Source organism: Balaenoptera ricei, chromosome 3 (assembly GCF_028023285.1).
Source record: "Balaenoptera ricei isolate mBalRic1 chromosome 3, mBalRic1.hap2, whole genome shotgun sequence".
NCBI lineage: Eukaryota > Metazoa > Chordata > Mammalia > Artiodactyla > Balaenopteridae > Balaenoptera > Balaenoptera ricei.
Genome location: NC_082641.1, coordinates 109,440,145 through 109,582,386, shown reverse-complemented (window position 1 = coordinate 109,582,386; position 142,242 = coordinate 109,440,145). Strand labels below are relative to the sequence as shown.

At 39.1% G+C, this 142,242-nt stretch overlaps 2 protein-coding genes and 2 pseudogenes across 3 annotated transcripts; 3 read left to right on the top strand and 1 right to left on the bottom strand.

The window, feature by feature from the left end:
• Nucleotides 1-47,297: 47,297 nt before the first annotated feature.
• On the bottom strand, nucleotides 47,298-90,242 carry LYRM7 (LYR motif containing 7). Of its 2 annotated transcripts, none has more exons than XM_059919455.1 (5): nucleotides 89,994-90,242; nucleotides 82,259-82,331; nucleotides 80,036-80,106; nucleotides 75,062-75,143; nucleotides 47,298-47,432 (listed from the first exon to the last, which is right to left on the bottom strand). In XM_059919455.1, exons 1-5 carry the CDS (start codon nucleotides 90,009-90,011, stop codon nucleotides 47,362-47,364), a joined length of 315 nt encoding a protein of 104 aa, XP_059775438.1. In that variant the 5' UTR covers nucleotides 90,012-90,242; the 3' UTR covers nucleotides 47,298-47,361. The 2 variants fall into 2 exon arrangements, with proteins under 2 accessions (XP_059775438.1, XP_059775439.1); XM_059919456.1 differs by having other exon boundaries at nucleotides 80,036-80,103.
• Nucleotides 58,519-59,177, top strand: LOC132363771 (tubulin polymerization-promoting protein-like; annotated as a pseudogene).
• A 4,470-nt stretch (nucleotides 90,243-94,712) lies between the features above and the next one.
• On the top strand, nucleotides 94,713-99,962 carry HINT1 (histidine triad nucleotide binding protein 1). Its single transcript, XM_059919454.1, has 3 exons — nucleotides 94,713-94,959; nucleotides 97,788-97,892; nucleotides 99,642-99,962. The coding sequence occupies exons 1-3, from the start codon at nucleotides 94,849-94,851 to the stop codon at nucleotides 99,804-99,806; spliced, it is 381 nt and encodes a 126-aa protein (XP_059775437.1). The 5' UTR covers nucleotides 94,713-94,848; the 3' UTR covers nucleotides 99,807-99,962.
• Nucleotides 99,963-110,315: 10,353 nt separating this feature from the next.
• Nucleotides 110,316-111,136, top strand: LOC132363769 (phosphatidylinositol transfer protein alpha isoform-like; annotated as a pseudogene).
• The last annotated feature ends 31,106 nt before the right edge of the window (nucleotides 111,137-142,242 follow it).

Below are 142,242 nucleotides of genomic sequence, written 5' to 3'. Positions count from 1 at the left end.
CACTCTCAGCCCGGCAGCCGGCAGCAAGAGCTCGCGCCCCCTCCCCAGACGGCGCCTGCGCTGGAAGTGGGAACGCTCCCAGGCGGGCGAGGGTCGTGGCTGAGCCCTGGGACCGGCTGTCTCTCAGTAGTAGTTGAGAGATAGATGCCCTGAAATCACCAAACCACCCTCCCCCTTTTTTTAAATGGAAACATCAGAATTGTTGAATCCGTCATTACCTGGCTTAAGGCTGAGAACACCCACCTGGCATCTGAAATGTGTGAAATTACTCGTCTACTGGATCTCTGAGCCCTTACCTGTATATTTTATATATCCCAGAAATCAGAAACACTTAAAAGTGCCCTTATCTAGCAGTCGACCCTCCACCAAAATGCCTACAATACTTGGAATATAATATAGTACGTCTTCCCCGTCTTGATTGATTATATTAGTGCAACATTAGCTTTCTTTTCCCCCTAAATTTAGAGTTAGGTCTCCCTTGCTCAAAAAGCAACTCAAAACCATGCCACAGTCCTTCTAGTTAGTTACTCAGGTCAAAAACTTTGGAGTCATCCTTGGCTCCTCTCATTCTCTCCTCTGCACCTCCAATCTGTCAAGCACGTCTGTTGGTTGTGCCCTCAAAATAAACCAGAATCAGACCACTTCTCACCTGCATCACTTTCATCTGCTCTGGCCTCGAGTATACTTCGGTGGCCTACTAAATGGTCTAGCTGCCCACCATTAACGCAGTCTATTATCAAAACAACAATCAGAATATCCTCCTACAAGAAAAGTCAGCTCCTGTCTCATCCGGTCAAAATCTTCCATTGCCTCCCCATTTCCTAAACTGTAAAAGCTAAGGTCCTTAGTTAGAGTCTGTCATACGGAATGAAGGAAGTCAGAAAGAGAAAAACAAATACCTTATGCTAACACATATATATGGAATCTAAAAAAAAAAAAAGTGGTTCTGAAGAACCCAGGGGCAGGACAGGAATAAAGACGCAGACGTAGAGAATGGACTTGAGGACACGGGGAGGGGGAAGGATAAGCTGGGATGAAGTGAGAGAGTGGCATGGACATATATACACTACCAGTTGTAAAATAGCCAGTGGGAAGCAGCCGCATAGCACAGGGAGATCAGCTTGGTGCTTTGTGACCACCTAGAGGGGTGGGATAGGGATGGTGGGAGGGAGACACAAGAGGGAGGAGATATGGGGATGTATGTATACGTATAGCTGATTCACTTTGTTATACAGCAGAAACTAACACACCATTGTAAAGCAATTATACTCCAATAAAGATGTTAAAAAAAAAAAAAAAAAAAGGTCTTCACAGTTTCTACAAAGCCCTTGGATTTGCCTTTTGCTTTACTCCCTGACTCCAGTTGCTTGTATACTCCAGACAGGGACTTTGTCAGAGTTTTTTCTCTGCCGGTAACATTCTTCCCTGGTGTCCACCTTCACCTCTTTTAACTCCTTGATCAAATCTTACCTTAACAATGATGCTCAGCCTGACCACGCTATTTAAAATTGTAACCACCCCAAACCCAACTCTCAGTCCTTCCTAACTTGCTTTTTCTTTTCTTCCCATGACACTTAAAACCTTGCAAAAATCTTTATAATTTATCTGTTGTATATTTATTTTTTAATGTCTGTCTTCCCCAATAGAAGATGGGATTTTGTGTTTTGTTCAACTGATGTATCCCAACTGCCTAGACTAAATGAAAAAAATTTTAAGTCTCCTAGGTAATAAAAAGTGCAAAGCAACAAAAAAATGACCAATTTTTTATTTTAAACTTCCTCTTGGTTCCAATTTCTATCAGTTAACCATAAGATCCCTATCAACATCATAACATAAGCATTTTGATTTTCTGGTTACTCTGAGTATAGTGATAACTTGACATTCACTGCAGTTTTTCTAACCATTGCTATCATGGTATTCTATTTCACTGAAGAAGACAAACATGATAAATTAGAGAAAACTTTCTGGTGTAAAACTCAAAGGCATTTTAATGCTAAAAATGTCCATATCCTGTGATAAACCATAATGGAAGAATATAAAAAAAAGAATGTCTCTATGTCTATAACTGAGTCACTTTGCTGCACAGCCAAGATTGGCACAGCATTGTAAATCAACTCTAATAAAAAGAAAAAAAATTTTTTTTTAAGTCCTATGACAAAAAAACCCTAGAAAATTTCTGAACTTGATAAATACATTTGTAATCCTTCCTTTGAATTACAAATGTAGTCATCTTGTGTGAATGCCTTAAATAATAACATTTCCTATCATTTATTCATAAAAGTATTCATTACGTAAACATTTATTTCCAGATTTTTCATATTTTGTTTATAACACATCACGTGATTGAATACCTTAATAATATCTAATTTCAGTTGCTATAGCTATTCCTACATACCTCTTGCCAGTAGAAAAAAAAAAGTCAATTAAGAAGACAATTCCATTCAATCAAAGGATACGTTTTGTATGAAAGTCTGTGTGCATATAATTATTTGTTCAGTATAATACTTATAGCATAGTCTCTTTACATACTTAATTTATCCTTTCTGATTTAAAACTATTTAAGGTTACAGGTGATCCCTTACAATCTGGATTATTTTTATATAAAATTCAATAGACTGCTTTTATTTCTTAAAACTATTAACTATATATTTCATTAATGTAAAAATATGGTTTGTGGGACTTCCCTGGTGGTGCAGTGGTTAAGAATCCACCTGCCAATGCACTGGACATGGGTTCGAGCCCTGGTCCAGGAAGATCCCACATGCCGCAGAGCAACTAAGCCCGTGCGCCACAACTACTGAGCCTGCACTCTAGAGCCTGCGAGCCACAACTACTGAGCCCGTATCCCACAACTACTGAAGCCCGTGCGCCTAGAGCCTGTGCTCCGCAGCAACACAAGCCACCGCGTTGAGAAAAGCCCATGCACCACAACAAAGGGTAGCCCCCGCTCGCCACAACTAGAGAAAGCCCACACACAGCAACAAAGACCCAACACAGCCAAAAATAAATAAATTTAACAACTAAAAAAAGGAATAAAAAATATGGTTTGTAATTAATAATTACAATAATTGTAATAATACCACATAATAATTTTTCTGGAGTCCATATTATGATGTGTCCGTACTGTCCTCAAAATTGTTACCAAGTAAAAACTTATCTCAAAAGGACAGAGTAGAAAATAGTCACTGTTCATAATTCAACCACATACTGCTAAAGTTAAATGCAACTGTTACAGTACAAAATAAAATGTCTTGCACCTTACTAGCCCATAAACAAGAGAACGATCTCAACAAAACTAACATGGTATATTTGTAACTTAACAAATGGAAACATTAACTAACACCAAGGACAACAGCAAACAATGTGTTGGTCTAACCAACTGCTATCACTACTCATGAGCCCACACAGCTATCACACTTGCCTGATTATGCAATCTCTTACTTAGTTAAGTTTTCCTTTAAAATGTTTACAGCAAATGGATTTTTCCTAAAAGTATACTATTATTTTTTTAACTACTTTCCAAAATTCAGTACCAGCTACTTATCACATATAGGGGAGACGGTGTATAGGGTCAGAGTCTGGAGTTCAAACTCTGATGCAGAATTAGCTGGGTGACCCTGACCAAGGTTCTTAATCTTTCTAAATCTGTCTTTTCTTCTCATTTAATAGGACCATAGCAGTACTTATCTCCAAGAGTTGTTGGAAGAAATCAATGAGAGAACTCAAGCAGAGTTCTTAGCCCTGGGCCTGGCACATGCTCAGTGCTGGTAAATGCTAGCTATTATCATTACACAAGCATATAATTAAGCTCATTGCCCTATATTTGTAATACTGAGAAAATGGCTCATAATAGGCCCCAAATGGGATTGTTTGAATTCTACATCAAGCTAGTATTATATGCAATTAAATGAACATTTTTAAAACAGCACTAACATTTCTTCTACCACCACTATGTGCCAGGCACAGTTCTAGGCAACAAAGGAAGCTAAGAGAAATAAGGCCCAGACCTAGAATGCCTTTACAGTTAAATGAAAAGTGACATACAGTTAGCAAATAACTGCTCTCAAAGTAGAATGACCGTCCTTCCTTGTTTGTCAGGGACACTTCTTGTCCTGGCTTAATAGTTATTTGTGCCCACTTTCGTTCTCAGTATGTCCAGGTTTGGATGATAAGTATGTGTAAATTGCTTGGGGCTCAGAGAAGGAACACTAAGCTTCGTGTAAAGCTAAAGAGACTTAAATTGCTCCTTGAAAGGAACATCTAAATTGGCCTAGTGGACCAAAAGAGGGAGGAAAGGCAGAGGGAAGATTTCATTTTTACTGTTCTGAGTCAAAACTACAAAGCTTTTCCATACTTGTTAACAAACTTAGTAAATCCCCTTGACCAATGTTATATGAATTAGTTTGAGGACTTTGTATTTTTTCCTGAAGATATATCAGGGACACTCCAAGACACAAACAATACAACATGAATTCATTTATTTATACAACAAATATCTATTGAGCATCTACTATGTATATGTGGTCTGCCTTCGGTGTGATAGAGAATACAAAAAAAATTTACAAGACAGAATTAAGCAACGCAAGATCTAGTAGCAAACAACAAATGTCTTAGCTAATTAGTCAACAAGATAATCAGACACAGCACACAAAGTGTGATTTGGGGAGACTGAGAAAAATCAGGAAACACAGGGAACTTATTGAGAAAGGAGAAAATGCCTCAGAGGAGAACCACAGTCCATGGCCCTTCTGTGACTGAAGCAGCCCAAGGTAGGAGAGGAACCTAAGTCAAACTCTGCTTTACACTCTTACCCAGAGCTGACCCTTGCTGCTCATCAAACCACAAATATTCATTGAATGCCTGCTGTTTGCCAGGTAGCATACCAAATGCTGTGGGAAAACTTAGTATAAAGCATGGTCTTTGTCCTTAATGAAATGTCACACAGCAACATTCAAATAATTAGACACAGTAGCCTTATGAGTGCAGTTGAGGGGATCACTGAGGTCTGTATTGGTTTCTTAGAGGGAGAGGAATTTGAGGTGGGTCTCTGCGAAGAAGAAAGTGGGGTCTGTGTTTTCTGAACTGTGGATTGCACATCTGTGGTATGGGGGATGACTTTAGGTAGCACACTGAAGAGGGGTGGGGATGGGAAGGAAGAGGCAAAGTAGTTTGGGGTACATGCAGCTCGCCTAGCTTCAACACGTGGCCTGTAATATAATTGCATTGTAGCCCCTTAGCTCAAAACACAATACAACAAAAACAAACAGAAAAAGAGTTAGGAATTGTAATAAAAATGCCCCTGGGGACAATCAGAGAGGAAGAAAGGAGCCTTTTGAGAATCACTCTGCTATGTCAGGTTAGAGACCACAAGTGACTAAGAATTTTTCTTTCCTTTTTTTTTTTTCTTTTACAGTTAACACCTATATATGGCAGGTAATTCAGATTTTCCACATATAATAGTGATAGAAGTTTCCTTTATACATTTGTTAAGGTTAAAAATATGATTCAGCTAAAAGAAATCTCTCAAGTAAACAACAGAGGCAATAAAGAGAAAGGGGATGTGGCACTTTAGGGAACACAAAGCTTGGTGAGCAAAGGTTCGGTAATTGGCACATTAAAGTTGTGTTCCCAGGGAGAGCAAGAGCCACAGTGGATTTTGAGCTGAGTATTGGGAGACTGGCATGCAAGTGTGCGGAAAGAAAGGGTTCAAAAGGCAGGTAACCTAGAGGGAGTGAAGTTTGCTACAGGCAGGGGAGGGCGCTGCTCTTGCACACTGAGGAAGCTCCTTGGCCCAGAGGAACCAGCAGAACTGGCCCCAGTGGCCTGTTAGGAAGCCATTCAGGGGGTCCCCCATCTCTACGGTTTATCAGGGCTCCAGCAATACAGGACATGGAGGCTCCAACATACCTCAAAGTGCCTGGACATCGCTTCCCTTAAAACAGGTTGGGCCGATATGTTACACCTCCTCCTAGCACAGAGATCTACATGTGGCTTTCAGAAAGAAAGTATATGATGATTAAAATTGGGGGGTAAAGTTGAAGGGAAGGTGGCAAGTCAGGAACCTTCACATCCATCCTCCACTTCTCCTCCAGTAAGTGTTACTGTCTAATCATGATTCACCTCTTGCTTTTGTCCCTATGACTAGCTAAGCTAAGCAGCTGGGAAGACTCTGATAGCTTGCTTTCTGCCACTGTCTCTGTGGTGGTGTACATGCCCTGTATAATCCCCAGGACTGTAGCAGGCAGAGAGCTGAAAATGCACCACCCACTCCCCCCAATATCCCATTCCCTAAACCCTGGAACCTGTAAACAGAATGAGATATCATTCCCACAATTCTGTTATGTCATAGTTGACCTTAAAATAAGATTATCTGGGTGCCCCTGATCCCATTACCTGAGCCCTTAAAAGCAGAGAGTTTTCTATAAATGGGGGCAGAAAGAGAAGCCAGAGAGATTCAAAGCACGAAACAGATTCAATTTGCCATTGCTGGCATGAAGATGGGAAATGGGGCACGTGACAAGTAATACATCCAGCTTCTAGAAGCAGAGAGTAGCCCCTGGCTGACAGTCAGCAAGGAAGCAGAAACCTAAGTCCTATACCCATAAGGAACTGAATTCTGCCAACAACAAAAATGTGCTTTGAAACAGATTTTTCCCCCCAAAGTATCAAGATGAGAACTCAAACTTGCAGGCATCTTGATTTCAGCCATGTGGTACTGTGAGCAGAGAATTCAGCAAAGCCATACTGGACTTCTGACCTACAGATAATATGAGCTAATAAATGGGTGTTGTTGTTGTTGTTGTTGTTGTTGTTTTAACATCTTTATTGAAGTATAATTGCTTTACAATGGTGTGTTAGTTTCTGCTGTATAACAAACTGAATCAGCTATATGCATACATATATCCCCATATCCCCTCCCTCCTGCGTCTCCCTCCCACCCTCCCTATCCAACCCCTCTAGGTGGTCACAAAGCACGGAGCTGATCTCCCTGTGCTATGCGGCTGCTTCCCACTAGCTATCTATTTTACAACTGGTAGTGTATATATGTCCATGCCACTCTCTCACTTCATCCCAGCTTACCCTTCCCCCTCCCCGTGTCCTCAAGTCCATTCTCTATGTCTGCATCTTTATTCCTGTCCTGCTCCTAGGTTCTTCAGAACCTTTTTTTTTTTTTTTTAGATTCCATATATATGTGTTAGCATACGGTATTTGTTAACGGGTGTTGTTTTAGGCCACCAATGGTAATTTGTTACAAGGCAATAGAAAACTAACACAACCCTGCCACTGAATTAACCCTTCTCTAGATAGGCCTCTAGTCTCAAAAGTGTATGAGCTGCCACTCTATTGCCAATCCACAGACAAATGGATCAATTCTCAGGCATTAGTAAATAAGCCTGGGTCATTTATGATTATATGAGGAGGGGAATCATGGGAAAAGATTGGAATTCCTGATAATTTGGCTTGTGAGGGACTTAACGTTATTTTCATTTGGGTAAAAAAGGAAATATGACCCTATTTTGAAGTAACAGGCTGGTGAGACTTCACGATCGTGGGTGTTATTAGAATTTCAGGGACTTCCCTGGTGGCCCAGTGGTTAAGACTCCGCGCTCCAAATGCAGGGGGCCCGGGTTCAATCCCTGGTCTGGGAACTAGATCCCACACACATGCCGCAACTAAGAGTTCGCATGCCACAACTAAGGAGCCTGCCTGCCGCAACTAAGACCCAACACAATCAAATAAATAAATAAATATAAAAATAAAAAAATTTCAGGTAGCATAAGGCAAAGGAAAGACAGAGGAAAGAAAGTGTTCTTCAGCAAAAAGAGAATGATCTCTAGTGACAAGTGGATATGAGTATGTTTTGCAGATTGCTAGCTGTCTGATCATGGACTTGTAGGACATTTTCTTAACCTTTATGAACCCCAGACTACTTATCTTAAAATAGGGAAAATAACTATCTAATAAGATTTTGGGAGAATTAAATGAAATAGTTCATGTAAAATCTCAGCGCCTGCAGCACAGTAGACTATCGATAGTTTATCCCCATTACTAGAGTGGAATTTTTTTCACAACACCTTCGCAATGTTTCTATGGTAAAAGTAACTAAATTACAGCATATACCAAAGCAATGCTATCCTACAGAAATATAATGCATGCCACACTTGTACTTTAAAATTTTCTAGTAGTCACATGAAAAAAAGTAAAAATATGAAACTAATAGCACATTTCAATTCAGTATACCATGTTTCAAGTGCTCAACAGCAACATGTAGCTAGTGACTATAGTGTTAGACGGCTCAGTGCTAGACCTCTATCTAAATAAATATTTCAATCAATTCTCCTTTACTCTTCGTTAATTCTAAAATAAACATAAATAGGTGATCAGTATATAATTACAGATGTATGAGAACACACATGCACACACATTACCCTCTGGCACATACCAAACCCAGATGATCTGGGGTTTTGTTGTTGTTGTTATTTTACCATCAGCTCTTAGTTACAATGAGTCACACTTGAATCAGAGGAGCAGGGTGTAAGTGGTACATGGGTTTCTAATTTTAAATTCGAAAACATACCACACATCAGAGCTACATAGTCAAACTAAAGTAATACCGGACAATCATGATAGCTAGGTTAAAACAAAAACCTATCTCGCACAAAAGAATACTCGTTGATTTTTAAAGTAACTTTAGTAAAAGATTATATATTTATTTCCTTTGCTTGTTCTTTGAAGACACTGGAGTAGACTTCTGGATTCTACAAAAGCTTGTTTTTTTTCTTTCTAAGTCATTATCTCCATTATGTGAGAATGAGGACTAAAGCAAATCAGAACTATAGAAAATAGGAGCAAGGCACAGCAGCCACTAAGGACTCACACAAAATGTGTGACACTTCCACTAGGATCTTCAAAGATGATTCAGACAGTGATCTTGCCCCTAGGGTGGATACACAGAAAAATATAGGAGACATCCAAACATGTATAACACAAGGCAGAACACTGAAAGAGAATGAGAGATACCAAAAAGCATACCACAAGTATTTGTAAGAACAGAATTCTTTTCGGTGGGGATTAGGGAGGGTTTCCTAGAAAAGTATCCTTTGTGAGAGGTTTTAAAGAATGTTCTTTAAATGATGGTTAATAGGGCTCAATTCAACAGATATTTGTTTCCTACCTACTGTGCAGCAGGCCCCATTGTAGGCAGTGGGGATTCAGTAATGGAAGTCTGCGCTTAAGCTGTGGATGGGGGTGAAGAATGGTGAAAGACAAGTAAAACCAGCAATACAGCTCTTTCTGGATTCCAACCACTTTTTCCACCTTACGTTACCTCTGACATCCCTCTGCCTCTGAAGTCTTCTGAGGGTCTGCCTCTTGTACCCACAAACGACTTCTTATCTCTTCTCTGTTTCCGACCTTTCATCTGGAATATGACTCTTGGTCTTACCTCGTTCTCAGATCAGCCTGGTTGTAGGATCAGGGTTTCATTCTTTGACCCCTACCCTGCAGCCACGTGCACACTCTGCCCACCCCCTGTTCCAGCTCTAGCTCTGGTCAGGAAGCTACAGAATCAAGAAGCTGCCACCACAGCTTCAGGCTCCGGCATTACTCTGGTATAAAGAGGAAGTTGGGCACAGTTTACTAAGTATTATCATAGAGATAGTTCTAGTGGAGAACATTTGACTCAGCCTGTGAAGATCCAGAAAGGATTCCAAAAAGAGCAGATGCTTGAGAGGAATTATCCAAGAATGAAAGGAAGGATGAGATTTTTTTGGCATAGAAGAACAACATGTACGAAATCAGGGAGAGGTGAGAGTATGATGCTCTTAGGGAACTAGAGAATGAGTGCCGGTCAGAGAAGGGTCCTGTGGGCAGGGAGAGGAAATGATTCTGGACCTGCAGAAAGAGACTACATCATGTTAAGGAGTTTGGATTTATTTAGAAGATGATAAAAAGTAGAGCAGAAAGACAAAATGCGTTAATGATGATGCTTTAAAAGAATAAAGTTTATATATGTGGACATATCATCAATGTATCATACATAACTTTTGAACTTCAAGATATTCTTGTTTTGATAACTTCCTTGATAAGCTCCATGTAGCATTCACTCATAAAGGGTAGTATGTGAAAACCTGAAATGGAATTACAGTACCTACATGATTATTTCAAGCTTATGTTTGCTTTTAATAATAAATCATCAGTATTGTGGAGGTTGATAACTTTCTGGTTAATTTTCCATTAATCTGAACAGTTTTTACTATTAACTATGTTTATCTCCTTATGAATAATAATTGCACACACATGAAATTCAGTGGTCAATGTCAATTCCATGAGTCACCCTGCTATTCGTGTATTATCTCCTAGACGTTTTTTTCTTTTATCTCTTCTATCACAATATAGAATTGCATATTCTATTCTACTAAAAAGTAGGTTAAATACAAATAGAAAAAGTATGAGAATCTCTTAAAAGAGAATGGTACCTTGAAAGAGAAAGGAAATTAACCTATTTGGGTGGGGGGAAATGTTAACTTCTTAGTTTGTCAAGTCATGGGAATTTCCTAAATGGGGGAAACATGAAAGGTTTTTTTTTTTAATTTTTTAAAAGTTTTTCTAATTTTTTTTTTTTTATTTGGTTGCACTGGGTCTTAGTTGTGGCTCCAGGGCTCCTTAGTTGTGGCTCCAGGGCTCCTTAGTTGCAGCACATGGGCTCTTTAGTTGTGGCATGCAAACTCTCAGTTGTGGCATGCATGTGGGATCTGGTTCCTTGACCAGGGATTGAACCTGGATCCCCTGCATTGGGAGCATGGAGTCTTATCCACTGCGCCACCAGGGAAGTCCCATAAGTTTTTTTTTTTTTTTAAATAGTTACCTTTAATAAAAAGAGTGATCTCCGCTGTGATTTCTTGGTTTAGAAAAGTGAAAGAAACTCAGAGGGGTTAATTACAGCTTCCTGCTCCAGGCAAGACCTGCCCAACATACTCTTTTGCTCACCAAAATTATTCAGTTCTATTTTTATATTCCATTAACTGATAAATTTTAAATCAATAAGAAAGATATACACGGCTTCCCTAGTGGAGCAGTGGTTAAGAATCTGCCTGCCAATGCAAGAGGGGACACAGGTTCGAGCCCTGGCCCGGGAAGATCCCATATGCCGCGGAGAAACTAAGCCCATGCGCCACAGCTACTGAGCCTGAGCTCTAGAGCCTGCAAGCCACAACTACTGAGCCCATGTGCCACAACTACTGAAGCCTACGTGCCTAGAGCCCGTGCTCCACAACAAGAGAAGCCACGACAATGAGAAGCCCGCGCACCACAATGAAGAGTAGCCCCCTCTCACTGCAACTAGAGAAAGCCTGCACACAGCAACAAAGGCCCAACACAGTCAAAAATAAATAAATAAATAAATAAATTTATAAAAAAAAGAAAGATATACAAAATATTAAAATAAGTCATCTATTTGTTAAGAATTCTGATAAGCAGCTGTAATATTATTTTTTCACTTTGTTTTTACAGAGTTTTAAGCATCTCTATATATTCTTTAAAAGTGCATTTCTAAAATTAACAGACTTTTTTTTAGTAGTTTTAGGTTTATAGAAAAATTGACTGGAAAGTACAGAGTTCCCATGTAGCCCTCATTCCCCACCCCACAGTTTCCCCGTTATTAACAACTTGCATTAGTGTGGCATAATTGTTATGAATGATATTTTTTCCACAAAGTTTTAAACTTTCCTCCAAAGAGTTCTTGGATGTCTTATATTAGATTTACTCCTAGACACTTGATATTCTCTAATATTACTATAAATAGTTTCTTCTCTTTAATTATATTTCCAGTTGTTTGCTGCTAGTAGTATTGATATATAGGAATGCAACTCACTTTTGTCTTACATAGGACATTTTGTTAATTTTAGGTTATTTTGGGTTGTCTATGTAAACAATCATATCAACTGCAAATATTGACCGTTTTGTTTCCTCCTTGCCAATCCATATGCCTCCATGCTACTGAGGACCACCAGTGTAAGGTTTTATAGAAAAAATGATAGGGGAATCTTTGTCTTATTCTTGTTTTTAAAGGGAATGCTTCAAATATTTTCCCACTTAGAAAGATGTTTGCTTTAGGTTATCTATAGTATTCTAATCAAGTTAAGGAAGATAAGAAAGTAGATCCAACATATATATAATTGGTATCCTCAAAGATACAAACGCTTCCCCCACAAAATGACCATCCTAACTATTTAAAAACATAAATCAAGAAAACTTTTTCTCCAGATAAAAGGTAATTTGACTATTATGAATCAAATATTATGAGACATATCCTAGCAAAAAAGTTATTGAGAATCAAAGAAAAAGAAAGAAAACTTTGGTTTGCCAGATAAAAGTTTAAGGCACAATAACTGTGTCTCAGATTTCCCCACAGCCCTGATTACAAGTCAGTAAAATAATGTCCTCAAGAACTCAAAGTCCTCAAGGAAAGAAAGTGTAAGTCAAGAATTTTATGCCCAGTAAATTGCTTTTCAGGTATAAAAGCAATAGAAGTACAATTCTGAATATGGAAGAATTTAGAGAATATAATACCCACGTTCTTCTTGAACAAACTACTTGAGGATTTACTTTCAGTCACCTAAGAAATAAATGAAACCATGGCAAAAGGACAAAGTACGCAATACTGAATTCATCTGATGGTGAGAATAGAACAATATAAAAGCTTTGTGGTTAAAGAACAAAATGTAAATGTCATAAATTCTGATGTTAAAGGAATACTACTTCTAACAAAAGTTGGGACAGGAAGGAAAAAAGGTAAAGACTCAAGCAATATATTTAAGAAAATTCATCTGGCATTGGGGTTTTTTAAAAATGTATCCAGGTGATTCTAACAGGCAGTTAAATTTAGGAACCACTATGTACTATGGGAATAATGATAGTTACTCTCCTTTTCAAGCCTCTATTGTCCACAGTAAGTACACCAAACACTCTTGATTTCTACCAGTCTCAGGGCTGCTGAACAAGGAGACAGCAGTGTGTAACAATCCGTATATTAAATCTTGTATGAGAAAACTATTTTGTTTTCCTTCTTGGTGTGAGATATTATTTTAGTATACAATCTTGGCAAGAACAGGCTGTTCTTGACTATGAATCTGGCCAATTGTTACAGAAGTCACCAACAAGAGTTACAATGAATAAATCCAATCAGTATGCCCTGTACCTGGAACATCCATATCAATCATGGAGACTGACAAAAGAATAGTAAGCACAGTAAGGACCAAAAAATAAATTAGAAAACAAACAAACAACAACCCAGAGATAACCACCTTGTAAGCTCTGGTATCCAGCAAATTTAAGAATGCCTTCGGGGTCTCCTTTTGCAAGAAGAGGAGTTGGGGACTAACTAATCCTTGTCCTTTCTTTCCTGTTCCCATAATTTTCTTACTCTGTTCTGGGTTTTCCCATCAGCCTATTTGCTTGTCTGTGGTTTTGCTCCACAGAAGTAGCAAAATCCATTCCAGATATTTGTATCAGCCTATCAGGCTGGCTGCAATTTGGAGCCATCAGTAGTCAATTTCTTTTATGTTTTCTTTGTGTACTATAGGAACAACTCCGGCTGTCCGTTATCATGTCGCGGTCCACTCCCTGGTGAACTGGACCTGGACTTTTTATCATTATGCAGTGTTTCCCTATCTCTAGTAGTACTTTTTGTTTTAAAGCCTGATATTAAAGCTACAACAGCTTTCATTTGGTTAGTATTTGTATGATCTAACTTTCCCCATTCTTTTGCTTTCAACTTCAAGATCTCTGCTCAAAACAATGGGAGTTTACTGACTTCTAAATTAATAGCTATTTGGGTCAGTACATTGAATCCATCATTCCACTGTTTTCTGACTTCTGTTGTTGTTGGGATCCAACTGTGGCTCCTGTAAAGGTTCTACACTTCAGGTGTGAACTTTGGCAGCAGACAATTCAGAACAACTGTTCCTAGATCAAAATCCACTTTCTCATGGGCTGAAATTATAAGCCTGCTGAGCTAAACCAGAAAAACAAATATGGTAGAAATGACTAAGTTCTGAGATCAGAATCAGCACATAATTTGTGCAGCTCTGTGCAAAATGAAAATGCAGGACTTTGTGTTTAAAAATTATTTTATTTAAAAAATTTATTTCATTTATTTATTTATTTGGGACACACTGCACGGCTTGCGGGATCTTAATTCCTCAATGAGGTATCGAACCTCTTCAGTGGAAGCACAGAGTCCTAACCACTGGACTGCCAGGGAATTCCCCCAAAATTATTAAGAATATCAAAACATTGGTAGCAGGACACTAAACCAAGTTTAGGGTCCTTCTGAACACGGGGCCTGTGTGACTGCACAGGTTGCATACCCATGAAACTGGTACTGTGGGAGATAGACTCTGCTTGTTGAGCTGATCTATTACTTTTCTGCACAAATGGAGCCATTTGTGCCATTTGGACTTGAGTGAAATTCAAAGCAGAAAGCTGATCGAAAGAAATGAGTCATAAAACTTTAGAGAGCAATCGATAACCTTCTTGCAAACATACATAGACTTCTCTAGAAAGAATACACAAGTGAATTCTTACAATTCTCAGCCATTGCTTTCAGAAGACAACTTACTCTAATTATAATAAACAAGCAGAAATGTCAAAGAAGTGAAGAGACTCATTTTTGCTCATTTACTACAACTATTACCACTTAGTAGAAGGTAGTACTGAGGCAGAAGGAAAAAATATTCCGGAATTCAATTCTGTTTTCTAAACATTTTCCCATAGCTACAACCCATCCTTTAGATTTCACTGTGGAAATAATAACTTAGATGAAAACAAGTATATACCAGTGAGTTAATAATAGTTGTGTGATATACACATGGAAGGGTATCAAGCTACATTGCAATTTGGATATCTAATAAGATGTCATGCTTTCATTAGGTTGGAAAAATGAACAGCAATAGTATATTCATTCATTCAACAACTGTTTAATGAGTGCCTACTATATGTCAAGTAGAGAATAGTAAAAAAAAAAAAACACTGTATATATATACATATATACATGTAGGTATGTAAATGTATGTATCAGATATTAGTATAATAAGAAAAAAAGCAGTTAAAAGGAATAGGAAGCAAAGAGGGGTTGAAATTTTAAAGGGGTGATGGTCAAGGCAGATTTTACTGGGAAGATGACATTTGAGGAAATGTTTGAAGTAGATGTAGGTATTATGAGAATTTTGAGTGTGTTTGTGGATATGAAGAGACTGAAGATAAAGGAGAAGAGATAAATGATGGAAGATGGTCTGTGAGGTGATAAGGGGGTGGGATCAAGGGACATAGGTTAAGGGACTGGCCCTGCAAAGGGAAAGACAATTCATTTTCTGAGATCAGAGAAAGTGACCTAAAAATGAATTCAGAGTAAAAGGGAATTGTAAATTATTGACTTTTGTACAGAGTTAAGGTGATATTAGCAACCTTAATCCTATGAGACATAAGACAAAGGTCAAGGAAATAGTGGTGATATTAGCAGAGAAAAGAAAGTGCATAAGGTAGAAATGAAAGAATATAATTTGAGAGCTGAAGTATAGAATAAGGAAAAATAAGCTTATTTAGATAATAAAGGCAAAGACAGTGTTTAACGAATTATTAACATCACAGCTTATAAAGGAAGCATCATGCAAAATAAGACCATAATTTTATAATCTTAAGAAAAACAGAGAGTTCCCTGGTGGCCTAGTAGTTAGGATTTGGCGCTTTTACTGCTGTGTTTATGAAAGAATGAAATGAATGAATGAAAGAATAAAATAAAAAAGTAGTTTAGATTCTGAGAGAAGACAGGACATAATAAAAATCCATAACATGAATTTTGAAATTCAGAAAAATGTTGTATAAAACATACAGAAATGTTTAAAATCTGTAACTAAAGCAATGACCTGTGGAAGGATTTCCCCTCTGAGCAGAGACACTGTCAAATCAGAGAAGAGTCAAGGAAGTTTACTCTGAGCAGGACTCTGGAATAAAGATCCCACTCCCCAGCTGAGAAAACAAAACAAAGCTAAGCCTCTCTCTCGGATATGAAATCTGAATTTATTCTACCCTTATAGTTAGGGAACTCCCTGCTGAGACATTAATATTAACACTGGAACTGGACCCCAGTGAAAAACACCTAGGGTGCCTGGCAGTAGCAAGCCCCAAACCACTCTAAGGGATGCTTCTGCAACAATGGTCACATGAATTTTGCACTCAATGTTCACAATAAAAAATGACAAAAAACATGCAGTGAGATTACAGTTCACAAAAACATAATAAACAGGAGGATAAGCAACCTCAAGAACTTAGGTATAGAAAAATATTTCTGCAAAATCATCTTTCAAAGTATTTTTAAATTAAATAAAATTAATTTTTAAAGAATTAATAATAATAGTAAAGAATTTTTAAGGAATAAAGATTAAAGAAAAAATGGGAACCAAAATTACAGGATAATACATATGAAAAAGAATGGGTAATTTTGATATAAAAAAATACAATTTCTAGAAATGAAAAAGTCATTTGAATTCAATCAACTTACTATTACTGCTGTTATTAAATTACAGATTACACACAGCTGAAACAAAATAGCAAAATGGATGATGGAGAAAATTATTCAAAATATATTATGCAGTGATAAAAGAATGGAAAATAAGAATGGGAGATTAAGACACATGAAGGATAGACTGAAAGGCCCAATATAGTCTGAAAAGTGTTTTAGATAGAATAGAAGGAATACAGGAGAGGCTATACATGAAAACATAGTGGATGAGATTTTCCAGAAATGATGAAATAAATAAATCTGCAAATCAGAGGAGACTGGTGAAGAATAATAAAAGTAAATCCATATCTAGACACATGACAGTGATATTATAAAACATATACATTAAAAGGAAACTCTTATGGCAACCTTGAGAAGAGATGGTTACTACAAAATAGCTCAGATAAAAAGAAAATCTGAAAGGCAATGGAAGAACAGTATCATTGACAAAAGATATATCAGGAGCAACTACAAAAACCACAAAGCAAAGAATAATACTTTCAAAGTCTTGAAGATAAATAACTGTCAGAAGAGAATTCCACATCAAGTGAAACTACTATTCACAAATGAAAGAGAAATAAAGACATTTTAGACAAGCCAGTTAAGGGAATGTGCCTCTCACAGACCCTCAGAGAAAGAACTTTCTTAACAAAAAGAAAATTGAACTAAGGAAGAGTGACATGCAAGAAATAACAGTTATCACAGGACTGGAAAATGCTGACCTAAGAAAACAACAAAAATGACTAATTTGGGTGTTTAAAATAAGGTGATTCCCCCTCCCTCCCAAAAAAAAAAACTGGTGTTATTTTTTTGAGAACTAGATAAATCTATTTGAAAGTGTATATGGAAAAATAAGCCAAAATAGTTGGTAAAATTATGAAATAGAAAAGTAGTGAGTGGAAACTCGCTCTACAAGACATTCAAACGTTGTTATAGAGTTAATAGAATAATGTGATACTGACAAGTCAGTGGAGCAGAACAGAAAGCACAGAAACTATTGTATCATATGTTGGATTTTAGTACATGACAAAGGTAGCACTTCAAGTCTTGTGGAAAAGCTAGATTAAGCAATTAGTGTGTTAGAATAACTGGTAGCTATTGGGGAAAAAAATAAAATTAGTATCTATCTACCTAAAATGCCACAGAAAAATAAAATTTAATTGAATCAAAGATTTAAATGTAAAAAAATAAACTATAAAAATACTATACAAAAATATGGAAGAATACTTATTAAAAATCTTGAAGTAGAGAAGACTTTTCTAAGTGACAAAAAACCCAGAAACTGTAAAAGAAAATACTGATTTAAAAAAATACCTAAACAAAGTTAAAAGACAAATGATGATCTGGGAAAAAATACTTGCAATTCTTATCATAAACAAAAGAAAACCCAACAATTCTATAGAAAAATGGGCAGAGGATGTGAACTGACAGTTCACACAGAAGGAAATACCAATGGATCTTAATATATGGAAAGATACAAAAAGACTTTTGACTTGAGTCATAATAAAAGAAATGCAACTTGAAACTCCAATAAGATGGATTGTTTACCTTTTGGTTGGTAAACAACAAAAGAGTTTCTAACACATTGTTAACAAGAGCATAGAGAAATGTTTTTTTAAATTTTATTCATTCATTCATTCCTTTATTTCTGGTTAAAATGTACTTGATGAACCTGAAGGTGATTTGATGAGGAAATGTTGATTGCTGCTTCAAATAGACCCCATAATTTCATTTACTTAACACACAGAAGTGTAATTTTTGTACATGAAATAGTCCAGTGCAGAATTTCCTAGTGATGAGAGCAAGGGAGGAGAAAGGGAGGTGTAGGGATGGAGGTCTAATCCATGAAGTCACTCAGGGACCTAGGTTGATAGTAATTCTGTTTCTTCAGCAAGTGGCTTTCCAAATTGCCCTGAGTACTGACATCCAGCCAAAAAAAGCAGAAAGAACATGGAGAAGAGTGCATGGGAAATGTCTTAGCCAACTTGTGCTACTCTAACAAAATACTATAGACTGGGTGACTTTGGCGGCAAAAATTTTTTTCTCATAGGTCTAGAAGCTGGGAAGTCTGAGATCAAGATGATGCCAACATGGTTGGGCTCTGATGAGAGCCCTCTTCTGGATTCCAAATGGCTTACTTCTGGTATGGCAGAAAAAGGAGGAGCTAGCTCTCTGGCCTCTTGTTGTAAGGGCGTTAATCTCATTCATGAGGGCTCCACCCTCATGATCCAGTCACCTCCCAAAGGCCCCACCTCCAAATACCACTGCATTGAGACTAGGGTTTCAACATATGAATCTTGGGTGTTTACAAACATTCAGTTCATAATAGGACGTTTTAATGGGGCATCATAGGAAGACAATGAAACGCATTTGGAGACGAATTTATTGAAATTAAAACACACATGCCTCCTGTTGCATGCCCTTTGAGGAATTTATACTACAGATATACACATGTGCAAAATGAGGTCTATACAAATATGCTCACTATAATATTGTTTTTAGTAGCAAAAACATTAAACAACCTAAATATCCAAAGTAGGTGATTTGTTAAATACATTATGATACGTGTATCTAATGGCTATTATAAGAATTACAAAGCCATTATACTATTATATACTTATATATGTAGTATAAAATATATATTTATAGTATAATTATATAAATTATTACAAGGAGTGAGGGAGCTCTATATGTACTGATATGAAGTAATTTCAAAGAAATACTTTTAGATAAAAAAACAACATGTAGAACAGTGTGGGTCATTTGCTACCATTTACATGAGAAAGAAAAAATATGTACATACCTTATATGCTTGTATATGCATACACTGCTTCTGGACAGATATACAATAAACTGATACTAATGGTTGCCTCTGGGGAGGGAGCCTTGAAGACAAGGGACAGAGATGGGAATAAAACTTACACTGTACAGCTTTTTGTAGCTTTCAAAAAAATTTTTTTTCACTATGTACAACCTAGTCAAAGCATAAAATACTTAAAAATATACCAAAATATCAGAGAATAATAATATGAAAGATGATGGGAGTTAGGCAGAAAGGTAGTTATGAGAATGAATCAGGAAGAGGGTAGAAACCTTTTTAAACCTGAGATAATTTAAAGACATGTATGCAGGATAAAATTCTAAGGTAACTGCTAAGAATGGATATAAAATGTACAATTCTAAAATAGAATAAGGGTAAAGAAAAAATTAATTTAGCAGAAGGCAAAAAGGAAGAAACAAATAAAAGGCACAAAATAGGACTGGCAGTAATAAATTCAAATATATCAGAAATCACAATGAGTGTGAGCTGATGAAACTCACAAGCAAAAGACAAGGTAACTTCAGATAGGCTCCTTTAGATCGAGCAGCCTGCCAATCACCAAAGATGTGAGAAAGGTCATGTTAAGATCATTCAATCCCAGCCAAATTAGCCCAGACCAAAATAGACCATCCAGCTAACCCACAGAATCAAAACAATAATATATGTTAAGCCACTACGTTTTGCAGCAAAAGTTAATTGGTAGAGTTGGGACTTCAAAACTTATAATAAAATACTTGCAACAGTTTTATGCTATTAAATTTTGAAAACCTATAAAAAAGACAACTTTTTTGAAAAAGATTAACTCCAGAAACAGATTCAAAAAGAGAGTGAAACTATGAACAAACATAAACCATTACTCTAAAATATACCCTCATTTAAAGCACTAGGTTTAGAGTTTACGTTAGATTTTTAAAAAACCAAACTTCAGTAACAGTTAATTTCCAGAGAATTAAAAAGTAGGGAAAAGATACAACCTGGTATAACTGGTGTAACTTTGCTATAAAATTATACAAGAAGAGTATGGAGAAAGAAAAATTAAAGGTCAATCCTGCTGATAAACATGGATGAAAAAGTCCTACACAAAATATTAGCAAAGAAAATCTAGCATATATATACAGAACACATATATACACATATAAATCTATCATGACAAAGTAGATATTACAGCAAGAATGCAAAGCAGATTCAACAATGAGAAAATCTTGAACCTAATTAATTCATTTCTGTCCTCATTAAAAGATTCAAAAAAGAAAAGCCATTTTATCGTCTTATTAGGCACAGAAAAAGAAAACTCTTAGAAGACTATATAAATGGACAGAAACTTTCCTAATCTGAATAAGGACATTGTGCAGCTTTTTGACTTTTAGCTGTCAGCTTCATTCCTGCACTTGCGTTTTCTCTTCTCCATCACAGGGGGTTGGAAGCCTGACAACTGTATTTCCCGTGCTCCCTTGCTGTGGTTTGGTTAGATTCTGCCAATGGGAGACAATGGTGAGGATTTAAAAGGTGGCAAAGGGAGAGAAGCCATTTGTTTCCTTCTTCTGTTTCTGGCTCTAGTAGCAGGAGCAGCTGTAGCAGCTGTGCCCCAGCTGCGCAGAAGCACAGCATTCTTGGGCTCTGAGTTAACAGCACTTTCACCTTTTTGCTCCTTAACCTTTCCAACAATTTTGTAATTAGTTCCCTGTGTTAGCTCCCTCTGACATACCTAATTGGTTTGTGTTTTTCAAACTGGTTAGTAACTGATATAGGTATCCACCAGACTCTGCAACAGATACCATTATCAGTGACGATTAGGGAAGAAGGAGAGAGGGAGATGGAAGAGGGGGAGCATGAGCGCTCTCTGGTGTCTCTTCCTATAAGGGAAACTGATCTTACAGGATCAGGGACCCGCCCCTATAACTTCATTCAACCTCAATAACTTCCTTAGAGGGTCCTCTCTAAATACAGCCACACCAGGGGTTAGGGCCTCAATATGAATGTGAGGGGGGGGACACAAACATTCTGTCCATAACAACGATATATACCCTGAAAAAGGGCAAGGAGCTAGGCTGTTTGTGTTTGCACTCTAAATCTGAGGTATTCTTAATTACCTTTAGAGCCAAGTGTCCTTTGTTGCAGGGAATAGAGCCTTTGATTAACTCAGATAAAGGATGTAAGTCTCACAGAAACCAAAGACCAAAGCCAAAATTCCAATGGACTTCATGGGAACTAGAAAGCCACCAGGGACCAAGGCCATTCTATGTTTACAGTCTTTGGGGCAGATTCTTTACATGGTGCTGTAGGTCAGGCAGACAATAAAAGATATGTCTAATATGGTTATTAACCATGAGGTTGGTTATGTACCTCTAACAAATATTCCACTCATCCATACATTTACTATATTAGTAAAATAGTGGTTGCTATTGTTAATTCTAAAATTTCCTTTTCCAAACTTCTTTGTACCACCTTTAATTCTAGGATTCTAGAAATTGGCGAACTATACCATATTTGAAAGACACGAGATTTTAATAACCCAAATAAACAGAATTTTTCACTTTGATACTTCGTAAGAAAAGTTGCCAATGGAGACATACGAAAGTACAAAATAAAATCAAATTCTATAAATTAATGTTCAATTTTAGTTTTTACAAAGCAAATGTATTCAACCTGACAACGAGTCATGAGCTACCAAATGAAGTTAGATATCATAACTATAAAGGCTTACTTCTTTTTAAGACCGCATCTTGTAAAGGGATCTTCTTTAAAAATACCATGAATATTACTGATGGCAATGGTGTCCCTTACGATTGGCCAGCTCCTGAACTGACTGATTTTCTATTTGCATCCAGAATAGTGTTAGTATCCCAGGTCAGCTTTAAAGTGGTTTGAGTAACTGTATCAGTCAGGGTTTGATTAGACAAGCAAACCAGTAAGAATATCTATTTGGTAAGTAGAGGTGAGTTTGTGGTGACTTCCATTTGGCCTTTCCTACCACAATAGTTTTTTTTCCAAGAGTAAAAACAACCCATGTGGGGACTATTCCAACTGTGCATGCCAGAACTGGAGAAATAACCATCGGGTGAATTCAAGAGCCTACTGAGCTTGCAGTGAAGTGGACTGGAGCCAAAATTCCAATAAACACCTGACCTTTGTAAGCCCCTACTCTGACTGATGGACCATAATGGTGCTTTGGTTCTCTAGGAATTAGTGCCAGTTCACAGCCAATGTCCCATAATTTCCACAGAGTTTGGTTATTCCGCCTTCCTCAATGCATATCACCCTAGTAAATGACTGCAGGCCCCTTTGCCTAAGTTTAGGAGCAAGATTTACAGTATATATTTTGGGCTGTGCATTAGGGTTGTTCCTCAGGGGAACCTGGTCTCCCCTTTATTTAAGAGGCTCTGGGTCTGTGAATTGGCTCATGTCTGGTAATTGGTTCAGGAGCCAAGAGTTTTGTATTGTGTGATTCAAGTCAGACTTCGGCTCATCAGACCTAGCGTTTCCTGCTTATGCAAATCACACTAAATATAAATGATACTAACTAACTACTATGCTAAAGTAAGATTTCAGTACATTGCTTACCTAATTCTGACCTAGGGACGCCACAAGCAATTAGCCAACACCAAAGATCTCTATGGGTCAACTCGTTCTGATTACCACTTTGGCTTTGCTGTCCATTACATTAACCAAACCCACCTTGTCTTTGGCAATTAAGCATTGCCATTTTGTCCTTTTCACCACAGGAGCCTATGATCCTTTGGTTCCAGGGTTTAGTGAACAACCAAGCCAACTCCAAGAGGGGAAAGCCACTCTTAGTTTCTTGGCCTAACATATCAGATCCAGAATTTCTGCTTTGTACACCCAAATCAATACATTTGGCCTGATCCTACTTTACATTCTTTCCACCCTGATCCAACACTCTTAGGATCCCAAACATATCTTATCAGTCAAAATTAGCAAAATCTCACTATTCTTTTGGTGCATTTGGTTCCTTCTTGTAGGTCATTTTGTAACTGACCTCCCGAGGCCTGCCAGGATTTAAGTCTATTTCAAGTTTGAGAAACAATGAGGGATGGTGGGGATAGGTCCTGAAGAGGCTTTGTCTCCTGCAAAGCCACTCTCTCAGGTTCTTCAGGCAAGGGGAGACTGACCTTCTCATGCAGAAAGAAGGGCTACTTCTACTGGAATAGAAGGCATAGCAAAATTTAAAGGTCATGGGCCAAGCTTCATTCACTTCTGCCCATAAAGTCCCCATATCAATTTTCAAAGTCCCTCTTCTTCCCAATCAATGCCCTAACTTGAACAAAAAAGACCCTATGGAGTGGTAAATTCAATTTGCCTTGTAATTCAATCACCCACAGGATTAGCCTTCTGTTTGTTTTTCAGAAAAATTTCAGAAACTTTGCTACTGCATGAGATAGAGTTTCTTTTAGGGCAGTCATAAACAAGTTTGTAATTCTGAACGTCCCTAGAATTCCCTGGCGTGTGGAAACAAATAAAGTCACCTTAATATTGAAGACTGAATTCCACTAGTTTGAAAGCTCTCCCGTACATAACTGTAAAACCTTGGGCCTCTTTTGAGGTTTCTCTCTTACAGACATATCTCTGGTGTTTTTGGAGGTTGTCACATAGTGTCACAAAGCATGATGCATGGCCACTGTGCGTGGCACTGCTTTCACTTGGCTCTGGGCCACCACTCCATACTCCCAGCAGACTGTTGCTGGAGCTGGCACCACAGCCCTACTCTGAATTGCCGCTCTGTGCTCCACCTAAACCACTGTTGACACAGGGGCTGCTACTTTACGCTCTGTGCCTGCCAGGCCTGTCATAGCTGCTTCACCTGGACCCCCATTCCCTCTCCCTCAGGCCTGCTGTTTATGCTGGTGCTGCTGCCCAAGGTAACTCTCTTGGCCTTTCCACATGGGCTGCTGCTGGCCCAGCTGCTGTCACTCTACCTGGATGCTACTTCTGGGTGCCTTGCTGCTCTGTCCTATTCCATTGCCAGACCTTCTGCTTTGCCTCCTGCTTCTGCTGTGGTCACCCTATCCTTTGCAGCCAGTCAACATCCTTCACTGTCATCACCCATCTGCCTTAGGCTGCTAGCATTCATCTTTTATAAAATGGGTAGAGAAACAGTTTCCTCTTCTCTGTGTTCTGTCCTCTTATAGAATTCCACCTCAGAGCTGCTTGGGGCCTGAGGTGTTACATAGTTTAAGGAGTCTTCAGTATTATCCACACATGCTCCTGTCCTCATAGGTTCATGTTGGCGATTAGGACAGCAGTAGAGCTTGTGGGGAGGTTGAGTCAGAGGCACTGCACTACACCCAGAAATCCTCTTGAAATCTCAGGTCTTATTACTGAGTTTAGTTTATTGTGCTAGGCTTCTTGAGATTGTGCCAGGTTTCTTACAGGAGCTGCATAATCTACTTCTCTTTTACCCAGTTTTCTACTCAGTTTGAATTCCTATCATGAACACAGTTCAAATGCTTGTCCTAGAAGATGCCAGTGAACACAAACAGATCCAGTGGTGTGTGAAGGCCTCACTCCACATTAGAATATAAAGGATAGTCACTCCACTGTAGGATTTAAAAACTCTCATTTGGCTTTATCAGAGGGAAATAACTTCATTTCATACATGTATATGTGTGTATGTTTGTGTGTACATGTATCAACAATTATTTGTCAGATACATATATTGTGACAGATGCTCCAAGTATATCTATGAGCAAAACAAAGACCTTTGTCTTCAAAGCGCTTACATTTAGTGGGAAGACAGAAAAAAAATAACAAATACAATAAACAAATATAATATGTATTAGTAGCTGATGACTGCAGAAAAAATATAACAGTAGACAGGGTAAGGATAATCTGAAGTGTCAGTGATATGTGTGTGCACGTGTGTGAGCGTGTGCCTGCATGCATGGGCACAGCTGTAGTAGTAAACCAGATGGTTAGGGCAAGTCTCATTGAGAAGGTTCCCTCACTGAGGGAAGACAAGAAGGGAAGAAAGTTAGCTAAGGAGAAGAACATTTCAGGGAGAGGGCAGAGCCAGGGCAAAGTCCTAACCCAAGAGTGTGCATGGCGTAATGGAGTAACAGCAAGGAAGCTGTTGAAGGGGACTGAAGCTGAGTGAAAGGGAGAGTAGAAAGAGACAAGGTCAGAGAGATAATGGGATGCCAGGTTAAGTTGGACCTTGAACCTGTTGTAAAGGTTTTCACTTTAACTCTGACTAAAACGGGAAGTTTTTGGAGGACTTTGAGCAGACAAATGATAATGACCTGTCTTACATTTTTTAAAGCTCTGGCTTCTAACTATGAGGTTTAGGTTAGAGGAAGAGGGACAGTGAAGAGGTTATGAGGTTAGTCCAAATGAGAGAGGATGGTGGCTCAGACCAAGGTAGTAACTGAAGGGGTGGTGAGTACTCAGGTTCTGGTAATATTTGAAGGGAGAGTCACATAGGATTTCCCAAGAAATTGGATGTGAGAGATAGAGAGGAGTCAAAGCTAACTCTTAAGATTTTTTACCTGAGCAGATGGAAGGAAGGAGCTGTTAACGAACTTTCAAGATGCCAAGATAGGGAACGCTGCAGGTGGGCCAAGTTTAAAGAGTAAGGTCTGGAGTTCTGCTGGAGACCTGTAAAGTATGAGATGCCTATTAGACATTCAAGGAGATGTTGAATAGGCAGTTGGATATTCAACTCAGGATTCAAGAGGGAGAACTGGGCTGAAGAGAGACATTTGGGAGTTGTCAGATAAGAGGTTTACATTTACAGCCCAGAGACCAGATGAGATCATCAAGGTAGTGAGTTTGGATAGACAAGAAAGGGCCCAAGGATGAGCCTGGGGCACTCCAACACCAAAAGGTTAGAGAGAAGACACCAAGTCAGTCAAAGACTGAGAAGAAATAGCCAGGGAGGCAGGAGGAAAACTAAAAGAGTGTGGTATCCTGGAAGTCAAAAGAAAGTACATCAAAGAGGAGGGAATGATCAATGTCATAAAATGCTGCTGGTCAGGCAAGATGAGGACTGAAAATTGACCAATGGAATGATCAATATGAGGTCACCTGATGGCCTTGACAAGAACAATTTTGGTAGAGTAGTGTAGGCAAAAGCTTCACTGAATTTGGTTCAATAGAGGCGGAAAGGGAAAAATTAGAATCTACAAATGGCTATTAAGGAGTTTAACTGTAAAGAAATTGGACAGTAGAGGGAGGGAAAAGTAGGTCAAAAGGAGTTTTTTGTTCATTTTATTAAAGACAGTAAAAATAATAGCGCCCTTGTAGGCTGATGGAAATGATTTAGTGGAGAGTGAAAAGCTGATAACAGGGCCTAGGGAGCAGGAACTACTGGAGCAATGTCTTTTATTGGGTGAGAGGGAATAGGACCTCAGTGTCTAAGTTGAGGGACTGGCTTTAAACAGAGCACGAATAGTTCATCTATGGTAACAAGCCGCTGTGGGGGAGATTTTGCTTTATGTAGAAAATGGCATTTTTAAATCTGGCTTATAATATTGGTCATAAGAGAGCAGAGGCTTTGTCAGATCAATGGAAAGTCAGCTTTCCAAGTTGGCAGCTGTGCCCCTACACATCCTCCCCCAGTACTCATCCGGCACACACATGCCCAATCCCAAGGGGTGGTCCAGGCCCCAGGCATATTTAGGGAAGGCCAAAGAAAGGGGTCTTTATGGTGGTCACTGACATTCAATTCTGGTTTGAAGATGCTCCTGATTTGATTAAAACATCAGGTGGGAATAGAGGAAAGAAACACTTATGTTTTACCGTCAATTGAGTTCCATTTAGGACTAGAAAGGAAGAAAAAAGAAACAGTTTTCTATTTTAAGTAAATGGATAGGGTGATGATGAGTCAATAAATTAGCTAAGAAACAGTGCTAGGAAGGAGAGAAAATAATCTGCTATTTTAAGAAAATGGATGGGGTGACAATGATTTCATTACATTAGCTAAGAAACCAGTCAGCGCTTATTGTACGTTTCAGGGGGAGAGGCCTGAAGACTTGAATCTTGGACAAATCTAGAAGCTTGGCAGCAAGCAGAGTAAGAAGCCAAGACTGGATAAGCAGTAGGATGAAGGTAGAAAATGACATTGCAATCTGGATTTGTCTTTCTGAGGGAACTGCTGAGAATGGTATGGAGAAGTTAAGGGTACCATGTCCCACACTCATGTCCTCCTCTGTGTCCATGCCAGTCACTTGTCACTCTGTTAAAGAAGTCTGCTGAAGTACAAGATCTGGACAAGAAGCAGATAGTGTATCATCTGAGACCAAAACAGGATTGCAGGGTACTCGTCTACAACAAATAGTAGAAATGCAAATACAAGTGCAGTGATGTGTGAGTCTTCACCTGCATTCGTTTTGTTTAAAATTTCATTTAGCAGTAGCTCTGTTTTCTTTGATTCACTGTTGCCGTCAAATAATGCCAATAATAGCTAACATACTAAGAACTTACAATGTGCCAGGCACTGTTCTAAGTAGTTAAAATGTATTTATTTAGGGACTCCCCTGGTGGTCCAGTAGCTAAGACTCCTCGCTCCCAATGCAGGGGGCCTGGGTTCAATCCCTGGTCAGGGAACTAGATCCCACATGCCACAACTAGGAGTTTGCATGCCGCAACTAAAGATCCCGCATGCTGCAACTAAGACCTAGTGCAGCCAAATAAATAAATAAATATTTTTTAAAAACGTATTTAATTAATTTCAAGCAGGGACTATTATTCTCCCTTTACAGATGAGGAAGCTGACGCACAGAGAGGTTAGATAACCTGACTCTGCACACAAAGCTAGTGGCTAAATTGGGAGACAATCCAGGCAGTCTAGTGACAAAAGCCAATGTTCCTACCTACTCTGGAATAGTCTCATCTCAGGACTTGGGGACTTCTGGATTGCTAAGAACTTCTTACTGACTTGGGGTGTTTGTGAAAAAATCTGTTTTATCTTTGCATTATGAGAATCTATTTCAATATTAAAATTTGATTGAGTGGAAATTTCTTGTCTTCACAGAGATTTTAAAGTAGAAAAACTTAGCTCCTCTTTCTTATGAATCCAAACAATTTCTGGGAGCATTCATCCATGTGAGCATTATGTAATGATGAGTCAGAGCTGTTTGAAAGGTTTGGGGAGTGATACATTATTTATACTGCTAATTATCACACTAAAATTATAAATTTGCACAATGTTTATTGTGAATATTCTTCAGGTGCAGTTTAGTTATTCAAATTATTTCTGACTTTATGTATACATATGAATCAATGTTAACTTGCCATGTTCTTTTCAGTACCCGTATTTACCAATTAATAAAATATTAAAATTTACACAATTCACCTATGGAAAACAGCTGATGGCAAGTGGGAAAAAAGAGGGCTAGTAGAGAAAAAAATGAGAAAGAATAGTTCATTTTTGCAAGTAAGTAAAAACATTTTCCTCTTTATTTTACAAATTGTAGAGGTGGAAAAATGAAACAATGAAGTCAGAGGATATTCTGTTAGGCATGAAGCTCTTCCACCCTGTAACAGAAGTAGTTCATGAAAGCTTCATCCTCTGGAGAAACAGTGGGTATTCTGGGATTGCTTCTTGTTGTTGTTTTTCCCACAGATAGTGTGCTCACACAAGGGAATATTACATTGTAAATTCTGAGAGTATGGTCACATTTCTCACTTCCTGTATATTTGCATAGTATCTGGTGCTTTGCATAGGAGAGGGTGTTATTAATAAATATTGATTTGGCTGGGTATGATGATTAATTTTATGTGTCAAACTGATTGGCTAAAGGATGCCCAGGGCTTCCCTGGTGGTGCAGTGGTTGAGAACCCGCCTGCCAATGCAGGGTTCGAGCCCTGGTCCGGGAAGATCCCACATGCCACGGAGCAACTAAGCCTGTGTGCCACAACTACTGAGCCTACACTCTAGAGCCTGAGTGCCACAACTACTGAAGCCCATGCGCCTAGAGCCCGTGCTCCACAACAAGAGAAGCCACCGCAATGAGAAACCCGTGCACCGCAAAGAAAAGTAGCCCCCGCTCGCCACAACTAGAGAAAAGCCCGCGCGCAGCAACGAAGACCCAACGCAGCCAAAAATAAATAAATTAATAAATTATTTTTTTAAAAAAAGGATGCCCAGATAGTTGGTAAGACCTTATTTCTGGGTGTTTCTGTGAGGGTGTCTCCAGAAGAGATTAGCATTTGAATCAGTAGAGTGAGTAAAGAAGATCTTACTTACCAATGTGGTGGGCATGAAAAGAACAGAAAGTGGAGGAATGACGAATTTGCTCTGTTTGAGCTGAGACATCCATCTTCTCCTGCCCTCAGACATGGGCGCTCCTGGTCCTCAGGCTGTCAGACTCAGATCAGGACTGACACCACATGGCTCTGCCACTCCCACTCTTATTCTTAGGACTTTGGACTGGGACTGACTCCATATCACCAGCTTTCCTGGTTCTCCAGCTTGGAGATGGCAGATCGTGGGACTTGGCCTCCATAACTGGCATGAGCCAATTCCTATAATAAGTATAAAGATCTATAGATATTGGTCTGTTTCTCCAGAAAACCCTAACTAACTTACACAGAATAGATAAGCAAAACATTTAGTCTCAGGTGAGGTACTCCTGGAAACATTTCAACCTTGGAGACACACAAACAAGTGTGTATAACTTGGAGATTAAAGTCAAGTACACATAAGCACTGATAACGTAGAACTGTGCTCTAGCAATCAGGCATAGCACATGTTTCACAAAATACCACTTCAAGAATGGCTTGTCCTAAGCAAAATATCAATAACAGTTCTGTCCTGATTTACTGTGTGATCTTAAATAATTTATTATTTTCTGTCATTCTACCTCATTTTCTACATCTATAATAAGATGTCCTATCAAGGTGCCATAAAGTCACATTAGCTAAATGTGCTACTGCAGATGAAGTGTTACATGCTGCTTGCTTGGAAATATTTTCTGAAAGTCAGAAGTATTTTTTAAACAGATTATTCCTAAAACAAATGACATAATTAAGTGCAAGTGTGTGATCAGAGCATTATGTGCTGACAGATAACATTTATAGAAATACAATACTTTAAAGTAATTCCTGTACCAACCATTACTCAGCCATATTGATATAAAATGCAGAGAAATTAGAGTGATCATAAACAGAATTAATCAAGACCTTATTCCAATAAACACCTACATCACATTTGCTGTAGCCACACACAACTTTTCTTTTCCTGCATTGTGTGTGTATCAAAGCCACAACACGATGTGTTTGCAAATGACATTTACAGCAGCTCAAGTTCTGTATACAATAGTTAATGACCCATCTCAAAGAATTCTATTTTTCAGCCTTATTGGTTCACTATTGTGGAGGGAAGTAATAAAGCTCTACAGTTCCTGGAAAAAATGGTCAGACTTTATTTTTAGTGTAAAGGGTCAGAATTTCATTCTTCAGAAAGGGATACTGAGGTACATTCAGAATTAGCAACAAATATAAGCTGCTATCAATCAGGGAGCTTCCTGGTACCAGACTGAATTAAATGGTAATTGGATTATTTTAAAATCTTGAAATATAACAAGATTATGAACTTACTGGTAAAATGTATACCATTATTAATATCAACAATTTCTTTTATTTTTCAAATATGTTGTGTTCAAGTCACTATGCCAAGATCACAGGGGCTAACAATGTAACATATATTGTATTTTTTTTTAAATAAAAACTTTCATTGGCCAAGATGGTGGAGTAGGAAGACCCTGAGCTCACCTCCTCTCATGGGCACACCAAAATTACAACTATTCACAGAGCAACTATTGATGAGAAAGACAGGAATCTAGCAGAAAAGATCTTCTACATCTAAAGTTATAAAGAAGGAACCACAACAAGATGTGGGGGGGGCAGAGATGCAGTATAGTCAAGACCCATTCCCTGAGTGGGCAACCAACAAATAGGAGGATAATTACAATTGCAGAGGTTTCCCTCAAGGATTGAGTGGTCCAAGAAACACATAGGGCTCCCCAGCCCAGAGGTCCTGCACCAGGAAGACAGATCCCCAGAACATTTGGCTTTGAAGGTCAATGGGGCTTACATTCAGGACACCCAAGGGGCTGCAGGGATTAGAGACTGCACTCTTAAAGGATGCACACAAAATCTCACAAGCTCTGGGAGCCAGGGCAGAAGCAGTAATTTGAAAGGAGACTGGGTCAGATTGACCTGCTGATCTTGGAGAGTCTCCCGGAGAGACAAGGAGGCAACTGGAGCTCACCCTGGGGTCACAGACACTGGTGGCAGCCACTTTGGGGAGCTTGTTCTACCACATGGACACTGGTGCTGGTGAGTGCCATTTTAGAATCTTCCCTCTAGCTTATTAGCTTCAGGACCTGGCCCTGCCCACCAGCCTCTGGACACCATATGGGAACACCTCGGGCCAAGCAACTAGACACAGGCCCACCCACCATGAGGCAGGTTGCTTTAAGACTCCCTGAGCCCACAAGAAGCCTGGGACATAGCCCTGTCCACCAGAGGGCCCACGACCTGGCCTTACACACCAGTGGACAGGCACAAGCCCCAGGAATCCCAGGGCCCTGCAGCCAGAGACCTTGGGGCCCAGCTCTGCCTACCAGGGCATTAGCCCTGGGACCCCGGTCCTCGGTTCCATCCACCAGTGGGCCCTGAAGTCAGACAGCCATGGACCCAGCTCCACCCACTACTAGCAGGCACCAGCCCCAGGATTTCCTGGACTCAGGCCCCATCCACCAGCAGGCAGACACTAGCCCCAGGAACGCCACAGCCCCACAGCCTCCTGTGGCAGGACCCAGCCCACCCTCAAGAGGCCAACATCAGCTCTGAGACACCTTGGGCCCCTCACCCAGCTGCCCCAAGATCTGGTATCACTCACCAGCTGGTGACACAAACTTCAGGACACCCTGGACCCTGCAGCCAACTGTGTCAGGAACTTGCCCAGCCCACCAGTGGGCCAAAACCAGCTCTAGGACCCCCAGGACCCTGAAGCCAGAGATCCAGGGGCCTGGGTCCACCCACCACTGAGCCAGCACTAGTCCCAGAACTCCATGGGCCTTTTAGTGTCTCATGCATTTCTACTTGTTTGTTTTGTGTAGTTCTAAAAGGGAAGTTTATAGTGACACAAGCCCACCTCAGGAAACAAGAAAAATCTCAAATAAACAACCTAACCTTATACCTAAAGGAACTAGAAGAACAAACAAAACCCAAAGTTAGAGAAGGAAAAAGATAATAAAGATCAGAGCAGAAATAAATGAAAGAGACTAAAAAAAGAAACATAGAAAAGATCAATGAAACTAAAAGTTGGTTCTTTGAAAAGATAAACAAAATTGATAAACTTTTAGTCAGCCTCATCAAGAAAAAAAGAGGGCCCAAATCAATAGAATAAGAAATGTAAAAGGAAAAGTTACATTGACACCACAGAAATACAAAGGATCATGAGAGGTTAGTAAATAAATAAAATGGACAACCTAGGACAAATTCCTAGAAATGTTCAACCTTGTAAGACTGAACCAGGAAGATATAGAAAATATGAACAGACCAATTACCAGTAATGAAACTGAATCAGTAATTGAAAAACTCCCAATCAACAAAAGTGCAGAACCAGAAGGCTTCACAGGTGAATTCTACCAAACATTTAGTATTAACACCTATTCTTCTCAAACTATTCCAAAAAATTGCAGAGGAAGGAACAGTTCCAAATTCATTCTACAAGGCCAGCATCAGCATCAGCACCCTGATACCAAAACTAGACAAAGATATCACAAAAAGAAAATTACAAGCCATTGACCTCAGACTATACTACAAAGCTACAATAATCAAAACGGTGTGGTACTGACACAAAAACAGACACATAGATCAATGGTCAGAATAGAGAGCTCAGAAATAAACCCATGCACTTATGGTCAATTAATCTACAGCAAAGGAGATAAGAATATACAATGAAGAAAATACAGTCACTTTAATAAGAAGTGCTGGGAAAACTGGACAGCTACATGTAGTATAATGAAATTAGGACATTTTCTCACACCATATACAAAAATAAACTCAAAATGGATTAAACACTTATATGTAAGACCAAAACCCATAAAACTCCTAGAAGAAAACATAGGTGGAACACTGACATAAATTGTAGCAATATGTTTTTGGATCTGTCTCCTAAGGAAAAAGAAATAAAAGCAAAAATAAACCAATGGGACCTAATTAAATTTAAAAGTTTTTGCACAGCAAAGGAAACCATCGACAAAACGAAAAGACAACCTACTGAATGGGACAAAATATTTGCAAATGATATGACCTATAAGGAATTAATATCCAAAATATAGAAACAGCTCATATAACTCAACATCAAAAAAACAAACAACTGGAATAAAAAATGGGCAGATCTGAATAGATTTTTTTCAAAGAAGACATACAAATGGCCAATAGGCACATGAACAGGTGCTTGACATAATTAATCATCAGAGAAATGCAAATCAAAACCACATTGAGGTATCACTTCACACCTGTCAGAATGGCTATCATCAAGGGACTTCCCTGGTGGTCCAGTGGCTAACACTCCACACTCCCAATGCAGGGGGCCAGGGTTTGATCCCTGGTCAGGGAACAAGATCCCACGTGCCACAACTAAAGATCCCGCATGCCACAACTAAAGATCCCACATGCAGCAACGAAGATCCTGCAGGCAGCAACGGAGATCCCGTGTACCAAAACTAAGACCTGGTGCAGTCAAATAAATAAAATAAATAAATATTTTTTTTAAAAAAGAAAAAAAATGGCTATCATCAAAAAGATGACAAATAACATGTTGGCATGGATGTGGAGAAAAGGGAACCCTTATACACTGTTGGGAGGATGTAAATTGGTGCAGCATCTATGAAAAATAGTATGGAGATTCCTCAAAAAACTAAAATCCAGGGATGATAAATGATTTGCTCAAAGCCCCAATTTTCACTGACAGAGCTATGACTAGAACCCAGGACCCTGTTCCCTCTTTGGTGGCCTTATCTCCAGGTGACATTAGACATTTATTGAATGAATAATGACCTCACACATTAACTCACTTTGAATCTCAACTCATAATTAGCTCTTTTCTAATGGACTTGCTATCTTCTTTTGGTCTGAATAGGTAACAAATTGTCCCTGGGGTACTTACTTCCCAGAAGAGAAACACCCAGCTTTACAATTCTGCCTCTCTTGCTCAAGCAGTTTGAGCTAATTACAGAAGAGCCTTATTTGGTGTAGTGGGTTCTGTGCAACTACCCAGACGTCCCCTTCAGGAGGCATTCATTTCCCTAGCTCCTGGGACTGTGCACAGCTACTGTTCTTTCTAGGAGTTGTCGCACTGAAGGAAGCTGCCTCACTAAGGTTTTGTCTCTTCCCTGGGGTTGCCCCACCTTCAATGACTGTTGATATCAACGAACAAAAGTCCAGTCCCCTTCCCACAGTTCAGAATAATTCTGAAAGCCATTTCAGCTCCAGGCCTCCTTGGCAGCTGCATCACAGTTCAACAACTCCCTCTGCCCAATCTTGCTTCTCACTCCCTCACAGAGGTTATTCCTGACTGCACTCCTGCAACCATATCTCTGTCTCAAAGTCCGTTTCTCTGGAAATCTTACCTAAAACAGTAGCCCTTTCACTCTGTTGCCAGAGTAAAAGATAACAGGAGAGAAAAATGCTACAAAAGAAGTTTGTGGCAGAAAGCTTAAGATTTCCCCAAACTTCTCCTGCCTCACAGAATCCCATTTTTTTATTCCAATTTATATATTTTAAATGATGTTAGGTATGAATTATTTTATATGTTTACTTCTTTCAAGAGATTAAAAGCACATTATCTTATATATTTATTATATTTTACAAACCACTTTCTAATAAATTACTTTATATTCTTTTTTTTTTAATTATTAGCACCTTTATTATTTATTTATTTATTTTGGCTGTGTTGGGTCTTCACCCCTGTGCGAGGGCTTCCTCTAGTTGCGGCAAGCGGGGGCCACTCTTCATCGCGGTGCACGGGCCTCTCACTATCGTGGCCTCTCTTGTTGCAGAGCACAGGCTCCAGACGTGCAGGCTCAGTATTTGTGGCTCACGGGCCTAGCCGCTCCGCGGCATGCGGGATCCTCCCAGACCAGGGCTCGAACCCGTGTCCCCTGCATTAGCAGGCAGATTCTCAACCACTGCGCCACCAGGGAAGCCCTACTTTATGTTCTTAAAACTCTAATTCCTGTGTAGCACTAATTACATTATAATTGCCTACTTTCTGAGAGTCTTTCCTGCTAGACTGTTTTGTCTTTGATTCTCTAGCACCTATATCACAATCCACAACCCATATGGGATCCTCAGTGAATTAACAATTGCTCTTCAAGATATACTTACAATAAAAAACTACAGAACACATGAGGAAAGACTACGTCATGAACAAATAGAATATTCTGAAAGAGTATAAAATTATCTTTAAATGATGAAAGATATGAAAGATATAAAGAACACATAACTGTGAAAAAGGAACAGAGAGAGAAAGAGAGAGACAGAGAGACAGAGAGAGAGAATATGGGTCTACCCCTCTACCCCTGAGCTCTCTCTTCTGGTCAGTTGCTAACCATTCTTCAGTTCTTTCACCAATACTACACTTAAAAAAAAATCATTATGGCTTTGTAGTATTTTTTAAACAGCTTTATTGAGTTATGACTGAAATATAGTAAACTATACACATTACAAATGTACATACACCCATGAAACCATCACCACAATCAAGATAATGAAAATATCCATCACCCTTTAAAATTTCCTCATGCACCTTTTCAGTCCCTCCCTCCACCCATCTCCCTGCTCTCATCCCCTGGCAACCACTGATCTGCTTTCAGTCACTATGAATTAATTTGTATTTTCTAGAATTTTATAGAAAAGGAATCATAAAATATGTACTTGTTTTTGTCTGGTTTCTTTCACTCAGGATAAGTATCTTGAGATGCATCTATGTTGTTGTTTGCAGCAACAGTTCATTTCTTTTTATTCATGAGAAGTATTCCATTGTACAGACATACCAATTTGGTTATTCCTTCATCTGCTGATGGATATTTGGGTTGTTTCCAGTTTGTGGCCATTACAAATAAAGCTGCTATAACTAAGTCTTTTTTTAAAAATTGAGATGTAATTGACATTCAACATTATACCAGTATCACGCACACAACATGATTTGATGTTTGTATATATTGCCAAATGATCACCACATTAAGTCTACACACAGCAGCAAATCTTTTTTTCTTGTGATGAGAACTTTTAAGATATATTCTCTTAGCAACTTTCAAATATATAATACAATATTATTAACTATAGTCACCATGCTGTACATTACAAACCCATGGTTTATTTATTTTACAACTGGAAGTTTGTACCTTTTGATTCCCTTCACCCATTTCTCCCACCCCTCAAACCCTGCCTTCAGCAAACACCCATTACTATGAGTTTGGGTTTTTTGTTTGTTTTGTTTTCTTCTTAGATTCCACGTCTAAGTGAGAGCATCCGTTATTTGTCTTTCTCCGTTTGACTTAGCAGACAAGGTCCACCTATGTTGTCATAAACGGCAAGATTTCCTTTTTTTATGGCTGAATGATATTGCATTGTATTATATGCATACACACACAAATACATATATACAGACACATACAACATTTTCCTTATCCAGTCATTCATTAAAAGACACTTTGGTTGCTTCCATGTCTTGGCTATGGTAAATAATGCTGCAATGAACATAGGGGTGCATATATTTTTTCCAGTTAGCATTTTCGTTTCCTTCAGATAAACACCCAGAAGGAGAATTGCTGGATGACATGCTAGGCCGATTTTTTAAAAATTATATACATTTCAACATTATACAGCATTATACTTCAATGCTGTATCTGTATACACTACAAAGTGAACACTACCACAAATTTAGTTACCATCCATCACCATACAGTTGGCCCGTTCACCATTTCACCCACTGGCAACCCCTCCCCCTCTGGCAACCACTAATCTAATCTCTGTATCTATGAGTTTGTTTTTGTTTTATTTTGTTTGCTTTTTTAAGGTTCCACATATGAGTGAAATCATAAGCGTTTTGTCTTTCTCCATCTGACTTATTTCAATTAGCATAATACCTTCAAGGTCCATCCATGTTGTTCAAATGGCAGGATTTCATTCTTTTCTATGGCTAAGTAGTATTCCATTGTGTATATATGTCACATCTTTATCCATTCACCCACTGATGGACACTTAGGTTGTTTCCGTATCTTGGCTATTATAAATAATGGTGCAGTGAACATAGGGGTGCATACACCTTTTCAAATTAGTGTTCCCATGTTCTTCAGATAAATACCCAGAAGTGGAGTAGTTGGGTCATACAGTTGTACTATTTTTAATTTTTTTTTTTTTTATTTTTTTTTTATTTTTAATTTTTTGAGGATCCTCCATACTGTTTTCCATAGTGGCTCCACCAATTTACATTCCCACTAACAGTGAACAAGAGCTCCCTTTTCTCCACATGCTAGCCAACACTTGCTATTTCTTGTCTTTTTGCTAACAGCCATTCTAACAGGTGTGAGATGATAGCTCACTGTGGTTTTGATTTGCATTACCCTGATGATTAGTGATGCTGAACGTCTTTTCGGTAATTCCCTGGCGGTCCAATGGTTAGGACGACGCGCTTTCACAGCTGAGGGCGCAGGTTTGATCCCTGGTTGAGGAACTATGATCCCACAAGCTGTGTGGCGTGGCCAAAAAAAAAGAACATCTTTTCATGTACCTGTTGGCCATCTGAATGTCTTCCTTGGAAAAATGTCTATTCAGATCCTCTGCCCCTTTTAAAATTAGATTTTTTTTGCTATTCAGTTATATGAGTTCTTTATATACTTTGGATATTAACTCCTTATCAGATATATTATTTGCAAATATTTTCTCTCTTTCTGGAAGTTGCCTTTTCATTTTGTTGATGATTTCCTTTGCTGTGTAATATAAACATGTAAGTCTTTGTGCTTTCACTTCCCTTAGGTAAATACCTAGGAGTGGGAAGTCTGGATTATAAAGGAAGTATATGTTTAACTTTGTAAGAAATGGCTGAATAGTCTTCCAAAGTTGTTCTGTCATTTTACATTTCTCTCAGTAATGAATGAGGATTTCAGTTCCTTTACATCCTTGCCAAGACTTGGTATGTTCAGTCATTCTAATCTTAGCTATTAAAATAGGTATGTAGTAGTATCTCATTATGATTTTAATTTGTAATGACTAATGATGTTGAGATCTTTCTATGTGCTTATTTTCCATTTGTACATATATAGTTTTTCCATTTATATATTTTTTGAAAAAGTATCTACTCAAATATTAAAAAAATGTTTTTTGTTTTCTTATGATTAAAAGTTCTTTATATTTTCTGGATAACAAGTTTTTTTTTTTATCAGTTTATGATTTTTAATATATTCTCCCGGTCTGTGGCTTATCTTCTCATTCTCTTAACAATTATCTTTTACAGAGCAAAGGTTTTTAATTTTGACAAAGTCCAGTTTATTAATTTTTTCTTGTATGTATTGTGCTTTTGGTGTCATATCTTAGAAATCTTTGTCTAACCCAAAGTCACAAAGATTTTCTCCTGTTACTTCAAGAAGTTTTACAGTTTGAGGCTTTGTATTTAGATCTATGATTGATTTTGAGATAATTTTTGTATATGGTGTCAAGCATGGACCAAAGTTCCATTTTTTTGCATATGGATATCTAATTTTATTCTTTTGTCATAGCTGATTTAGCTATTTAAGGACCTTTATTATTCCTCATAAATTTTTGAGTAAGTTTTATCAGTTCCTTATAAAAATCCTACTGCAATTTTAACTGTGATTACAACAAATTTAAAGATCAATCTGGGAATAATCAACAAGAGTATGTTTCTCCAATTATTTCACTGAAACTGTCTTGCCAAAGTCACCAAAGTCAGCTCCACGTTGCCCTTCCTAGTGGAATTTTAATTATGATCGCAATGCAGTCACTCCCTCTCAACGAAACACTTTTTTTACTTGGCTTCTAAGACTCTACACACCAGGGGTCAACAAGCTTTTTCTGCAAGGGGGCCAGATAGCAGTTTTGGGCTTTGTGGATCATACAGTTTCTGCTGAAATTACTCAACTATGCCACTGTAGTATGAAAGCAGCCATAGAGAATATGTAAATGAATAAGTGTGGTAGTGTTCCAATAATAGTTTATTTACAAAAAAAGACAGTGGGTCAGATTTGGCCCCTGTGAGCCATAGTTTGCCAACTTCTGTTCTACATTCTCCTTGTTTTCATTCTATCTTATTGGAAACTTCTTTGTCTCTTGTGCTTGGTGTTTCTTATCTCTTTAACTTTTAACATTGGAGTGCCACAAAAGACTCAATCATGGACTTTTCTTCTTCTCTATGTCAATTTCTTAGTGATTTCATCCAATGTCATGACTGTAAGTATTTTATCTATATTAATGGCTCCCAAATTTATATCTCCAGCCCAGACCACTTCCTGAACTTCAGATCTTAGTCCAGTGTCTTATTAACATCTCCACTTGGATACCTTCTAGATATTTCAATTAATACATGCCCAAAACGAAATGCCTGATCTTTTTTCACAAATCTAGTCTGTTTTCACCATTACAATTGATGGCAACAATATCCTTCCACCTGCACAGGCCAAAACCCTTGGGAATCATCCCTGACTCTTTTCTTTTCCTCTCACCTCAGATTCAATCCATCAGGAAACCCAGGAGCTGTATCAAAATATACCCATAATTTTGCCACTTCTCACCACCATCACTGCTGCCACTCTGGTATAAGCCACTATCATCTCTTACCTAGAATAACACAAGAAACTTCTAGTTAGTATCCCTGCATTCATCCTTGCCACCATGGTCTATTCTCAACACAACAGCCAGAATGATGTCTTTAAAACTTAAAATCAGATCATATCACTCCTCTTCCCAAAACCATCTAATGGCTCTGCATTTTATTAAGAGTAAAAACCACAGTCCTTATAATAGCCTACATAACCTGGCATCTACTCTCTGCCTCCTTCTACCATATCATTTCCATGACTTTTTAAAAAAAAAAATTTATTTATTTGGTTGCACCAAGTCTTAGTTGCAGCAGGCGGGCTCCTTAGTTGTGGCATGTGAACTCTTAGTTGTGGCATGCATGTGGGATCTAGTTCCCTGAGCAGGGATCAAATCCAGTCCCCCTACTTTGGGAGCGCGGAGCCTTATCCACTAAGCCACCAGGGAAATCCCTCATTTCTATGACTCTGTCTCCTACTACTCTCCCCCTAAAATCACTTTGCTCCTGTCACTTGGTTCTCCTCAAACATAGCAGACAAGAACCTGTCTCAGGAACACTGCATTAGCAGTTTTCTCTGCTTGGAAAGCTCTTCCCTTAGGTATCTGCGTGGCTAGATCCCTCAGATCCTTCATCTTTGCTCAACTATCACTTCCTTAGTGAGACCTTCCCTGATCGCAGGACTTAAAATTGCAACACCCTGTTCTTCCTAACTTTCCTATTTCCCTTGTCTACTTTATCTTTCTCCACATTACTTATCACCTTCTTATTTACTTTTTAATTTTGTTTATTATCTGTCTCTCACCTACAGAAAGTTAGTTCCCCCAGGGCAGTGAATTAGTGAGAATCCTAAAAGGAAATAGATGATGTACTTAAAATACATGTTTGAGGAAGATTTATTTATAAAGAGTCTCTTTACAAAACTGTGCATGTAAAGGAACTCACATGGATAGTAGCAGATGAGATGTTGCTGCCCCAGATCTGAAGATGGGAGGGAAGCTCTTATCCAAACTGGAAGGAAAGAACTGTACAGAGGTCACCGTGAGAGATACTTTGAGGGACAATGCCAGCATGAGGCAATCTCTCAGGGATAGAGCCAGGAAAAAAAAATACCTGCCTTCACTCTCTTCCCTCCTTCTGATCTCCGGCCAGGGTCCCCCACTGGCCGAACCAACCAAAAGTCAGAGGGTACAAGAGCCACTTGAGCTGATTCATATAGGTTAGTCTTCCCACAGAAGGCTGAGAGCAGCATCAAGAAGGGCTGAGAGTGTATCTAAAATCACAAGCAGAAGATGAGGCAGGCATTTTTGTTACTTTGGTTCATGACTGTATCCTACTTGTAGTAGGTCTATAAGAAACATGTGTCTAGGTCTTTGTTCAAAAAAGAGGGAATGACCAATTATGCAATTGCTACTGATAGGGTGAATAAAGTAAGATATGAGAATTGACCTTTGGACTTACCAAGTAAAGGTCAATAGTAACTGGGACAAGAAGGGTTTTAGTGGAGTGGTTGGGATTAAATTCTGATTGGGGTCTGTATAAGAGAGAATGGGGACAGAAGTGGAGTCAGTAAATATAGAAACCTCTTAGAACAAAGAAGAGCAGAAAAATGGTGCTGAAGCTCGAGGGGGGGAGCTGGGGTTCAAGAAAGTTTTTTTTTTGATGGGAAATATTTCAGAATGTTGAATGCTGTTGAGAACAATCTAGTGGAGGGAAAAAGATATTTCGCAGAGGAGGGGGACAACTGTAGGAGCAAAGTCTTTGAATAGCTACGAGGGTTAGACTGCTTCCAATATATAGTAACTTGGGATATGATCAAAGTAGCTTTACATGTTATCAGGAAAAGGACGGGCCATTCAATAAATGATGGTGAAGCAAACTGTTAACTCATTAAAAAAAATAAAATTAGATCCCTCTCTCATGTCGTAAATAAAAATAAATTCTAGATGATGTAAAGGCCCAAACATAAAAAGCAAAACTTCAACATTCAGAGGAAAATGTACTAGAGTAGCTTTATGATTTGGAGTAGAAAGAATTTCTTAAAAAGCTATAAAGGCAAAATTAATAAAGGAAAAGTTTTTTAATGAATATGATATAAATAAAGTCCCAAACTACAGGTTTATCATAAACAGAATTGAAAGACAAGTCACATATTGGAAAAAGGCAATTGTACCACAGATAACCAACACAGAATTAATATCAAGAGTATATAAAGGATCAGTAAGAAAAAACCAGACGACCCAATAGAGAAAAGTGAACAAAGGATATCAATACACATTCATAATGGAAAACTGTAATGACCATAAGCATGACAAGATGATCTACCTCACCAGTAATCCAGAAATGCAAATTAAAACAATGTGATACCTTTTCATATCCATGAGTTTGACAAAAATGAGAAAAGTTATACATAACAATAACAGTGAGGATATGGTGAAAAGGGACCTCTCACACAGGGTTGATTGGGGTATAAATTGGTACAGTTACTTTAAAGAACAAGTAAAAAATTCCTGGAAAACTGGAACATGTACATACCCTATGCCTCAACAGTTCTGCTTCTTGGTATATACCTAGATAAACTTTTACATGGGTGCAAGAATCCATGTGCTAGTGTTTTCAGTAAATTCGTGTGCAATATCAAAAAAATGAAACAATACTATTGTTTATCAAGAGACATGGATAAATAAACTAGCTTATTCTTACAATGGAATAAGACATAAAAGTGAAAGACCTAGATATTTATCCAACAGTATAGATAAACCTCAGAACCTAATGTGTGATGAAAAGTAAGTTGCAGAATATATGGAGCATAACACCATTCACTTGCATTTTAAAGCCACAGAACAATACAATATATTGTTTGGAACACATACACATTTGATAAAAGTATAAAAACAAGTACAGGAGTGATATCCACTGACTATAAAATAGTGATTATCCCTGAAATGAGACAAGAAAATAAAAAGGGACGTACGACTTCAGCTTTACAGGATTTTATGACTTAAAAGGAAGGAGATTTTTGTTAAACAAATATGGCAAAATGTAACATCTGTCAAATGTGGGAATTAGGTTTACGAGTGTCTGATGTACCAGTTGCTGATATTTGAAACATTTTATAATTTAAAATTTTACATAAAAATCACTAGTAGCTTAGGTATTATTGTCCTTTAAAAATTATAAAACATTTAAACATGCAGGAGTTATCAGAATAAAAGTCCTCAAGTTACTAGTCCCCTTCCCCAAATCTCATTTTTCTCCCAGACTAATTATTAACATTTAGCATGCATTACTTCTATGTATTTATATACACATATGCATATATGTGTACAAAAATAGTTGTTTTGTATCTAAGTGGATTCAAAGAGAATATATATTGTGACGTGCTCCTTTCACTTGACATGTATATATATATACATATATATATATATACTACATCATACTTTTCAACTTCTGCATAATATCCCAGAGTATGAATGAGCCATATCTTCTTTCATTGTTCCCCTAAATTTGGAAATTTAGGCTGTTTAAACAATGCTGTAGAAATTTCTGTACGTATACCTGAGGTGTACATTTATTAGTATTCTTGTGAGCCACTGGGATACAGACTGAATAGTATGTTTATTTTAAATTTTGATGTCAATTTCCCTTTCAAAAAGGCCCTATAACTTACATTCCTTCCTGAAATATATGAGAGTGCCCATTTTCTCACATGCATATCACCTTTACATATACTGGATATGACCAGTTTCTTTAACTTTTGCAACTTTGATGAAGAAAAATGTTTCCTTTGTTTTAATCTACATTTCTTTGATCACTAAATGGGTTAGTATTTCTTCTTTTATGAATTTCTTATTGATATCATTTGCCCATTTTTCCATTGAGTTATCTTTTGCTGAGTCATAGGAACATCTTATATCTTAACTATTTTAATTATTACATCAGTGGCAAATTTTTCTAAACTTTATTTATAGTAGCTTTCACAGAATACAGAAGTTTTATATTTTTATGTACACATATCTGTGAATCTGTTGGGATCTTGATAGATTACATTTTAAAGAACTGTCATCTCTACAATTTTCAACTGTCCCATCCAGGAACACAGTATGTCTTTCATTTTTAAGTTTTACAGTTTTTTTAAAAAGTTGCTTCCTATTTTACAGTTTTGTTTGCTATTATACACAGGATCTTTTTTCCATTTCATTTCTGATAGGTTACTCCTGATATATAGTAAAGTTACATTAATTTTGTATTCATCTACTTTCACTTTAGAAAATTCTGCTTAAGAACTGGAATTTTCACTTCTTTGTTGACCTATGGCTTTGTGTTTACAGTGAAATGATTGGTTTTGTCAATGAGTGTAGAAATTCTACCTATTCTTATTATTGTGTGTTTTTTGGACATTGTACTGATGTTAAAATATGCAACTGAAAGCGGGCTTCCCTGGTGGTGCAGTGGTTGAGAATCTGCCTGCTAATGCAGGGGACACGGGTTCGAGCCCTGGTCTGGGAAGATCCCACATGCCGTGGAGCAACTAGGCCCGTGAGCCACAACTACTGAGCCTGCGCATCTGGAGCCTGTGCTCCACAACAAGAGAGGCCACAATAGTGAGAGGCCCGCGCACTGCGATGAAGAGTGGCCCCCACTTGCCACAACTAGAGAAAGCCCTCGCACAGAAACAAAGACCCAACACAACCAAAAAAATAAAATAAAATAAATTAATTAAAAATATGCAACTGAAGGCAAAATGAGGACCAACTTAAATACAATTATACTCAAATCTTAATTTCAATGTTCTGAATTAGATGTTATACAAACTATCTCTCATATTTCCTTTAGCTTCAAATCTTTAGTGAAGGATTCTTCCCCACATATGCTTGCCAAATCTAAGTCTCCTGGCATACACCCTTTCTGACTTCTGCCAAAAGACTGTTTTACAAAGTCCTGCTGGGCCTCTGAGCCTAGATATCTGCAATTAGAACTTGCACCCACCCACTTTCACTGGGTTTCAATAGTCAAAGTGAAATGTTATATGTGGGTAATTCCCTCTGGGAACATGGGAAGCTTTTTTTTAACTAACTAAAAAAGATTTAATTAAATTTGACATTGTACCACAGAGAAGTCAGGCACTTAGATAATCATCATTCTCAAAATTTACTTTCTAGAATACTGACAATCTTTGTTTCACAACAGGCCAAGAACTCATAAATTGTTTTAACTGACCTAATAAAACTATTAAATAATGTTAAAATTAATTTGAAATATAAATATATGCTCTTTAAGGATAGGGTGTCAAATCTTTCAAAATTTTATGACAGTGAAACCTATTGTTGATATCCTGGTGTATTACATAGGAACTGTATTGCATAGTCTTAAGGCACAAAATCACTATATATATATATTTATATATATATACACATATGTAATACGTATACATATATAGTATATATCTTAAAATGTCTAACGTACTAGCTTCAATAAAATAAACATCTGAATGATTATTTTTTATTTTATGTAACATGTTAGTTATTAATCTCTATTGCTCCTAATGATAACTAGATTGTAAAACAAAAAGAACTATTTTTTGATGAGATATTTAAATTAACATGAGTGAAGAATGGAACAAGGGAATTCAGGTTAAAGAAAAAAACTAGAAACTTCTAAAAATGTTAAATAATATTAAAACAATTAAAATATATATTAAATTTACACTATTTTAGCCAACTTTCCTCAAAAGATATAATATAGACACTTACTGAAATAATAGTAAGTCAGAGTATTTACCAGTGATTGTGTCATGATGATCTTTAGCATTTTCTTACAAGGGCAAATTTCAAATCTGAAACGACGTTTATGTAGGTATAATTTCCATACACACAATAAGAAACAGGCATGAGAGATAAAAAAAAAAATTATGTAGCAAATCTTTTGACCTATGTAATCCATTTCACAGACTACTAATCTCCAAAGTATTAGGAGGCATTAAGGGTAGTCTCTGGTTTACTGTTAAGTATACTATGTCTAAGCAATTTTGATAATTTTTTTATCTACTAAAATTAAGTTATTTTAAAACATGACATTTCATATTGAGCATGGCAATTCCAGTATGTTTGCCAACAAACAAAGCTTGCATTGCGAATCTTGTAAAAATTAAAAACCCTGTGTCATCATCAAATGGGAGAACTGACCAGTGAATGGAAGAGAACACACTGCTCACGGAGAAAATAGAATGGTAAAGATGCACAGATAAAAGAGAAACAAGAAGAATATTAAACACAGTTTTATAGTTCCTACCATTAGATGGTAGAATGCCAAGCTGTTCTGTGATACTGTCAATCTTGTCAGGGATGAAAAATGTTGGAGAAAAAAAAAAAAAGCCATTTAGATCTTACTGATTAAAATGAAGAGGATGCAGCCATATATTACATTTTCACAATAAGGTCTAGCTGTGGTCTAAGTACAGCTAATTCTACTAAGCCTATATTATATAGTTTGATCAAGGGCCACTATTTCCTTAAAAAATTAGAATTTCTTTATTCCACAGTTATCTTACGTGATTTTGACATTTTATTCATCTATCTTCAGAAAACTGATTAAAAATTTTCTTTTAGGAACAGAGACATACTCTATCTCTAAAAGGAAACTGTATAATTATTTGTTAGCTACAGGAATAATTTCAGTGCTTTAGGAACAAAGGCTGCCTTCTGTGGAAAGCTGGCACACACTGTGATTTTTAGACCAATTTAATCTTTTCGGGACTAAACGTTAACTTAATCTAATAATTTTAATCTAATAGTTTCATTTCACATGGGAAGAAAACCCACCAACCTGTCAAAACACTTCATTCTCAAATAGCTATGATAAAACCAAAATACTCATTAAGGTCAAACAGAAGTGAATATGATATACCTCCCTAAGCATTTATTTCACTTTATACAGTTTGATTTTCAGTGAAAATGAAATGTCTTCTTACCTAATGTTCCTTAGAAATACTTAACTATGTTCTGCAGTTTTCAGCAATGTTCTTTCAACGTGAAACTTAATTATGAAACTATACTTTAATGCACTCAATTTCAATATGCCATTTCCAAGAAAAATACTCGCATTTCCAGGAGTTTAGCCAGAGTTATATATTTTAAAATTAAAAATGATACAGACTTAATTTTATTCTAGAAAAATTCATTGCTTCTGAGTTGGTGCATCACAATATGGCACATTTTCTATAAGAAGGTCTTTCCTAGGGACCAATTCTGAAAGAAAAACAAGAAGAATATTTAACATCATTAAAATTAAAATTAAATGCAAATCCACTCATTTCCCCCTAAAACTTGTAACAGTAAATTATCTAGCTTTAAAATAAATCTTCCCAGTGATATTTTATTTCGGTTAACTTCTAAGGTGGCGTTCCTGATTTTAAATGGAGATAGTTAATAGGACTCTCATTTCAGATTATACAAAAACATACATGACCAACTTAACCATTTACCATTGATTTATTAAATATAACTAAATAACTGACTAGAATTCAGCTAAAGCACACTGTCAGTAGCAGATTACAGATTAATGATAATTAAAACCATCAACTGGGGACTTCCCTGGTGGCGCAGTGGTTAAGAATCTGCCTGCCAATGCAGGGGACACAGTTTTGAGCCCTGGTCCAGGAAGATCTCACATGCCATGGAGCAATTAAGTCCGTGCACCGCAACTACTGAGCCTGCGCTCGCTCTAGAGCCCACAAGCCACAACTACTGAGCCCACCCACCTAGAGCCCGTGCTCTGCAACAAGAAAAGCCACCGCAGTGAGAAGCCTGTGCACTGCAATGAAGAGCAGCCCCCCTTCTGCACAACTAGAGAAAGCCTGAGCGCAACAACAAAGACCCAACACAGCCAAAAATAAATAAATAAATAAATTAATTAATTAATTAAAACCATCAACTGGAAAATTAGTTCATGCTACCAACTATATAAAAAGCAAGGCCACTTTCCTAATTTAAAGATTTCAGTGACTTCCCTGGCAGTCCAGTGGTTAGGACTCCACGCTTCCACTGCAGGGCGCCTGGGTTCGATCCCTGGTTGGGCAACTAAGATCCTGCATGTGATTTCAAATTTTACAGAACAGTGGTTCTCAACTGGAGGTATTCTGGGTGGTCACACCAACTTAAGAATGCTACTGGAATTTAGAGAGGAGGAGCCAGGGATGTGTGGGATAGTCTGTGTAGTGCAGACTATCTGTTCAAAATGACAATAGGGCCCCACTGAGAAACACTGTTCAACAATAAGAACAACAACAACAAATGCTGAGTCCTAGGAAAGACATCCTGCTGGAGCCAACTGAGGTAAAGCTCTTAAGACAGAAAGTTTTTAGAAGAGCTGAATCCAGGTGAACTGTCATGATCAAAAAATGCTCACACCAAATTCTATGAAATAACTTGCCTATATTCTTCAAAAAGAACAAGGTCATGAAAGACAAAGAAAGACTAAGGAACTGCTCCAGATTAAGGAAGACTAAAAACATATACATACTACTACATGTAACGGTAGATGGCTCATAGGGACCTGCTGTGTAGCTCGGGGAGCTCTTCTCAATACTCTATAATGACATGTATGGGAGGGGAATGTAAAGAAGAGCGGATATATATGTATGTGTGGCCAATTCACTTTGCTGTACAGTAGAAACTAACACAACATTGTAGATAAACTATACTTCAATAAAAAGGAAAAAAAGAAGCCTGACTAATACAATGGCATATATAATCATCAATTCTAGAACTTGGAATTTCAGATCATTCTGATCTTAACCCAGTGTCTTTCCAAACTGAATATTGGCTAAGACTGGGCCATACTAATGAATAACACTTTCTCCTTATCTAGATGTGAGTTGTAAGAACCACTGCAATTGTGCTGTTCCATCCACATGCTTGCTTATCCCACAGTTCCCGCACAATATTTTTTTTCAAAAGACATGGAAAATGTTGTTGTATAATAGAAGAAATAAATAGAACATTCTCAAGTGACTGGTTTATTCATTTTAGGAGAGAGTATGTATAATGAAATGCATTTTTGCTCAGAAAAAAAAAGGGTCCTCTCTGCTATTGTCAAACTTGTTTTTATAAACTCCTATTTTATATTTTATTTGGGTATATCAATCTTGAGTACTTTATTGTCAGGTCATCATTGGTAAACCCCTTCCCTATGACAGTACAGTGTGCACTCAATTTTGGAGTGTGGAAAATACATGTACTTGTTTTGTACCTGTAGTTTGGATATATAATTGACATCTTTGTGCTTTGGTGTTTCAAAACTTTTAAGGCTGTAATGAGGAGTCACATTTACAATCATCAATATATTCTCTACAATGAATATGCTCCCTTAATTAAATCACGATGCTGGAAACACAAACACACACACACACACACACACACACAAAATCATGATGATTAAATGCGATCTGTGTGACCCTCAACTGGACCCTAGACCAGAGATCCAATCCATTTTTTTTTTCTTCTGCTATAAAGGGCACTCTTAGGACAAACGGAAAAATTTGAATAACAGAATTGAATCAATGTTAATATACTGATTTTGATAATTATACTGTTGCTATATAAGAGAAGGTCTTTGCAAATTTAGGAAATACACATTATAGTATTTTTAAGAAATACACACTGAAGTATTTCTCCAGATCTAAACCCAAGTGGGCTGTTATGATATGAAAAATGCTCATTTGGGGGAAAAAGTACATTATGCCTGCATTTACCTTCAGAAAGTTCAAGAAAAAAATGAGGGAGAGATGATAAAGCAAATGTGGTAAAATGTTAGCATTTGTAGAATCTGGATAAAGGAAATTCGCATATTCTTCAACTTTTCTTGCACCTTTTCTGTAAATTTGAATCATTAAAAAATGTTTTAGAGATATTACTAAAACGAATTCAAAAGGAAAACTGAACTTGTAACAAAAAAATAAGTGATCTGACTAAAGATAATGCGCTCTTATGAGCCACATGGTAAATCTGGCTTACTGAAACGAAAACCAGTTAAATAAGCATTATCTAACCATTTTTTATATCTCACTTGCTGTTACCAAATCTTTGGAGGTTTCACCAGAGAGCAAATTATAGTTTAGGTTTTAACTTATTAACAATGGCAGTAAATTGTTTCACTTATCAAACATACATGTGCTTAGTTTTTGCTAGACATTACATCAAGAAATGAAGTTACAGAGATAAATATATAATAGTCTCTTAGGTACAGCACGGTGACTTTAGTTAATAATACTGTACTGCATACTTGAAAGTTGCTAATAGAATCTTAAAAGTCCTCATCACAAGAAAAAAAAATTTTTTTAACTATGTATGGGGACAGATTAACTAGACTTACTGTGGTGATCATTTCAAAATATATATAAATAGAGAGGACAGACAGCAGAAGCAAGAGTAACTACAATCCTGCAGCCGGTGGAACAAAAACCACATTCACAGAAAGATACACAAGATGAAAAGGCAGAGGGCTATGTACCAGATGAAGGAACAAGATAAAACCCCAGAAAAACAACTAAATGAAGTGGAGATAGGAAACCTTCCAGAAAAGGAATTCAGAATAATGATAGTAAAGATGATCCAGGACCTTGGAAAAAGAATGGAGGCAAAGATCGAGAAGATGCAAGAAATGTTTAACAAAGATGTAGAAGAATTAAAGAACAAACATGTAGAAGAATTAAAGAACAAACAAACAGAGATGAACAATACAATAACTGAAATGAAAAATACACTGGAAGAAATCAACAGCAGGATAACTGAGGCAGAACAGATAAGTGACCTGGAAGACAGAATGGTGGAATTCACTGCTGCAGAACAGAATAAAGAAAAAAGAATGAAAAGAAATGAAGACAGCCTAAGAGACCTCGGGGACAAGGTTAAATGCAACAACATTTGCATTATAGGGGTCCCAGAAGGGGAAGAGAGAGAGAAAGGACCAGAGAAAATATTTGAATAGATTGTAGTCGAAAACTTCCCTAACATGGGAAAGGAAATAGCCACCCAAGTCCAGGAAGCACAGACAGTCCCAGGCAGGATAAACCCAAGGAGAAACATGCCAAGACACATAGTAATCAAACTGACAAAAATTAAAGACAAAGTATTGAAAGCAACAAGGGAAAAATGACAAATAACATACAAGGGAACTCCCATAAGGTTAACAGCTGATTTCTCAGCAGAAACTCTACAAGCCAGAAGGGAATGGCACGATATATTTAAAGTGATGAAAGGGAAGAAACTACAACCAAGATTACTCTACCCGGCAAGGATCTCATTCAGATTCGATGGAGAAATCAAAAGCTTTACAGACAAGCAAAAGCTACGAGAATTCAGCACCACCAAACCAGCTCTACAACAAATGCTAAAGGAACTTCTCTAAGTGGGAAACACAAGAGAAGAAAAGGACCTACAAAAACAAACCCATAATAATTAAGAAAATGGTAATAGGAACATACATATCGATAGTTAGCTTAAAGGTGAGTGGATTAAATGCTCCAACCAAAAGACACAGTCTTGCTGAATGGATACAAAAACAAGACCCATCTATATGCTGTCTACAAGAGACCCACTTCACACCTAGGGACACATACACACTGAAAGTGAGTGGATGGAAAAAGATATTCCATGCAAATGGAAATCAAAAGAAAGCTGGAGTAGCAATACTCATACCAGATAAAATAGACTTTAAAATAAAGAATGTTACAAGAGACAAAGAAGGACACTACGTAGTGATCAAGGGATCAAGCCAAGAAGATATAACAATTATAAATATATATGCACCCAACACAGGAGCACCTCAATACATAAGGCAACTGCTAACAGCTATAAAAGTGGAAATCAACAGTAACACATTAATAGTGGGGGACTTTTAACACCTCACTTACACCAATGGACAGATCCTCCAAACAGAAAATTAGTAAGGAAACACAAGCTTTAAATGACACAATAGCCCAGATAGATTTAATTGATATTTATAGGACATTCCATCCAAAAACAGCAGATTACACTTTCTTCTCAAGTGCACATGGAACATTCTCCAGGATAGATCACATCTTGGGTCACAAATTAAGCCTCAGTAAATTTAAGAAAATTGAAATCATATCAAGCATCTTTTCTGACCACAACCTTATGAGATTAGAAATGAATTACAGGGAAAAAAACGTAAAAAACACAAACACATGGAGGCTAAACAATACGTTACTAAATAACCAAGTGTCACTGAAGAAATCAAAGAGGAAATCAAAAAATACCTAGAGACAAATGACAATGAAAACATGACAATTCAAAACCTATGGGATGCAGCAAAAGCAGTTCTAAGAGGGAAGTTTATAGCAGTATAAAGCCTACCTCAAGAAACAAGAAAAATCTCAAGTAAACCATCTAACCTTACACCTAAAGGAACTAGAGAAAGAAAACAAACAAAACCCACAGTTAGTAGAAGGAAAGAAATCATAAAGATCAGAGCAGAAATAAATGAAATAGAAACAAAGAAAACAATAGCAAAGATCAATAAAACTAAAAACTGGTTCTGAGAAGATAAGCAAAATTGATAAACCATTAGCCAGACTCATCAAGAAAAACAGGGAGAGGACTCAAATCAATAAAATTAGAAATGAAAAAGAAGAAGTTACAACAGACATGGCAGAAATACAAAGCATCCTAAGAGACTACTACAAGCAACTCTATGCCAATAAAATGGACAACCTGGAAGAAATGGACAAATTCTTAGAAAGGTATAACCTTCCAAGACTGAACCAGGAAGAAATAGAAAATATGAACAGACCAATCACAAGTAATGAAATGGAAACTGTGATTAAAAATCTTCCAACAAACAAAAGTCCAGGACCAGATGGCTTCACAGGTGAATTCTATCAAACATTTAGAGAAGAGCTAACACCTATCCTTCTCAAACTCTTCCAAAAAATTGCAGAGGAAGGAACACTCCCAAACTCATCCTATGAGGCCATCATCACCCTGACACCAAAACCAGACAAAAATACTACAAAAAAAAGAAAATTACTGACCAATACCACTGATGAATATAGACGCAAAAATCCTCAACAAAATACTAGCAAACAGAATCCAACAACAAATTAAAAGGATCAAAATGTGTATATATATATATATATATATATATATATAAATATAGAATCATTATGTTGTATACTTGAAACTAGTATAGTGTTATATGTCAACTATACCTCAATTTAAAAAAAAGTCTCCTCAGCTTCAAACAGTTCACAAGCTAGTGGAAAAGACAGATTAACCAAAAGTCCAACAAATAGTGGTTTAAGTAAGAGATTTAATTTTCTCACATATCAAGAAATATAGATTAAGGCAACCCTAGGCTACTGCAGGTCCTTAGTACCACCAAGGACCCAGGCTCTTCTTTTTTTCCTATTCTGCTACTCTTCATGTATCGTTTCTGTCTTCACTACTGCTGTCACATCACATCTGCATTCCAGGCAGGAAGAGGGGAAAAGGGCGAAAAGGAGAGTGCTAGCTCGGCCTATGCTTTTTAACAGGAAAACAATAGCTTTACTGGAAGCAACATTCAGTAGACAGCTGCTTACACTGACCAGAAAGGTGTCACATGGTCTGAGATATCACTTTTTTGTCTCTCCTGTCACACTGTACTCTGAACACAATTTTTCAGTTAGTGAGAAAGAAAGGATATTGGAGAGGTAACAACCCATCCACCCTTTTAGCTACACAACATGAATATGCACCCTTCTTCAGATATATAGAATACTACATCCGTTTACTACTTGACCCCTAAGATCTCATCCATGTTCAAATCAAGGATCTCTAGCTGATGTGCTAGCCTTTCCATTAGGTCCAGCTGTGGCTCACATGGTAGATACCTACTGGAGCATAGTGAAGAATAAACAGGATACAGCAATAAAAACCTGGAATGGAAAACACATGGCAGTTACTGCTCCGCAGCAAATCCTAAATTCTAAATCCTTCTGGACAGAGGAGCAAAAGCTCCTTGCTTTTGGCAGAGCAATAAACTCTAGTCAGCCAAACTGGCAATACCTAATCCTGTTTTCTGGGAGACCCAAAGACCCTCTATTGTCCACTGTCCTTCAAGGCTTCTGATCTGTCCTCTGGGGGATCCAGATGTGGGGATATTATAAAAAATGCCCTTCTTTGAGGCTCTGAAGCTTTCATAATCCAATTCCTCTTGATATGAGTTAAGGGACCCAGGGATGGCCTTAGGAGTGGAAGAGAGCTAGCCAAACTTGGGGTTTCTTGGCAATACAATTTATTCAAAAATTTTATAACTTCAAATCTATTTTTTTCCAGTCATTTCCATGTGCAAGTAGCCACAGGCAAACATCTTGACACAGTTACTAAGCATGAAGATTTTCATTCTCTGGTTATGGTCTCTATGCTGTCCCATCTCCTTAACTCTTAGCTTAATGGACACTTCTTAACACAATAAAAAACTATAGGCTCCAGTGAGTAAATGCATTATATATCTGATCTTTGTCTGGCAAATGGGAAAGCTTGGGGCACTGATCTTATATTAGAGCTAAGAGACCCCCTGCTTGTATTGGCTTTAGTTTTAGTGGATAGGAGCAGCTGGCATTTCTAGGCCTGCAAGGCTCTAAATTATAGGACCCTCAATCAGATTCCAGGTTGTAGCAAGAAGTGTCCCTTCACAAAGTAGTACTTCTTTCCATCTTTGCTTTGAAGACTGACTAGCTTAACCTGCATTAATCCTCTTTTTCAATATTTTGCTGAAAGCAGGAAGAAATAATGAGCACACACTGACATTTGAATTATATCCCTTATTGCTGTAGCTGTACTCCCAAAAAACAGTAAGTGGCACTAACCTTACGTTCACTACTACATAACAAGAGCCACCAGCTTAAGGCCTGTAATGGTCAGGTCCATGTTAACAACACTCCCCTCTACCCCTGTCTTCCATTCAACTAATTTCACATTTTAGGTTGTGTAATTTTCAGTATCTCACTTCTGACAACAACTTCTGTTGTTCTTAGTTATAAGTAACAGAAGCTGACTCTGGCTAATGAGGCAGAAAAGGTATTCATTAACAGTTTATTGGTCTAACTCAAGGAATTATTGTGAAGGCTTAAGAATCAGGCAGGCTTGAGGCTAAGCTTCCAGGAACAATGTCCAAAGACATACCATAGAACTGGCCTGATGACGAAAACTGCTGCTGCCTATGGAGCACTAGAAATAACTATCACTATTTCTACCCTCATGGAGCACAACATGCTATACTTCGGATGTTGCCAGAAACTCAACTTTACTACATCTGTTCCTGCTACCACACCAATGACACTTCTGGATCAGTAACTTGACTCCGCAACCACTGATGCTAACTCTTGCCAGCAAAATGAGTTCTGTGCCAAGCCTCTTTTCTCAAGCTCACTTCTGAATACAGTACAGGTAGTGTGCTGCACCTATGTTAAATACATGTGCCTGAGCTGCAAAGGAAATTGAGGAAATGAATATTCTAGATCCTATCCTGGGAATTTAGAACTCATAGAGATGGAAATTCCTGAAGTAAGACAAGGACATTCAGAAAGTGGTAAATAACCAGAAAAACTGTCAGATATTCATTACTCTATCCCTTCACACAATTTATCTTGTTATGCAATCTATGAAATCAGAAGGCATCCTACAATTGAATTTTTCTACATTCATTAATTGCTAATACTTTAATTACGCCAAACATATTACGGGTATATTTACATGCAGTATACTATTTTTCACTGTGATTATTTCATTGATTATAAAATTCCTAATCTTGCTCTCTGTATTAGATATCAAAGTACCAAAACAACATTAGTTTAGGAAGTTGTCAGATCTCAACAAGGAACCACACTAAGATCGTGATTTATTTCCTGTATTTTAGGCCCCTGAAAAAGCTTATCTCTTATGGTCATATTAAATGTATCATTTAAAAATTAATTTCTTAAAATAAACATGTTTTAACTCAATTATGGCCCCAAATCAAAATTTAGGTCAAGATTTAAAAAAATAAATAAAAGAACAGAAGAGGAAGGTACACGTCCAAACACATTTTATGAGTCTAGCATTAGCCTAATACTAAAACCAAACAAGCACACTATAAGAAAATTACAGACCAATGTCCCAGTTGAACATAGATGCAAAAACCCTCAACAAAATGGTAGGAAACTGAATTCAACAATACATTAAAAGGATGATATACCATGATCAAGTGGCATTTATTCCAGAGATACAAGGATTTTTCAATATCAGCAAGTAAATGTGATACACCACATCAATAAAATGAAGGATAAAAATCATATGATCATGTAATAAATGCCAAAAAAGCATTTGACAAAATTCAACATCTGTTTATGACAAAAACCTCTCAACAAAGTGAGTATGGAGGGAGTATACCTCAACATAATGAAGGCCATATATGAGAAGCCTACAGCTAACATCATACTCAATGGTGAAAACCTGAAAGCTTTCCCTCTAAGATCAGGAACAAGACAAGGATGCCTACCCACTACTTTCATTCAATATAATTTTGCAAGTCCTATCCAGAGCAACCAGGCAAGAAAAAGAAATACAGGCATCCAAATTGGAAAGAAGTAAAACTGTCACTGTTTGAACATGACATGACATTATATAAAGAAAATCCTAAAGATTCCACCAAGAAACTGTTAGAACTAATAAAAAAATTCGGTAAAGTTGCAGGATACCAAAGCAATACAAAAAAATCTGTTGCATTTCTATACACTAATAATGAATGGAATAAACATCAGAAAGAGAAATTAAGAAAAAAATCCTATTAACAATTGCATACAAATGAATAAAATATCTAGGAATATATTTAACCAAGGAGGGAGAGACTGGTACCCTGAAAACTATAAGACACTGATGAAAGAAACTGAAAACACAAACAAATGGAAAGATATTGTGTCCTCATGGATTGGAAGAATTAATATTATCATTAAAATGTCCATACTACCAAAAGCAATCTACACATTCAACGCAATTCTTATCAACATTTCAATGGCATTTTTCACAGAAACAGAACAAACAATCCTAAAATTTGTAACATGAAAGACCCTGAATAGCCAAAACAATCTTGAAAAAGAAGAACAAGGCTGGCAACATCACACTTCCTCATTTCAAACTATACTACAAATCTATAACAATCAAAACAGTATGGTATTGGCATAAAAGAAAAACAACACACAACAACCACCAAAAATGGAACACACAGACACAGAGAAAAGATTTGTGGTTGTCAGAGGTAGGATGGGGGTGTGTGTGTGAAATGGGTGAGGCTGGTCAAAAGGTACAAACTTCCAGTTACAGATAAGCTCTGGTGATGCAATGTACAGCATGGTAACTATAGTTAAAAATACTGTATTGTACACTACAAAGCTACAGTAATCAAAACAGTGTGGTATTGGCACAAAAACAAACATGGATCCATGGAACAGAATAGAGAGCCCAGAAATAAACCCATATATCTATGGTCAAATCTTTGACAAAAGAAGCAAGAATAAACAATGGAAAACAGTCTCTTCAGCAAGTGGTGCTGGGAAAGTTGGACAGGTGCATGTAAATCAATGAAGTTAGAACACACCCTCACACCACACACAAAAAATAAACTTCAAATGTCTTAAAGACTTAGACATAAGACATGACACCATAAAACTCCTAAAAGAGAACAGAGGCAAAACATTCTCTGACATAGATCATATCAATGTTTTCTTAGGTCAGCCTCCTAAGGCAATAGAAATAAAAGCAAAAATAAACAAATGGGACCTAATCAAAGTTACAAGCTTTTGTACAGCAAAGGAAACCATAAACAAATTGAAAAGACAACCTACAGACTGGGAGAAAATATCTGCAAATGATATGACTGACAAGGGCTTAATTTCCAAAATATACCAACAGTTCATAAAACTCAACAATAAAAAAACAACCCAATTGAAAAATGGGCAGAAGACCTAAATAGACATTTCTCCAAAGAAGACATACAGATGACCAATAGGCACATGAAAAGATGCTCAACATCACTAATTATTAGAGAAATGCAAATCAAAACTACAGTGAGGTACCACCTCACACCAGTCAGAAGGGCCATCATGAAAAAATTTACAAATAACAAATGCTGGAGAGGGTGTGGAAAAAAGGGAACCCTCCTACTTGTTGGTAGGAATGTAAATTGGTGCAGCCACTACGGAAAACAGTATGAAGGTGCCTCAAAAAACTAAAAATAGACTGGGTCGCTCACCTGCGAGTCGCGGAGGCACCTGCTGCAGTCGCCGCATCTCTGAGCATGGCTGACAGCAGGCCCAAGGCCCCCAAGCCCGCCAACAAGACGCCCCCCAAGTCCCCAGGGGACCCCACGAAGGACAAGGCAGCAAAGAGGCTATCACTAGAGTCGGAGGGCGCCAGCGAAGGGGCAGCCACCGCGGGCCCAGAGCCCTGGAGGAGGCCTTCCAGAGGTTTACGGTGCACTGGTACACCAGGGCCACCTGTAAGGAGATGCATGGCAAGAACTGGTCCAAGCTGTGCAGGGACTGCCAGGTGATCAATGGCAAGAACATGACCGTCACCAACACAGACATCGTCTTCAGCAAGATCAAGGGCAAGTCCTGCAGGACCATCACATTTGACCAGTTCAAGGAAGCTCTGGAGGAGCTGGCCAAGAAGAGATTCAAAGACAAGAGCGGTGAGGAGGCCGCCCAAGAGGTGCACAGGCTCACTGAGGGCAAGGCCCCCATCATCTCGGGGGTGACGAAAGCCATCTCCTTGCTCACCGTGTCGCGGCTCACGGACAAGACCAAGTTCACGGGCTCCCACAAGGAGCGCTTGGACCCGTCCGGAAGGGGCAAGGGCAGGGCGGGCCGCGTGGACCTGGTGGACGAGTCGGGCTACGTGCCGGGCTACAAGCACTTGGGCACCTACGACCAGAAGGTGCAGGGGGGCAAGTAGCTGGCGGGGCCTTCTCCTGTCGCCCAGTCCCCCCCGCCGCCTCACACTTCGTTACATTCCTGTGCTTGCAGGCAGAACTCGGACCCAGGGCTGGGCGGCCGCGGAGGCACCAGGCCTCCCTCCCCCGCGGGCCCGCACTCCCCTCGACCCCAGCTTTGGCCCCGACTCACTTTTCCTAATACAACTGCCTCGTCCCTGCAGGAAGTGGGCAGATGACCCTTTCCAAAGTGTCTCCCAGGGCCAGACCACACCGGCCACTGGTTTGCAGCAAAAGGAGTGTTTTAAAGGACCTGGTGGGCAGACGCTGTCTGGGGAGTGCTGACCCGCAAGCGCCAAGGCACCAACCAGCAGCACCGATAAAGCAGACGGAGTCCCGGACATGGCGCCGCAGTGCCCCGAGAGCACCACGCAGGTATGGGAGGCAGGGCACACAGTGCACGCTTGCACACCCACGCACACATGCACGCACGCACATGCACCCACGCCCGCACCTACGCACACACGCACCCACACGCACTAAGCACCCACGACGCACGCACACGCACACACCCAGCTACGCATGCACCCACGCACGCACACGCACGCACCCACACGCGCTCAGGCACACAAACCGAGGACCAGGTCTGCGCTGGTGGCGGGCGCCGAGCTGAGGGTTGCTGTTCAAGGGAAGAAGCCTCTGTCGACCAAAGTGACTCGAAGTGTGACGTCACAAGATTTCAAAATGTAAACTAAGGGCAATTCATTTCGCTTCTCTGAGAAGAAATAGGAAACAGTGATGCATGTTTATTCTCAGAACGGCTCAGGGAAGGCTCGGAATATTCCATCTCTGTGACTCCCTCCCAGCGGCCCCTGTCTCCCGGCCCCGAGCGGGGAAGACCCCCGGGGGCCCTGGACTAGAGGCTGCGGGTGGCCCGCCGGCTCTCTCCTTGCTCCCCCGGCCGCTGTGGTTCCTCTGGCCTCTCTGGAGCCTCCGTGAGCGGCCTTCCCTGTCCTCCCCGCCCTGGAGTGCAGAAACCGCAGGGCAGGGCCAGGCCAGGGGAGGGCCAGAGGTCAGCAGCATCTGCGGGGTTTGGTTTCTCTGAGAGACCAGAGGTGGGGCCTCCTGCTGTCACAGTGGGCCCTTGGTAATGTGTCCCTTTGCATGGACATGGCCACAGCCTGGCGGGTAACCTTCTGGGCTCTGTGGTCCTGGTTTCGGTCCTGGGGGAAGCCCATGGCAGCCCCTGGGGAATGCTTCCCAGGAATCCAACCGCCCTGCCGCTATCTGTCCTGTGTCCAGGGCAGCAGGCCAGTTAGGGGCACCCCTCCATGGACACACGGCCTGGCCCACGGCACAGGTGGCTGTGAGAAAGGCCAGCACTGCCATGGCAGGCACGTTGGTCACGGCTGGACTTGGGAGACCCCGCCCACCCACACGAAGGGGCTCAGGCCAGTGCTCCCAGCCGACACGGCCACTCGCACGGGGCTCCCCCTGGGATGGTGGTGGCCTCTGCGGGCAGCTTCGTCCTGAGGCCCTGGCACCTCACCGCACTATCACCCAGGAAGTGATGGAGCACAGGTGTCTGGGGTCACTGCAAGGATGTGAATCGCTGCCGTCTAGAAAGTTTCTAAAACTTGGGGATCCGAAGCTGCCCGGCCAGGCCTGCAATCCACCACCAGGAAACTGAGGCCCGAGGGCTGGGTGAAAGCAGGCAGGACACCGACCCCCGCCCTGGGCTCCTCTCCTCCCTCCAGAGGCAAGAGTCACCTGGGGAATCGCGTCTGCAGAGAACTCTGAACGTGCAGAGTGTTTCTGAGCACTAAGTTGATCACAGATGGGAAAGCCCATGTTCCAGGGCCGGCCGGTTCCTCTCCGTGGACTCGGGACAGGACTCCTCCCCAGACCCATCCTCTACCCAGACGCTGCGGGTCTCTGCCTGCCCGACAGCCCGGCACTGCCCCGCCCCCGCCAGCCGTCCCGCAGCAGGACCCTGGAGTCCAGCCCTCCCAGCCGGTCAGGGGCTGGCCTGCCCGGGAGCACATGGGAGGTGGTCTGAGCAGAAGAAACCACGCCAGTGCCGTCCTGGTACGCTTCCTCACGCTGCCCCCCACTGCGGGGCCGGCCTGCAGGGCCGACACCACCCGCTGCAGGAAACCATCTTCCCGATGCTTACAGCAGCACCTCCTCCTTGGGTTAAGGAAAGTCAAGTGCACACAGCTGCCCCCGTGGCCATCCCTGCCTCAGTCCCGCACTTGCGGGCTCCCGAGCTGCCGAGGCCGAGGTGTCTGGGTGGGTCTCAGGTGTCCCCAGCCCGCCTGAGGCTTCTTTCCCGAAGTGTAGCTCTGGGGGCATATCTCCCGCTCAGGGCAGGAGGAAGCGGTGGCCCCCTCCCCGTCGGCTCTATCACGGCATCTGTGTGTAGCCCAAACACAGCACGTCGCTCGGGCTCCAAGCTCTGCACGGACACACGTGCCTCCCTCAGGCTCCGGACGCTGTGGACACACAGGCAGGTGTGCATCTTCACTGCGTGTTCTATGCAATACCCATTCGCTTCTACCAACTGCGGTTAACTAGAAACTACATGTCTCTCTGTGAACGAAGGAAACTGCACAGCAAGCCCGCCAGGAAGCAGGGAGCCGTGGTCAGGGCGCACCATGCTGACTGCGCCGAGCGCCAGGACAGCAGAGCGAGCGTTTGAGAACACTGATCGCGCCACAGTACTTATTTATTTCTATTTAATGCTCTAGGATAAGCAACTAGGCGGCGGTCAGTTCACCAAAACTGACGTTCAAATTACGTAAGTTTAAAATATTATAGGAAGAGATCTATATTTATACTGGAGTATTTTTACACCTCGAATATCCTCAGTCTTAAGGTTTGAGGCCGATGAAAATTACAGTCAGGAAGAGGCACGCGGAGCTCCAGCGGCATCGCCTCCTGTCTAAGCTGCTCTACATCCACGCCCCAGTGGCCGAGAGCTCAGCGCAGGCCGCGGCGTCCCTCTGAAGCACCAAGTGGACAGAGGCTCACACACCCAAAGCCTGGACCTGCTCAGCCACCGGCTGTCGTGAATCGAGTTTTAACGGCACACAGCCCCACCATGCACCGCGCAACGCCTGTGGCTGCTTCTGTGGCTACGTCGGTGGCAGGGAGAAGATAAGTCACAGATGCCATGGCCCACGAAAACTACAGCAGCCACCGCCTGGACCTTTAAGGGAGGCTGCTGGTGCTGCCTCCACCCCTGAGGACCCAGCAGGCTCCTTCCTCCGGGAGTGTTCCCACACAAGCTGGCACACCCCGTCCCACAGTGCATGCAGGCGGGGACACCATTGTCACCTGTCCATACGCTCAGGTTGATCATTCAGCTGTACTGTGAAGTCACCGCAAGGCTGGAATGTCCTTAGAACTCTGACCCTGAGTAGCTTCCCTCCGCTGACTGACTACTGAGCGCTCTGTGAAGTCCTGTGGCTCGGGTGTGGCCTTTGCCCATGGGCGTGTGGACAGCGTGGCTGGTGGTGGCCCCAGGCAGTCCCGGGAGGTGGTCACCCTGCGCTTTGAGATGCTTTGGTTAACCCTCTCTCTTCCCCAAACCAAGCCAAACAACAAAGGAAACGCACATAACTCAAAGTTGAAAGGGAGCATATGCTACTAGTTTGTACTAAGTTTTTTTCAGGAAAGGGAAATAAATGTATATATAGATGGGGGGGGAGCTAAAAATAGAGTTGCCATATGGTCCAGCAATCCTACTCCTGGGCATATATTCGGAACTATAATATGAAAAGATACATGCACCCCTATGTTCACAGCAGCACTATTCACAATAACCAAGACATAGAAGCAACCTAAATGTTCATCAACAGATGAATGCATAAAGAAGATGTGGTATAAATACACAGTGGAATACTACTCAAACACAAAAAAGAATAAAATAATGCCATTTGCAGCAACATAGATGGATCTAGAGATTATCATACTAAGTGAAGTAAGTCAGAAAGAGAAAGACAAATACCATATGATATCACTTACATGTGGAATCTAAAATATGACATAAATAAACTTATCTAGAAACAGAAACAGACTCACGGACATAGAGAACAGACTTGTGGTTGCCAAAGGGGAGGGCCAGTATGGGAGGGATGGATTGGGAGTTTGGGATTAGCAGATGCAAACTATTATAAATAGAATGGGTAAACAACAAAGTCCTACTGTATAGCACAGGGAACTATATTCAATATCCTGTAATAAACCATAATGGAAAAGAATATGAAAAAGAATGTATATATGTATAACTGAATTACTTTGCTGTACAGCAGAAATTAACATAACATTGTAAATCAACTATTTCAATAAAATAAATTTTAAAAATGCTGTATTGTAAATTTGAAAGATGCTAACAGTAAATCTTAAAAGTTCTCATCACAAGAAAAAAATCTGTCACTGTGTATGGTCATGGATATTAACTAAAAACTTATTGTGGTAATCATTTCACTATATACACATATATGTTGTATACATAGTGAAATGATTATATATAACCATTATGTTGTACACCTAAAACTAATACAATGTTGTATGTTAACTATTTGTCAATTAAAAAAATCTTTCAATGGCATGGTTTGTAAGCGTGTGGAAATCATAGAGGCATTTAGGATATAAATAATTTATAGGACATTAAAATATTTAACTCTGCAGTTATAAAAAGTCTCTAAATATATAAAACACACAAATACAAATGAGTTTAAATAGAGAACTTGCATACAAAATTTTCTTTTTTTTATAATTAACTTTTTATTGGAGTATAGTCGCTTTACAATGTTGTTAGTTTCTACTGTACAGCAAAGTGAATCAGCTATACGCGTATATATATATATCCCCCCTTTTGGATTTCCTTCCCATTTAGGTCACCGCAGAGCACTGAGTAGAGTTCCCTGAGCTATAAGGCAGGTTCTCATTAGTTATCTATTTTATACATAGTATCAATAGTGTATATATGTCAATCCCAATCTCCCAATTCATCCCACCCTCCTCCATCCCCCCTTGGTGTCCATACATTTGTTCTCTATGTCTGTGTCTCTACTTCTGTTTTGCAAATAAGATGATCTATACCATTTTTTCTAGATTCCACATATATGCGTTAATATGCGATACTTGTTTTTCTCTTTCTGACTTACTTCAACTTCACTCTGTATGACAGTCTCTAGGTCCATCCATGTCAGTACAAATGACCCAATTTTGTTCCTTTTTATGGCTGAGTAATATTCCGTTGTATATAGGTATCACATTCTTCTTTATCCATTCCTCTGTTGATGGACATTTAGGTTGCTCAAAATTGTTTTCTTTAAGAACCTCTTCCTGACCCACCAAGTCTGGGATTTGGAGCTCTGCCTATGTGCCTGAACAGCCCCTCTACCTCTCCTGATATGGCAGCCAAAGGACTGTGACTGAACACTTTGTTTATCTTCTAATACGGTGCTCTAAGTTCCATAAGGACTGACCACTGTTCTATTCTTAGTGCCCAGCACAACAGGTATTGAATAAATGGTGGTTGAATCACATTTACCTGCCTTAGAATACAAACTATAAAGATAGTTTAGGGCAAAGACGAATATAAAAAACCAAAGGACAGAAGTTTAAAAACACATCTGAAATAAAGAATAGCTTCCTAGAGCTTTTTTTTTTCTCTTTCAGTACTGTTCTTTATTATTTTCCAATTAAAACAAAAACAAAAAACACCTTATTTTACAATCACTTAGGTAACACAATGCAGACAAAGAATATATTTAACCTTTTTTTCTTCAGCAATATCCACTCTGTGAAATAGGGAGAAGACTCACGATATAGGCCTCTGATCTCAAAGAGCTCAAATTCTGGGGAGCTTGTTATATATGCAGATATCCTCTGCTTTTCTGCACAAGCACACTAGCCAGAAAATATGTCTTCTTAAAACCTCTGACCTTGAAGCACATATCTCAAAAAACTTCTTCCATCCATAGGCAGAAATGTTTATCCATCATCCTCCGTCTTTACTAGTTCATCATTCATCTCACCCATGTTTGTTTTAATTCTCAGCAATATAATATTGCTCTCTGGTGACTCTGAGATCCTTTGTAGGTGGCATGAATGCTAAAATGGTTGCATTGTGGTACATCAAATCCATGGTATGAGATTATTCATCAATTTAAAAAAAACAAAACAAAAAACAGCATGCTACGTGTTCTCTAAACCCTATCTAAATGGTGTGCTGCATAAAATCTTGTAAAAGGATAAGAGAAAAGGAAGAAAAGCAATTGTCCAAAGGTCCAAAGTATATTGAACCACTAGGGAGAAAAATGATGATGGAACAATAAAGGTAAACTCTGGATCAGAAAGGGTATTTTTTCCTACAATTAACAAATATTCATGAATAACTATAGATAAAATAATGAGTGAGACAGTTCCTGCCCTCAGGGAGTCTAATATCTAGCACCAGAGAGAGAAATAAAGCACATACACACATCACAAAGATAATACCCAATGGCAAGCTGGGTAAATACTCTGAAGGGAGATTACAAGGTACCATGAGAGCATATGAAAGGGTATATGCTTTTTTAAAAAAAATGTATCACACGTGTTCAGAAGCATGTTCCTATTTTGTTTGTCTTACATATATGCCAGAGAGGAAGTTAAAAAAACATAGATAATGCTACTCAGAAACTAAGTAAATATATAGCCCTAAAGTCTTGAGTTTTCTTAGTACCATCTATAATCATACATTTGGTTACTGTCTATAGAATATATGTTTGATAAAGGCCAACACTGAAACCAGTTAACCAATATCCATATTAGAAAGAGGGCTTTGAAAATGTCAATAGTCAATGACAAAGCAAGTATAGAAAAATACTGAAATTAACTCATTGTTCTAAGTCATAGTTAGTTTTTACTTTTCTACAGAAAACCTAGGAAGGCTAGAATGGACCAATGATGAGACTGATATGAATTAAAAATTATGATTAATCCAAATTCATGTACCTGTGATCATACCAAAAATAAAAATACAAAAAAAGTAGGGAATACTTGGAAAGAAAATAGTTTTCCCAATATTTTTAAGATTTTAAAAATAAGGAATTTTTCTCAAATGATGAAATTATTATATCTATAATAAAGAATAGTGAAATTATCTTCAAGGATAAGGAAAGCACTCTTTTTTAAAAGATTTTTTAAAAATTAAAGACAAAGAAAAATTATTGAAAGCAGCAAGGGAAAAACGACAAACAACATACAAGGGAACTCCCATAAGGTTAACAGCTGATTTCTCAGCAGAAACTCTACAAGCCAGAAGGGAGTGGCATGATATACTTAAAGTGATGAAAGGGAAGAACCTACAACCAAGATTACTCTACCCGGCAAGGATCTCATTCAGATTCGATGGAGAAATCAAAAGCTTTACAGACAAGCAAAAGCTACGAGAATTCAGCACCACCAAACCAGCTCTACAACAAATGCTAAAGGAACTTCTCTAAGTGGGAAACACAAGAGAAGAAAAGGACCCACAAAAACAAACCCAAAACAATTAAGAAAATGGTCATAGGAACATACATATCGATAATTACCTTAAACGTGAATGGATTAAATGCCGCAACCAAAAGACATAGACTGGCTGAATGGATACAAAAACAAGACCCATATATATGCTGTCTACAAGAGACCCACTTTAGACCTAGGGACACATACAGACTGAAAGTGAGGGGATGGAAAAAGATATTCCATGCAAATGGAAATCAAAAGAAAGCTGGAGTAGCTATACTCATATCAGATAAAATAGACTTTAAAATAAAGAATGTTACAAGAGACAAGGAAGGACACTACATAATGATCAAGGGATCAATCCAAGAAGAAGATATAACAATTATAAATATATATGCACCCAACATAAGAGCACCTCAATACATAAGGCAACTGCTAACAGCTATAAAAGAGGAAATCGACAGTAACACAATAATAGTGGGGGACTTTAACACCTCACTTACACCAATGGACAGATCATCCAAAATGAAAATAAATAAGGAAACAGAAGCTTTAAATGACACAATAGACCAGTTAGATTTAATTGATATATATAGGACATTCCATCCAAAACCAGCAGATTACACGTTCTTCTCAAGTGCGCACGGAACATACTCCAGGATAGATCACATCTTGGGTCACAAATCAAGCCTCAGTAAATTTAAGAAAATTGAAATCATATCAAGCATCTTTTCTGACCACAACGCTATGAGATTAGAAATGAATTACAGGGAAAAAAACGTAAAAAAGACAAACACATGGAGGCTAAACAATACATTACTAAATAACCAAGAGATCACTGAAGAAATCAAAGAGGAAATCAAAAAATACCTAGAGACAAATGACAATGAAAACACGACGACCCAAAACCTATGGGATGCAGCAAAAGCAGTTCTAAGAGGGACGTTTATAGCTATACAAGCCTATCTCAAGAAACAAGAAAAATCTCAAGTAAACAATCTAACCTTACACCTAAAGAAACTAGAGAAAGAAGAACAAACAAAACCCAAAGTTAGCAGAAGGAAAGAAATCATAAAGATCAGAGCAGAAATAAATGAAATAGAAACAAAGAAAACAATAGCAAAGATCAATAAAACTAAAAGCTGGTTCTTTGAGAAGATAAACAAAATTGATAAGCCATTAGCCAGAGTCATCAAGAAAAAGAGGGAGAGGACTCAAATCAATAAAATCAGAAATGAAAAAGGAGAAGTTACAACAGACACCACAGAAATACAAAGCATCCTAAGAGACTACTACAAGCAACTTTATGCCAATAAAATGGACAACCTGGAAGAAATGGACAAATTTTTAGAAAGGTATAACCTTCCAAGACTGAACCAGGAAGAAACAGAAAATATGAACAGACTAATCACAAGTAATGAAATGGAAACTGTGATTAAAAATCTTCCAACAAACAAAAGCCCAGGACCAGATGGCTTCACAGGTGAATTCTATCAAACATTTAGAGAAGAGCTAACACCTATCCTTCTCAAACTCTTCCAAAAAATTGCAGAGGAAGGAACACTCCCAAACTCATTCTGTGAGGCCACCATCACCCTGATACCAAAACCAGACAAAGACACTACAAAAAAAGAAAATTACAGACCAATATCACTGATGAATATAGATGCAAAAATCCTCAACAAAATACTAGCAAACAGAATCCAACAACACATTAAAAGGATCATACACCACGAACAAGTAGGATTTATCCCAGGGATGCAAGGATTCTTCAACATACGCAAATCAATCAATGTGATACACCATATTAACAAATTGAAGAATAAAAACCATATGATCATCTCAATAGATGCAGAAAAAGCTTTTGACAAAATTCAACACCCATTTCTGATAAAAACTCTCCAGAAAGTGGGCATAGAGGGAACCTACCTCAACATAATAAAGGCCATATATGACAAACCCACAGCAAACATCATTCTCAATGGTGAAAAACTGAAAGCATTTCCTCTAAGATCAGGAACGAGACAAGGATGTCCACTCTCACCTCTCTTATTCAACATAGTTCTGGAAGTCCTAGCCACGGCAATCAGAGAAGAAAAAGAAATAAAAGGAATACAAATTGGAAAAGAAGAAGTAAAACTGTCACTGCGGATGACGTGATACTATACATAGAGAATCCTAAAACTGCCACCAGAAAACTGCTAGAGCTAATTAATGAATATGGTAAAGTTGCAGGACACAAAATTAATGCACAGAAATCTCTTGCATTCCTATACACTAATGATGAAAAATCTGAAAGAGAAATTATGGAAACACTCCCATTTACCATTGCAACAAAAAGAATAAAATACCTAGGAATAAACCTACCTAGGGAGACAAAAGACCTGTATGCAGAAAACTATAAGACACTGATGAAAGAAATTAAAGATGATACCAACAGATGGAGAGATATACCATGTTCTTGGATTGGAAGAATCAACATTGTGAAAATGAGTATACTACCCAAAGCAATCTACAGATTCAATGCAATCCCTATCAAATTACCAATGGCATTTTTTACGGAGCTAGAACAAATCATCTTAAAATTTGTATGGAGTCACAAAAGACCCCGAATAGCCAGAGCAGTCTTGAGGGAAAAAAATGGAGCTGGAGGAATCAGACTCCCTGACTTCAGACTATACTACAAAGCTACAGTAATCAAGACAATATGGTACTGGCACAAAAACAGAAACATAGATCAATGGAACAAGATAGAAAGCCCAGAGATTAACCCACGCACCTATGGTCAACTAATCTATGACAAAGGAGGCAAAGATATACAATGGAGAAAAGACAGTCTCTTTAATAAGTGGTGCTGGGAAAACTGGACAGCTACATGTAAAAGAATGAAATTAGAATACTCCCTAACACCATACACAAAAATAAACTCAAAATGGATTAGAGACCTAAATATAAGACTGGACACTATAAAACTCTTAGAGAAAAACATAGGAAGAACACTCTTTGACATAAATCACAGCAAGATCTTTTTTGATCCACCTCCTAGAGTAATGGAAATAAAAACAAAAATAAACAAATGGGACCTAATGAAACTTCAAAGCTTTTGCACAGCAAAGGAAACCATAAACAAGACGAAAAGACAACCCTCAGAATGGGAGAAAATATTTGCAAACGAATCAACGGACAAAGGATTAATCTCCAAAATATATAAACAGCTCATTCAGCTCAATATTAAAGAAACAAACACCCCAATCCAAAAATGGGCAGAAGACCTAAATAGACATTTCTCCAAAGAAGACATACAGACGGCCACGAAGCACATGAAAAGATGCTCAACATCACTAATTATTAGAGAAATGCAAATCAAAACTACAATGAGGTATCACCTCACTCCTGTTAGAATGGGCATCATCAGAAAATCTACAAACAACAAATGCTGGAGAGGGTGTGGAGAAAAGGGAACCCTCTTGCACTGTTGGTGGGAATGTAAATTGATACAGCCACTATGGAGAACAATATGGAGGTTCCTTAAAACACTAAAAATAGAATTACCATATGACCCAGCAATCCCACTACTGGGCATATACCCAGAGAAAACCGTAATTCAAAAAGACACATGCACCCGAATGTTCATTGCAGCACTATTTACAATAGCCAGGTCATGGAAGCAACCTAAATGCCCATTAACAGACGAATGGATAAAGAAGTTGTGGTACATATATACAATGGAATATTACTCAGCCATAAAAAGGAACGAAATTGAGTCATTTGTTGAGAAGTGGATGGATCTAGAGACTGTCATACAGAGTGAAGTAAGTCAGAAAGAGAAAAACAAATATCGTATATTAATGCATGTATGTGGAACCTAGAAAAATGGTACAGATGAGCCGGTTTGCAGGGCAGAAGTTGAGACACAGATGTAGAGAATGGACATATGGACACCAAGGGGGGAAAACTGCGGTGGGGTGGGGATGGTGGTGTGCTGAATTGGGCGATTGGGATTGACATGTATACACTGATGTGTATAAAATTGATGCCTAATAAGAACCTGCAGTATAAAAAAACAAACAAACAAAACAACTAATACTAAACTTTCATTGGGTTATTTGTATGGAAATATGTTAATATAAATGTTTCAGACATTACATGAAATTTCTAAAAATCTTATATTTGTATTTGTATGGAAATATGTATGGAAATATGTTAATATAAATGTTTCAGACATTACATGAAATTTCTAAAAATCTTATATGTTCTGGTATAATGTTATAAGTAATAATCCTAGTTATTACTTTAAAATGTATATCTCAGAAATGACTAATTTTCTTGTCAACTGCATTATTATGAACTTTCATCAAATCTTTAACTGTGGTCATTTTTAAGTCTTGTCATTTACAGACAGTTCTGGGTGTACTCTGATGCTTTTGCAAATACGTTCCTATAAAAGGGTTTCATCTTCAAGAAATTCATGGAAAAGACTCTGACAAGTACAGGTTTCTGGTAACTGACTGTACTGCTGAACTGAATGAATAAGCATTTTCAGAACTCTAATGAAAAACTGATGAACTCATAAAAGTGCTAACAAAAGATCAAGATGAAAAAAAAATTTATTACATGGGACTGAGTGAACTGATGAGGATGAGTATAATTTTTGTGACTTTCTGTCTGAATTAAAAAAAAAAAAAATCCCACAAGGACTCAGAGGCAAAGAATATACAAATCAATTTTCACTGCAAAGTAAAGGAGCTGTTACAGTGGAGGATTACTGGACTGAATGTCAATATTATGACATAGTATGAGTGTGTTTCAGGTTTGGTAATTGCAATCATTGTTGCTTTTGTTGTGGTCATCCATGTACAATGCTTGGTGTCAGTCTATTTATCTCTTGTAAAAATAAAATACAGTGTGTGTGTGTGGAAAAAAAAAAGTGCTAACAAAAGATCAAGATGAAAAAAAAAATTTAATTACATGGGACTGAGTGAACTGATGAGGATGAGTATAATTTTTGTGACTTTCTGTCTGAATTAAAAAAAAAAAAATCCCACAAGGACTCAGAGGCAAAGAATATACAAATCAATTTTCACTGCAAAGTAAAGGAGCTGTTACAGTGGAGGATTACTGGACTGAATGTCAATATTATGACATAGCATGAGTGTGTTTCAGGTTTGGTAATTGCAATCATTGTTGCTTTTGTTGTGGTCATCCATGTACAATGCTTGGTGTCAGTCTATTTATCTCTTGTAAAAATAAAATACAGTGTGTGTGTGTGAAAAAAAAAAAAGGAACAAATGAGAAATTATTTAGGATAAAGAGTTCTTTCTGCTAGTCAGTATTTAATTTCCACTGTAGATATTTAGAAGGGAGAAAAAAAGAGATGGATTTAGAATTTAGGCATACAGGTAATTACTTTTGTAGATGAAGTTTCATTTCATTATTTTCAGTTTCTATTATTTTTCATGTTGGGGCTTTATCTGATCTTTTTTAGAGATACACAGTCACAACTCTATTTTCTAGCCAAGAAGAATTTTAATTCCTCTCACTTCTGTATGCCAGTACAGACATTGCTAAAATATGTGGAGGAATTTTACTTAAAGTAACTTCTTAAAACAGAGATTAAAGACTCAAATTTGTTCTATCTTAAACCCATAGGAATAAAGTAGGAAAAAAGAGACCCATATATAACTTAACAGAAAGAATGAGGCCTTTATTAAGGCAATATAGCATTAGATACTAATAATCATGTAAGAGTCAAAATTTTCAATCTTGTGGGAAAATTAAACTATACAGAAAACCAAAAGAAAAAAAGAAATTTAAACCAATATTATCATATTTAAAATCAGGCTTCTGAAGTGTAGCTATCAAATTTAGTTATCTGAAATAACCTAAATTTTTATTCATATACTAAAGATAATATTTTGCTGTGATTACCCATATAAAATTTTGGCTATAGTACACAGAAGCTCTAAAGATTATTATTAAGATTAAAGACAATGACTACAAATTTTCAATTTAGGATTAACCATGTTTATTGCCCTTAGAAATATAACTGGATCTGATAATTTCTGATAAATACTCATGAACTAAAAATAACTTTAAAAGCCCTATAGGACATATACTACTAGATATTCAGATTTACTGTAAGGCTGTAGTAATCAAGACATTATGGTTTATGATGCAAGGACAGAAAAACAAACTAATTGAAGAGATTATAAAGTCCAGAAACAGATGCACACATACACAGTTATTTGATTTTATGATAAAGGTGACCCTACAGTGCAGCGGGGAAAGAGTGGTCTTTTCAATAAATGATGCTGGAATCAATATTTCAGTTCCAATGATGCTGGAACTGAATATTCAGATGTAAAAAAATAAATCTTGACTCCTATCTCATACCATATACAAAAATCAACTCTAGTTGATATAAACAACCAAATGAAAAAGACCAAACAATAAAGCTTTCGGAAGAAGCATAGGATAATCTCTTCATGACCTTGCTTGAGACAGGAAAAGATTTCTTAAACAAGACTCAGAAAAATATTAACCATAAAGGAAAAAAGGGATTAACTGGACTACATTAAAATTAAGACCTTCTCATCAAAAGATAAAAACACCAAAACAAAAAAGCAAGACAAAAAGTAGAAGATTCTTATAATACATATATCCAACAAAGGATTTATATTCAGAACATACAAAGAATTTCTTCAAATCAATAATAAAAAGGCAGATAACCTCTTAGAAAAATGGGCAAAAGACTTGAACAGCCACTTCATAAAAGAGAATATCCAAATGGCCATTAAACAACTGAAAAGGTGCTAATCCTTCATTAATTACCAGAGAAATGCAAATTAAAATCACAATGTGATACCATTACATAACCACCAGAAACTCTAAAATTAAGAGATGCACAGTATCAAAGAGCTGGTGAGGATATAAAGCAACTGGAGTTCTCAGATACCACTGCTGCAAGTGTAACTTAGCCTAACTACTTTGGAAAGCTGGTTAGCAGTACCTATTAAAGCTGAGTAAACACATACCATATGACACAGAAGTTTCACTCATACAATATTCACAGAAATGTTGCTACACACAATGATAAAGATGAATCTCACAAATATTGAGAGAAAGAAGCCAGACAAAACAGAAATCCTATATGATTCCATTTACATAAGGTTCAAACACTTTATTATATTAGGTTAAAATTGATAGTGTTAAAAGGACAGTGGTTATACTTATGGGGAGGGGTTGACGGGAAGGGACATCAGGGCATGAGGGGGGGCTTTTGGGAAAGTGGTAACATTATATAACTTGATGTGGATGTTGGTTACATGATATTTCACTTGGTGAAAATTCACTGGGCTATACTATTATAAATTGTGTACTTTTCTGTTTGTATGTTGTTTGTATCTTTGCTGTTGTTTCTGTCCCCCAAAATACTTCAGGGAATGAAAACCAAATATTATGTGAAATGAGAGTCTGCTGAAGCCCCACCAGGAGTTTGGAGGTATAATGGAGGATTCTCAACTATATAACCATTTTGTATAATCCCAATTCTTCTGAATTAAAATAGTAGAATCATGGGAGAAAAGATAAAGAAATAGACATAGTCTAGGTAGGTGACAAATTATACTAGGAAAATTAAGAATGCCAGATAAATTTTATAAAAACAGTCACACAGGAGGCAAACTTCTGAGATATTGCAGGTTCAGTTCCAGACCACTACAATAAAGTGAGTATCTCAATACAGCAAATCACACCAATTTTTGGTTTCCTAGAGCATATAAGAGTTATGTTTACACTATACTATAGTCTATTAAATGTCTAACAGCATTATGTCTAAAAAAACAATGTACATACATTAATTTAAAAATACTTCATTGCTATAATATGCTAACCATTATCTGAGCCTTCAGCAAGTTGTAGCAGTAATATCAAAGATCACTGACCACAGATCACTATAACAAATATAGTAATAATGAAAAACTTTGAAATACTTCAAGAATTACCAAAATGTTACACCGAGACACCAAGTGAGCAAATGCTGTAAGAAAAATGGCACCGATAGACTTGCTTGATGCAGGGTTGCCACAAACCTTCAGTTTGTGAAAAATGCATTATCTGGGAAGTGCAATAAATTGCGGTATGCATATACTGCCTTTGTAACTGTAGTTTTGCAGTATAACCAGTGGTTAAGATTAAGAAGAAAAAATAAATAAAAGAAAAAAAGTCCGGTAAGCAAACTTTTATAATTCAGCATTTTTAAATACAGCCTTATAAATGTGTACAATATATAACACATTGTCTGGCAAAATCAACTTGTTTTAGTAATCAGCATTAAAAGCACTGTAATTGGTCAATAGTTTAAAATACATTGCAAGCAACATTTTTCTTTAATATTACTTACTCAGCGTATTGTGGTCTGTGTGAATACCTTGTATAACAGATGTTCTGAGTATCAATTCAACATCAGAACCTATTTTTATTAGCTGTTAAGAAAACCAAAAAATAAATAAATAAATAGACTAAATCCTCTGTTTTTTTCAATGGTTCACATGAATGTACTGTTTTTGAAAACTAAAGGTTTACTACAATTCTTTTTAGGTGATACTTGCCTTTAACTTTTTTTTTTTAAAGAATATATTTATTTATTTATTGGCTGCATTGGGTCTTCGTTGCTGTGCACGGGCTTTCTCTAGTTGCGGCAAGCGCACAGGCTTCTCACTGCGGTGGCTTCTCTTGTTGCGGAGCACGGCTCTAGGAGTGTGGGCTTCAGTAGTTGTGGCTGGTAGGCTCTAGAGCGCAGGCTCAGTAGTTGTGGCGCACGGGCTTAGTTGCTCCGTGGCGTGTGGAGCCTTCCTGGACCAGAGCTCGAACCCGTGTCCCCTGCCTTGGCAGGCGGATTCTTAACCACCGTGCCACCAGGGAAGCCCCTTGCCTTTAACTTTTATTTTTGTTTTTGGCCACGCTGCGGGATCTTAGTTCCCGACCAGGGAACAAACCCATGCTCTCAGCAGTGGAAGCGTAGATTCCTAACCACTGGACCACCAGGGAATTCCCTTGCCTTTAACTTTTTGTAACCATTCCAAGCATACAGAAAGCTCAGACATGCGTATACTTTTACCTTTTATCTATCCATTCCATATTTTGTTCCAAGACAGATTTGGAGTATGTTTTGTTGTAATATATATTTTACAATGTGTTTAAAATGTGCATTTTGTTTTTTTGAGAGTGGCTGAATCTTTCTTTCACTGTAGAGTTGGATGTTCTGAACACTAGAAAGAGTACTGGATCAGGAGGCAGAATACTTGGACTCCCAACTCTGACTCTGTCATCAAGTGTATGGCCTTGGGTTAATACCTACTCACTAAGTTTCAGAACTCATCATTGCAAAATGAAGAACTGAACTAAAACAGTGAGTCTCAAAGCTGTGGACCTTGAGACCCTTTCAGGGGACCCATAAAGTCAAAATTATTTTCATAATACTAGAGCTGTCTGCATTGTTCGAGCTGTGAGCACAAGTAGAGTTTTCTCTTTGGAATACCATTTTTACTTTTATAGACAAACTCTGTTTATTAAAGATTTGGGTAACTGGCAGATAGGTGAAATGAGTATGTCACTTTAAGAAAACAACTGACAGTATTTAATGGCAATGATAAAATTCAAGCTTTCAAGCAAAAATCAGAATTCTGGAGAAGCTGTATCTGTCACTGTAAGCTTGACAGCTTCCCAATACTTAAAGATTGTTCTGATGAGATGTATATTAAGATGTAATTTTAAAATATTACATATTGAACTATGTCAACATTTGGAAGATCTGCATTACTTGGTGAATCTACTTTTTCCAAATCATCAGTGCATGATGTTACAAAACATGCATGACTAAAAGATCCATTCAAAGGGAAAGATAGATTAAAATCTGTTGGTCTACTAAATGACCAACAGATTTATATGTTATACCTATCAATATTTACCATATTAGAGAAGGGCATATTGGAGAATATCCTAGGAAGAAGCAACAGCATAAATGGCCTGAGATAGGAAAGTTCTTGGTAAACTGAAGCACCCTCAAAGAAGGCACTGAGGTTGGAAGAGTGAGAAGTATGTGGTGAATTGAGGCAGGAAGTTAACAGGGGTCAGATGATACAGTGTTATAGGTCATGGTGGGTAGAGACTTTAGATTTTAATTGGAATGGGATGAGGAGCTATGGGGATTGTGAGTAGAGGAGTGATGGGATATGCCTTTTTTTAAAAGGCTCACTGCCTTTATAAGTATTGAGAATAGGCTGCAGGGAGTTAGGGCAGAAGCAACAAGACCCACTAGGAGGCTGTTGTAACAACCCAGTGAGAAATAATGATGGCTTGAACCAGGAAATAATAATGGGGCAAATAAGAAGTGGTTGAATTCTGGGTATATTTTGAAGGTTAAGTCAATAGGATTTGCTTCCAGATTGGATGTAAATGTGAGAGAAGGAAAGCAGTCGAAAAAGAGAGCACCAAGGGTTTTGGTCTGAGCATCAGAAGGAGCAAGCTGCCATTAATTGACATGGAGAAGGCTGTAGGAGAGCAAAGCCTCACCTCCTGACAGAGCTGAGAAGGGGCTTAGAAGGGGAGAGAAAGAAAAACAATGCGCCTCCTCACCCACTGGAGGTGCATAAACTGAGCTGAGTCTTAGGTTTAAGGCTGGAAACAAGGCTAGATGAGAAACAAGGGATTATGAGAGATCAAAGGGGATGAGCAGGATGTGGTATGTATGAGTCCTAGGAACCACCCCCGCAAAGGATAAAAACACACACCCACACACATCCATTGGTCTAACAGATAACAGAGTTCCGCATTGCATCTAACCTTTAAAGAAATTTACCACTGTTGAGGTATGATATCAAAGAATATTCACAATTATTTGAAAAGGCTAATATATACACCTACCCTCCTCCAACTACCTATTTGTATAAGGCTGAATTTTCTTCATATAATTCAATCTAAAAAAACATACATTGCCAGATTGAATGAGGAAGCAGGTATGAGAATTTAGCTGACTCCTATTAAGCCAGACATTAAAGAGATTTGCAAAAATATAAAATGCCTTTTTTCTTACTAAATTTTTCTGAAAATATAGTTATTTTTCATAAATATTGTATTTAATAGGTAATGAGCTTATTATTTTTAAATTATTTAATCAACATATATTTTTAAAATTTCTCAGTTTTAAATCCTAATATGGTAAATATTGATAGGTATAACATATAAATAGCACTTTTTGGGGTCTTCAGTTTTTCAGAAGGTAAAGTGGTCTTGAAACCAAAAAGTTTGAGAACTGCTGGTCAAGAGGATGCCTACGATTCCTTTTGGTGCCAAGACTTCATGACAATACATGACAATGTAATTATCTAAAAACTACTAAGTATTTAATAAATGCAGAGTTACAGAAAGTACAAAATATACACTTGTATATAACAAATATCTAATTTCAAGAGTGCTTAACGTGGGCTTCCCTGGTGGTGCAGTAGTTAAGACTCTGCCTGCCAATGCACGGGACATGGGTTTGAGCTCTGGTCCAGGAAGATCCCACCTGCCACGGAGCAACTAAGCCCGTGTGCCACAACTACTGAGCCTGTGCTCTAGTGCCCACGAGCCACAACTACTGAAGCCTGCATGCCTATAGCTCATGCTCCGCAACAAGAGAAGCCACCACAATGAGAAGCCCGCGCACCACAATGAAGAGTAGCTCCCGCTTGCCACAACTAGAGAAAGCCCGCGAGCAACCAAAAATAAATAAATAAAATAAATAAATTTATATGTATAAAAAAAAAGAGTGCTTAATGTGAGTGCTCTACAAGTGAAATTAATTTGGGAGATGGTAGTTCATTTTTCCAGTTTAGCTAATATAAACAGACCTCAATTAAAAAATTTTTAAATCATGACTTCAAAATTTAAAAACACTTACAGGCATACCTCAGAGATATTGTGGGTTCAGTTCCAGACCACCACAATAAAACAAATATCATAATAAAGTGAGTCATACGAATTTTTTGGTTTCCAACTGCATATAAAAGTTATGTTTACAATATACAGTAGTCTATTAAGTGTGCAACAGCATTATGTCTAAAAAAACAATGTTCGTACCTTAATTAAAAACACCTTATTACTAAAAAATGCTAACCAGCATCTGACAATGCAGGGTTGCCCCAAACCTTCAATTTGTAAAAAACACAGATTCTGTGAAGTGCAATAAACCGAAGCACAATAAAATGAGGTATACCTGTACCATATTGTTATTAATCAGTCTACCAAATAGCAAAATAGTACAAACTTCAGTATATACATTTTAACTTCTCCTCAAGTCATGACCTGATTAGAATGTAATTTTAACTTCTTTCATGAATAAAAATTACATAGTCCCTGTTTGCCCTATCATACACTTAAGTGAAATTTCCCCCTTTTTTCTTTATGTTATAGGGAAAGAAATCCTTAGGCTATCTCATTTTGTCTCATTAGTTTATCGCAGATATTTACTATTTCAAAAATAGCATTTTCTCTACTAAGTATAAAAGTATTTGTATAAAAAAATTTTTTTTCACCATGTGGAAATTCTATTAAACATGGAAGAATTTCTCTAATTTGTACCTTCCTCTTTATCAAACCAATTCTTGGAATCTTAATTATCCCAGCAAATAATTTTTCATTTTTCATTTTCTTCCTAATGGTCCTTTCCCTACATTTATACAAAGTTAGATACAGGAACACCTAGGAAGCAGTGTTCCTTCCTAAGACAGAGACAATGTATATATATGCATATGATTTTATACAGGAAAAGAATCATTTTGCACTTTTTCAATGAACATGTACTGGGAATACTAGGGAGCTCACCGACTAGTGTTAGTAGATTGTCTTCAACTACGGCAAGTGACTAAAATGCAAATACAGAAGGCAAAGCAAGAATAGTTCATAAAGTCTTGCTGGTTAACTTCCACAGCCAGGATATGAATTTAAAAAAAAATTCTGTCTAGTTGAGCTAAATGAGTAGACGTTCCCTCTGTGTAACTCTGAGTGAGTTACCACAACACTCACTCTCCTTAGTTTCAGTCACTTGCCTTAGATGAAGATAGCATTTCTGTGAATTTCTGGGTTGGTTCAGCTGCTCTTGCTTTGATCATGGCTACACTCATGTTCTTTTCACCAGGCAACTTGCTATCTTAAGGGTGTAGGCAGATGACCCTGAGAAGGTGAGTCAAACCAAACAAGTGAAGGTTATCTATAGTTGTGATGGCTTTAACTATCAAGTAATGATTTTTATTTCATATAATCCCTCTATTTTTATCATTTCCTCTAGTTGCTAAAATTTGAGTTTTATTGTAATTGAAAAACTTAATTACTGTACCTCTTCTATTTTCTTAGGAGAAGTTTCACTTTTATTACATTTGAATTCTTCGTTTATCTTTATTCTGGCTGCTAGAGAAAGAAAAAATATGTATATAGTTATTTGCTTTTCTTTTTTTTCTTTTTTCTTTTTTAATATTTATTTATTTATTTTGGCTGCACCAGGTCTTAGTTGTAGCATGCAGGATCTTCACTGCGGCATGCGGGATCCTTTGTTGCGGCATGTGGGATCTTTAGTTGCGGCATGTGGAATTCTTAGTTGCGGCATACGGACTCTTAGTTGTGGCATGCATGCGGGATCTAGTTCCCCCGACCAGGAATCAAACTGGGGGCCCCTGCATTGGGAGCATGGAGTCTTACCCACTGGACAACCAGTGAAGTCCCTGCTTTTCTAATTTATAATTCCTGTCCCAATAATTTACATATTATTCATTATACTACGATACTACATACTATATACATATATCTACTACTTCTCTAGTAGAAAAAATAATTTTGCCCCATGTAAAACAAAGTATAAAAATAAGAAATTTATTTAGAAAGTCCTTGGAGAGCTTTTGACAGGCTGGCAAATTTGTAATTAAACCTAATACATATTTTTAGCACTCTAATACTTTTGTTTCCTGCTTTTTATTTCTAATTTCATTTTGAACCTCTAGCTATGAGATCCTAATAAATTCAAGTTAATACTTTGTTTCTGTAAATCTAAGGATTTGAATTAACGTGCTTTTTTTAAAATGGCAAAACTCAATACATACAAGCATGTTAACCCTACCCCCCCGCCAACCACACACTTAAAATGAAGATATAGCAGCAAAGAGGATATACAAATAATTTTGGGTGCCTTGACTGACAAGTAAAGTGACTGATAAATAAAACTTTTGTTCATATACCACTGAGACTTTGGCATCACTACAGCAGCATAATTCGATATAACTGATAAACTGCCTTAGAGTGTGCTATGAGCATTTAATGGAACAATTCATGTACAGTGCTTAGTAAATATTCAGTATTAGCTATTCTTATAATTATTTCACTTAAAAACATTTAAAACATTTAAAAATATGTTACGCTGGTGGAGATTAGCCATAAAACCTTCCTTCTATGCTCGATACATTTCAATATGTAAGGTGGGTAAGAGTTTAGGCTTTGGAGCCAGAATGTTTAGGCTAAATCCTAGCTCCACCTCTTACTAAGTATCATGTGGGGTAAATCCTTTCACACTTTGTCAGTTTTCTTATCTGAAAAAATAGAAATTATGATAGTAACTACCTCACAGGGCTGTGATAAGAATTAAATGAGGAATTTGTGTAAAGTACATATAATATGAGGCATATACTTTAATATTCAAGAAATTTTTTTCGGTAAATTACAAAAACTTGAATTCCTAGGGACAGTGCGGAAACTTTATGTAGGTGGCCTCTTTTTTTTAAATAGAGGTTGAATTTTTTTTTTTTAATTTTTATTGGGGTATAGTTGATTTATAATGTTGTGTTAGTTTCTGTTATACAACAAAGTGAATCAGTTATACCTATACATATATCCACTCTGTTTTAGATTCTTTTCCCATATAGGTCATTACAGAGTATTAAGAAGAGTTCCCTGTGCTATACAGTAGGTCCTTATTAGTTATCTATTTTATATATAGCAGTGTGTATATTTCAATCCCAATATCTCAATTTATCCCTCCACCCCTCCCCCAAGGTGCCCTCTTAAAAGAGGTTTAGAAACTGAGTATGACCAACACAGAACCTAAGCTTTAGAGCTCTGAGTTCTGGATAAGACAGAAACCACTTTAAACAGTGAAATACTGAATTTGGAATCATTTGTGATAGATTCTCTTTCATAGCTGCTGTCACTTCTAGAAAGACACAAGGCATTAACAATATGGTAGTATCTGGTCTTAGAGGATGTGAAAATTTGATTATATAATAGATAAATGAGTTTCATGGCTTGAACATAAGGCAAATAATGGAGCACATTGAAATTCGGATCCTTTTTTTTCCCCTGATTTTTTATGAAAACTCGATCTTTAAAATTTTTTCTTTGTAGATACTTCTCAAAGAAGTGTAAGGTAAACTCATCTTTATTTAAAAAAACATTAGGGGAGAGATCGTGAAGGTCATTCCCCAAGATAGGTCTTGACCACCATACAGGGTCTCTTGTATTATTAGCAGCCGCCTGAAGAATGGACTTGCTCCAAAGGGGCAAAATATAAACTTACCTTCTAGTGCCCTAGCATCATTTTTAAAAACTTGTTGTCTGGTCCTGTGCAGTGTTTTAAAGAGCTGTAAAACCTATAAAGAAAATTAGAATTCAGACCTCAAAAGAAAAAATTTCACATTTTACATAATTACATGGATTAAACAGTATTTATTTTCTGTTTGTTTTTTAGACTATTTTTCGAAATAGCTGGTGAAAACAAGGGTTGGCCAAAACAACTTTCCCTTGATTATTTATCTTTAAATTAAAAAAAAATTAGCCTTATGTATTTACAAAAACAATACAAAAATTCTTTGAAACAAAACAATACGAGAATGGTTAAAAAGTTAATGATTCCCCCTGCCAAAACTAGTTTGCTAAGGTAACCAAATTTACCAGTCTGGTATTTGTTCTTATTTTGCTTAACCTGGGAACTTCATCTGTTCTTAAAGTCATACACACATGCACACAAACTCGTGAATATACTACATCTTAGAAGAGCCCAGAGGAAGATGTTTCAGATAATTTAGGCAGGTTTAATTGTGCTTTCTCAAAAAAGAAGTGGAATGCTGAGACTTCTGAATATTCTAAGACTGTGATAAAAAAAAACAAACAAAAAGGTATTCAATATTGTCCCCCCAATATTGCTCTTTCTTCTGTCTTCTCAATTTCAGTTATGGAAAACAATGGATTTCTCAAGCCAGAAATCTCTAGGTCATTCTTTATATCTACCTTACTCCTCATGTAGAAACTGTAGGGATGTTTCTCTAATCTTTTGTATATTCTCCATCACCCAAAACAATTTAAGTTCAGACCTCTCCCTATCTCTTGCTTAGACTACTGACAAAGATTTGTCAGTCTGCCACCATTCCCTCCTTTCCCCCAGTCCATTCACCAGATAACAATACCTAAACTTTACTAAGTGTATCCTGTGCGCTAGGCACTATTTTAAGTATTTTACATATACTAGAAAACCTAAAACATCAAAGGCAGATACCAAAACAGAAACAGAAAACAGGGAGCAGAAAACATAAAAATAAAACAAAACAAAGACTGACCAACCACAAAGAACATTCTCAGAAACATAAATTATTACAAACATGGAATAACAACAAAAAGAAGTTACAGTAAATTTAAAAAGGAACATTCAGAAAATGCCCCCAAACTCTTGGATATCAAAAGAGTGATAGCAAAGATTAAGTTGAGAAAAACTACCCCGAAAATTGAATAAGAATTCAGAGATACAAAATAAGGAGAGAAAGGATAAGAAAATTAAAGGAGTAGTCTAGATGGCCCAACAGTTATATTCACAGAGCTCCAACAAGACAGAACAAAGAAAACAGCCTCGGGCTTCCCTGGTGGCGCAGTGGTTGAGAATCTGCCTGCCAATGCAGGGGACGCAGGTTCGAGCCCTGGTCTGGGAAGATCCCACATGCCGCGGAGCAACTCGGCCCGTGAGCCACAATTACTGAGGCTGCGCGTCTGGAGCCTGTGCTCCGCAACAAGAGAGGCCGCGATAGTGAGAGGCCCGCGCACCGCGATGAAGAGTGGTCCCCACTTGCCGCAACTAGAGAAAGCCCTCGCACAGAAACGAAGACCCAACAAAGCCATACATACATACATACATACATACATAAATTAAAAAGAATGTAAGCAGACAAGAATAGCATTAAAAATAAATAAATAAATAAATAAAATAAAAAATAAAAAAAATAAAAATTAAAAAAACTAAACAAAAAAAAAAAAAGAAAAAAAGAAAACAGCCTCCATCAAGTGCTCAACACAAAACCCATGAATAATCTTGGAGGGAAAAAAACAGTTCACGTATAAAAAACAGAAAATCAGAATGGTACCTGATTTCTAAATAGCATCACTGTGAGAAGACAGTGGTATAAAATCTTCAAGTTTTGTACAAAATGTCCAGCTTAGAACACCATACATATCCAAACTATCACCTAACTGCAATGGCAAATAAACATTTTCAGAAATGCAAAGTCTCTTATTTGCCATACGCCCTTTCTTGGAAAGCTATAGAAGACTGTGCTCCACCAAAATAAGGGGATGAATCACAAAAGAAAAAAAATGGGAATGAGGGACACAGGTGATCCAACATAGGAGAGGCAGAGATGATGGTGAAGGACAAATATAGGTCAGCATTTGTGCAGCCAGCATAGAAAGCAACTAGTCTGGACTATAGCAAAAGGGTATACTGCTCTACAAAAGATGCTGCTAGGATAAAACGATACTAGTAGACATCAGTTTTGCTCAGAGTTTGGAAATAGCTATGTAGGAAAATGATAATAAAAACAAGACAGTTATTAACTTCAAGAAAAACTGGGACTTCCCTGGTGGTCCAGTGGTTAAGACTCCATGCTCCCAATGCAGGGGGCCTGGGTTCAATCCCTGGCCGGGTGGGGAACTAGATCCCGCATGCCGCAACTAAGAGCCTGCATGATGAAACTAAGACTTGGTGCAGCTAAATAAATACATATTAAAAAAAAAAAAAGAAAGAAAGAAAGAAAAACTAAGACTTAGAAAAGAAAGGCAACATAATCATATATTTATATTAGAGGGCTCAGCTGTGGACAAGTTCTGTATAGTCATATTAATATCAAAGATGAAAAACTGCTTCACCAAAATCTGTATATTGAGAGGAATAGGGCATAAGGGGGAACTTAGTCCTCAACTTGCATAGACAAAGGTCAATAAATACCCCCAAAGAGGAAAAAAAAAATCAATAGTAGTTTAAACATGTTATTTAGAAACATGGAGGTAAATATCAGAAAAAATAAGTAAAATGATTAAAAGTGCTTATATCTGGGGAGCAGGAATTGGGAGTATGTAGAAGGAAGTAGACACCTACTGGTTTCTGTGTAACACTATTTGACTTCTTAAATTTTACACATTTATCCCCTTTATAAAACTAGAAAAATTGTTTTAAAAGATAAAGGGAAAGGACACTATCAAGAAAGAGAAAAGACAACCCACAGAAGGAAAGAAAATATTTATAAATCGTATACCTGATAATGGGCTAGTATCTAGAATGTATGAAGAACTTCTACAATTCAAATAAAAAACTAATTTAAAAATAGGCAAAGGATTTGAATAGACATTTCTCAAAAGAAGACAAACAAATGGCTATTAAGGCCATGAAAAGATGCTCAACATAATTTGCCATCTGGGAAATACAAATTTAAATTTCAGTGAGGTACCACTTCATCCCAATAGTATGGCTACAGTCAAAAAAAAAAAAGACAGTCAATAACATGTGTAAGATGTGGAAAAATGGAAACTCTTATACATTGTTGGTGGGAATGTAAAATCCTGCAGCTGCTTTGGAAAAGTTTAGCAGTTGTTCAAAAAAATTAAACATAGAGTTATCTATCATACGACCCAGCAATTCCATGCCTACGTATACAACCAAGATGAAAACATATGTTCATATAAAAACTTGTACATGACTGTGCATACTAGCATTATACAAAACAGTCAAAAAGTAGAAATAACCCAAATGTCTACCAACTCATGAATGGATAAATAAAACGTGGTGTATCTATATTGTTATGGCTTGAATTGTGTGTCCCCTCAAAAGACATGTTTAAGTCCTAATCCTCAGTACATGTAAATGTGACCTTAGTTTGGAAGTAGGATCTTCACAGCTATAACTGAGTTAAAGTGAATCATTAGAGTAGGCCCTAATCCAATATGACTAGTATCCTTAAAAGAAGAGGATAATGCCAGGTGAAGAAAGAAACACAAAGGTGTAAGACCACCATGTGAAGATGAAGGCAGAGACTGGAGTGATGCAACAGCAAGCCAAGGAACACTAAGGATTGATTGCCACCATCAGAATTTAGGAAGAAGTAAAGATTCTGTCCAGAGTTTCAGAGGGAGCATGGCTCTGCTGTCACCTTGATTTCAGACTTCTAGCCTCCAGAACTGTGAGACAATAAATTTCTGTTGTTTTAAGCCACCCAATTTGTGGTAATTTGTTAGAGCAGCCATAGGAAACTAATACAGATTTTACTACTGGGAAGTGGGATGCTGCTGTAACAAACATCTAAAAATGTGAAATTGGCTTTGGAATTGAGTAATGTGTAGAGACTGGAAAAATTTTGAGATGTTTGATAGTAAAAGCCGAGATTGTCTTGAAAAGATTGTTGGTAGAAATAGGGACATTAAAGGTGGTAGAACATCATAGAAACCCAGGGAGTTTAATATTACAAGAGCAGTGGAAGAGATTGCATGGGATTAAGAAAAAAGTGAGAAGTAAACCTAATCGTTTTACATGCTATTCAGGGAAAAAACAAAGCGATTCCATTAGTACAACAACCAGTATCCCTACGTTAAGAATTAGTATTAAGAAAAAGAAAATGTCATCATTACTGCCTTAGAGCTAATATCACCTTGGAGTTAATAAACTTTCATTAAAATGTAGACAGCTAGGTCACAGACTGTCTTCTCTTACTAATTTACTTATATTGATTGGACAAATTCTGGCAGTATATATGGAAAGTCAAATTACTTAGCCTTTTTGCCTCAATTTTCTTGAATAATGGGCTAATTTTAAGGGTGGATGATATAATTTCTGTACTAGGTTTCACTTTAGCTGGTTAGTACTTATTTGTCTCTTCTAAGTCTGGGTTATATGCCCCTCTTGAGTACATCCACAGCAGTGGGCACTTACTACAATTACTTGCTGTGTCCTCTACTTCCTGAAAGGCTTCTTGGTCATCTTTGTATCTTCCACATGGCACAGGTGTCTTCTACACATGGCAGTTCTCACCAAAAGTGTTTTTGGAATGAATTCTATTTAATTTCATTTGTATTCAAGTTTTCCAAGCAACTTCCCACTTCGAGGATGGTCCATATGATATTTCTTCTTCATAGAATACTCTTTTCTCTATTCTCCTAGCTAGGTTCTAACAAAACTTCAGGTCTCAACTTATACTTTTATGAGAGATTTTTTTGTTTTGTTTTTTTTGGCATCCCTCCATACAGGTTAAATCCGAGTTATGTGCTCATAAAACACACTGTATTTTCAACAGAAATATATATCAGGGAACTTCCCTAGTGGCGCAGTGGTTAAGAATCCACCTGCCAATGCAGGGGACATGGGTTCGAGCCCTGGTCCAGGAAGATCCCACATGCCACGGAGCAACTATACCCGCACGCCAAAACTACTGAAGCCGGCGTGCTCTAGAGCCCATGCTCCGCAACAAGAGAAGCCACTGCAATGAGAAGCCCGTGCACCACAACGAAGAGTAGCCCCCGCTCGCCACAACTAGAGAAACCCCGCATGCAGCAACGAAGACCCAACGCAGCCAAAAATAAAGAAAATAAAAGATAAATAAATTAAAAAAAAAAAAGAAATATGGATCAATGGAACAGGATAGAAAGCCCAGAGATAAACCCACATACTTATGGTCAACTAATCTATGACAAAAGAGGCAAGGATATACAATGGAGAAAACACAGTCTCTTCAACAAGTGGTGCTGGGAAAACTGGACAGCTACATGTAAAAGAATGAAATTAGAACACTACCTAACACCATACACAAAAATAAACTCAAAATGGATTAAAGACCTAAATGTAAGACCAGACACTATAAAACTCTTAGAGGAAAACATAGGCAGAACACTCTTTGACATAAATCACAGCAAGATCTTTTCTGATCCACCTCCTAGAGTAATGCAAATAAAAACAAAAATGAAGAAACGGGACCTAATGAAACTTTAAAGCTTTTGCACAGCAAAGGAAACCCTAAACAAGACAAAAAGACAACCCTCAGAATGGGAGAAAATATTTGCAAATGAATCAACACACAAAGGATTAATCTCCAAAATATATAAACAGCTCATGCAGCTCAATATTAAAAAAACAAACAACCCAGTCAATAAATGGGCAGAAGACCTAAATAGACATTTCTCCAAAGAAGACATACAGATGGCCAAGAAGCACATGAAAAGCTGCTCAACATCACTAATTATTAGAGAAATGCAAATCAAAACTACAGTGAGGTATCACCTCACACCAGTTAGAATGGGCATCATCAGAAAATCTACAAACAACAAATGCTGGAGAGGGTGTGGAGAAAAGGGAACCCTCTTGCACTGTTGGTGGGAATGTAAACTGATACAGCCACTATGGAGAACAGTATGGAGGTTCCTTAAAATACTAAAAATAGAATTACCATATGACCCAGCAATCCCACTACTGGGCATATACCCAGAGAAAACCATAATTCAAAAAGACACACGCACCCCAGTGTTCATTCCAGCACTATTTACAATAGCCAGGTCATGGAAGCAACCTAAGTGTCCACTGACAGATGAATGGATAAAGAAGATGTGGTACATGTATACAATGGAATATTACTCAACCATAAAAAGGAACGAAATTGGGTCATTTGTAGAGACACAGATGGACCTAGAGACTGTCATACAGAGTGAAGTACGTCAGAAAGAGAAAAACAAATATCATATATTAACGCATATATGTGGAATCTAGAAAAATGGTACAGATGAACTGGTTTGCAGGGCAGAAATAGAGACACAGATGTAGAGAACAAACGTATGGACACCAAGGGGGGAAAGCGGGGGGTTCGGGGGGAGATGAACTGGGAGATTGGGATTGACATGTATACACTAATATGTATAAAATATATAACCCAAAGAACCTGCTGTATAAAAAAAAAAACAAACTCTATTTTCAATTCAAAGCACTTACTACACTTGTAATTAAGTAATTGTTTAAACTCTCCATACCTGCCAGATTTCTGTGTGAAGTTATTGTTGCTTCCACTATGCCTAGACAGTATAGGCTAAATGCTGGCTGTTAGGTGCTACTAATAACTATTATGGACACTCAGTAAGTGTTTTGAATGAATAACCGTTTACAATTCTGTTTCTCTTGGTCCTGTGACATATATTGAAATGTACTAAGCACAGAGTTCAGTAGTACACGAGGCACTCTTGGTGGCTCCCTGTTATTGACCAACCATTATAAGCACTGCTTTTCCTCACTAGACTATAGCAGGCCGTTTCCCCTTTTCCATATCTCAACCAGTGACAGGGACTGGTCTCAGCCGGCCATGCTGATAATACTTAAAGTTAGGGATGGCTGGTCCCAGAGAATTGTACACTGGCCAGGAATGCGCATCAGTTTGACAAGAAATGAATCCGAGACAAGGTCCTCGGGGATGTGACCCCCGACCCCGGCGGGGCCATCACTTCCCAAGCTCGTTCACAACACAGGAATCACAGGTTTCTGCTCTGTCTCGCTAAGTGCTACTTTTGGCAAACGGTTTTGTCTGGAATCGGTTTCCTTGGTTCCTAGACGTCTGTGCACCGTCTGGTTAACTGACGAAACCTTTCACCTCATCGGATGGTTTCAGCGCAGGACTGACTTTGGGGTCTCGTACAATTCCCAAGGATGTGAAATGGGCCCCTCACACAAACACTCGGTGTGGAGATGGCAAGGCGGCAGAACTCAAGTCGCCGGCATGCATCACGGACAAACATTCCGTACCCAGTAGACGAAGAAGCAGGACCACCTGTGTCGCCCTCTCTCCTCCGCACCTGCACAAACCTTCCACTGCCCTGCAGGGTCGGTCTCCGGCTCCTCAGCTGTAAAGGCCACATACTCCGTGGAGGGTCCTGAACCCCAGCTACAGAGATTCCAGTCTACGTTCGCAAGGCCGCGCTCTTACCCTCCCCGCCGGCATCGTACCCAACCCCTCCCCGGACCCAGTCACCTTGGCCGCCTGACCCATGGCTCTCCTCACAGCTCCGGCTACTTCTCCAGCAGTCAAGCCGCCCCGCCTCTCGGCAACCAGTCACCGCCTGGTGTGGACGGTCCAACACCCCGTAGCCACGTTCTTAACGAGCCGCAACCAATCACCACGCAGTAGCTCCTTCGTAGCCCCGCCCCCCGTGAAGGGACAGGCGAGAGGTGTTTGCTAAGCCGGTACCCTCTGGGAAAACCGCAAGGAGCAGCCGAGCTCAATTACAGCCGAGAGGGGAACGGAAATCACCTGGACGCCATGTTAGTTAGGGGCAGCGGCACTTCCGGCCATTTCTAAGGCAACCGCCGGTGGCTGAGTGTGGATTGACACTTAATTGATGGCTTCGGCACCTTTATGTCCTTTCCTCCTGTTTGGGGGTTGGGGTTATCTGTTAAGGAACCATTATTTTAACGTTTCCGGGTTGCAAATGTGTCCTTGCAAAAGTGCATAAATAAGAGCCAAGCCCTAACAACTATAGTAGGCGTTGACTGGAACGCTGACTCCCAAAAGCGCTATTGGTACATTATCCCACTTCATTCCTCTAGAAGGTGAGGTTGAGTTACTTGCTCAAGACCACACGATTAGCAAATGGAGGTCTGGGATACAAATGCCTATGATTAACCTGAAAGCTCAGTCTTACCCTCTACTCATCCTGCCTACTCAACTTGCCCTACTCCTTGGTTTTGCTGGTCAAGAAGTTGGAAACAGATAGTTTATTAGCAGCATCATGATCATAAACAGTCATAAAGCATTTAAGTACATTTAACTTATGACCTTGCAAGCATCAAGAAAAAAATCTCAACCTGGCTCCCATCGCATAATCATGGTTTGTCTTCCCTACCCACCCCTCAGGTTAACTTTTAGGTAAAATGGACTTTTTATTAGGAATGAAAGATTTAGACCAATGGATATCCAAGACCCTTTTCCTTCTCTGTGATTTATGTCATTTTAAAGAATACTGCAAGTCATCATGAGAATAGCAAGATAATAGTCGACTTTTTAAAAATTAAAATGCATTGGATTTGCAAAAGAACGTTTAACATAAGCAATTAAACCAAATATACTGGATACTGTCTTTTATCCAGGAAACAATAAATTAGATGATCTTGTGACATTGTATAGTAGTGCCTTCTGATTGCTAATGAATGATTCAAAGATGCCTATTTTCATTTTCAGTTTAGAATCACAGCCCAATCTCCTGAACATTCATAATTTATTTTTATAATTTCTGGCTAACTAGGGTACTGTATTCAGTTAACCAAAGCCACTTATCTGCCAACCTTTCAAAGTATAGTTTCCATAGTGCCCAAAAATCAATTCAGTCCTGAAGCTTCTCTTCTCTTGGGTAAATATGTATGGTTCCTTGAGCTGTTCCATAAAAGAGGTGACTATTCTGGTTGTTCTGGGAATATGTCTTGGTTTGTTGGCATCTCAAAGTGTGGGACCCAGAATTGAACAGGAAATTCCTACATGTTCATCATGTAAGGTCATGGAGTATGTGGTAGGCTGACTAATGGCTTACAAAACATGTCCCTATTTAAATCCTAGGAACTTTTGAATATATTATTACCATTTATGACAAAAGGGGCTTTGTAGATGTGATTAAGGATTTTAAGATGGGAAGATTATCCTGGGTTGTCTGATGGGCCCAATGTAAACACAGGATCTTTTTCTTTTTAAGATTTATTTATTATTTATTTATTTATATTTATTTTTGGCTGCGTCGGGTCTTAGTTGTGGCACCCGGGATCTTCGTTGAGGCATGCGGGATCTTTCGTTACAGCACGCGGGCTTCTCTCTAGTTGTGGCGTGCGGTTTTCCTCTTCTCTAGTTGTGGCACTCAGGCTCCAGGGCGGGTGGGCTCTGTAGTTGTGGTGCACAGGATCCAGAACAAGTGGGCTCTGTAGTTTGCGGCATGCGGGCTCTCTAGTTGAGGTGCTTGAGCTCAGTAGTTGTGGCACGCCGGCCTAGCTGCCTCGCAGCATGTGGGATCCTAGTTCCCCGATCAGGGATCGAACCCGCATCCCCTGCATTGGAAGGCGGACTCTTTACCACTGGACCACCAGGGAAGTCCCAACACAAGGATCTTTATAAGTGGAAGAAGGAAGCAGAGTCAGGGAGAGGTTTGCAGATGCTCTTCTGTGGTCTTTGAAGATGGAGGAAGGGCCAGAAGCCCAGGGACGCAGGTGGCCTCTAGAAGACAGAAAAGGCAAGGGAACCGTTCTCCCCTAGAGCCTTTAGAAGGAATGCAGCCCTGCTGACACCATGATTTTAGCCCAGTGAAACCCAATTTGGACTTCTGACTTCCAGAATGTCATCTGCTTGTGGCCCCTTCCATCTTCTAAGTCAACAGTGGAGCATCTTCAGTCTTTGACTCTCACCCCTGCTTCCATCATCATATCTCCTTGTCTGAGTCTCACTCTCCCGTATTCCTCTTTCATTTAAAGGGGTCCATGTGATTACACTGGGCCCACCTGGATAATTGAGGAATCTCCCCACCTGAAGACCCTTAACTTAATCATATCTGCTCATCCCCTTTACCATGTAAAGTAACATATTCACAGGCTCCAGGGATTAGGAGATGGAAATCTTCTGCCTATCATACCCACTTTGGGTGAAGCTGGTCAATAAGGATGAAATGGAAGGAAATGAAGTAGGAGAAGCAGCCGTGGGCCTGATCACTTAAGAGCTTATAAGCCAAGTTTAGGATTTTATATTTAATTCTATGATGAAATGCCTTACCATCAGGAGAGTGACATCGTGATTTACATTTTATAAAAATCATCTTCGCTACTGTATAGCAAATGGACTATAGTAGAAGCAGATAGGCAAACTAGGAGGCTCTTGAAGTACTCCAGGCAAGATATGATAGAGACTTGGATTAGGGTGGTGGAGTAGAGGAGGTGAGAAGTGATTAGATGCATATGTGTTGAAAATCCACAAAGAAGAGTTGATGATTGCAAGGCTTCTGGCTTGTGCAATTTGGTGAATGACATTATAGTAGATGTAAAATGCTGCAGGAAGAGGTTTTTAGATTGTTTGTTGCGAGGGAGTAAAAATAAATTTGAAGTGCCTGTTAGACATCCTACTGAAGGTGGTGAGTAGGCAGAAATATGTATCATACACCAATCTGGAATTAAGGGGTCGGGAGATAAATACTGGAGTCATTACTCTGTAGATAGCAAAGCCTCTTAGTGAAAGATGACCATATTATTTACTACCCAACCCAGTATATATTCATTTTTTAATTTTGACAACTTCAGTCTTACAGAAAAGTTGCAAGAATGATAGATAGAATTTGCAAATACCTTTCACTCAGTTTCCCCTACTGTTAACATTTTACTACAGTTGCTTTATCCTTTTCTTTTTTGGGGATCTCTTTACTGTTTGAAAGTGAGTTGCAGACACAATACTGCTATACTCCTAAACACTTCAGTAGGTTTTTTTCCTACAAAAAACACATTCTCTTACATCAGTGGTTCTCAAAGTGTAGTTCCCAGGCTAGCAGCAACTGCATCACCTGGAAACTGTTAGAAACCTAAATTATAGGGCCCCACCCCAGATCAACTGATTTTGATAATTTTGCTGTATGTATGTGGGGAAATTAACAAGACTTTCAAAACTATTTCCTAATTTGTATGCATTATTTAGATTTCACCAATTGTCTCAGGAATGTCTTTATACCAAAAGTACTAAATGGGGCACTTTTGTGATTAAAGGGGACCACTATCAATAATTTTGCCAAGGCAAAGTGGTAAAGGTATAATTTTTCATAATAAGGACACTTGGAGATTAAGTGTTAGCTAGAGAAGAGGGCGAAGAATGGAATGCATTGAGACGCCTGGAACAGAAGGCTCACTATGAAGGAGAAATAGCATCCAGAGAGGTAGGAGAGTGAAGGCTTTTGCTGAAAAGAGGGCATGGTCAACAGTGGCAAATGTTGCCAAGGGGTCAAGTATAATGAGAACTGGAATTGCCTATAGGATTTTGTAAGTGGAGGTCCTTAGTGACCTTGACAAGAGGCAAATGGTTTCAAAAAAGAAAGATAAAGTGGACACAATATATAGAAAACTCTTTTAAAAAGGAGCAAAGACATGGAGGGGTATGTGGGGTTAGGAAAGGTGGTGTTCTTTTAAGGTGGGGCATCTTACATTATGCTGATTAATGCTGGGAATAATTCTTTGCAGAACAGTCTAGGGAGGTTTACAAACTACTGATGCCTGGGTCTCTCACCCCCAGAGAGTGATTTAACTGACCTGGGGTGTGGCCAAGTTCCCGGGGACTTTTTCCATGCTCCCCAAGTGACTTTTAACGTGCAGTCAAGGTTGTGAACCACTGCTAGAGAAAAAAAAACGGATGCAGGTGGGCTTACTTGCTGGAGCTAAGACCTATGTAGCTGACAAATTAAGTTATCATGGTGTCTCTGCCAGCAAAAACGGCCAGTACTGCTTAGGTTATCAAATCTTTTCAGTTACAGTATCCGATTTTTCCTACAAGCGTCCATAAGTTAAGTAAAGGGCTTACTGCAGTAACAACGCTCCCCGAGAGACAAGAAAGAAAGAAAAACGACCCTGGTGCGGAACCCTCGGGCCTCCAATCAGGAACCGCCCTCCAGCTTAGTCGCGCCCAGCGATTCCCCTACAGCTGCCGCGCGCCCGCAGCAGCCCAGCGCACGTCGCCAGTGCGCACGCGCACGAGCTGCCGTGGCAAGAGAGCAGCGGTCCCCCCGCAGGCTTGGCCGCCAGCTCCCGCCCTCTGCCAGCTCCCACGGCTCCTCCCTCCTCCCGACCTTCTCCCCGGACGGCCGCGCGGGAGGGACGCCGAGATGGCAGATGAGATCGCTAAGGCTCAGGCCGCCCGGCCTGGTGGCGACACGATCTTCGGGAAGATCATTCGCAAGGAAATCCCAGCCAAAATCATTTATGAGGATGACCAGGTAGGCACCGGGCGCCGCCTCGCTCGTGGGCTGAGGCGGGGCAGCCGCCTGTGGACACGCGGGTTTCCCGTGGTGGGAAGGGAAGGGAAGGGAAGAGTCGGGGTGAGGGTGCGCCGCGGAGAAGGGAAGGCAGCGGGCCGCCTCGCGCGGCCTCTGCCTCGGGCCCGCAGCCAGCGGGCTGGGCCGCGGCCGCTCCGAGGCGGCCGGCCGGCGCGTGTCTGCGCTCCGGTTACCCGTTATCAGCCCGGAGCGCTGGCCAGGCCTCCGGGCGCCCGCGGGCCCGCGCTGCGGGGTCTGGGCGCTTGTTGTGGGCGCGCCGGGTCCTCGGCCTGAGCGCCCGCCTGCTCCCCGACTGCCTCGGACCTCTCCTGTGTCAGGAATCTGACAATCTCGCCCGCGCTCTGCCTGACAGGCAGAAACCCGATCGCACCCTGAACTCGGGCCCAATCTCCGCGATCTCCCGCGCACAGCCGGCCTGCCGGGCAGCTCCCGGGCGCCTTTCTCCGCCGCCTTGCGCTAGAGGGCCGGGGGCGAACGGCCTGGGGGCGGCACAGACGCGCTGGGCCTGGGCGAGGGCCGCTCGCCAACGCCACCCGGACCCACCCCCGCCGCCCATTCTCGGGCCTAGGACTCCTGAGATGAGAGTGGGCCTGCATCTAGGATTTGCTTTCCTTTGGCCCCTCCCGGGAAGAATGGTTCCTTTTATATTTTACAGGAAGCAATTTTATGCCAAGGGATTAAGAATGTCGTTTTTGTTGACTTCACTCTAGGTGAAACTGTTTTAGAAAGGCCGAGTTCATTTGACTTCGAGACATCTTGTATAAAATATTTAGTGGGCGGTTATATTTATGGATCTCACATAAAGCTGGACAGGTTGGCTGATTTAGGTACAAGGTTTGTGAACTTTAATAAATTAGCTTTATGAAATATGGAATATAAGGAAACATTTTATGCTACTAGTAGCATTCTTAGATTCAGAACACCTAAGATTTAATTCCTCGAGGTGAATTTATTTAAATATCTTTATTTGTCCATTAGGGGAGTTCTTTTGTTGTAGGAAATGTGTATTTCTTTAAAAATATTTTAAGTTTCTTTTAATAAACGATCGTTGAAATACTGACTTGTGAGCCATCAAAGTTCTAAGGTGTAACAGCATGAAGCAATCTAAATGATACAGCATTTTTGTACAGAGTACCAAGTAGAATAACTCCTGAGACAGTTAAGCTGGGATAGGTTCTATTAAACAGCTTCCACCTTCAGTAGAGAACAAGAGATTCAAAACCATTCAAGTGGTATGTAATTTGTCTAAATGTTACTTATGCTCTTCATTTCTACAAAAGAGAATAGATATATTTATTAAGTAATTGAGTAAAGTTGGAAGAAATCGGTGTTGGTCAAATATCAGCAAATTTCTCATTACAAATGTGATCACCGCCATAAAAGAAAAAAACCAAATTGCACAACCAGGGCTCCTGACCTAGGGAAGGTGGGGACGTGAATCAAAAGATTTCCTTTAAGTGGCGTTGGGAAATTTGGATAGCTGCATATAAATCAATTAAGTTAGAACACACCCTCACACCATGCACAAAAATAAACTCAAATGGCTTAAATGGCTTATGTTTAAAGACTTAAACATAAGACATGACACCATAAAACTCCTAGAAGAGAACACAGGCAAAACATTCTCTGACATAAATTGTACCAATGTTTTCTTAGGTCATTCTCCCAAGGCAATAGAAATAAAAGCAAAAATAAACAAATGGGACCTAATCAAACTTACAGGCTTCAGGCTTTTGCACAGCAAAGGAAACCATAAAAAAACAAAACAAAACGAAAACCGAAAAGACAACCTACGGAATGGGAGAAAATATTTGCAAATGATATGACCCACAAGGGCTTAATTTCCAAAATATACAAACAGCTCATAAAACTCAACAACAAAAAAACAAACAACCCAATGGAAAAATGGGCAGAAGAGACATTTCTCCAAAGAAGACACACAGATGGCCACAGGCACATGAAAAGATGCTCAACATCACTAATTATTAGAGAAATGCAAATCGAAACTACAATGAGGTACCACCTCACACCGGTCAGAATGGCCATCGTTAAAAAGTCTACAGGGCTTCCCTGGTGGCACAGTGGTTGAGAATCTGCCTGCCAATGCAGGGGACACGGGTTCGAGCCCTGGTCTGGGAAGATCCCACATGCCGCGGAGCAACTAGGCCCGTGAGCCACAATTACTGAGCCTGCACGTCTGGAGCCTGTGCTCCGCAACAAGAGAGGCCGCGATAATGAGAGGCCCGCACACCGCGATGAAGAGTGGCCCCCATTTGCCGCAACTAGAGAAAGCCCTCGCACAGAAACGAAGACCCAACACAGCCATAAATAAATAAATAAATAAATAAATAAATAAATAAACCAACCAACCAACCAACCAACCCAAAGTTTAAAAAAAAAAAAGGCTACAAATAAATGCTGGAGAGGGTGTGGAGAAAAGGGAACCTCCAACACTGTTGGTGGGAATGTAAATTGGTGCAGCCACTATGGAGAACAGTATGGACATTCCTCAGAAAACTAAAAATAGAGTTACCATATGATCCAGCAATCTCACTCCTGGGCATATACCTGGACAAAACTATAATTCAAAAAGATACCATTAGACTGTAAGTTCCATGAAAAGGACCAGAGGACCACATGTATTGTGTCCAATTCTGATTTCCTAGCATTTATTACAGTGTTTCCCATGGGGTTAGTGTGAAAGAATGATAAGTTTAGGCTGTAAGATTATATATGAAAACCTTGATTTTCCCCCCCTCTTATTCCAGTGTCTTGCTTTCCATGACGTTTCCCCTCAAGCACCAACACATTTTCTGGTGATACCCAAGAAACACATATCCCAGATTTCTGCAGCAGAAGATGACGATGAAGGTGTAAGTACATTTACTAACATTAATTTTCTTGTTTTTTAAATTGGGAGACTAAATTTTGACTTTAAAGTGATGTCACATTTTCATTTTCCTGGGGGCATTACTGAGGAAAATCAGAAAATCATCAGGGGTTCAAGGCAATGTATAAGTAGTTTGATTTTTTAATGAGATATAACTGACATATAACATATTAGATTTAAGTATATAACATAATGATTTGGTATATGTATATACTACAAAATGATCACAGTGGGACTTCCCTGGTGGTCCAGTGGGTAAGACTGTGCGCTCCCAATGCAGGGGGCCTGGGTTCAATCCCCAGTCAGGGAACTAGATCCCACATGCCTCAGCAAAGATCCCGAGTGCTGCAGCCAAGACCTGGCGTAGCCAAATAAATAAATAAATTTTTTTTTTCCAAAAAGAAAATGATCACAGTAAGTCTTGTTTACATCCATCACCACAAATTCTTTTTTTTTTGGATTTTAATTCCTTTATTCAAATGATCTCTGGGCTTAAATTTACAAAACAAATTTCATCTTTAGACTTTCATTTCTCCCTGAGAATTTGATAAAGAGAAAAGATGTATATTCAAATTAGATGTAGTTCCATGCTTTTAGTGTTTTTTTAATTAGAGAACCTTACTATTTTCATTGTCTTATGCAGAACCTCTGATATGCTATGTTGAGCAATGTAATTGGACATAGTTTGGCATGGAAAACAGGAAATTAATTTTCAGCCTTTGAAATGGAGTATCTTTAGTGTTAACTGATTAGTGTATTTTCTTACCCATTTCCTATCCTTCTGGGGTCAAAACTACACTCCCACCAACAATCCCAGAATGATGCCCAAAAGAAGTCATCACCACAAATTCTTAAACAAAAAAGGGTTCTAAGCAAGGATTAGTTGGTGAGACTCATTTTTCCTTAAGTAAGAAATAGTGTTATCGTACAGGAGAGGGTTCATTGGCTCTTCTGTTAATGCCGTTAAAGAAAAATAATTACTTGATTTTGCTAGGAGGTACTGGCCTCAATTAAAATTTTTCCTGGTGCTCTTTGTAGTAGATTATATAATTGTTCATAAATACGATTTTATTTAGGGGTACATTATATCTCTGACCTCACTGATGTTGGGCCTGGTCGTATGACTTAACTTGGCCAATGAGTACAAACAGAAGTGATACATGTCTTTTGAATAGAAACTTTAAGAGCTAGCACCCAGTTTGCCATGTTCTCTCTTGCCTCTGCCACTGTGATCATACAGAGACTGTTCCATCAGCCTGGGTTTCAAAGTGAAAAAGATGTAGAATATAGAGCCTGGTCAACTTGTGATGAAGACGTAGTAAACACAAGAAATGTATGTTTGTTGTAAACCAGGTTTGGGGGTGGTTTGTTAACCACAGCATAACCAATTCTATCCCAACTGATACACTCCCCCATAACAAGCAAGCAAGGTATCTTGCCTTATTAAGAAAATTTAAATACCACTTGGAATATGATTTAAAAATTGTTTTAATTGAGCAGATTTTTGTCTCTAATTCGTTTATTGAAATTAGTAATTAATAAATACCTAACCTTACTGGGTTTTTAATTGTAGATTATATTATATTAGGATTAAAAGTGTTTCCAAATATTTGCCCAAAGTCTGTTTCAGTTTGGCAGTTTTTTAATTTAATATTTCAACTTGGTAGTTTGTTACATGATGACAAGAAGTTGTAAATTACCATTGCTTAAGAAACTTTTATTTTTTTTCCAGCTTCTTGGACATTTAATGATTGTTGGCAAGAAATGTGCTGCTGATCTGGGCCTGAAGAAGGGTTATCGAATGGTGGTGAATGAAGGTTCAGATGGGGGACAGTCTGTCTATCATGTTCATCTCCATGTTCTTGGAGGTCGGCAGATGAATTGGCCTCCTGGTTAAGTGTGTTGTAGGGATCATTTTCCCTTCTCTATGCAGTGATCAGATCTGCAAGTTCCAATATGCAAAACAATACTTTTTTTTGCCTGTGTATGGAGAGATTGCAGAAATAATTTAAAAAACCCATATGTAATAAAAGAGATTGTTGCATGGTCTGAATTCTGTATTTGACTTATTTTAAAAAACATATTTGTTGGAATGTTTGACGGTGGAGTTCATAATTTGGGAGGTTTTTGTTTTTTCTCCCCACAGAGGACTCAGCCTATGTACATGGCTATAATGGTGTGAGTGATCTTTGAAGACAAATTTAAAAATTTCATAAAATTAGCTTTAGCTTTGAAATATCCTTTTAGGGTAAAATATTAGTCCAGGAGAAGATTTTCTAATCCACTTCTCTTATTTTCTAAGAACAAAGGAGTATGTGATGTGATTGATCCAGAAAATGACAGTTGTGGGTCTAGCAAAGATGCTTTTTGTCCAGGTCACGTGTTTCTCCTGGACTACTGGGGTAGTGTGGAAGGGATGAAAGTAGATTTGTCACAGAATCTTTGATGACCATGTGAAGCCATACAATGATGTTTCCTTGTTACCTAACGCTATTTATTATAAAGACTTGAAAATATATTATTTAGAATTAACTCTCCAAATTGAAAACTCATTGTTGTGAATGTGTATGTGCACACTAGCAAAAATTTTTAAGTTATGCATGACTCTGGCTATGTAGAGTTGGGGGGAAATCTCAGGGTTTGAGTTCTTATGTAGGCTGACAACAAAACTTTTTTTTTTTTGGTCTTGCCATGCACCCTAGCCTTTCTAAGTTTGTGCAGGGCAAACAGGTTTGCTTCTTTGCTTTCCTTCATGTAGGCACTTTCCAGCTTCTAAAATTTATTTAATAAATACTTCTTGCCTCTTTGTCTCTTCTCTCATTCTCTTTGTGTTTATGGGTTCCTTCCATTTTTAATCCCTAAGACCATTTTAGTAGACTGTGACACATTTTATTGCAAATTGTTTTTCTTCTAAATTTTTAATTTTATTAGTGACTTAAAAAATTTAGGGGGAGTGGATTAGGGAAATTGGCTGTATATGTCCTACAAGTGAGTTTTTTCCAACTGTCATTTTTTTACTTTGTTTATGGTGTTTGTTTAAAATATTTATATGGTTAATGTATCAATTTTTAATTTAGTTCATATTTTTAAGAGCCTTTCCCACCCTAGGAGGATTTATAAAAGAAATTATTCCCCTAATACTTTATGGCTTTACGTATTTTTATGCCTTTTTTATGAGGGAAGTTCTGGGGTGGGGGATGAGTTTTGGAGGGATTTGTGCCACTGTATAAAATGTAATAATGAGAGAAGCATTTGTATTATATATAAGAGGGTTGAGTCTAGTTCCTTAGGCATATTAACTTTCCCATTGATTTCATCAAACTAGTGCTAATAAATCAGGTAGATAACCGCTAAGTTGTCTTGCTGATTGTGTCCGACCTTTCTGCCTAAAATCGTTCTGAGACTCAATTTTCAGTGTGTGCAGGGGGGTGGGGGGCGGTGGGGGGGGTGAGTATCCCACACAGCACCAGGTAATTCTCCAGATACCAGCTGGGCGTCCTACAGTTCAATTCAATTCTAACACTACCCAGAGATAACATCAGATTCCACAGGTTAAGGGTTCAGCCCTGCACGACTGCCATCCCCCTATCCCTCCAACTTCAGATGCCATTCACAAGCTCGGGTTGTTACCTGTACTTCTGACCAGCTGGCTATAAATCACAGGTTCTCAAGACTCTTCCTCGACTTCAATTAATTTGCTAGAGTGGCTCACAGAGCTCAAACATTTTACTAACTAGATCAGTGATTTATTATAAAAGGATATAATTCAGAAGCAGCCAGATAAGAGGTACATAGCACAAAGTATGGGGAAGGGCCAGGAGCTTCCATGCTTTCTTTCAGTGCACCACTCTTCCCAAATCTCCATGTATTCACCAACCTGGAATCTCTGAAAAATGCTCTTTTGGGTTTTATGGAGGCTTCACTGCCTAGGCACGATTGATTAAATCATTGGCCATTGGTAATGAATTCAACTTCCAGCCCTTTTCCCCCTCCCTGAGGTTGTTGGGTAGGGCTGAAAGTTCCAATCAAGGGGTTGATTCCCTTAGGTTACCTAAGGGTGGTCCAAAAGTCACCTCATTAACATAACAAAAGATACCTTTATCCCTCTTATCACTTAGGATAATTACAAGGGTTTTAGGAGCTCTGTGCCAGAAAGGGAGATGAAGACCAAATACGTATTTCTTACCATAAATCACAGTATCAAACTGCCTGAAACAGACTTGTGTCAGATATTCACCAAACCTCATGTGGTAGCCAGTTTCCAAGATAGCCCACAGACATCCTCTCCTAGCATCCACACCCTCATGTAGTGGGTCACAAAGGGCTTGTGGCTTATATACCTTGTTCTCTTGGATTGCTCACTTTGGGGGAAGCCAGCTGCTATGGCCAAGGACACGCAAGCAGCCCAGTGGGAAAGCCTATGTTGGGAGGAACTGAGGCCTCCTGCCAGCAGCCAGTGTTAACATGTCAGCTATGAATAAACCACCCTGGAAGTAGATCCTCCAGCTCCAGTCAAGCCTTCAGATGACCGCAACCTCATTAGAGACTCCAAGGCAGAACCACCCGACTAATCTCCCAAATTCCTACCCCACAGAAATTAAGAGATAACAAAGGATTGTTTTAAGCCACTAAGTTTGGGGATAATTTGTTACATAGCAATAGATAACAAACATCCTCTTTTCCTTAGCATATAGCTAAACTACATTTCCCTGCACCCCTTCAGCTACGTGGGGGCATGTGCCTGTAGTCTGGTCAGTGAGATGTGTGAGGAACTGATGTATGCCATTTCAAGCCCCAGAAAAATCTCCCATGCTATCTATCCCCCATGCTTTCTTTTTTCCTTTGTCTTAGCAAAATGCAGAAAGGATCCAGCAGAGGACAATGAGCTGTTTGATGGAAGGAGCTTGAATCCCTAAATGAATGGGGCAGAGTTCTCATTATTCCTGACCCACATCAGAATTCGTTAAGCTGAAACAGGAGGGAAGGGGGCAGGGCACAACTTTTAAAAGAATGACATAGCCCGAGGACATGACATAAACTGATTAGAACCAATAAGGTCCAAGAAGGCGGACAAGTCCACTAGACCTTAAGCCTCAGGATACGCTCATTGTAACACATCAGCAAGCTAAATGACACACTCACAGGTGCCATGACAGTTCCAAGGCTGACCATAAAGGTCAAAAAGTAGGTGCTGGCCTAATTTTTGGAAATCCCCACCCCTTCTCCAAAATAGCTGGAATACTCCTCCCACTCATTAGCCTATGAAATTACCCACCCCTATAAAAACTGACAACCCCATACCCTGAGGCCACTTTTGCCTTCTGAGATGGCCCACGCTCTGTCTGTGGAGTGTGATTCTCTCTAAATAAATCCACTTCTTACCTATCACTTTGTCTCTCACTGAATTCTTTCTGTGACGAGACAACAAGAACCCAAGCTTCGGGCTTCCCTGGTGGCACAGTGGATAAGAATCTGCCTGCCAATGCAGGGGAAACAGGTTCGATTCCTGGTCCAGGAAGATCCCACATGCCGCGGAGCACCTAAGCCCATGTGCCACAATTACTGAGCCTGCACTCTAGAGCCTACGAGCCACAACTACTGAAGCCCACATGCCTAGAGCCTGTGCTCCTCAACAAGAGAAGCCACCACAATGAGAAGCCCGCGCACCACAACGAAGAGTAGCCCCTGCTCGCCACAACTAGAGAAAGCCCGTGCGCAGCAACGAAGATCCAATGCAGCCCAAAATAAATAAATTAAAAAAAAAAAAAAAGAACCCAAGCTTCATTAAGTCCTGAGACCAGGTGTGTGATCTCAGTTAAAAGACCCTGGGTTTGAGTCCCAATCTGGTTTTTGGCTGGGTTCTAGTCCTGGCCCATGGGCTCAAGTCCCAATCTGGGTTTTTGCTGGGTTCAAGTCCTGGCCTGTGGGTTCAAGCCCCAATCTGGATTTTGGCTGCGTTCAAGTCCCAATCTGAGTTACACGGTTTCAAAGCCACTGAGATTTCAGGGATTAGGAAACAGCAGCTAGGAATATTTACCATAATTAATACAAGGTCTATGATTCAGGAGTGGTGGAACTTACTTGTCTGCATAAGGTGGCTTGGGCTTTTAACTATCATAGCAGCCTATTTGACTGTTCTGCCCTTTGAATTACCTAGGAGGGTGAGACTGCCAGGGTAAGCAGGGTTAGAACTTGGAGTTAACAGTTGGGCTCATAAGCAGAGTGTAAGCCAGTTTCTGTAGCACAGCTTGATAGAACTGAACTGAGAGGGAGGCTAAATGGGAAATGACTCCTACCTTTAACATTAAATGTTGTAAGTTTAGACCAAAAGTGATAGATTCAGACCATTCAAGGGTCTTAATTTATCACTGAGATAATTTGCTTGAGTAAGCTACTAAGAAAATCAAAGTGGTCTTTATCCTTCATTTTAAAAAATGTTATTTTTCTCAATGTGATACACCGCATTAACAAATTAAGGAATGAAAACCATATGATCATTTCAATAGATGCAGAAAAAGCTTTTGAAAAAATTCAACTCCCATTTATGATAAAAACTCTCCAGAAAATGGGCATAGAGGGAACCTACCTCAACATAATAAAGGCCATATATGACAAACCCACAGAAAGCATCATACCCAATAGTGAAAAACTGAAAGCATTTCCACTAAGATCAGGAACAAGACAAGGATGTTCACGCTCGCCACTCTTATTCAACATAGTTTTGGAAGTCCTAGCCACAGCAATCAGAGAAGAAAAAGAAATAAAAGGAATACAAATTGGAAAAGAAGAAGTAAAACTGTCACTCTCTGCCAATGACATGATACTATACATAGAAAATCCTAAAGATGCCACCAGAAAACTACTAGAACCAAACAATGAATTTGGTAAGGTTGCAGGATACAAAATTAATGCACAGAAATCTCTGGCATTCCTATACACCAAAAACAAAATATCAGAAAGAAAACTTAAGGGAACACTCCCATTTACTACTGCAACAAAAAGAATAAAAGACGTAGGAATAAACCTGCCTAAGGAGAAGACTTGTACTCAGAAAACTATAAAACACTGATGAAAGATATCAAAGATGACATAAACAGATGGAGAAATATACTATGTTCTTGGATTGGAAGAATCAATATTGTGAAAATGACTATACTACCCAAAGCAATCTACACATTCAATGCAATCCCTATCAAACTACCCATGGCATTCTTCACAGAATTAGAACAAAAAAATCTTACAATTCGTATGGAAACACAGAAGACCCCGAATAGCCAAAGCAATCTTGAGAAAGAAAAACAGAGCTGGAGGAATCAGGCTCCCAGACTTCAGACTATACTACAGAGCTACAGTAATCAATACAGTATGGTACTGGCACAAAAACAGAAATATAGATCAATGGAACAGGATAGAAAGCCCAGAGATAAACCCACACACATATGGTCACCTTATTTTTGATAAAGGAGGCAAGAATATACAATGGAGAAAAGACAGCCTCTTCAATAAGTGGTGCTCGGACAACTGGACAGCTACATGTAAAAGAATGAAATTAGAACACTCCCTAACACCATGCACAAAAATAAACTCCAAATGGATTAAGGACTTAAATGTAAGACCAGACACTATAAAACTTTTAGAGGAAAACATAGGAAAAACACTCTGACATAAATTACAGCAAGATCTTTTTTGACCCACCTCCTAGAGTAACAGAAATAAAAACAAAAATAAACAAATGGGACTTAATTAAACTTAAAAGCTTTTGCACAGCAAAGGAAACCCTAAACAAGACAAAAAGACAACCCTCAGAATGGGAGAAAATATTTGCAAATGAAACAACAGACAAAGGATTAATCTCCTAAATATACAAACAGCTCATGGAGCTCAATATCAGAAAAACAAACAATCCAGTTACAAAATGGGTGGAAGACCTAAATAGACATTTCACCAAGGAAGACATGCAGATGGCCAAGAGGCACATGAAGAGATGCTCAACATCACTAACTATTAGAGAAATGCAAATCAAAACTACAGTGAGGTATCACCTCACACCAGTCAGAATGGCCATCATCAAAAAATCTACAAACAATAAATGCTAGAGAGGGTGTGGAGAAAAGGGAACTCTCCTACACTGTTGGTGGGAATGTAAATTGATACAGCCACTATGGAGAACAGTATGGAGGTTCCTTAAAAAACCAAAAATAGAACTACCATATGACCCAGCAATCCCACTACTGGGCATATACCCTGAGAAAACCATAATTCAAAAAGAGTCATGTACCACAATGTTCACTGCAGCACTATTCACAACAGCCATGGAACTAACCTAAGTGTCTATCAATAGAGGAATGGATAAAGAAGATGTGGTACATATATATACAATGGAAAATTACTTGGCCATAAAAAAAGAACAAAATAATTCCATTTGCAGCAACATGGATGGACCTAGAGATTGTCATACTGAGTGAAGTAAGTCAGACAGAGAAAGACAAATATCATATGACATCGCTTATATATGGAATATAAAAAAAGGCTACAAATGAACTTATCTACGAAACAATAATAGAGTTACAGATGTAAAATATAAACTTATGGTTACTGGGGGGTAAGGAGGGGGAAGGATAAATTGGAAGATTGGGATCGACACATACACACTATGATATACAGAATAGATAACTAATAAGGACCTACTGTATAGCACAGGGAACTCTACCCAATACTCTGTAATGGCCTATATGGGAAAAGAAACTAAAAAAGAGGGGATATATGTATATGTATAACTGATTCACTTTGCTCTACACCTGAAAGTAACACATTGTAAATCAATTATACTCCAATAAAAATTAAAAGAAAATAGTAGTGGGTGCCATTTTAATTCCAGGTAAAGCTCCTTTTTTTTTTTAATTTTTAAATTTAATTTTATTTATTTTTTTATACAGCAGGTTCTTATTAGTCATCAGTTTTATCTCCATCAGTGTATACACGTCAAAGCTCCTTTCTTACTGCACTCATTTCTAGTGTCCTATTACACTGACTACAACATATTTTTTCTACTCATATTATGACTTACAAAATAATAAGTAACTAAAATTTAAAAATTATGGCATGAGGGCTTCCCTGGTGGCGCAGTGGTTGAGAATCTGCCTGCCAATGCAGGGGACATGGGTTCGAGCCCTGGTCTGGGAAGAACCCACATGCCGCGGAGCAACTAAGCCTGTCAGCCACAACTACTGAGCCTGCGCGTCTGGAGCCTGTGCTCCGCAACGGGAGAGGCCGCAACAGTGAGAGGCCCACGCACCGCGATGAAGAGTGGCCCCTGCTCGCTGCAACTGGAGAAAGCCCTTGCACAGAAACGAAGACCAAACAGAGCCAAAAATAAATAAATAAATAAAATTAAAAATTATGGCATGAATTTTAGTTAAAAAGAACAAAAAGCGGGGAGAGTGGCCCAGATGGCAGAGTAGGAAGACCCTAAGCTCACCTCCTCCCACAGGCACACCAAAACGACAGCTATTTACAGAGCAATTATTGATGAGAAAGACCTGGAGACTACCAGAAAAGATCTTCTGCAACTAAAGATATAAAGAAGGAACCACAGTGAAATGGGTAGGAGGGGCAGAAATGCAGTATAGTCAAAACTCATACATACAAAACTCATACTCTTATGACCCACAAATGGGAGCATAATTACAATTGCAGAGGTTCTCCCCAAGGAGCGAGAGGTCCACCCCACATTGGGCTCCCCAGCTTCGGGCCTGGGGGTCCTGCACCAGGAAGATAAGCCCCCAGAACGTTTGGCTTTGAAAGCCAGTGGTGCTTACTTTTGGAAGAGCCAAAGGGCTGTAGGAAATAGAGTCCACTCCTTAAGGGTACACACAAAATCTCACACGCTCCAAGACCCAGAGCAGAGGCAGTAATTTGAAAGGTGCCTGGGTCAGACCCACCTGCTGATCTTGGAGAGCCTCCCAGAGAGACAGGAAGCAACTGGAGCTCACTCTGGGGACACAGACACTGGTAGCAGCCATTGTGGGTAATGTGTTCTACCACGAGGACACTGGTGCTGACAAGTGCCATTTTGGAGTCCTCCTAGCTTATTAGTGCCGGGACGCAGCCCTGATCACCAGCATGTTGGCACAAGTACTGGGATGCCTGAGGCCAAGCAGTTAGCCAAGCAGGGGCACAGCCTCACCCACCAGCAGATTGGCTGCTTTAGGAACCCCTGAGCCCCCAGCTGCCCTGGTACCTGACCCTGCCCACCAGAGGGCCCAGGATCTGGTCTCACCCATCAGTGCGCCAGAACTAGCCTCGGAACCCCAAGGTCCAACAGCCAGTTGTTGAGACCTGGCTTTGCTCAGCAGTGGGCATAACACCAACTCTGGTACCCCCAGGGCCTTGCAGCCAGAGATCTTAGGACCTGACTCTACACACCAGTGGGCAGGCAATAGCTCCAGGACAGCCTGGGCCCAGACTCCACCTGCCAGAGGGTTGGCACCAGCCCTGGGACCCCCCAGGACCCTGCAGCCAGAGACCCCAGAACCTAGCCCTGCCCACTAACAGGCTATCAGCCCCAGGACCACTAAAGTACCACAATTTGCCATGTTAGAACCCAGCCTACCCAGCAGCAGGCCAGCACCAGCTTCATGACCCCCAGGGCCCCACAGCCAGAGGCCTCAGGACCCAGCCCTTCTCACCAGTGGGTAGACACGTGCCCCAGGACCACTGCAGTCCTGCACCTTGCTGTGTCAGGACACAGCCCACCTACAAGTACCCAGCACCAGCCCTGAGACCCTTGGGCCCTGGCCCTACCCATCAGCAGGACAAATCCAGCTCTGGGAAACCCTGGGGCCCTGAACCAGCTGCTCAAGATCTGGCCCCACATACCAGTGGCTGACACGAGCTCTGGTCCCCCAGGGCTCTGCAGCCAGAATCCCTGGGAACTGGCTCCACCCACCAGTGGGCCAGCACTAGCCCTGGGACCCCAAGGGCCCTGGCCCTGCCCTCCAGCAGGTTTACACCAGCTCTGAGACACCTTGGACCCCTCAGCCAGCCACCCTTGGGATTGAGCCCCACTCATCAGCGGGCCAACGCCAGCTTTGGGACACCCAGGACCCTGCAGCCAGCCATGTCAGGAACATGTCCTGCCAACCAGCAGGTGGACACTAGATCCAGGACCCCCAGCTGCACAACCACCCACTTTAAAGTGATGAAAGGAAAAACCTCCAATCAGGAATACTCTACCCAGCAAGGCTTTCATTCAGATTTGATGGAGAGATCAAAAGTTTTACAGACAAGCAAAAGCTAAAAGAGTTCAGCACCACCAAGCCAGCTTTACAAGAAATGTTAAAGGGAACTCACTAAGCAAAAAACAAAACAAAACAAAACAAAAAAACAGGCCACAACTAGAACATGAAAATTACAGAAGGAAAAATCTCATCGATAAAAGCAAATATACAATAAAGATAGTAAATCAACCATGTATAAAGCTAGTAGGAAGGTCAAAAGACAGAAGTAGTAAAATCATCTATATTCTGAATAAGTAGTCAAGTGGTACACAAAACAAAAAGATGCAAAATATGATGTCAAAAAACAGTAAAGGTGGGGAGAGTAAAAATGCATGCTTGTTAAAATGTGTTCGGACTTAAGAGATCAGCAACTTAAAATAATCATACACTCACATATATTTCTATATATAAACCTTATGGTAAGTACAAACTAAAAATCTATATAGATACACAAAAAAGAAAGGATTCCAAACATAACACTAAAAATAGTCATCAAATCACAAGGGAAGAGAACAAAAGAAGAAGAAAGGAACAAAAAAGAAGTAAAAAAAATAACCCCCAAACAATTAACAGAGTGGCAATAAGTACAAAGCTATCAACAATTACTTTAAATGTAAAGGAACTAAGTGCTCCAATCAAAAATATAGAGTGGTTGAATGATACAAAAACAAGGCCCATATATATGCTCCTTACAAGAAACTAATTTCAGATCTAAAGACGTACACAGACTGGAAGTGAGAGACTGGGAAAAGGCTTTCCACGTAAATGGAAATGAAAAGAAAGCTGGGGTAGTGATATTTATATCAGACAAAATAGACTTAAAGTCTATTTTAAAGAGACTGTGACAAGAGACAAAGAAGGATACCACATAATGATCAAGTGTCAGTCCAAGAAGAAGATATAGTAATTGTAGGCAGAACTGGAGCTCTGGGCAGCACCAGCAGTGGCATAGGAGGCAGCGAGGCTGGGATGGCAGAAGCCAACCAGTGATTGCAGCAAGAGTGGCAGGGACAGAGCAGACCACAAGGAAGGTGCACAGGCAGCCAGACTGGGCCAGGCCATGGGGAGAGTGGCCACTGGGAAGCAGGCAGCAGGCTGGGTGGGCAGCTGCCTAGCCATGAAGCGACATGGTGCTGCTCAAAGAGTATCAAGTCATCTTACCTGTGGCTGTGGAAGAGTATCAAGTGGGGTAGCTGTATTCTGTGGCTGAGGTCAATAAAAGTGAAACCGGTGGTGGTAAAGGCATAGAGGTCCTGGTGAATGAGCCCTATGAAAAGAACAGTGAGTAAGGCCAGTAAACACACAAGATCTACCACTTACAGAGCAAAGTGCCCAGGTTTGTTCGAAAGCTGGCCCCAGAGGGAGCCATGAATATACATGAAAAAGCATGGAATGCCTACCCTCCTACCGTTATTGCTGAACTGTTATTACAAATGAGTACATGAAAGAAGACTTTCTGATTAAAATTGAAACCTGGCACAAACCATATCTTGGCACCCAGGAGAATGTGCATAAACTGGAACCTGAGGCATGGAAACATGTGGAAGCCATATATATAGACACTGAAGATCAAAACCAAGTACTTAGCAAGGATTTCAAGGTAGAGGAAGACCCAGCAAAATTTAAATCTATCAAAACAGGCTGAGAACCCTTGGGCCCCAACTGGAAGCAAGAACTTGTAAATCAGAAGGACTACCCATACATTCATACATACAAAATGGTTACTGTTAAGTTCAAGTGGTGGGGCCTGCAGAACAAAGTGGAAAACTTTATACATAAGTAAGAGAGGTGTCTGTTCACAAACTTCCACAGGCAGCTGTTCTGTTGGCTTGATAAGTGGGTTGACCTGACTATGGACAACATTCAAAGGATGGAAGAAGAGATGAAGAGATAGCTGGATTAGACAAGGCAAAAGGACCCAGTTAAAGGAATGATGGCAGATGACTAAAGCCACCCCTCCTCCTTCTGCACTTTTTGCAAGACAGTGGTCAAAAGGAAGGCCCAGCAGCTCCACCCTCCCAAGTGACAGGCCATCTTTGGACATAGTCTTTCTGTGCCCATTCTTCAGACAACTTTTTATCCCTTACTGTAGCTAATTCTAGATGCCCTTTAATATTGGGAACAAATAGACCATCTGGTATTATGAAGTCCATGTGTGCGGGAGCCTGTTCCTCTGAGATGTGTGGTGTGCAGGTTGCTGTATTTACAGCTCCTCCCTCTCCAACCATTGTGTTCTCAACCTATTTCTGTGTGCCCTCCCGCACTTTATTTCCAAGTGACAATTTTAGTCTTTCAAAAAAAAAATTGTAAATATATACGCACCCAACATCAGAACACTTAAATACATAATGCAACTATTAACAGACATAAAGGGAGAAATTGACAGTAACACAATAATAGTAGGGGACTTTAACACCCCACTTACATGAATGGACAGATCATCTAGACAGAAAATCAATAAGGAAATACTGTCCATAAATGACATATTAGATGAGATGAACTTAATGGATATATATAGAACATTCTGTCCAAAAGCAGCAGTATATGCATTCTTTTAAAGCATACGTGGAACATTCTCCAGGATAAATCATATGCTAGGCCACAAAACAAGTCTCAGTAAACTTTAAGAAGGCTGAAATCATATCAAGCATCTTTTCCAGCCACAATGCAAATACAAGAAAAAAACTGTAGGGAATTCCCTGGCAGTCAAATGGTTAGGACTCTGCGCTCTCACTGTTGAGGGCCCGGGTTTGATCCCTGGTTGGGGAACTAATATCCCACAAGCCACGCAGCCAAAAAAAAAAAAAAAAAAAAAAAAAGAAAAGAAAGAAAAAACACTAACATGTGGAGACTAAATGATATGCTACTAAACAACCAATAGATTACTGAAAAAAATCAAAGAAGAAGTAAACAAATACCTGGAGATAAATGAAAATGAAAACACAATGATCCAAATCTATGGGATGCAGCAAGAGCAGTTCTAAGAGAGAAGTTTATAGTGATACAAGTCTACCTCAGGAAACAAGAGAAATCTCAAATAAACAACCTAACCCTACACTTAAAGGAACTACAGTAAGTCCCCTACACACGAACGAGTTCCGTTCCGAGAGTGCGTTTGTGAGTCTAATTTGTTTGTAAGTCCAACAAAATTAGCCTAGGTACCCAACTAACACAATAGGCTATATAGTACTGTACTGTAATAGGTTTATAATACTTTTCACACAAATAACACATAACAAACGAACTCAAAAAATTAAAAAAAACTTTAATCTTACAGTACAGTACCGTGAAAAGTACAGTACAGTACCAGCTACATCATCGCTGCTTTTACTCTTGCTTCCAGACATCCTGGGCTTGAAATAAAGATACTGTACTACTGTACTCTATAAAGTACTGTACACTAAAGTACACAAAAGCACAACCACTTGTAGAGGATGCATGCATGTAACAATGTACACCAGACATGTGAACTAACTTACGTGATTGGACATGTGAACACACGTTTGCATCTTTGAAAGTCTGCAACTTGAAGGTTCGTATGTAGGGACTTACTGTAGAAAAAAATCAAATAAAACCCAAAGTTAGTACAAGGAAAGAAATCATAAATAAAATCATAAATGAAATAGAGATGTAAAAAAACACAGAAACACCTAGAGGGGTGGGATAGGAAGGGTGGGAGGGAGATGCAAGAGGGAGGAGATATGGGGATATGTGTATATGTATAGCTGATTCACTTTGTTATAAAGCAGAAACTAACACACCACTGTAAAGCAATTATACTCCAATAAAGATATTAAAAAAAAATACCATAGAGCTGGTCCTTTGAAAAGATAAACAAAATTGACAAACCTTCAGCCAGACTCATCAAAAAAAAAAAAAAAAAAAGAAAGAAAGAAAGAGGGCCCGAATCAATAAAATAAGAAATGAAAAAGGAAAAGTTACAACCAATATCACAGAAATACAAAGGATTATAAGAGATTACTATGAACAATTATACAACAATAAAATGGACAACCTAGAAGAAATGGACAAATTCCTAGAAATGTATAATCTTTTAAGACTGAACCAGGAAGAAACAGAATACATGAACAGACCAATTAGCAATAATGAAATTGAATCAGTAATAAAAATACTCCCAATAAACAAAAGTGTAGAATTAGATGGTTTCACAGGTGAATTCTATCAAACATTTTGAGAAGAGTTAATGCTTATCCTTCTCAAAATATTCCAAAAAATTGCAGAGGAAGAAATGCTTCTGAACTCATTTTATGAGGCCAGCATCACCCTGATACCAATACCACGGAAAGACATCACCAAATTACAGGACAATATCACTAGTGAACATAAATGCAAAAATCCTTAACAAAGTAATTGCAAAACAAATTCAACAATACATTAAAAGGATAGATCATACACCATGATCAAGTGGGATTTTCCAAGGGATGCAAGGATAATTCAATACCCACAAATCAATCAATGTGATACACCACATTAACAAGTGGAAGAATAAAAATCATATAATCATCTCAATAGATACAGAAAAACTTTTTGACAGATTTCAAGATCTATTTATGATAAAGACTCTCAACAAAGTGGTTATGGAGGGAATGTTTCTCAACATAACACAGGCCATATATGACAAACCCACAGCTAACGTCATACTGAATAGTGAAAATCTGAAAGCTTTTCCTTTAAGATTAGGAACAGGACAAGGATATCCACTCTTGCCACTTTTACAACATACTATTGGAAGTCCTAGCCATAGCAATCATACCAGAAAAAAAAATAAAAGGAATCTAAATTTGAAAGGAAAAAGTTAAAGTGTCATTTTTTGCAGATAAGATGATACTATACACAGGAAATCCTAAAGATGCCACCAAAAAACTACTACAACTCATGAATGAATTTGGTAATGTTGCAGGATACAAAATTAATACACAGAAATCTGTTGGGTTTCTATATACTAACAATGAACTATCACAAGGAAAATTAAGAAAACAATCCCACTGTATCAAAAAGAATAAAATACCTAGGAGTAAATCTAACTAAAGAGGTAAAAGATCTCTACTTGGAAACTATAAGGCACTGACGAAAGAAACTGAAGATGACACAAACAAATGGAAAGATATACTGTGTTCACGAATTGGAAGCATATTAGTAAAATGACCATACTATTCAAGGCAATCTACAGATTCAATGCAATCTCTTTCAAAATACCAATGACATTTTTCACAGAACAAGAACAAATAATTCTAAAATGTTTTGGAAACAGAAAAGACCTTGAATAGTCAAAACAACCTTGAGAAAGAAGAACAAAGCTTCAGAGGTCTCATGCTCCCTTATTTCACACTATACTACAAAGCTACAGTAATCAAAACAGTATGGTACCAGCACAAAAACAGACACATAGATCAATGGAACAGAATAGAGAGCCCAGAAATGAATTCACACTTTTATGGGCAACTAATCTATGGCAAAGAAGGCAAGAATATACAATGGAGAAAAGACAGCTTCTTCAATAAATGGTGTTAGGAAAAATTGGACATCTCCATGCAAAAGAATCAAACTGGACTACTCTCTCACACCATGCCCAAAAATAAACTCAAAATGGATTAAAGACATAAAGGTAAAACCCAAAATCATAAAAACTCTAGAAGAAAACATAGGCACTAAGCTCTTTGACACTGGTCTTAGTAATATTTTTTGGGATCTGTCTCCTCAGGCAAGGGAAACAGAAGCAAAAATAAACAAATGTGACTACATCCAACTAAAAAGCTTTTGCACAGCAAAGGAAATTATTAACAAAATGAAAAGGCTGCCTACTGACTAGGGGAAGAGATTTGCAAGCCATATATTTGACAAGGGGTTAATATCCAAAATATACAAAGAACTCATACAACTCAACATCAAACAAACAAACAAACTATCTGATTAAAAAATGGGCAGAGGACCTGAGTAGACGTCTTCCCAAAGAAGACATAGAGATGGTCAACAGGCACATGAAAAGATGCTCAACATCACTAATGATCAGGAAAAAGCAAACCAAAACTACAACGAAGTATCACCTCATACCTGTCAGAATGGCTATGATAAAAAACACAACAAATAATGTGTTGGTGACCATGTACAGAAAAGAGATCCCTGGTCCTCTGATGGTGGAAATGTAAATTGGTGCAGCAACTGTGGATAACAGTATGGACAGTCCTCAAAAAATTTGAAGTAGGGCACTTCCCTGGAGGGTCCAGTGGTTAAGACTCTGTGCTTCCACTGCAGGGGGCATGGGTTCAATCCCTGACTGGGGAACTAAGATCCCACATGCCATGCGGCATGACAAAAAAAAAAAAATCACAAGTAGAACTACCATAGGATCCAGCAATTCTACTTCTGGGTATTTATCTGAAGAAAACAAAAACACTAATTTGAAAAGATATAGGTACCCCTATGTTCACTGTAGCATTATTTACAATAGACAAGATATGGAAGCAACCTAAATGCCCACTGATAAATGAATGGATAAAGAAGATGTGGTATATATACACACAATGGAATATTTCTCAGCCATAAAAAAAGATAATATCTTGCCAGTTGTGACAACATGGATGTACCTAGAGTATTATGCTAAGTGATTGAGTCAGACAGAGAAAGACAAATAATATCTGATTTCACTTATATGTGGACTCTAAAAAAACCACAAATGAACAAACAAAACAGAAACAGAATTAGAGATACATTCAGGTGGTTGCCAGAGGGGATGAGGGTGGTGGGAGGAAAGAAATAGGTGAGGGAGATAAGAAGTACAGATTTCCAGTTGTAAAGTAAATGCGTCAGGGGTATGAAATGTACAGGGTGAGTAATATAGCAAATAACTATGTAGTATCTTTCTATGTTGACAGATCATGACTAGACTTATTGTGATCATTTTGAAATGTACAGAAGTATTGAATCATTATGTTGTGTAACAGGAAGTAACAAAGTGTTATAGGTCAATTATACTTCAAAAACAAACAAACTCATGGAAAAAGCAATCAGATTTGTGGTTAGCAGAAGCAGGATGTGGGGGGAGGAAGAACTGGATGAAGGCAATCAAAGGTACAAACTTCCAGGTACAAGACAAATAAATACTAGGGATGTGATATACAACATGATAAATCAACACTGCTTTATGTTATATATGAAAGTTGTTGAGGGTAAATATTATGATCACAAGAAAAAATATTTTTTCTATTTCTCTAATTTTATATCTATATAATATGATGGATGTTCACTAAACTTATTGCAGTAATCATTTCATGATGCATGTAAGTCAAATCATTATGCTGTATACCTTAAACTTATAATAGTGGGTACATCAATTATATTTCAATAAAATGGTAAGGAAAAAGAACAAAAAGTGGTTAAGCCTTTTTCAAATATGTACTGCAAGTATGCCAAGAGTTGATATCAGTTCTCTGTATATCAATCCTTTCATCCATCTATGAAGCAAACTATTTAAAAGCACCAGCTGACGATAATAATTGCTTCTTGCATTGCCTTCTATGATATACAGGATCATTTAATAAAGAGATTTTTGCCTATAATAGCTCATTAAGTTTTCTTCCTGAGCATATTTATTATAATGATATCCAGTTCTATAAGCTTCTCTGAAGTAGTGTGACTTGTACATGCATTTGTTTATTCAGAGTAAATTCTGATGTTTTTATAGCCTGATTTCTTCTCTTTGTTCCATACTGAAGAGTATTTGCATTTGCCCTAGAAAAATGCAGTTGGTTTAACATGGATTTATTGTACTCTGTTTGAAAATGACCTGAAAGCTTGGATAGCTTCACGTTACTTTTTTAAAAGTCAAGATCATTGATTCATAATTTAAATACCGTAAAATCTACTTTTTTAAAAGTGTGCAGCTTGATGACTTTTGACAAATGTACATCATGTATCCATCACCACAATCAAGATATAGAATATTTTAGTCACTCCAAAAAGACTTGTCAGGAGATCATTTTATAATCCATGCAAGAGATGACTGTAGCTTGGCCCTGTATGATAGTGATGGAGCTGATGAGAAGTGATCAGATTCAGCATGCATTTTGAAGGTAAAGCTGGCAGCATTTGCCCATGGGTAAAATGCATAAGAAAGCACAGTCAGGATTTATTATTTCTCAAGATTCTATGGACCAACTTGGCAGTCTACTGCTTTTTGCCTAGTCATGTCGCTGTGCTTTGTTTAAGGTTGGAAGGTACAAGATGATCCCACTCAGACGCCTCACAGTAGGTACTGGCAGTCAGCTGGGGTCCTTTGAGTCTCCTCTATATGGCCCCTTATTCTCCTGTAGGCTAGACCAGCTTACATGGTGGCCACATGGTAATAAACAATCTCAAACTTAGCTTAAAACAAGTACAATTTATTATTCATCATGATTTTTTGTGTTGGTTGGGCTGTTCTGCTGATCTTACCTGGGCTCCCTCATGTAGGTTGGATGGAATGGATTCAGCTGGGAAAACTGGAATGGCTTGGCCTTTTTCCATGTTGTCTTTCACCCCAAGTTTCTTCATAGCATAATGTTCTCTCATAAGGCAGCATTTCAAGAGGGCGAACAGATGCTGCAAGGCCCCTTGAGGCTTAGGCGTCAGAACTCAAATAACATCACTTCCCCCACAACCCATTGGTCACAACAAGTTAAAAGGCCAGCCTAAATTCAAGGATTTGGAGAAACAGACCTCACTTATACAAGGGAGAAGCAGAAAAGTCACACTGCAAAGGTGGGTACATACTAGGATGGGAGGAAGATATATAACCATTAATCAGTTTACTCCAGTGCCGTTAGGTTGACTCACCTACTTTCTTTCTCTCCTCCTGCCATTAAGACCAATTGCTTCTGTATCTCTTTGTGACTTGAGTTCATACTTCCTAAGACAAGGACTCCTAAGGCATAAACTTGGGGCCAGATCCCCTCATAAGCTGCAAAATAGCCTATAAATGGCTTATCAGCTTTCACTGTGGTGAGCCAATCTGGTATCCATGGTAGCCAGTGTGTAAAGAACTCAAAGAATCTTATAAAAAGGGCCAGTGGGTGTGGCAGGTCCTCTGAAGTTTTCCTGAAGGGGTCAATACAGGCACCTTGCTTGACTGGTACAGAGCACCTGGGAAAAGATGTAGTGTGTACAAATATCAGCTTACAATGTGGTATGCAAAAATATACCTCCTTTTGATCTTCTATAACAACTTACTTTCTCTTTTGAATCTCTGATCCATCATGATGAAAAATTCATATTTTTAGTCAGTTTAGAGTTTCTCTCTTCCATCCCTTGGTCACACCTAAATTCTGGAGGGTCTTATATAGTGTCACAGCATCGGGAGGGCCTATCTAGGCTTCTTTGTCATTGGTCTCTACAGTGTTCTCAAGACTTTAGCTATCTCATTTAATCCTTATTCATTGATCCCTGTAGCCTGATATTTTTTAATAATGATGACCATGATTATGATAGTAATTATGACAGTTTTATGATAGTATTAACAGCAATTTCTATTTATTGTCTGCTATGAGAGGCAGGCACTATGCTGCTGTATATATTAAATATACTACTGATAAAAACCAAACAACTCTGTGTACATCTATTACATCCTACGGCATTTACTGAGAAATTGTATGTATAATGAACACTAGTAATTACTGATGTCCACCATTTGAAACCCCCTTGAATTGAAGGGATTCCTTGTCTCCCAAAAGAGAAGTTGAAATGAAAAGACATCTAGTGTTCTAGCTCCTCTGCTAGCTGGGAGGTAAGCCCTTGACTTAGGCTTTGCCAATCAGATGGACTCGTCTGGGATTTTGAATTTGAAACTAATGACACAAAGAAAAAAGGACAGTGGAGATTGCTTTCTGGTGTCAGTGGCAGCAGCATCCAGTTGGCAGGCACAACAGTGTCTGTGTTGCCAACTGCTGGATCCAGTATTAAATACCAGAGATGACAACAGTGCAAGCTGCAGTTAGTTCCTTTGTTCAGTGGCAGCAGTAGTGGTGCCCCAATAGACTAGCTTTTTGGTTTTATTTTTGGCTGTGGTATTATCTGCATAGGTTCTCTTGATTCTTGCCTGTTTTACTAGTTAAATCTGTGAGGTAGCCATTAAATATTCTTACAAGAAATTAAATTTTGGAGAAATTTTTACCAGGAATGGTTGTAGGCAATAGATCCTCAGGGAAGGGTGGGATGGTGTGGGGAGAACTAAGATTAGTAACTTGGTCTGGTTTAAGATGAAGACAAGGAGAATCCAGCTAACATTAAGAAACTGGATTCTCACAGCCCATGGTAAATAGTACCAAAATAGCTAAATCATTCCATGGATCACTTGTACTAAATATGCCAATTGAAGGCAAGACTTTGTACTTTCAAGTGCTACTGCCATAGGATGATATGAAGGGTAGGCAGAATTCCAGGACTATGGAGGTGTTGTGATTGCTTCTAATATTGCTGAACATCTGAGAAAGAATGACATTCTATGAGGCCACCATCACCTTGATACCAAAACCGGACAAAGATACCACAAAAAAAAGAAAATTACAGGCCAATATCACTGATGAACATAGGCACAAAAATACTCAACAGAACACTAGCAAACTGAATCCAACAATACATTAAAGGATCATACACCAGGATCAAGTGGGATTTATCCCAGGGATGCAAGGATTCTTCAATATCCACAAATCAATTAGTGTGATACACCAAATTAACTGAAGAATAAAAACCATATGATCTCATTGCAGCACTATTTACAATAGCCAAGACATGGAAGCAACCTAAATGTCCATCCACAGAGGAATGGATAAAGAGGTTGTGGTACATATATACAATGGAATATTACTCGGCCATGAAAAAGAATGAAATAATGTCATTTGCAGCAACATGCTTGGACCTAGAGATCATCATGCTAAGTGAAGTAAGTCAGACAGAGAAAGACAAATGTCATATGATATCACTTATATGTGGAATCTAATTTTTAAAAATGATACAAATGAACTTATTTACAAAACAGAAACAGACTTACAGATATCAAATACAAACTTATGGTTACCAAAGGGGAAATGTGGTGGGGAGGGATAAATCAGGAGCTTGGGATGAACATACATACACTACTACATGTAAGATAGATAAACAAGGGCCTACTGTGTAGCACAGGGAACTCTACTCAATATTCTGTGATAACCTATATAAGAAAATAATCTAAAAAACCATGAATACATGTATATGTATAACTGAATAACTTTGCTGTACGCCTGAAACTAACACAACATTGTAAATCGACAATGCTCCAATAAAATTAAATTTAAATAAAAGAGACATTCTCACTATTCTCTTATTTCCTCTTTATATGATGTATCTGTCCTGCTGTGAACACCATCAGCAGCTCCTAAAACTAAAACAGTCCAAAGGCTATCACCAGCTATGAGATTGATAAGAATCTTACTCTTGAGAGCAACAGTGTATCCTTTTAAAATTGTATTTTGTTACATCACATTATATTTGGCCACACACTACAGGTCAGATTCAGGAGAGCATTTGGTAGACTGCATTTTGTCATTTAATAAAACTTTTATGGAGCACATTTTTGTTATTAAAGAAAATAAATTACATTCCACTTCAAAATGTCTTTCTCGGAACTTTTGTTAATGCCGTGAATTTTTTTTTTTTTTTTTTTTTGATAACCTGTGAGACGTTGCATTTGTTTTTTTAGGTGTGCCCTAACCTAAGTGCCACAAACTGGGTGGCCTAAAACAACAGAAATTTATTCTCTTGCAGTTCTGGAGGCCAGAAATCAAGGTGTCAGCAGAGTTGGTTCCTTCTGGAGGTTCTGAGGGAGAATCCACTCCACGCCTCTCTCCTGACTTCTGGTAGCTGTTGGCATTCCTTGGCGTTCCTTGGCTTATAGCTGCATCACTCCAGTCTCTGCCTCCATCTTTACATGGCCCTCCCCTCTGTTTCCTTTTTTAAAAAAATATTTATTTATTTAATTTATTTATTTTATTTTTTTGGCTGCATTGGGTCTTAGTTGTGGCATGTGGGATCTTTCATTGCAGCATAGGCTGTTCGTTGTGGCGTGCCAGGGTTCTATCTAGTTGTGGTGTGCGGATTTTCTCTCTCTAGTTGTGGCACGGGGGCTCCAGGGCGTGTGGGCTCCAGAGTGTGTGGGCTCTGTAGTCGTGGCATGCAGGCTCTCTAGTTGAGGCACACAAGCTCAGTAGTTGTGGCACATGGGCTTAGTTGCCCTGCGGCATGCGGGATCTTAGTTCCCCAACCAGGGATAGAACCTGTGTCCCTTGCATTGGAAGGCGGATTCTTTTTTTTTTAATCAATTATTTATTACTATTACTTTTTTTAAATTTAATTAATTTATTTATTTTTGGCTGCACTGGGTCTTCATTGCTGTGCAGGCTTTCTCTAGTTGCGGTGAGTGGGGACTACCCTTTGTTGCAGTGCGTGGGCCTCCCATTGCAGTGGCTTCTCTTGTTGCAGAGCACAGGCTCTAGGTGCGCAGGCTTCAGTAGTTGTGGCGCATGGGCTCAGTAGTTGTGGTGCACGGGCTTAGTTGCTCTGCAGCATGTGGGATCTTCCCGGACTAGGGCTTGAATGTCCCCTGCATTGGCAGGCAGATTCTTAACTACTGCACCACCAGGGAAGCCCTGGAAGGCGGATGCTTTACCACTGGACCACCAGGGAAGTCCCCCCTCTGTGTTTCTTTCTCACATCTTCCTCTGTCTTTCTAAGAATCCCTGTCATTGGATTTAGGGCTCGCCCTAAACCCAGGATGATCTCATCTCTAGATCCTTAATTACATCTGCAAACACCCCTTTTCCTAACAAGGTCACATTCACTTAGTTCCGAGGATTAAGACTTGTTTTGGGGGACTACTGTTTTTTTTTTTTTTAACATCTTTATTGGAGTATAATTGCTGTACAATGGTGTGTAATGCCATGAATTAAAAAAAAAATAAATCTGCTATATTAAAAAGGAATTGCATTGATTTTCTTTTCTAAAGTTCAGGAAATGTCTCATTCAAATATCTGCTTGCTATTAACTATGGTTAGGCAGAAGACAAAGGAATGAATTTTCCTCCTGTTGGAAATAATTAAGCAAGCTCTGCATGTAGTATATATTTTGCCATTTATGTTACTTTTATTCCACCAAATATGGTTATAAATGTTTTAGAGAAAGAAGATGGCTATCAGAGAAAGCTCATGTTTGCTAAATGGAGGATATAATCCTTCTTAACATCAAGACATTGTTCGTCAAGAATCAGCTATTAGGTGTATTTAGGATTCTATAATAGTTTTTGTTATTTATTCTTTTGAAATCCTAATGTAGCATTTCTCTTTGGAAGATATGAAACATCTTGCATTGGGGTTCCCAAGAGGACCCCAAATAAATAGCACCCCTCTTCCTTGCCTGAGTTTTGGACAAATTGAGAAAATAAAACAAAGTAAATATAGAGGCCAACATTTTGATTACATCTTCATTATTGTTAGAGATGAGGTTGGAGGATGTGGCTCTAGGTCTGTAACCATGTGTCCTTGCTAATACTTAACCTACAATTAAGTAGACTTAACCTTGGATGGGTAGGGGGTTGGGTGGGTTAGCAGGGGAAGTGAGCCTCTTGAGGGCTTCTAAGAGGAAGAACAGCAGAGCTGAGAATTTGCATTAGTGGTTATTCTTCACAGATTTACCAATCAGAGAAGTCACTCTACCTACCTTGGGATGGAGTGCAAGAAATGAGAAGAGCATACTTAGGAAAAAGCCCTCCTCTTGGAAGCCGGGAGTAGAAGAAAGGAATTCTGTTCCTACATTCCTCGGCTTTTTGTTCTTCTAATCCATTGATTTAGTAATTAAGTCTATGGTCAACCATAGACTGTTTTCAGTTTTGTCCCTGTTTCATAAGACTGCTCCTCCCAAACCAACCACTTCTTTTGGGCATCATTCTGGGATTGTTGGTGGGAGTGTAGTTTTGACCCCAGAAGGCTAGGAAATGGGTAAGAAAATACACTAATCAGTCAACACTAAAGATACTCCATTTCAAAGGCTGAAAATTAATTTCCTATTTTCCATGCCAAACTATGTCCAATTACATTGCTCAACATAGCATATCAGAGGTTCTGCATAAGACTGAATGAAAATAGTAAGGTTCTCTAGTAATAAAAACTCTAAAAATATGGAACTACATCTAATGTGAATATACATCTTTTCTCTTTATCAAATTCTCAGGGAGAAATGAAAGTCTAAAGATGAAATTTGTTTTGTAAATTTAAGCCCAGAGATAATTTGAATAAAGGAATTAAAATCCAAAATCAAAATCTCTTGTTCTTGTGACTTAAAAGTCCAAAGCCTAAAATTCTTCAAGTCCAAAATCCATTCCCTCAAATTTCTTTTCCTACTTGGTTTTAGTGAGGAACTAAATGCTTGAGTGGGACTGGGGTTCCTCCTGTAACTATGGTTTCAGCTGGCTCTCATGGACAGAGTATGCTTTCTTCAGAATTCCAGAAATAATACCTGTTTAGAGGCAAGTTTCTCCTGACTCTCCCATTTTAAAAAGTTCAAAGTGTCCACAGGCCCCATCATAGCCAAAATTTAGAAGAAAAGACGTCTCTACCCCAAGAGCAGGAAATGGGAGAAAGCCAGACACCACTCTGCTTCAGCTCCAATGAACTCAGGACCTGGGAGTGGATGAGCCCTAGGGTACAGAGCTCCAAGCAGGAGAAAACCCACTGTCGAGAAAACCCACTGTCAAGAAAACCCACAATCAGTCACCCCTTACCTCTCAAAACAATGCTGCCGGTCTGGTCTTTCTCCGTTGCCTCTGTATTAATCAGAGTTCTCCAGAGAAACAGAGCCAACAGGACATATGTAGATAGATAGATAGATAGATAGATAGGTAGATGATAGATAGATAAGAGGAGATTTATTAAAAGAATTGGCTCACCGAGGCTATGGAGGCCAAGAAGTCCCATGATCTGTCATCTGCAAGCCAGAGAACAAGGGAAGTAGGCTGTATAATTCAGTCTGAATGCAAAGGCCTGAGAACCACGGGGCGACTGATATAAATCCCAATGTTCAAGGCTGGAGAACCAGGAGCTCTGATCTCCTAATACCCAACGTCAGGAAAAGACAGAAATCCCAGCTCCAGTAGAGGAAGAGGGGAGAGGTAGAGGAAAAGGGAGAGAGGGAGAGAGAGGGAGAGAGGAAGAGAGAGAATTCTCCCTTCTTCCATCTTTTTGTTATATTTTCAGGCCCTGAAAAACGGATTAGCTGATAGCCGCCCTCATTCCAGAGCAAGGATCTTCTTTCCTAGGACTACTGATTCAAATGCTAATCTCTCCTGGAAACACCCTCACAGTGCACCCAGAAATAATGTTTTTTCAGCTCTCTGGGCATCCCTTAGCTCAGTCAAGTTGACACATAGAATTAACTATCACAGCTTCCTTGGGAGAAACAGCAGAAGAGGGCATTCCTTGGTTGTAATTCCCCAACTCTGAAGTTTCTAAGCAACTGCTTGAGGTCAGTTAGTCCCCACTTACTTGTCTCATACGCTCACAAGTGCAGGACTTCACTGTGAAACTAATTTTAATCTTGAGCACACCTGGACCACAGGCTGCTGGTAAAGGCTTAACAACCAGCTGGGGGTTGTTGGGGGGAAGCCCTGATTAGTAGGGTTTGTTGATTTTCATGGTATAAAATCAGGGCTGGTTTCAAGTTGCCAACTGAAAGTGGAGTTGAGAGATGTGCAGTAGCACAATATTATATAGAGTTTCCACCTTACAAGTACAATAGATACAAATATTCTCAAGAATACAGATAATTGCAAATTGTAGTATAATTAGGAAGTGATGACTTTTGAGTATTTATTGTTCAAAAAAACCTTTTTATTTTAAAATATAGACCCATAATAAGTTACAAAATAGCACAGGGAGGTTCTGTGTACCCATCACCCATTTCCCCCAGTAGTAATATCTTACATAATTATCAAATATTATGAAAACCAGGAAATTGAGATTTTATTGCCTTTGCTTTTTCAAAAAAATTAATTTTTAAACTTTTAATTGTGGTAAAATACACACTACATAAAACTTACTATCTTAACCATTTTTAGGTGTATAGTTCAGTAATTGCTACGTTTATGCACATTGTTGTGCAACCAACCTCCAGAATTTTTCCCTTGCAAAACTGAAACTCTATACCATTAAACAACTCCCCATTCCTCTTACCCCCTTACCCCTGGCAAACCACCATTTTACTTTGGTGGTTTTTTGACGACTCTATGTACCTCATTTAAGTAGAATCATGCAGGGTCTGTCTTTTTGTGTCTGGATTATTTCACTTGGCATAGTGTCCTCAAGGTTCATTCATGTTGTAGGATGTGTCAGCATTTCCTTCCTTTTTAAGCCTGAATACTATTCCATTGTATATATATACCACATTTTCTTTATCCATAATCTGTTGATAGACACTTGGGTTGCTTCTATCTTTTGGCTATTGTAAATAATGCTGCTATAAACATGAGTGTTGCCTTTGTTTTTAATATAACTTACTTAATTGTAAGTTTATATAATTTAATTTTTAATAATGGCTCTATTTAAAAACTGGCTTGCAAAACTCCTGACAAGTTAACAATCAGCTATTGAGAGCTGCTACACCAGTTCCAGCACGTCGGTGGATCTGAGTCACTTCAGGCATGGGAACGGGCAGTATTTGTTCCAAGACAGCAGCAGAGGAGAAATAGAAACAGAGTGCCAATATTTCCCTTTTTGGCAAAATATTTCCCTTTGGGGCTAAAGCCACCATACCCTGCACAAACCAGTTCAAAGCACTTCCCCTATCAAGGATTTCTCAACAGTTTTCCTTCTCTACATGCTTGGCGTTGATCTTGAGCAAGGGAACCAGTGTCCCTAACAGTTCAGCATCTTGTCCTTCTATGTTGTCTCTACATTTTTGCAAGGATGTTTTCAATAGTGAACAACAGTTTGCCCGTCTCCTTTTACAGGAGGATGATTTGTAAATGCTGTGCTCCATGCTTACTGGAGCTCTTATCTTGGAGGAGAGGATGTGTCTGTGCCTTGAGAGCGCATTTTTCTTGTCATATCAATGGCATTCCAGGGGACAGACGTCTTTTCACTTGTCAACAGTGATTTTCCCCTTCTAGACAACTGCCAGTCTCTAGACGGTGGGAATCATCCCTGGAGGCTTTATGAATTGCTTTAGTTTCCCTGAATGCCTAATGAGGTTAGAGAATTTCTGCTTCCATTCCAAATTGGGAGGCTGGCGCTTAGCAAATAATAAAGATATAACTCAAGTAGAGCAAAGAAGGCTTCATTTTATTCATGTTTTGTAGCAGAGTGTTAATTTTCCAGAAGTGTATTTTTTTTTTTTCCAAGTGCAGCATACAGTTAGAAGCTCTAGTAGGCCACTTACATGGAACAATTATACTTTTGGTGAGTGCTTTTCATAAACCTTAGTCATGTACTTTGGGGACTCATTAAATTTCATTTAGGTGACACATTAAAAAATTCATAGATCTGATAGGGAGCTGTAATTAATCTCTATTTTTCTTCAGGGAAGAGGCTAGAAATGTAGCATTTTGTGGGGTACAAATGATAGACTAAATAGAGGGGAAAACCTCAGGAAGGCAGGTGTGCAGGACTAGCTGCTCACCTGGGTGACCCACAATGTCAGGGAGATAATGCAGCACACCCAGGCTGGGGGGCTCACCTGAGGCTGCCCACCCAGCCAGTTGGTCTCCTTCACTTTCTTCTTCCTCTTCTTTAGGGGCTATGTGGCAGATTTGGAACAAGAGGACTTCTCTCCCCCTGTGTATTGCTTATCACTTTAGCCAATCATTTTAATAAGATTTACAAGTGTGTGTTTTCCTGTGCTTCTTTTGCTGATTACACAGCACACACACCCCAATGACATTTGACCATTTGGGCAGTCTTTTCACTAGTGAGTTTTAAGAGTTCTTTATATATTCTGGGTACAAGTCCCTTAACAGATACATGGTTTACAAATATTTTTTTCCCATCCTGTGTGAAGTATTTTCACTCCAACATTACATTTTGTCAATCTTTTAATTACTGCCAATCTGATAGGCAGAAAAGGTGTCTCACTGACTGATTTGTTTTGCATTTTCCCCAGGTTGAACACATTTTTATATAATTACTTGGTATTATTAGTGCTTCTTTCTTTTTTTTTTAATAAATTTTATTTATTTATGTATATATGTATGTATGTATGTATGTATTGGCTGCGTCGGGTCTTCCTTGCTGCGCACGGGCTTTCTCTAGTTGCGGCGAGCGGGGGCTACTCTTCGTTGTGGTGCGCAGGCTTCTCATTGCAGTGGCTTCTTTTGTTGTGGCGCACACGCTCTAGGTGCGCAGGTTTCAGTAGTTGTGGTGCGCGGGCTCTAGAGCACAGGCTCAGTAGTTGTGGCACACGGGCTTAGTTGCTCCGCGGCATGTGGGATCTTCCCGGACCAGGGCTCGAACCCGTGTCTCCTGCATTGGCAGGTGGATTCTTAACCACTGCGCCATCAGGGAAGCCCTTCTTTTTTTTTTTTGTTTTTTGTTTTTTGGCTGCGTTGGGTCTTTGCTGCTGCGTGCGGGCTTCCTCTAGTTGCGGTGAGGGGGGGCTACTCTTCCTTGCGTTGCGCGGGCTTCTCATTGCAGTGGCTTCTCTTGTTGTGGAGCATGGGCTCTAGGCGCACGGACTTCAGTAGTTGCAGCAAATGGGCTCAGTAGTTGCGGCGTGTGGGCTCTAGAGCACGCAGGCTTCAGTAGTTGTGGTGCACCGGCTCAGCAGTTGTGGCTCACAGGCTCCAGAGCCCAGGCTCAGTAGTTACGGCGTGTGCGCTTAGTTGCCCCGCGTCATGTGGGATCTTCCTGGACTGGGGATCGAACCCATGTCCCCTCCATTGGCAGGCAGATTCTTAACCACTGGACCACCAGGGAAGTCCTTATTACTAGTGCTTCTAATGTGTGTTGCCTGGTTCTGTATTTTGTCAAATTTTGTCGGTTTTCTCCTTTTGTTTTAAAAAATCTAGCCAATAAACATTTGAATAAAATATTATTTTTTGGCCTCCCTCCTGGCTGATACACCTTCATAAAGACCTGGAAGGCTAAGTTCAATTTCCTAGAACGTGACACTGCAGGGAGGGCTGGTCCCTAGCTCAGCTCCAGGTCCACGGGTTACCCATTTCTTTCCTTTTTTCCCTGAGGCAGTGCACAGGGTGCCTATACCCTGGCTCTTGTAACCATACTCCTTCCATCTCCCTACAAAGGACCCCTCCACCCCCACCCCCAGTGAACTGGGAGCCCAGGTACTAGTAGAAGGTGACAGAGTCTGGGTGGCCTCATCCTTGTGGTCCTGTGGGCACCTTGCTCCATGCCCCATGCAGAGAGGTGAGCCAAATGAAGGTTCAGAGCTCACATGGAGGCCCTCCTTGCAGAGGTCTTGCAGGGATCCAGTGATTAATAATTTTGTGACAAAAAATGCTATGCTAGGTCTTCCCTGGTGGCACAGTGGTTAAGAATCCGCCTGCCAATGCAGGGGACACGGGTTCGAGCCCTGGTCCAGGAAGATCCCACATGTCGCAGAGCAACTAAGCCCATGCGCCGCAACTACCGAGCCTGCGCTCTAGAGCCCGCGAGCCACAACTACTGAAGCCCACGTGCCTAGAGCCCATGCTCTGCAACAAGAGAAGCCACCGCAATGAGAAGCCCACACACCGCAAAGAGTAGCCCCCTTTTGCCACAACTAGAGAAAGCCTGCGAGCAGCAACGAAGACCCAACACAGCAAAAAATACATAAATAAAATAAATTTTTAAAAAATGCTATGCTAAAAATAAATGCTTTTAGTATTAACTTTTAGATTGGAAAACCCATCACAATTTCCATCTGGTTAACTTGCAGATAAACCTTTGTAACCCAGTTACAAGTTTGGAACCCTGTTCTGTCAAGTCCATGTTAATTTGATCCAGCCCTTGCATTTGTTAATTTGCAGCTGTTGTTGTAAACTGTCATATGAGCACAGTCAGTCTGAAAATACATAAAATATCTTGATCTTGAGAAGCTTGCTGGTGAAATCAAGCTAAATTTAGAATGCAGTTTTCAAATATAATTTACCACAAGACTGAAGGTTTACAAATCTAAATGATGGTCATTGTTCACCCCAAAGCAACAAAATCCCAAACTGATACAAAACAAAAACATAAACAAAACCCAAAAAAGAGGCTGGAAGTGGATAGCTGGTTAGGACCAAACCATATTAGCCCCTGGGGAAGTCTCATGTCTAGATTTTAGGAACAGGATTTAGGTAAGTAGGTCAGATCAATGGGGGAATAAACTTTGGGAAAGTTCAAGTTCATTTTTGCCTTCATATGGGACTTAATGCTAATTAACTTACCTGAAACCAAGCCTGTTTAGTAAATAATAGAATAATTAAGCCTTACTGTTTTCATAATTTAGTCAGCATCATTTTTCTGACAATGTTCAAAATTAAAAATAGTACAGAGAAAACATGTAATTGTCAGATGCAGTCATAATACTTTTTGTTTATTCAGTTTTGATAGGTGTTTCTTAATCAGGATTAGTCTGGTAAATGGTTTTTCTTTAGGGCTGTAAACCACACATCTTTGTGTAAATGAAATAAAAGCTGCCCTGGGAGCTAGGATACTTGGACTCGGATTCTGAATCTCACAATAGGTTTGGGTCCTACCTACTCACCTCAGGGTCTTCAAGGTGTCTTGTGTACCATGAAGTTCCCGGTCTCCCTCGGAAGCACTGTGTAAGGAGCAACAGAAAACACTTACATGAAGCACTTTGAAAAGTACAAAGAGCTAGTACTCATCTCATGGGTTTGTTGTGAAAATTAAACAAATTAATATTTACGTGGTGCCTGATATATAGTAATTGCTCAGTTAATGTTAATTATTATTACTGTCCCTACTTTTTGTGGGGTTTTTTTGTTTATTTTTTATTATTTATTTATTATTTATTTTTGGCTGTGTTGGGTCTTCGTTTCTGTGCAAGGGCTTTCTCTAGTTGCGGCAAGCGGGGGCCATTCTTCATCGCGGTGCGCAGGCCTCTCACTATCGCGGCCTCTCCTGTTGTGGAGCACAGGCTCCAGACGCGCAGGTTCAGTAGTTGTGGCTCATGGGCCCAGTTGCTCCACGGCATGTGGGATCCTCCCAGACCAGGGCTCGAACCCGTGTCCCCTGCATTGGCAGGCAGATTCTCAACCACTGCACCACCAGGGAAGCCCCCTACTTTTTATATTTAAACCCGTACCATGTTTTGTATACCATCAAACAACATTTCACCTTGGGAAAATTAGAAGGTAAGTTGAATATTAAATTCAACTTCACAAGTGGATGAGTTAAAAACCATCTGACATTTGCAAATCACTTTTCCTCTAAGTCATTTATATTTCATGTTTTTGCATCCAGTAACACTATACTCAGAAAATATGAATATTTAGTGTGGATTTCTGATTAAAAGAGAAGCCTCTGTTTTTTCCTTTGTGCTCTGCTTATTTCTCTGACTAAAGGCATTTATTTTCGCTGATTCCAACTCCTGAGCACCGTCCCCTCATGCACTTCTCAGCATTCCCACAGCAGGGCAGAGCAGGACCATAAAATGAACACTAGTCAGCCTGAGCCGTTAGAATGCATGTCTGTTGGCCTTCGCCTTATTTGATTCTGCAGTCTAATATGAGACCCTGTGAATGCTTTGTCTGAAGTTGTGCTTATTAAATTCACAGGTCCTTCTGAAGAATTTTCATACCCTCTGAGCATTTTGTGTGTGTATATGTTCAATATACATCAGAAGGACAACAACTTAATGTTTACTCTGTAAAACTGCTTTTCATTTTGTCTGATGCATTCCTCAATGGAAGGGAACAGAAACCTAGCCTTGTGCTTGGGAGAGCCACTGTCTTTGCTGTTGTGACTGAGAGGATCCCTTTGAGAAACCATCAGCTTGCTACTTCTAGAGTAATCTGTCGGTAGGACTCTGTGGAGGCACTGGTAAATTAAAAAATAAAAAATAAATATAGTAAATGAGCATATACAGGCAAAATTTTCCAATGACAAGTTGTAAACCCAATCATTTACTATTAACATTTTTTTTTCAATCTTGGCAATCCTTTCAGAAAAGTTCACATGAAAAATAGCATTTGCTTTGCTACCTTGCTCTCCATAAAGTCTAGGACCTTCACTGACACCAACAATATTTTACTATAGTTTAATTAATACCCACCCCCAAAGACTTTCTAATCCCTATTTTGAGCAAGTTATAGTGTGTGTATTGCATATGTGTGTGTATGCATGTGTGTGTGTGTGTTTATATGTTTAGAGCTTGTCTGGCAGACTTGCATACAAGTCAACAAGTGTTGGTTAAATACCATGTATTGAATACACTGCTAATACAGGGGCTTTCAAACAAGCAAAGAATATAGACTTTACAAACATCCAGTTTGGGTTTGAGAGGTAAGACACAGGAGATAAGACTTGTTAAACAATTACTAGAATTCTAAATCTTTACCATTGAAAGTGGATAAGCACTAAGATTTTTCCAGTTCTAAAATTTTGATTCTATGATTTAGAGGACAAATAAAAAGAATATATAAGCAGGTCCAAAGTTTTATGGCATAGAACTAGTACTGCCTTAGAAGATTAACAGTAACAATAAAGATTCAAGGTTGATTTTTTTGGTCCCCAAGACTCTTACTAATGATGAATTAAGGTATAAAAGGAAGAATTCTCATATTTTTAATTCCTTTTGGAAAAAAAAATAGCCAGAGTTTTTCTAATTTTTGTGGGCTTTTTACTAAATTCTCAACAAAAAGTACTTAGGATAAAAACTGAGCACTGTAAACCCTTCCCAATGCCTTTTAAACCCACGCACCTATGGTCAACTAATCTATGACAAAGGAGGCAAGGACATACAATGGAGAAAAGACAGTCTCTTCAATAAGTGGTGCTGGGAAAACTGGACAGCTACACGTAAAAGAATGAAATTAGAACACTCCCTAACACCATACACAAAAATAAACTCAAAATGGATTACAGACCTAAATGTAAGACCAGACACTATAAAACTCTTGGAGGAAAACATAGGAAGAACACTCTTTGACATAAATCACAGCAAGATCTTTTTTGATCCACCTCCCAGAGTAATGGAAATAAAAACAAAAATAAACAAATGGGACCTAATGAAACTTCAAAGCTTTTGCACAGCAAAGGAAACCATAAACAAGACGAAAAGACAACCCTCAGAATGGGAGAAAATATTTGCAAACGAATCAACAGACAAAGGACTAATCTCCAAAATATATAAACAGCTCATGGAGCTCAATATCAAAAAAACAAACAACCCAATCCAAAAATGGGCAGAAGACCTAAGTAGACATTTCTCCAAAGAAGACATACAGATGGCCAAGAAGCACGTGAAAAGGTGCTCAACATCACTAATTGTTAGAGAAATGCAAGTCAAAACTACAATGAGGTATCACCTCACACCAGTTAGAATGGGCATCATCAGAAAATCTACAAACAACAAATGCTGGAGAGGGTGTGGAGAAAAGGGAACCCTCTTGCACTGTTGGTGGGAAAGTAAATTGATACAGCCACTAGGAGAACAGTATGGAGGTTCCTTAAAAAACTAAAAATAAAATTACCATATGATCCAGCAATCCCACTACTGGGCATATACCCAGAGAAAACCATAATTCAAAAAGACACATGCACCCCAATGTTCCTTGCAGCACTACTTACAATAGCCAGGTCATGGAAGCAACCTAAATGCCCATCGACAGACAAATGGATAAAGAAGAAGTGGTACATATATACAATGGAATATTACTCAGCCATAAAAAGGAACGAATTTGGGTCATTTGTTGAGGCGTGGCTGGATCTAGAGACTGTCATACAGGGTGAAGTAAGTCAGAAAGAGAAAAACAAATATCGTATATTAACGCATGTATGTGGAACCTAGAAAAATGGTACAGATGAACAAGTTTGCAGGGCAGAAATTGAGACACAGATGTAGAGAACAAACGTATGGATGCCAAGGGGGGAAAGCAGCAGGGGGGTGGTGGTGGTGGTGTGATGAATTGGGAGATAGGGATTGACATGTATACACTGATGTGTATAAAATTGATGACTAATAAGAACCTGCTGTATAAAAAAATAAATAAAATTAAATTTTAAAAAAAGGTATATTAACTATCTTAAAAGCTAGCTTTTATTTTAACTTAATCAACAAGTTTTCTGGGGGCCACATACTGTGTGCAAGGCACAGGGAATGCAAAGACAAATAAGAATAGGCCTTACTGTTCTATATTATATGTACTGACTTTATTATATTTATTGTGATTTGTAATGCAAAGTACTAATTGTGGAGTATACTCTGCCTACTCCTCTCTCGGGATAACAAAAACATAGGGAATAATTTTCTTGTGTGTCCACATAAGAGAGCCACAATATCTGTGGCTTCTCAGAAGTCAGTGGCTATTCTCAGACCATAATTTCAATACTGGCAGAATCCTCTACTCAAATGACTTCCAAATCCACATCCCTAGCTTTGAACACGTCTGGATTCCAGTCATAAAATCCAACCACTTAGTGGAAATGCACTGGGATATCCTGCTTACCTCAGTTGAACTTAACTATAAGTATCATCATCATCTACCCTCAACCCCACCCCTCCCAACAGACTTCTCTAATGGTGAATGCCACCATAGTTGTGTTCACCTAGGGTTGAAACTTCGGAGTTATCTTAGCCTCCTTCTTCTTCCTTATATCTCATGACCCGTCATTAAAGACGGTCAATTCTTACTTCACAACTCCTCTCATATTAGACTCCTTTTCACTTCTGAAGTTACCACTCTAGGTTTAAGCCCTTACCACCTGTCTTATCTCATTTCCAGGCTCTGCCCTCTAATTTAGCCAGCCACCCATTTTCGTATCAGTCTTCTGAGAGCACTACTTAGACTTCTAAAGGCATTTCTAGTTCAAAGATATTATAATTCCTTTATTCAAGAACACTTAGAATTTCCCTGTTATTTAGAAGATTAAGCCCAAATTGGCATTCAAGGATTTCCAGTCTGGTTGAAACACACATTTCCAATGACGTCCTCTGTTATACCCACATCAGAACCCTCTGCAGCAGGTCTGACAGTGTATTCATGCCTTAGCACTCTTCTGCACCTTGTCTATCTGTTGTTTTTTCTCTGCATTCACATGTTAATCATCTGTCCAAGTGGATCCCTGGTATCTTTTTTTTTTTTTTTTTTAATTGAATCTTCCTTTATTGCTCTATTTGCAGTCATCTCTCCCCACTGGCGGAATCAATAGCAATGTCTGTACTTATATATGGCCTTGTTGTGTGTATGACATTTATAATTCTCCCATTAAATGGAGGCTGTCCATCACTCACTATATCCTCTATTGCAGATAAAGCAGCTCTCAGCATGTATTTGTTGATCAGCCAACTGAATGAATGATTTAGTAAATGGAGAATGAATGAAGACCTAGGCCAAATTAACTTGAAGTCAAAGTCTTGCATATGATTTTGACCACTTAAAACATCAAGAATGGCATTATGGGGGCTTCCCTGGCGGCGCAGTGGTTGAGAATCTGCCTGCCAATGCAGGGGACACGGGTTCAAGCCCTGGTCTGGGAAGGTCCCACATGCCGCGGAGCGACTAGGCCCGTGAGCCACAATTACTGAGCCTGCGCGTCTGGAGCCTGTGCTCCGCAACAAGAGAGGCCGCGATAGTGAGAGGCCCGCGCACCGCGATGAAGAGTGGCCCCCGCTTGCCACAACTAGAGAAAGCCCTCGTACAGAAACGAAGACCCAACACAGCCATAAATAAAATAAATAAATAAAACAAATACTTTAAAAAAAAAAAAAAAAAAAAAAAAGAATGGCATTATGTTCTTCCCAAATGCTTTGACTGGACTGTAGTCAAGTCAGGAAGAAGATATCATCTGTTCTTCTGAAGGAAATTATAGGTTTGGGCAGTCAGTCAGGAAATTTCTGCTGGAGTGCCCAAAGGGCACTTGTAGTCATACATCCCTCTGAGCCTCAAGTCTCTGAATATTCAACAAAGAATACAGAACATTCAAAGAGAGGTAAGAGTTCAAGACTTGCCTTTGCCCTGCCCAGAATAAATTGAAAACCAAAAGTTTAATATCCCTGATCTTCTTCCCAGGCTCTGGGAAATGCCTCTACCATGAAGGCACCAAGCATCCCTCTGCATTGGGTCAAGAGGTTTTGACAAAAATCCACTGACCTGTGTTGGATATTCATTATTAGAGCTGTCAGTTTCAGTATGGAATGCCTTGTCCTTAGGGCATGGCAGGTCCAAGGGCATGGCATGATCAGAATTAACCTTGGATTCAAGGCTAAGAGTTATCTGCCCAGATTAGCACACCTATCAGTCCACAGAGTACATAAGGGTCTACTGAATAACTTCATAAGGGTAATGGGATTGAGAAGGAAATTGATTAACTAACTCTGTATCCTCTTTATTGACATTATTATATATCATTTAGGCTTACACATTTGTATGGCATAAGCATGATGAAATATTAAAAAGTTATTTTATTCTGTTTCATTTTTAGATTGTTTTATTGTGCTGTGGTTCCAAAAGTGAAATGAAAAATTTGACTGAAGACCTTCATTCTATTACTAATCAGTTATCTGTGTACATGGTTAAGATATTTCCCCTTGGCCCACTTTCCATGAGCATCACTGCTTTGATCTGTGAGGCTGTTGATCAAATAAATTGACTTGTAGAAGTTCTAATTATGCCACCTTTCTATGATTGGTTTTCTACACAGCAGGAGAAAGGGGACTTCCTCTCCCCTTCCACATTCTTGTTGTTTGGGAAGGAAAAGAGCCCTTTACTAACACTTTGATAATGCTCTAGTGTGATGCTGGGCTTTCACAATAGTCAAAGAATACATACATGATTTCCATATTCTCAACAGCAGGTATTCTGATCCTGCAAATTTTCCTTGATTTTTCCTTTTCCTTCTGATTCACTGAAGATCATTGTATCTGAGCCTCTGCTTTTGCTGCTTCTTTAGAGCCCAAGCAAGAGCACTGTGTTTGCTCAGTCTCTTCCTCCAAAAATCTCCCTGGGGCTTCCCTGGTGGCGCAGTGGTTGAGAATCTGCCTGCTAATGCAGGGGACACGGGTTCGAGCCCTGGTCTGGGAAGATCCCACATGCCGCGGAGCAACTGGGCCCGTGAGCCACAATTACTGAGCCTGCGTGTCTGGAGCCTGTGCTCCGCAACAAGAGAGGCCGCGATAGTGAGAGGCCCGCCACCGCGATGAAGAGTGGCCTCTGCTTGCCACAACTAGAGAAAGCCCTCGCACAGAAACGAAGACCCAACACAGCCAAAAATAAATAAATAAATAAATAAAATAGAATACCATGGCCAGAAATTAGTAAAAATATTAAAAAAAAACAAATCTCCCAGAAGAACTGTACTACATTTCCTAGTCTTGAAGGATTTCTAGGGTGCTATGATTTCTAGTGACTCTTTGTCAGTTCGAAACAGATGACTGCTTAATATCAGCACCATCATGGTGACAGATGCACATGGAGAAATTAGTAATATTAATAAATGATTGACACATAGTATGGGGTTCTGAAGATGATTATTTTGACAAGGAACCATTCATTCATTCATTCAACAAATAATTCCTTACCACCTACTTTGTGCCAAGCACCAGTACAGTAACTGGGGATACAATGGTGAATAAAATAAGAAAATTCCTCATCTTCATGGATCTATGTTGTACTATGCAAGGCCGATTATAGGCAGGCAGACAAGTGAATAAATAACATAACTGCACACTGTATTATGTGTTATTAAGGAAATAACTCAGCATTGCAATTGGGTGGTCATGGAAGACTTCTCTGAGGAACTGACATTTATGCTGAGACTTGATAGCTGTAAAGAAGCTAGACACATGAAAAGTCAAGGAAAAGATTCCCAAAAAGATGGAACAGTAAGTGTAAGACTTTAAGGGAAAAAGTGAAACTGGATAAGTTGGAGAGTGGGTAGAATCCAAATTATGTTTACTGAACCCTGAAGGACAAGGTATGGAGATTATTCATTATGGAACTCAAGGTAAAAATGGGAAGACCTTAAGGGGTTTAATCGGGGTTATGGTAGGAAGTGAATTTTATTTTGAAAGATCATTCTGGTTACTGTGAAGAGGTGGGAAAGGGGGAAGGTTAGAAGCAGGCCAATTAGGACATATATGTTCTGAACATCTACTGTTTGTTCCTACAGATCTACCTTATAATCTGTCCTATGTGGCTAAACAGATTATGAATTACTTCACCAGAGTTCCCAAGCCCTCTGGCTTCAGCAGGGTTTGATCAACACTCACGTGGAGATCAGAGAATGAGATTGAGGCTAATTATTCACCTGGATTCTTTCCTGCAAGGGCTATGTTCCTCAACTAAGGTCCTTGCTCCTCTTGAGATGGCCTACTCTTTATGATTCTTTCTCCTTTTGGGTTCTGGTAACCTTTCCCTCTCCTCATCCTTTGATAACAGCTCTGATGCTGTTGGCCTGGGTTCCTGCAATCCTTTGTTTCCTTAACCCTGCATGTTTGTTTGAAGAACTAGATCACTAGGGTTGGACAAATTCTTTCGGGCTAAATCATTCCTTGGGATTCCTTCTTTCACTTTGTTTCTGCCTTTTGTAGATTCCTTACTTTCTTGCCATCTCAACAACTCATTTAACATGGTGACCATTAAGTATTCAATATTATTTAGCTTTTGTAGTCATTTCATTGGAAAAGTCCTTCCAATATCTAATCAACAAGCTTGCCTTCCATTTATCCCTGTAACAGATCCAGAGTATCCTGACCATGGGATGGACACATGACACAGGCTGAGATAATCTTAGTCTCCAATCTTTCTGAGCATGTGTCCCAAGTGGAGACAATCAGAGGCCTTCCCCAGGAGTCTTCTAACCCCAGTCAAGGGGAAGACCTCTCCTTGGATTTGAGCTGTGAGGATGTGATACCAGAGTTGCTGGCACTCATTTTCTCCTCCTGCCATGAGGCAAAAGCCTGTTTGCTATGGGAGAGGTTGAAGCCAAGCAAAGATCAGCAAAGATGAGAGATAGGCTGAGGAAGAGTGATAGACATAAAAAGAACACTTTGGAGGTATCAGGTTACCAGTTCCAATTGCTGAGATTCTTGGAGTTGCATGAGTTCCTGCAGCTCTTCCTTTCATTCTGTGACGAATCCCAATATCCTTCCAATAAATTGCTTAAGCTATTACGGGTGAGAATCCTCTGGGACCTCAGGGCCCCAGCACTGTGGGATACTTAGGAGACAGCCCTAGAGCCACACTTTTACCAGTATGACTCTGTTGCAGACTGGCAGCTGGTGAAAATAACCATGGGTTATCCCCTCTAATCTCAAAGGAAGACTACCCAACAACATGGCTCTCAGGCTAAGGATTTAGGATCAGAGACACTAGGTATGAGCACTGCACAGGGCTCCCAATTTGGAAGCCAAATCAAAGGCAGCTGAGGTGACACAGTCTTTACCGTGTCTTCAAAGACAATATTAAAGCTGCAGGCCCACAAATGTGTCAGTTCAGAGCCTTCACCAGCATTGTATTTATTCAAACCAACATTTAGGAGAAATTAGCTTTCTTATATTTTCTGTTGCATTTCCAGCTGTTGCCAAAATTTTGGCAAAGTAAGATATCTTGACGCATAATTGAATAACATATTTTTGAAAGTGAATATAAAGCATTTCAAGATTAATTTCATTTTTTGCTTTTAGAAAAAAATAACTAACACCAGATTTTACAAAACCTTTTAAATTTTCTCAAAAAGAAATGAGAAGCACATCACATCAGTATTCATGTTCCTTTTACTTTTAAAGCTTGTCAGATTTCAGGTTTTAAACAGTTGGTAAACCGAGTCACAGTGCAATAATCAAGTTACTTACCCGACTCCCTCTTGATGTCAGGGGTTTCTCTCGTGCAGTTAGCTTCACCTGAAATGGAGTCAATAGGTGGGGATGGAGGTGTGCAGCTCTTTGTTCTCCTTGACTAACAAGCTCAATTTCCTAACAGCTTCTGAGAGACTCAGTAAACTCTCAAGACCAGTCAAAATTCTAGTCCATTTACTTCACCATTAGTGGAGTTCCTAAACTCTAACCAGGCAAAGCACATCATGTGACCTACAAGCATATGAGAAAAGTGTCTCTACTCTCAACCACTCTTTCAAACATCAATAGGATCAAGTGAATGACAAAGCCAGCACTCAGTCTGGGACATCATCAAAGGGGCTAGATATGCAAACAGTACCTCATGGTGTCTCTCTCCCTTTCTCTTCCTCCTTTCTTCATTCTCCCACCTACTATTCTTCTCCATCTGTATTAGTTTCCTATATAAACTACCACAAACTTAGTGGCTAAAAGCGACACGAATGTATTATCTTACAGGTCAGAAGTCAAAAAATGGGCCTTGCTGGACAAAAACCAACATGTTGGCAAGGCTGCGTTCCTTCTGGAGGCTCTAGGGGCAAATATCTTTCCTTATCTTTTTCAGCTTCTACAGGTCACCTGCATTCCTTGGCTCCTGGCCTCTCCCGCCATCTTCAAATCAGCAACTGCAACATTCTGACCTCTGCTTCTGTCATTACATCTCCTTCTGTGACTTTGCCAAAGAGTCTTCTGATTCTCTTTTTCACTTTTAAGGACATTCATGATTACACTGGGACCATACAGATAATCTGGGGTAATCTCCCCATCTCAAGGTTAGCTGATTAGCAACCTTAATTCCACCTGCAATCTTTTTTAATTTTTATTTTTTATATTTTGGCTGCATTGGGTCTTTGTTGCTGTGCGCAGGCTTTCTCTAGTTGCAGCGAGCGGCGGCTACTCTTCCTTGCGGTGCATGGGTTTCTCATTGCGGTGGCCTGTCTTTATTGCTGAGCACGGGTTCTAGGCACATGGGCTTCAGCAGTTGTGGCTCGCGGGCTCTGGAGCGCAGGCTCAGTAGTTGTGGCGCATGGGCTTAGTTGCTCCGCGGCATGTGGGATCTTCCTGGACCAGGGCTCAAACCCATGTCCCCTGCATTGGCAGGCGGATTCTTAACCACTGCGCCACCAGGGAAGTCCCTCCACCTGCAATCTTAATCTCCCTTTTCCATGTATCCTAACACCTTCACAGGCTCTGGGGATTAGGATATAGACACTTGGGGTGGGGTGCATTATTCTGTCTACAACACTATCTTCTTCTTAAGCCATTGCAAAGCAAAAGTACTTTTTTAAGGTAAAAAAGAAGTCTAGGATGATGAAAATGTTATGAAACTAAACAGCGGTGATGGTTGCACAACTTTGTGAATATGCTAGAAATCTACTGAATTGTACACTTTAAAATTGTGCATTTTACGCCATATAAATTATATCATGATAAAAAATATGTATACAAAAATGTGTAAGTTGACTATATGGATTCTATCCACTAAGCTGTTTTATCTGTTGCTTTACTTATATATAAACAGGAAATATCACTCACAGTCACTCCTTTACCAACTTAATTCAATTTTCTCCTGAGTGGGAACAGGGTTAATGAATCCAGACATATCAATTTCAAGAAAGATTACAGAAGAGACAGATATGCAATAAAACAGGGTGTACTGGCACTTCAAGAATGCGTTTTAGATAACTTAGCCTTTCAGCCCCAGACCAACCTCAGTCATACTCTAGCAGATCTTCTTATTGGGCTCTACATAATTTGGAATAATCCCCAAGTAATTGAAATATGCACATGAAAATGTCCTAGGAGGATTTATGCAGAAGTTTGAATGGTACATCCTAGTAAATATTCTGAAATGAATAGAGACAATTACGAATCAGCTGCAGATGCATCCCAAAGTAAGCAAGTAAAAGTCCCATGTAGCCAGGGAGAATCTCAGTTGGGTTTCAATGACACTAAATCACGAAGAATATAAAAGAAGAAGAGAGCTCTAGGGGTCCTCCATCTGAGACCACAGGCTTAAATCAAAGACAATCAACTAGCAAGCCTCATTCTATCTGACAACAGAGCCTCAGTAGAGATGAGAATGTTGATGCAAGGATCCCAGGCCACAGGGATAACCATTATGTGGACCAGAGGTTTGCAAAACTTCTCTATGCTACACACCTCAAAAACCTACGTATAGAATATATGTGGATGTTTGCAGCAAGCATTCCCAGCTTCACTTCTCAAGCATCAACTTGGTTAGAAGGGAGAAGGAGTTAGAAACAGGGAGTGTGGAGATGAAGAAGGTACAATGTCAGTTAATACTGAACACTGAACCCTTGAACTGCCATTCGTGTTGTAGTATATACCACAATAAAACAACCAACTAGTTATCCTGGCTGTCTCCTTTACCTCTCTATTCACCTTGGGGGAAATTCAAAACTTATGCTGATGAAAATGGGATTTGTATCTATTAAAAGTACTTTTTATTCACTCTGAAAAGTGTCTTTATTCTTCAGCAAGTCTCATAACATTTATTAATCCTTCCACACTGCTGTCATAAATGACAAATCTGAGATGAACTTCCTTTTTTTGCTTTGAGTTTGCATTTAAAAGAGTATGATCCTGAAAGAGAGGTTTTAAGAATTCACAATGAACTCCCTGAGTTATTTACTGCCTAACTTTTCCTTCATTCTCACCAAGGGAGCATATTTATTATATTTTCTCCCTCTGTGCATTTACATTTCTGAGAAGTTTCCAAAAATGGAAGGAAGTGGGGAATTGGTATACTTATTCTGCAGCCAGGGAGACTCTTCAGTTTTTAATAACTCATAATACCAATGGGATAGTTAAATAGAGTTTTTGGCTAGAGATTTTGTTGGTCTAGCTTGATTTTTTCAAACTGTGATCAATCCATTTCCACATTGCTCCTACAGCTGGATGTAGTTTATATTTCAAAGTCTCTGAAAACATAGGTTACAAAATTTCCAGTTTTAGATGGGG

Excerpts from the sequence above, each read along its gene's own strand:
- LYRM7 (XM_059919455.1), bottom strand. Across the intron at positions 75,144-80,035 it reads CTCCTAAGAAAATAGAAGAG|CTAATAAAAATAGGTTCTGA; the intron begins GTACAGTAATTA and ends TTTTCTTAACAG. Across the intron at positions 47,433-75,061 it reads CACAGACCACAATACGCTGA|AATTGGTCCCTAGGAAAGAC; the intron begins GTAAGTAATATT and ends TTTTTCTTTCAG.
- HINT1 (XM_059919454.1), top strand. The coding sequence starts at position 94,849 with ATGGCAGATGAGATCGCTAAGGCTCAGGCCGCCCGGCCTGGTGGCGAC. Across the intron at positions 94,960-97,787 it reads TCATTTATGAGGATGACCAG|TGTCTTGCTTTCCATGACGT; the intron begins GTAGGCACCGGG and ends CTCTTATTCCAG. Across the intron at positions 97,893-99,641 it reads CAGAAGATGACGATGAAGGT|CTTCTTGGACATTTAATGAT; the intron begins GTAAGTACATTT and ends TTTTTTTTCCAG.